This window comes from Dryas octopetala, chromosome 2, assembly GCF_963921425.1.
Source record: "Dryas octopetala chromosome 2, drDryOcto1.1, whole genome shotgun sequence".
Classification (NCBI taxonomy): domain Eukaryota; kingdom Viridiplantae; phylum Streptophyta; class Magnoliopsida; order Rosales; family Rosaceae; genus Dryas; species Dryas octopetala.
This window is the reverse complement of record NC_141367.1, coordinates 20,709,577-20,848,566: the sequence shown is the minus strand read 5'-3', so window position 1 is coordinate 20,848,566 and position 138,990 is coordinate 20,709,577. Positions and strand designations below refer to the sequence as shown.

The 138,990-nt window shown below is 35.6% G+C and overlaps 17 protein-coding genes and 1 pseudogene across 24 annotated transcripts in view; 9 read left to right on the top strand and 9 right to left on the bottom strand.

Annotated features, from left to right (window-relative positions):
• LOC147293988 (uncharacterized) overlaps positions 1 to 1,833 on the bottom strand; it is a 2,670-nt gene extending 837 nt beyond the window's left edge. Inside the window, exons 1-3 of the mRNA XM_086234091.1 lie at positions 1,589 to 1,833; positions 1,273 to 1,511; positions 1 to 165 (exon numbers count right to left, since the gene is read on the bottom strand). The exon at positions 1 to 165 is cut by the window's left edge and continues 322 nt beyond it. Coding sequence (XP_086090217.1) covers positions 1 to 165; positions 1,273 to 1,511; positions 1,589 to 1,751 — 567 coding nt within the window. The 5' untranslated portion in view covers positions 1,752 to 1,833. The remainder of the gene's footprint in view (positions 166 to 1,272; positions 1,512 to 1,588) is intronic.
• A 2,142-nt stretch (positions 1,834 to 3,975) lies between these two features.
• On the top strand, positions 3,976 to 10,441 carry LOC147293987 (Protein kinase superfamily protein). Its single transcript, XM_086234315.1, has 12 exons — positions 3,976 to 4,235; positions 4,798 to 4,896; positions 5,125 to 5,182; positions 5,276 to 5,356; positions 5,498 to 5,569; positions 5,671 to 5,909; positions 6,011 to 6,082; positions 6,540 to 6,656; positions 6,740 to 6,821; positions 7,560 to 7,606; positions 9,731 to 9,812; positions 10,228 to 10,441. The coding sequence occupies exons 1-12, from the start codon at positions 4,063 to 4,065 to the stop codon at positions 10,309 to 10,311; spliced, it is 1,206 nt and encodes a 401-aa protein (XP_086090441.1). The 5' UTR covers positions 3,976 to 4,062; the 3' UTR covers positions 10,312 to 10,441.
• A 1,656-nt stretch (positions 10,442 to 12,097) lies between these two features.
• LFR (ARM repeat superfamily protein) lies at positions 12,098 to 15,322 on the top strand. Its single transcript, XM_086233239.1, has 8 exons — positions 12,098 to 12,361; positions 12,816 to 12,985; positions 13,130 to 13,272; positions 13,388 to 13,638; positions 14,132 to 14,237; positions 14,332 to 14,470; positions 14,552 to 14,679; positions 14,792 to 15,322. The coding sequence occupies exons 1-8, from the start codon at positions 12,172 to 12,174 to the stop codon at positions 15,045 to 15,047; spliced, it is 1,383 nt and encodes a 460-aa protein (XP_086089365.1). The 5' UTR covers positions 12,098 to 12,171; the 3' UTR covers positions 15,048 to 15,322.
• A 2,186-nt stretch (positions 15,323 to 17,508) lies between these two features.
• On the bottom strand, positions 17,509 to 21,400 carry LOC147293985 (3-ketoacyl-CoA synthase 11-like). Its single transcript, XM_086231385.1, has 2 exons — positions 20,418 to 21,400; positions 17,509 to 18,667 (listed from the first exon to the last, which is right to left on the bottom strand). Exons 1-2 carry the CDS (start codon positions 21,228 to 21,230, stop codon positions 17,882 to 17,884), a joined length of 1,599 nt encoding a protein of 532 aa, XP_086087511.1. The 5' UTR covers positions 21,231 to 21,400; the 3' UTR covers positions 17,509 to 17,881.
• An 8,045-nt stretch (positions 21,401 to 29,445) lies between these two features.
• On the bottom strand, positions 29,446 to 34,833 carry LOC147293984 (U-box domain-containing protein 43-like). Of its 2 annotated transcripts, none has more exons than XM_086231366.1 (4): positions 34,514 to 34,833; positions 32,221 to 33,591; positions 31,776 to 32,094; positions 29,446 to 31,187 (listed from the first exon to the last, which is right to left on the bottom strand). In XM_086231366.1, the coding sequence occupies exons 2-4, from the start codon at positions 33,448 to 33,450 to the stop codon at positions 29,692 to 29,694; spliced, it is 3,045 nt and encodes a 1,014-aa protein (XP_086087492.1). In that variant the 5' UTR covers positions 33,451 to 33,591; positions 34,514 to 34,833; the 3' UTR covers positions 29,446 to 29,691. The 2 variants fall into 2 exon arrangements, with proteins under 2 accessions (XP_086087492.1, XP_086087493.1); XM_086231367.1 differs by having other exon boundaries at positions 34,572 to 34,833.
• A 2,173-nt stretch (positions 34,834 to 37,006) lies between these two features.
• On the bottom strand, positions 37,007 to 37,975 carry LOC147293983 (sporulation-specific protein). Its single transcript, XM_086233616.1, has 2 exons — positions 37,725 to 37,975; positions 37,007 to 37,321 (listed from the first exon to the last, which is right to left on the bottom strand). The coding sequence occupies exons 1-2, from the start codon at positions 37,851 to 37,853 to the stop codon at positions 37,220 to 37,222; spliced, it is 231 nt and encodes a 76-aa protein (XP_086089742.1). The 5' UTR covers positions 37,854 to 37,975; the 3' UTR covers positions 37,007 to 37,219.
• Positions 37,976 to 41,129: 3,154 nt separating this feature from the next.
• Positions 41,130 to 47,087, top strand: LOC147293982 (tryptophan--tRNA ligase, cytoplasmic). Of its 2 annotated transcripts, XM_086231369.1 has the most exons (13): positions 41,130 to 41,377; positions 41,473 to 41,592; positions 42,065 to 42,250; positions 42,344 to 42,395; positions 42,529 to 42,594; positions 43,038 to 43,124; positions 43,431 to 43,523; positions 43,726 to 43,806; positions 44,256 to 44,327; positions 44,661 to 44,729; positions 44,881 to 44,991; positions 46,003 to 46,100; positions 46,953 to 47,087. In XM_086231369.1, the coding sequence occupies exons 1-12, from the start codon at positions 41,163 to 41,165 to the stop codon at positions 46,051 to 46,053; spliced, it is 1,203 nt and encodes a 400-aa protein (XP_086087495.1). In that variant the 5' UTR covers positions 41,130 to 41,162; the 3' UTR covers positions 46,054 to 46,100; positions 46,953 to 47,087. The 2 variants fall into 2 exon arrangements, with proteins under 2 accessions (XP_086087495.1, XP_086087494.1); XM_086231368.1 differs by lacking the exon at positions 46,953 to 47,087 and having other exon boundaries at positions 46,003 to 46,341.
• A 14,826-nt stretch (positions 47,088 to 61,913) lies between these two features.
• Positions 61,914 to 63,409, top strand: CIPK7 (CBL-interacting protein kinase 7). Its single transcript, XM_086232640.1, has one exon. The coding sequence runs from the start codon at positions 61,936 to 61,938 to the stop codon at positions 63,205 to 63,207; it is 1,272 nt and encodes a 423-aa protein (XP_086088766.1). The 5' UTR covers positions 61,914 to 61,935; the 3' UTR covers positions 63,208 to 63,409.
• A 1,626-nt stretch (positions 63,410 to 65,035) lies between these two features.
• LOC147293980 (DNA-directed RNA polymerases II, IV and V subunit 6A-like) lies at positions 65,036 to 67,291 on the bottom strand. Its single transcript, XM_086232451.1, has 6 exons — positions 67,118 to 67,291; positions 66,971 to 67,004; positions 66,711 to 66,883; positions 66,568 to 66,619; positions 65,630 to 65,697; positions 65,036 to 65,492 (listed from the first exon to the last, which is right to left on the bottom strand). Exons 1-6 carry the CDS (start codon positions 67,150 to 67,152, stop codon positions 65,423 to 65,425), a joined length of 432 nt encoding a protein of 143 aa, XP_086088577.1. The 5' UTR covers positions 67,153 to 67,291; the 3' UTR covers positions 65,036 to 65,422.
• Positions 67,292 to 68,061: 770 nt separating this feature from the next.
• On the bottom strand, positions 68,062 to 70,747 carry LOC147293979 (Tetratricopeptide repeat (TPR)-like superfamily protein). The gene has a single exon (XM_086233559.1). The coding sequence runs from the start codon at positions 70,663 to 70,665 to the stop codon at positions 68,062 to 68,064; it is 2,604 nt and encodes an 867-aa protein (XP_086089685.1). The 5' UTR covers positions 70,666 to 70,747.
• A 6,794-nt stretch (positions 70,748 to 77,541) lies between these two features.
• Positions 77,542 to 90,352, bottom strand: LOC147293978 (acylamino-acid-releasing enzyme-like). The gene is made up of 18 exons (XM_086231778.1): positions 90,101 to 90,352; positions 89,003 to 89,178; positions 88,522 to 88,831; positions 88,097 to 88,318; positions 87,782 to 88,000; positions 87,584 to 87,658; positions 87,064 to 87,202; positions 80,815 to 80,966; positions 80,641 to 80,723; positions 80,432 to 80,553; positions 80,255 to 80,333; positions 79,991 to 80,168; positions 79,703 to 79,763; positions 79,283 to 79,405; positions 78,725 to 78,922; positions 78,461 to 78,529; positions 78,081 to 78,157; positions 77,542 to 77,963 (listed from the first exon to the last, which is right to left on the bottom strand). Exons 1-18 carry the CDS (start codon positions 90,235 to 90,237, stop codon positions 77,900 to 77,902), a joined length of 2,484 nt encoding a protein of 827 aa, XP_086087904.1. The 5' UTR covers positions 90,238 to 90,352; the 3' UTR covers positions 77,542 to 77,899.
• Positions 90,353 to 91,431: 1,079 nt separating this feature from the next.
• LOC147293977 (acylamino-acid-releasing enzyme-like) lies at positions 91,432 to 98,870 on the bottom strand. The gene is given in 18 exon segments (XM_086232085.1): positions 91,432 to 91,748; positions 91,750 to 91,762; positions 91,878 to 91,956; positions 92,130 to 92,196; positions 92,896 to 93,093; positions 93,479 to 93,601; positions 93,925 to 93,985; positions 95,116 to 95,293; positions 95,373 to 95,451; positions 95,550 to 95,671; positions 95,762 to 95,844; positions 95,943 to 96,094; positions 96,763 to 96,901; positions 97,276 to 97,350; positions 97,469 to 97,687; positions 97,787 to 98,008; positions 98,217 to 98,526; positions 98,698 to 98,870. Coding segments are annotated over 18 exon segments (2,322 nt in total). The 5' UTR covers positions 98,849 to 98,870; the 3' UTR covers positions 91,432 to 91,697.
• A 2,784-nt stretch (positions 98,871 to 101,654) lies between these two features.
• On the top strand, positions 101,655 to 103,510 carry PNSB5 (NAD(P)H dehydrogenase 18). The gene is made up of 5 exons (XM_086232218.1): positions 101,655 to 101,928; positions 102,019 to 102,079; positions 102,626 to 102,688; positions 102,778 to 102,836; positions 102,977 to 103,510. The coding sequence occupies exons 1-5, from the start codon at positions 101,704 to 101,706 to the stop codon at positions 103,211 to 103,213; spliced, it is 645 nt and encodes a 214-aa protein (XP_086088344.1). The 5' UTR covers positions 101,655 to 101,703; the 3' UTR covers positions 103,214 to 103,510.
• A 1,681-nt stretch (positions 103,511 to 105,191) lies between these two features.
• Positions 105,192 to 109,263, top strand: LOC147293975 (serine/threonine receptor-like kinase NFP). Its single transcript, XM_086233753.1, has 2 exons — positions 105,192 to 106,401; positions 108,280 to 109,263. Exons 1-2 carry the CDS (start codon positions 105,280 to 105,282, stop codon positions 109,012 to 109,014), a joined length of 1,857 nt encoding a protein of 618 aa, XP_086089879.1. The 5' UTR covers positions 105,192 to 105,279; the 3' UTR covers positions 109,015 to 109,263.
• Positions 109,264 to 111,036: 1,773 nt separating this feature from the next.
• On the top strand, positions 111,037 to 120,786 carry LOC147293974 (ion channel POLLUX-like protein, putative (DUF1012)). 5 transcript variants are annotated; one of them, XM_086231975.1, is made up of 24 exons: positions 111,037 to 111,191; positions 112,156 to 112,232; positions 112,869 to 112,987; positions 113,142 to 113,428; positions 113,583 to 113,654; positions 114,358 to 114,433; positions 114,527 to 114,625; positions 114,704 to 114,858; positions 114,956 to 115,060; positions 115,267 to 115,353; positions 115,549 to 115,633; positions 115,722 to 115,869; positions 116,903 to 116,979; positions 117,066 to 117,146; positions 117,638 to 117,832; positions 117,926 to 118,039; positions 118,641 to 118,733; positions 118,868 to 118,991; positions 119,096 to 119,172; positions 119,307 to 119,354; positions 119,447 to 119,516; positions 119,616 to 119,689; positions 120,114 to 120,224; positions 120,306 to 120,786. In XM_086231975.1, exons 1-24 carry the CDS (start codon positions 111,106 to 111,108, stop codon positions 120,405 to 120,407), a joined length of 2,562 nt encoding a protein of 853 aa, XP_086088101.1. In that variant the 5' UTR covers positions 111,037 to 111,105; the 3' UTR covers positions 120,408 to 120,786. The 5 variants fall into 5 exon arrangements, with proteins under 5 accessions (XP_086088101.1, XP_086088100.1, XP_086088099.1 ...); XM_086231977.1 differs by adding an exon at positions 112,353 to 112,590 and having other exon boundaries at positions 111,145 to 111,191; positions 120,114 to 120,786; XM_086231974.1 differs by having other exon boundaries at positions 117,638 to 117,802; positions 120,114 to 120,786.
• A 1,098-nt stretch (positions 120,787 to 121,884) lies between these two features.
• LOC147293973 (rRNA-processing EFG1-like protein (DUF2361)) lies at positions 121,885 to 126,178 on the top strand. Of its 2 annotated transcripts, none has more exons than XM_086232482.1 (7): positions 121,885 to 122,099; positions 122,757 to 122,886; positions 123,017 to 123,144; positions 123,418 to 123,556; positions 125,144 to 125,258; positions 125,509 to 125,572; positions 125,673 to 126,178. In XM_086232482.1, exons 1-7 carry the CDS (start codon positions 121,962 to 121,964, stop codon positions 125,976 to 125,978), a joined length of 1,020 nt encoding a protein of 339 aa, XP_086088608.1. In that variant the 5' UTR covers positions 121,885 to 121,961; the 3' UTR covers positions 125,979 to 126,178. The 2 variants fall into 2 exon arrangements, with proteins under 2 accessions (XP_086088608.1, XP_086088607.1); XM_086232481.1 differs by having other exon boundaries at positions 121,887 to 122,099; positions 125,667 to 126,178.
• Positions 126,179 to 127,150: 972 nt separating this feature from the next.
• LOC147293972 (Glycosyl hydrolase family 47 protein) lies at positions 127,151 to 137,007 on the top strand. Its single transcript, XM_086231852.1, has 17 exons — positions 127,151 to 127,373; positions 128,262 to 128,381; positions 128,482 to 128,574; positions 128,993 to 129,079; positions 129,864 to 129,954; positions 130,513 to 130,568; positions 130,832 to 130,904; positions 131,295 to 131,404; positions 132,147 to 132,197; positions 133,189 to 133,277; positions 133,364 to 133,445; positions 133,558 to 133,671; positions 134,259 to 134,338; positions 134,482 to 134,617; positions 135,192 to 135,262; positions 135,386 to 135,626; positions 136,059 to 137,007. Exons 1-17 carry the CDS (start codon positions 127,239 to 127,241, stop codon positions 136,293 to 136,295), a joined length of 1,866 nt encoding a protein of 621 aa, XP_086087978.1. The 5' UTR covers positions 127,151 to 127,238; the 3' UTR covers positions 136,296 to 137,007.
• Positions 137,008 to 138,317: 1,310 nt separating this feature from the next.
• The window catches only part of LOC147293971 (B3 domain-containing protein Os03g0212300-like), a 1,706-nt pseudogene continuing 1,033 nt past the window's right edge, over positions 138,318 to 138,990 (bottom strand).

Genomic DNA, 138,990 nt, shown 5'->3' with positions numbered 1-138,990 from the left:
AGGAATGAAATCACCTTCATTTTCTTCTTCAACCTCCATCATGTGCTCAGCATTTCCAACATCTTCTGCCCCTTCACCAGTCGCCCTATCTTTCCCGCACAACATCACAATATCATCCCAATTATCAATAACCTTGTTTTGATAACCACGAGCAGCAAGATGTGACTACAAAAATAACAGGAAATAAGGTATAATATTGATGAAGTCAATGCACCATTCAATTCACCACTTTGGTTTTTCTTTTGGTGCCAAGGATAAAAAGTGCAGGACACAACAAGTCACTAATGGCAAAACTAAGCATTGATGTATCAACAAGTCTCTAATTTTTGGAATAAGGCTGATAAGCAACTTGTACTAGTTAAGAGAAACAAAACTAAGCATTGATGTATCAATTTTGTCCATTAAAAATTTTGCTATCCGTATGGTATTTTCCCTCTCATCCATTTTCTAAGACTTACCAATTTATCAATTATATATTTGAGTTCTATGCTGTGACTCAATTTTAAGTATTTGTCTCATTGAAACATTTGAAACAACTTGACAAAGTATATAGACAAATAATGATAGATAAAGATCTTATAACACTACTACATTCAATTGGAGGCAGAGCAACCACTGTCGGGGCAAATAAGGTCTTCTTGGTACCTTTTTTGAAGTGGTCAAATAAATCAGGTAAAAAAAAATTCAACCACATGCTGTTCAACATCGGAGACAACTATAGAAAATTACAAACTTACTTAACAAGATAAAATTTGACCTGAAATTAGAGAAGTTAATGAAGATCACATATATTAGTTTAGATTATTTAATCAAACCATAAGGTCCAGTAACAATTCCAATAGTAAATAAATAAAATTAGGAAGCGTTATATTACTTTATACGTTTTTCTCTTCTTTTATGTTCACTTTACACTTTTTACTAAGTAAGCAGACCCAAACAGGTCATCAAACAAGCTGCAAAAGGAGCAGCAAGACGACTAATTACTAACAAAGTGGTGCACCAAAAAGCAATAGAGCATCCCACCAAACAAATCTTGAAAAAGGGCACGAAAGCAAACACAATGAGTCTGCATTAAAGCTCAACAGAACAAGAAACAACTGCATAAGGACTAACAAAATAGACAGTAGTAGCTAGACAAAATTCTAAAGCTTTTAAAAGAGCAATAAGAGATAGACTAGCAAAATTAAGCATAGAGAATTAACAAATAGCTTATGAAAAATGAAAAAGCATAAGAAGCTTAGAATTTAAAATAGCAATAATTTTTTGTTATACCTCACAATAGTCATTCCAAACACTCAAATTTTCTGCTGAGATTGGAACCATCTTTTTTTCTTCGTCCCAAGTGAGCCCACTTTGACTCTTGATGTCAGTGACAATAGCATAGTGTTTCTTCCAAGCTCTAAGTCTGTTCTTGACATTCTCCTTTGTCAAACCAAGTTGCAAAGTTGCATTCAACTCATCTACAACTGCTTGATATGCTTGTGGTTTCCAATCTCCATCACCCTTGTTACCTTCATTCAGTTTGTAGTTAGTTAAAAAGTGGGAATTAAGCACAAAAATAGGGGTCAGTGGGTAGAGTTTTCATTACCAGCATTCATTTGGTCATATAAAGCTTTAGCCATTGCAGTATCCATTTGTGGGTTCCATGTGAGGTATCTTCTTGACTTTGCCTCCAATTGGGATTGTGACTTAGAACTACTTTGAGCTTGTGACTTAGAACTACTTTGAGGTTGTGACAGAAATCTTTTCATATTTGCCCTAACAAATGAACAATAAAAATTTTGTAATTCTGGATGCTAAAGCAATTTTTTATTAAGCAATCAACAAGTAACATGCACCACATATCCTAACAGCAATCAACAAGTAACATAAATAAACCAGAATCAGCCAAAGCACCTAACTTTCAGCAAAGACAATTGCATAATACAGCAAATACAATTTCACCTAACTTTCAACAAATAAATCAAATTGAAGCACTGCTTAAGGTGAAAAGAAATAGTTGTGGAGGTCCTGAAATGATATTTACAGCAAAGACAGAGGAGGAAGAAAGAGTTGAATTATATCAAACATGAGAACCAACAAGTGAGCAATTACGAGGCAAGGCACACCCAAGCTTAAACTAGTAGGACTGCCATATATTTCTAATGTGTTGCGAAAAAAGCATGCATTTCTTTGCACTTAAAAGTAAATAGTAATAGCTTTTGTTATTCTTTATATATTTACTCCTTACACAAACCTTCTTCCACTATATTGTTAGGAACATGCAGTCAGATACAGGACATCTAAGCTTTTCTCTCTCTCAATTTGCTCAGTCAAATGCCACATTTGCCTTATGTATCCTTTGGAAGCTTGTATCACGCGGCAACTGGATGTGGCAACTTTTTTTTTTATTTTTTATTTTTTTCATTCCCCTTAGAATGCTGAAAAGAAAAATAACTAAGGAAGAAACATTTATCTCCTCAGCATAACCAAAACATCAACACATTTAAATACCAATGCCTTCAGCCAGTCCTACTAGCAATTCTAGGATCCTCATATGCATGTAATAATGTCAATTTGTTACACAATATGCATGTAGTTTGGTACTAAGAAAATAATTGCAAACACAGACAAGTCAAGTATATTAACAAGACAATAAATACATAAACCTACAAGTCCAAGTTGTCATCATCTTGCTCTCTGTTTCGGTAAAGTTTAGGGTCATAATTGTTTTTTTTTGTTCTTTTAAAGTTTTATCCCTATTGCGTAATTGTTTTTTTCCTGCCAAACAGTGATTACCCACCACATCTAAAAAAGTAGAAGCCTCATAAAAACAGGCTATTTAGAGAAGTCCTTTCTTTATCATTACCTATGAGCCAATGAGCATTTTCTTGGGGTTATATTGACAATGTTTTGGGTCTGAGATTTTGAGTAGTTCCACATATACTACTAGGCAGTCTAGGCTAAGACTCTGTTTTTCCAATGCAGTGAGTGTTATTGATTTAGTGCAGCCATCTATTTTCCCAATTGTGTAAGGAATCTTATAAGTTATAACTTATCCAACTCCAAATGGACCAAGTTTATATGATAGTCACACCTATTTCACATTGCATCATTATCTCTTAAATTCAAAAATCAAAATCATCATATCGGAGTCAAAGTCTGATCTTCAGTATGAGGTAAATACTCTTTACCTGTAGAATTATCTAATAACAAAGCACATTAACTAATTATTGATTTAGTGATATTTTTCTCTTTATATAGAAAATGTGCTAAATTTAAATCCTCCCTCATCTAAATATGAAAAAAAAAAAAACAGTTGATGGAGTAACTTAGTTGAAAGGACTAGAATTGCACATTCTGCATTCAAATTTGATTCCCTCTCTGTAATAAAAAAAATATAAAAAAACTGCACGAACTGACATTCGACATAATATAAACAGAAAAAATACAAGTAAAGGTCTAGACTTGAAACATAAGAGATGAGAAAGCAACCAATCACTAGGATCCTCATCTATGAGACTACCCATATCTGTGAGATTATTAATTTCAGATTCTCAGGTGATGTTTTTGTGCTGAATTTGTGATTATGTAAAACATTAACATTGTTTTAGGCTTTCATTTAATCAATCTACTTTCAATTAAAACCTTGAATACTAAATGCTAACCTCAAATAGTCAAATGCTTAAGCCTAAATCCCAAAATAACCTGCCTTTGAATGTAAACATAATATTAACACACACAAAAACATAAGATCATAAGATCACATTTGGTTTTATCTTCATGAGTTAAGGTTGATAAGTGATGATTATTCTGACCAAAGGAAATCATGTTGATGACTTCTTGACACTAAGCTTTGTGTGGTCATCAGTCAATCATGGGTCCAAATTCATTTTGATGCTGAGGTGGCACCTCATAATTGTTAACAGAAGGAACTGTACCATTGTATAACCGCATTGAATTGAATTCCAAACAGAGCCTCTTCTCTTATCCTCTCTTCCACAACTTCCTCAACCACCATTTGGCGCCATTTCTTCAGACAGACTGACAGAAAGAGCGAAAAAGGGAGCACTGCAAACGACCATGATCCTCGCACCACGTGATGGCCTCTTTGCGCTTCGTCACATTCACAAACCCAACTCACTGAGCAGAACTCGGACGACTCGCCTCTGTTGTAAAGCGAGTCTGATCACAAACTCTGACTCGTTCGAGGTGGGTCGACTCATTGGGAGCTATGGCTTCATGAACATCACTAGGTATCATTTTATCAACACTGTTTAGCTTTCTGTTTGGCTTATAAGAAATGAAAAAAAAAAAAAAGTGTTCTAAATAGCTGTAGTGGAATATGCTTAAATAGGGAAGCTTTTAAGAATTAGATCTATTTTTTTTTTCATAATGTCGTATGAATTTTTCTGTTTGTTTTGGGTTTTTTTGTTTTTGTTTTTTCTGATTATTCAATGGGGCAGTTTGTTACCAATATTTTTGTTAATTAGATTTAAATTGTATTTAATTTTGATAGTGTAAACTTGCTTTCTCTGTTTGGTTGCTGAGAAATTGGAGGAAAAATAATGTGCTTGCTATTCTTAACTTAGAGGCTTACCCTTTGCCTGGATGATACTTCATAAGAAACCAAACAAAGGGAATAGGATATAGTTAAATTGAAAAAGGTAAACTGCCTTTTGTAAAATTCTACCTGGATTCTTTGTTTATATTGTTCTTTCTTTTCTTTGTTCTTAATTTATTTTGGTTTCAATGTAATAGAAAACATGTTCTTGGTTCTTCTTTTTTTCTTTTCCTCCTTCTCTCCGCCGGAAACAGCTTTTCAGGATCTCCATTGGGCGCAGATACTGAATACTCATCGGGAGATTTGGGGCGGTTGAGAGTTCAAGATGTAGGAGAAGGCAGTGTAAAAGTCAGGTATATTTTAAGGATATATGTTTGTGGCAGGTCCTGCCTTAATTATTAATAACTGGTAAAGGAGAAATTGAGAGAAAAGAAGTGCTTCCTAATGCATAAACACCCAAACAATGACTAATCTTATCAGTTTGAGGAAAGTAGCTGAAAGGAAATTTATAATGTGAATAAGATATCTCTGAATTGTTATCTTTCTAGATGCTGATAGTACTCATGGCAGTTCTTTTGCAGGCTATATGAAGGGAGAGTCTCTCAGGGTCCCATGAGAGGGACTCCGGTGGTTTTTAAGGTAATAATATTGTTATCATTGTCATGTTCCTGAGTTCAATTCAAATTTATAGACTCCTACATTGTATTGAACATAAGCATTTTAACCATGAAGGTTTATCCTGGACAACGGGCTGGTGGAAATGAGGCTGATATGATGGCGGCTAATGAGCTAAATGCCCATACATTCCTTCAAGTAATACAAGATGTTATTTGAATTACCCTCTAAATGATTGCATGTGTCTTTCCCTAATTTCAGTGCAGATCACTACTAAAAGAGTTTCATCTTAAAAAATTAAGTAAAAATAATTTGCTCTTTTTTTCTTTTCTTTTGCAGAACAGTTCAAAAGGCATCTGTCAGAATCTTGTGGTACTCATAGGTGGGTTTGAAACGAATACTGGGGAGCAGGTTTGTTATATGAAATTATATATCAAGAATTTACATATAAAGTGAGTTTATTAGTTCTTTTAGTTGAGAGTAGAGACAGTAAATAAATTTATCATGTGCAGTGGCTTGCTTTTCGTAATGACGGGAAATATAGTGCAGCAGATTATGCAAAAGTTATGAGTGAAAAAGTGTCAAAAAAACGTGGAGAACAGATTTGGAATTCTTTTGAACAAGAGGAAACAACCAAGCGCAGAAGATATTTTGTCACCAAGCTGCTTCAGGGTACGATGAGAGGTCTTGCTTACATGCATGATCATGAAAGGTTACACCAGAGTCTTGGACCAGCTTCTGTTATTCTTAAGTATGTTTCTTTGAATATCTAATTTGGTTCAAAATATTGCTTCATGTAATTTTCTTGTTCACTATTTTAAATTCTAACCAAACTTTTTTAAATGCTGGCAGCACAATTGTAGAGAGAGATGCTATTTACTTAGTCCCACGACTTCGGGATCTAGCCTTTTCTGTTGACATTAGGTATTCTAATTGTCATCTAATTATTTTCTTTTGTATTTTAATTTATATATGTAACTGAATTTTCAATGTTTCGGACAAAATTTCAATCCTTTGCCAAGTGGTCTTCTAAATATTGTTATTGTTGGTATCCCATACTGATGGGCAAAGGAGGAGGTGACCAAGGAGTATGCAGAAGCAAATGTAGTTGTTGAGTCTCTTTAATTTATCAATTAATATAAAGGAAAATTGTAGATTTTGAAGGTTAACATAATGAAATTGTTAAAGTAGAATCTAATTTATTTGTGAAATCAAATGTCATTGCTTATGTATAATTTACTTCATTATACATATTTGGTTATCTTTTTCATTAACTTGACTTTTTTTTTTTCCTTTAAAGAAAGACATGAGGATATACTGAATAACAACAGGTACCTCTGTACCTTATAACACTTGCATATCCATACACATTGTTTCCTAGGTATTCATATCTAGAAGGGGATCCTGGATTACTCTCAGAGGGACTTTGGAGACGAGCATCTACTGCTGGTGCCTACACGCCTATGGATAAAAGAGCCTTTGGAATAGCAGATGACATGTAATTTGTTGCAATTGGGCTTCATTTTAACACTTCGAATCAGGTTCATATTCTTTATGCTTTCTTTTATTCTCTCCATGCAGATATGAAGCAGGTCTTCTCTTTGCATACCTAGCATTTGTCCCATTTTGTGAAGCAGGCATGATGGATGGCCTTTCCCTGCAAGTAAGCTATAATGTTACCACATCTTTCTTTGGTTTTCATTTATAGTTTCTTTTTTCCACATGAGTGATTGATGTAGGACAACATAGAGTGGATACTGTGTATGATTTAGTAGGCAGTAGATAGACAAAAGTATTGGTAGTTAGAAAAATTTTAGAAAAAAGAAGAAAATGATGATTTAGGGTTGTTATGCAGAGAAATTTGAAAGAGAAAAATAGGAAGGGGAAGAGAGAGGAAAAAGTATAGATGGAAATATCAAGGCAGCAAGCCCTTCAAAAAAACTTAATCTTCATTTCTTAAAATCTGATTTAACTCAAAAACTAAAAAAAACTAAGTCTTTCTAATCAAGACCCAAATATATTTATTTAAAATAACTCTTTCTATTAACTCATAGATTGACTTAGGATTGTTGCAAATGCACTTAGAAATATCAAGAGAGAGGAGGAAAAAAACACTTAGGATTGTTGTAAATGCAGAGATTAGAGAGTGGAAAATAAGAAAGAGGAGAAAGTGTAGATGGAAATTTTAATGACATAAAAAAACTTAAATAAATGGTCCAACTCTTTTAATTACCATGAATTTTTCTCTTTGGACAAAAAAGCTTTTAGTCACAAACTTGGGCCAACTGATTTAGTCTTGGGCTTCCAAAGAGGATATTTCTTTTCTAACCAAGCTGTTGCTACTGTGATAGTCAAATAAGCAAGTCTTCTAGAAATAATCATTTATTTTGTGAACTTGCAGAGGCTTTTGGAGAGCACTTTCCAACTTGATATTGGAGCAACAAGAGAGTAAGATACCTTGATATCATATGAGTAAAGTGTTCATTATGATGAGAATTTTCCCTTTATTTTGATATAATTTGAGCATCCAACCCAAAACCAATTGGCAATGGATGGAAAGACCCAAGACCTTATAAGCACATATGTTAAACTTTAGTTTTCCGATGTGGGACATTGCTCCACATTACTCTCAACACGCCTCCACACGTGTGGCGATATTTTTAGCCTAACATGTGGACAAATTGCAAATAACTAAGCTCTGATACCATGATAGAATTTGAGCATCCAATCCAAAACCAATTAACAATGGGTGGAGAGGCCCAAGACTTTATAAGCACACTTGCTAAACTTTAGTTTTCCGATGTGGGACATTGCTCCACATTACTTTCAACATATTTTATTTTTTTGTTTTAGTTTGGGAATAAAATAATATAGGACTTGACTTTTTGATATTAAGCAGACACTTGAAGTTTTTACAAAAATTTGTTTGGAGAACTTCCTTCAACTCTATTAGGGGCTTCATACTTCATTATCTTTGTTTGTTTTGTTTAGGGATCATTGTTACGGAAGCGAGTTATTGAAATTACTAATCTGTAGTTTGTCTAACTGAAGCTTATTACAATGATTTACAGTAAATTTAGTGGTAGATAATAGTAGGAGGAAGCACGGAATGGACACTAGGACACGACAAATCTCCAACACGTCGATTAAAATGAATATATATATATATATATACATGCTCCTTCTATTGAGGTATACCCTATTAGGACCCACACGAGTAGTTTTGTGTCGATCCAAACCGTTCATTTTTTACATTTTCATTGATAGATCATCTTTGCAAAAAATTAGCCAAATCGAAAATCATTTGTCTATCTAACTTTGATTAAATAAATGGACAAACTAAATATTTTCGATAAAACCGTCCATTTGTTTTTATCAAAGTTAGATAGGCAAATGATTTCTGATTTGACTAATTTTTTGCAAGGATAATTTATCAATGAAGATGATCCTTGTGAACGGTTCGGATCGACACAAAACAATTCGTGTGGGCCCCAACAAGGTCATACCTCAACTTATTTAAGTTGAAATATACCTTAATAAAAGGAGCATGTATATATATATTATGCTAAAAAAAAATTCATATAAAAAATCTAAATATCCAAAATACATAACATAAAACATGTTCCAAATATACAAAATAAAAATTCATTCTTTCTTCTCCTTCTTCTCCTCTTCTTTCTCGTTTCTCCCCTTTCTCCCTCTCTCGTTCTGTTCAGATTTCAGAGTTTCTAATATGTCGTCGCAAGCCCTAGCAGTACCAAACATATTGTACTAAGTTTTACAAGTTTAACCATAAAATGTTTAAAATTTCGATTGGACCCCTGTTTTTTTTATAAAAAAAAAAAAAAAAAACTTGCAAATAAGCCCCTGCTGTGTCCCTTGCGTACTGTGTCAGAAAGCCAAAGTTGACAAAAAGTCAATCGACATGCCAAATTGCTTGTCCAACACGTGTCGGGGCATGTCGTGTCAGTTTTGGTGTCCGACACACGACACTCCATCCCCAAGAAGTGTTGGTGCTTTCTTAGGATGAAGCATAATTTACTTATGGGGACCTGAACGTTATCAAGCAATCATATTGGTCACATGAATTATGCAAGATTTTAAATTCCCATATAAAGCTCCTTTGTTAGAGTTTAACCCTGTCTTAGCTATTCTAAAAGTTTGATGAAGCTATCATTTTATGTCTGTCCGATCAAATCCTGTTTTGCCAATCCTCTTCATTGCTGCACAATTAATAGAATGATTGGTTGAATCAAGGTTCCTATCTAAATTTGAATATGCTAGATAAATAGTTAACGTTTAGGGAGATTTGCTATTGAAACATTAAACATGAACATATGTATGGATTAAGACATTCATTGGGTTGGTAGAGACCTTTTAAACATTGTCTTAGGTTCCTTGTCTTATTTTTCATTTAGTCTATGAAGTATGAATAATAAGACAAAGTGTCATGTCACATATACGTGATACTTTTTTAGTTTGTTTCTTACTTTTATAGTTGCGATCTTCTTGCAGGTTTATATTGTTTCTGCTTCAGTTTCTTATTTTCTTCCCTTTTACTCCTTTTGGCAGATACTGTTTAGCAGATGACCGGCTATTAGATGCTGTGAAGTTCCTGGATCTTGGAGATGGTGCTGGTTGGGAGTTACTCCAGGTTGTCTTATGTTTAAAAATATGATTGCTAATGTCAGTATCATTTCAACATATCATGAATTAATATAATCTAAGTTAGTGTAAATGTCTGATCTATTTTGATAGTCACTTTAAAGTTTTAAACACTTGATATTTTTTATTACATGTGATGTCTATATCTGAATTGCAAAAGTTGGTTGATTCGTGAACAGCCCCAATAATTGATAGCATGTCCAGGAAAAGGTTATTGTTATTTCAGTCCTTGTTTTGTGAGACTAATAGAAGCTCCTAAATAGTAGAATATATAGTAGTTTGAGAGAACTGGGCTTTCTTTAGTGGTTAGAAACTGATATCTCATTGTTTCCATAATGTCTGTCACATACAATGCCTTGTCTCTTTCATATTGTTCTAAAACAATGTTATTTCACTTGTTGCAGGCAATGCTGAATCCTGACTTCCGAAAGCGGCCAATGGCACAGGCTGTACTCAGTCATCGATTCATGACCGTGGGCATTCTTTGAGATTTTGAACCAAAGAATTTGATTTATTGTGTATATTGAAAGATAAAGGCATATGGATCATTAAGTGAACTGAAAGTTTTTCATATATCGTTGATATATTTTGCAGTAAGAGTGGCTAATCTTGAATTCATATTGGTCAGTGGCAATCTGTAAATGCTTGTGTGGATGGTGTAAAGACAATTGTTCATTGCCTAACACAAGCTACCCCTTGTTTTTAAAAACACACCCAAATTTCCATGTTTTGCAACCATAGAAAAAATTGGCAAGACCTTGACATCACCACAACAGTTGTCACTAGTAGGAGGAAAAAGACAGGTACTGATCTAACCAGCAGCAAGTATAGACTAGTTAAATGCATATGTCCCATTGTCCCAATTCAGTGGTCAAATGTAATAACTCTTACGGATGCAGTGGCCCTTCATTGCATCCAATCCTTGAAGAATGAAGACAAGGGGAGTAGCTGAGAAAATTAAGATCAGTTGAAGATATTAATTTAAGCAACAAGCAAAGATGATAAGATGGAAGAGTTCGTACATTTGGTCTTTTGTTATTGACTACTGCAGTGTTGTCGTTTTGTGTTGTCTTTGTAAATAGCTAATGCCTACAAGGATATCATTTGCACAAACTTTTAAGGTAGTTAGGTGTTGGTTATGGTTTGTTTAGAATGGTTGAGACTTGAGTTAGTTGTTGTGATTAAAAAGATTGGAGGCTGCGTTGATTGTGTAAAGGAGGAAAATGTAACTCATTGAAATTTATTGAATGCTTTTCAAAAAAAAAAAAAAAGGATTTGTTGAATGAACTTAGCAGTTTGTTTTACATTGAGACTTTTGCCTCTTGGAGGAAGAACACTCACATAATCCACAAAACCCTTCAATATTTTAAGAATTAGGGCCTTTAGTGAAAAAGAGTAGTGTTTGGTTAAGAAAGATGGATTCCACAGTACTTTTTTTTTAAAAAATATTATATACATTGATGTCAAAATGATGTCATTTATATGACTACTTTTTCTAAACAATAATGTTAAGAGTTCCAACTTTTTTTTCCAACATTTGTTTCCAACTTTATATGTCATTATTTTACTGGACATGAACTTGATACTTCATTTTTTTTAGGTTTTATTTTTTATTTTTTATTTTTCAGTGTCTACTATATGAATGTCACATAAGTTAGGCAAAAAAAAAATTGGAATCTCTAGCACTACTTATTTCTAAAACATAAATAACTCTTAGGTCATGCCTTACTAACTTCCGATGGTTCAGATAAAAAATAAAGGAGGGAAAATGATAGTCAATCAATAAGAGAGGATCAAGGTCCTCCCAATGTTTAATAATGTCTTAAATTTGAATCCCCCTTTCTCAAATAAAAAATAAAAACCTCGTATTATTCATCTATTTGACATTCATATATTGGACTATAGAAAAAAACTAAAAAAGGTAAAGATAAAATCTGTTAAATGAATTGATACCATCTAAATTGGGAAATAAAGTTGGTACATTAAGCATTTTCCTAATTAATATGGACAATGGTTTCTTTAGAAGGAGCCGTGAAACTTGGACACGTGTCAAATTGATTGCTTGGTCGAAACCTTCTTCACCTTCAGTGGGTCAAGGCCTTGTAAAGGAAATTGAGGTTCACAGCCCAGCTCATTTCGGCCCAAAACTGGTCCATGATATTTCATAGTCACCTAGGCCCGTTTTCATGGGCCGGATCCGGGTCAAGAATAAGTACGTGCCCTAATATAATCCCAAAATTAAATAAGCAAGCAATTCCATTGAGAAAGAGAGAGGAACGCAGACGTCAGAAGCGGAGTTAATTTAGTCTATGTTTTATTTACCAAAAATAAAAAAATAAAAAAAAGGAATGCAGAAGAGGGAGCTAAGCAAGTTGGGCGGAGCGACTGGCGGAGCCGCCACGCCAGCAGCGAAGAGGGGCCGCCCATTCGGCAGCGGTGGCAATAGCGCTGCAGCTGCCGCCGCCGCAGCCGCCGCCGATACTGCAGCTCCGTCGACTCTCCTCGGTCCTTCCCTCCACGTCCACAGTTCCTTCGCTGGTCAGTTTATCAAAACCCTATCACATTTCAATATTTTGGTGCTCAAGTTTCAACTTTTTTGAAGTAATTTTTACGTATTTTGTAAGTTTCAAGTTCTTGGGGGGGTTAAAACAAGGCATACAGTATAGGGGTTGTTGATTCCCAATCTCATAGTAATTTTCAAGTTCTTGGAGACTTTGCAAATTGCCAAATTCTTAATGAAAGGGGAAATTGAAGTGAATTTGTTATGAGAGTGAAGTAACAATTTTTGGGTAACTGGGTAGCTCAGCATGTGAATTAGTGTAGTAATGCTATTAATTATGGTACCAGTTTGGGTAATGAAAGCAGAGTCAGGAACTGAGGGAAGGGTATGTGTAATAGTTGTTAAAAATAGCTATCAATAACATGAGGTGAAAAGTTCCTTTAAGTAGTGCTCAGTGGGTGTTCTTACCAATACTTATCGTCTATGTTCCAGATCAAAACAATAAAAGGATAGTTCTGGCTCTTCAAAGTGGACTAAAGAGTGAGCTGACATGGGCATTGAATACTCTCACATTACTCTCTTTCAAAGAAAAGGATGACATGCGCAAAGATGCAACTCCCCTTGCAAAGATTCCTGGGTTGCTCGATGCTCTCCTCAGTGTTGTATGTCTTGCAGTCCTTAAATTTTTCCTTCCCATTATGAAGTGCATATGTCTGTAGTTTTTTTTTTTTTTTTTTTTCCGAAGTTTTATTGCACCATCTTGTTCCTGCCAATATCAATTTAAACTAAGTTGTTATAAATAACAGATTGATGATTGGCGTGATATAGCCCTTCCGAAGGAACATGTAAAGGTTCCGAGAGTAAGAACTTTAGGTGCAAATTTGCTTGTAACGGGGTTTGGAAATGAGTACGAGGCATTGGGATCGAATGGAACTGTCCCACATCCTGGGTAAGCCTTACAAGTTTATAGTCTTCTTGTGTGTGAATTTTGAATTTGAATGTCTAAAATTATCTTTGACTTGAGGAATTTTGAACCTGATTGTGGGAAAACATTCACATGGCAGCTTGGGATCCGGTTCTCAAGAAACATTGGTGCCAAGTAATGTGACCAAACTTCGTTCTTCAGAGTGGTGGCTTGATGAAGATGGTCTGTTTAATCTAGATGAAGAAGGTCGAGCGGAAAAACAGCAATGTGCTGTTGCTGCTTCTAATATCATCCGCAACTTCTCTTTCATGCCAGATAATGAAGTCATTATGGCCCAACATCGGCATTGTCTGGAAACAGTGTTCCAATGCATAGAAGATTACGTAACAGGTGAATATTTATTTCTTTAATTCAGTAAATCTTCAGTATATAATTTATTGTCCCAATGCTAGATTTTTTTAATTTCAAGAGAATTATATAAATACCTGAAATGTTTTAAAAATTTCAGGTAACGTCCAGTTACAAAACTTGGGTTTTTGATTGTCTTGTAGATAGTCTGATCATCTGGAGGATGTATAGGTCCAATATGCATTCCAATTTAAAATATTGTAGCTTAGTAAAAAGGCTTATGTTAAATCTCTTTCTATTAGTTATGTATTTTTAATGGCAGTGTTTAGGCTGGATTTAAGTGATTTTGAATTTTGTAAGGTTTCCTTCTTGTATAATCCCCATGTACTTGGGCTTCATACCTTTCCCTATTTAAATTCTTTTCAAAACAAAGAAAATTGCATCCTCCCTGTTTACAGTGATGTTAGATATTTCCTTGAATGCTCCTGTGTTTATGCTTTTAGAATGGAATGACCAATGTTTCCTATGTTAACAGAGGACGAGGAACTTGTGACAAATGCTCTCGAGACAGTTGTAAATTTGGCTCCACTGCTTGATCTTCAAATTTTCAGCTCATCAAAGCCATCCTACATCAAGATAACGTTAGAAATTTGATCTCCTCTTTTTTTCCCCTAGCTAAAGCTCCTTTGCTTCCTCCTTTTGTTTGATAAGTTAATTGATTTTTCTATCAAACAGAGGAAAACGTGCAGTTCAAGCCATCATGGGGATGCTGGGATCTGTAGTCAAAGCCTGGCATTGTGCTGCAGCCGAGTTACTTGGGCGGTTGGTCATAAACCCTGATAATGAACCTTTCCTTCTTCCCTTCGTTCCACAGGTTAAGATTCAGAAATTCTCCTGTTGTAAACATGTTTATGTAATGTGCAAAGATTGTAATGAGGCTAGATGAACACTGCAGATACACAAGCGATTGGTTGATCTTATGAGCTTACCAGCATTAGATGCACAAGCAGCTGCTGTTGGTGCACTCTATAACCTTGCTGAAGTAAATATGGACTGCAGACTGAAACTTGCTAATGAGCGATGGTGAGGACTCTATAGTGAATAATTCAGGATCAAATAATTTGATCATGAGTTGCAAAATAAAAATTTATTACTACAATGACATTAGTGGTTAAATTTTTTTTCCAAATTTCAGGGCAATTGATCGACTGTTAAAGGTTATCAAGGCACCCCATCCAGTTCCCGAAGTTTGCAGGAAAGCTGCTATGATATTGGAAAGCCTTGTGTCAGAGCCACAGAACAGAGCCTTGCTGCTAGCTTATGAGAATGCTTTCGCAGAAATACTATTCTCAGATGCCAGATATTCCGATACCTTTGCCAGGATTTTGTATGAACTGACGTCTAGACCAAACAACAAAGTGGCAGCAGCCCGTGGTGTTTGGGGCATGTGACTAAGAATTGTATTCTCAGGTAATTTGCCCCTTTATAAGAATATTGGATTGTTACTCTGCTAACAACAAAGTCTAGGATCTAATCTGTGTGGCAGCTGACTTAAGTGACTTAAGCAACAATTAGTCAAATTCTTATGTGTTGGTTCAAATGCTCTGTTACGTATTGTTGTAATTTGGAAGTGCAGTTTTTTGAATTATCAGAAACTACGCTAGTGCATACGTTTCTGTTCTGATTTTAATGTATACTATATATAATACATGTCTGATTTCTGGGATTGTGTTGGGTGCTTCTTTATCAGTCAACTAATTTAGATTGAGATTTTAGTCCAAATTCATGCAGATGAGAATGTCCAAGTGAGGCGTTTGGTGAATTGCATGTCATCCTTTGTACTCGTTTAGTATATTTCGTTTAATTCATGCGGTTTTATTTTGAAATTACATTCATCCCATAATAAATCTGCTCAAATTTGGACAAAATAAATGAGTACACTCCAAACAGTCACCAAAATATATCCCAATTTTTGAGAACTTTGTTCAAAATCGTGCAAATAAAGAACAAATTTGTGTGATGAATTGATGATCCATGCCAGTATTTCCTTTAACACAGTAACTAATATTAAATGAGTAGTACTGCTCTCAAAAAATTAATCCTAAATTTTTTATAACGACTAATGCGAAAGTGTCTTGTTTGTATATGATGAAGTTTAGGTGATGTATGTACCCAAAAAGAGATAAGTTTTGGTTTTTTTAGAGCGAAATGAACTCTAGCTAGCCTAATCGTAAATTATTATCTCACTCACCCACTTGAGTTAACTCCAAAAATTTAAGACAATATAAATTAAATAAAAATATAAAAGGTTAAATGGTGACATGAGCCAAATTCAAGGACAATTGTTATAATTTAACTAGCGTATGAAATTGAACAAGAGGCCCGACATATGAAATATATCATCGAAAATAATTAAAGAATGCATTTCAAGTAGATGTTCAATAAATTAGGTGACAGTTGTATCTTACACTCTAAATTAACGTGCTGGAAAAGTGTTTCAGGAATTTGGTTTATTGATTTAATTTCTATAACTAGTTGCTTTTAGTTACTTTTAAGTTTCAACCATTAATTTTTTTTTTTTTTGGTAAGAAACCAATAATGATTTTGTTAACATAATTTAAGTTGTTAGTTTTATCAATTGTACAGTTATGGTATGACTGTATGAGACACTTTTAGGCTACGTTTGTCACGCTGAATTGTGTTGGACTGGATTATTCTTATGGATTATGTTGGATAGTGTTGGATTGGAGTAAGTTGGACTAATGTTATTCTATGTTTGATGCTATGTCGGACTATGAAGCTAAATAAGCTAAATAATATTGTTCTGTATTTGGTGCATGATCGAACTAAGCTATAATTATTTTAATTTTTAAATTAATAAACAATTTAAAACCTTTTTTCTCCATTCATAAAGCCCTAACTACATCTCCAGTCAATGGACCCCATCCTTTTTTCTCCTTTATTCTTGTTCTCCCAATCATCTTCACCCAGCCCAGCTACCCACGTGAACACCAAGAACCACTGTTTGTCGATCTACTCCTCTCTGCTCTTCCTTCTTACTGTGCAATAGAACCATCAAGACGCCCATTACCGATGGGCCCTGGGGCCGATTGCATTGATAGGTACCAAATTCATTAAAATAGATCCTGCCATTTCCATTTTTTTCTTCTTATTCCGCACCTGTTTTGTAGATCGCCCCCACCCCCACACCCTCCTCCTTCCTCTTCATCTGTCAAACCTAGAAAAAATTCAAGACATCAATTCAGTATATCAATCCAAAATAATCCAATCTGGTCCCCGATGGTGGCCATCCTTCATCTCCTTATTCTTTCTCTCAAACAAAAAACCAAAACTGCAGGAACTTGGTGATGAAAGTTTGTTGTTTGGTGAGGAAGTTGGTCAATTGCCTTTGTTTTGGGTCTTTCTGAGTTAAAGAAAAGATTTTGGTGATGAAAGTTTGTTGTTTGAGAGGGTCATAAATGTCTAATCCTGCATCCTGATGGCTTCCTCTCGCTGAGTAAGAAGGCATAGTCAGGGGCTTACATAGCACGGTCCATTTCGACAGTACTACGTAAGAAGGCATAGTGATGTGTTTTAAGAAAACCGGTGTTGGATAGCCCACTTAAACCTTATCCCGTGTGTCTCCAAACGCAGGATAATAGTGTTATTTAACACAATCCTAGCTAGTGCTAGCTAGCATGGTGAAACAAACGTGGCGCTAATGTGTTGTGTGGTTGAAAAATCATGCATATAAACTTGGGCAAACTGTATTAGTGTCGGGACTCATAGCCAAGAACAAGACTACAGAGAAGAAGATAAAAAAATGCAAACTGGGTGCAATAACGAGAAAAATCAGACAAATATATCAGCAGGGCAAAATAGTAATCGAACGCAATCAATAACTCCAACAATGGGCTGTGTCATTGAGTGTAAACTGCTGTATAAACTTCTTCTTTTGTTGGCCAAAAAAAACTTCTTCTTTTATTCTTACACTTGCATGTAATCTTATATAGCTGCTAGAACAACATGAGAATGAAAAGAAAAAAAACAAGGTTATGCAGTACACCTCTATATACCTCCCCTGTTCATCTCTCTGTTACTGTAGAACTCTGAGACCAGCTGGTTTTAGCTCATAAAATCAGTTGTATTGTTGTGGTTTTTGTGCTGTATATTTGATCCACTAACAACCAATTACATTTAATGAATCATCATCATACAGATATATATATTTGACACACTCATACAAATGTCTCACCCCAAAAATCATGAGGCAGGTTTAACATAATTAAGAAGTTTTAATGGCTGCCACTTTAGGCACAGTGACAGGAAACTCATGAATCTCATCAATCCAAGGGTTCTTCTCCTTGGCTGGGTTAACAGTCCTCAATGCCTTCCAAACAGCACTGTTGCACTTGAATCCTGACCCAAATGCAATCTGCCACATCCTATCTCCCTTCCTAACCCTTCCTTTGGCCTCAGAGTAAGCCAGTTCATACCACAATGAGCTGCTCGAAGTGTTCCCAAACCTGTAAAGTGTCATTCTTGAAGGCTCCATGTGCCAGTCAGTGAGCTCAAGGTTCTTCTCTATCTCATCCAGCACTGCTCTCCCACCTGCATGAATGCAAAAGTGCTCAAATGCCAGCTTGAAATCTGGGATGTAGGGCTTGATCTTCATCTTGAACACCTTTCTTGCCACCAAGGTTGCAAAGAAGAGGAGCTGCTCTGACATGGGTAGGACTATTGGCCCAAGTGTGGTGATGTTGGTCTTGAGGGCCTCTCCAGCCACTGCCATTAGGTCTTTCGAGAGGGAGACCCCGATTCTCTTGGTGTCGTCTTCCTTTTGGAAGACACAGTTGTATGCTCTGTCGTCCGAACCCTTGTGGGTGCGGACGGTGTGCATGAGTTGGTACTTTGAGCGGCGGCGGTCAGAGGAGCGGTTGGAGAGGAGGATAGCGGCACCGCCCATTCGGAAGAGGCAGTTGGAGAGGAGCATAGACCGGTCGTTGCCAAAGTACCAGTTGAGGGTGATGTTCTCCATGCTAACCACTAGGGCATAAGAGTTGGGGTGCACCTGTATATTACGCAATTTAGATTAACAGTTTGATAACATATATAAGATATCAAATCCTATCGGATGATAACAGATAACTTATATATATATACAAATATAGAATTATAGTTATGTGTGTTAATGTAGCACCCAAAATAATAGTGTCTTTTTCTTAATTTCTGTATGTGTAAGCCCACCAAGGACATTTAAGGCCTACATAATGTACTATATATGAGCTCAAAAACCTTGTCCTTTCTCTTTAGGTGGAGTGCTTTTTTGTATATCTTAAAAAGGGGTTAAGTTTAAGAGTTAATTACATTTACACTCCCTAAGATTTATTATATTTTCACGTACATTTTTTAGATTTTAAAAATTACACATACACCCCTAATGTTTCAAAACTATTACATATAACCCCCTACAAGAGAAAAAAAAGAAATAAACAGAAAAGAAAATATTTGTATTGAGGTTGGACCTTACACTTTAAGTAATTTTATTAGGCCATTTAATCCTTTAGCATGCCTTTTTGCATAATTTCTTATCATTTTTCGTCTCACTATAAGGGGTTATATGTAATAGTTTTGAAACCTCAGGGGTGTATGTGTAATTGTTGAAACCCCAGAAAATATATGTGAAAAGACAATAAACCTCAATGGGTGTAAGTGTAATTAACTCTAAGTTTAATTTAGTGTATTAATTTTCTGTTACACGTCCTTTGTCTATTTATGATGCTCACGCTGCCCAGTACACGTACCAAACATCCTTTAATACATGGCATCCCAAACCAGCTGTACATGTGGACAAGCGGTGCACCAAAGTTTTGAAAAAGTATTTATTGTCTAAATGGGGTTGTGTATGAACAGTATGATATCATTGATATGTATCATAAATGACTATATTTATCAACCCCAATTTTGACATAGAAATAAGTACAAGCCTTGCATATATCAATTTGTTGACTGTAGCTGTTATCACATTTCTCATCTAAATATAAGTGAGATTTATGTGTAAAATTATTTACTGATTCTTTCCATATTTCTAACAGAGATGAACAGAAAATAGAAATGAAATTCTGAACAAATAAATATTATTTTATGTATCACAATTGTACATATTTATCCATGGATTAAATATATATTTATAATTTTAAGAGGAAATTACAGATTTGGTCCACTTATTTTATACCTAGTTCAATTTTGGTCCATAATCTTTTTTAAGTTCTGTTTTGGTCCACTAATTGTTTCATTTGTTCAGTAAAGGTCCAGATTTGTGACTTTAAATCCTTTGGGTTGTGTTTTCTTCAATTATAATTGAACTATAAGTTATATTTCATCATTTCTTAGTCATAAAAACAAATTTGGAGTATTATAATCTAAAAGAATTGAGATTGGGTGAAGTTTGAAAAATTGGCAGTTTCGGGTACCCTACTTTGGGGTCAATTATCTTGAGTTTTAGAATTCCAATTTGAATGATTTTTATATGGTTGTAAAGAAGAAATACATAGCTTTAAAACAAGTATATGTTCGCTGAATTTGGGTGAGATTTGATAGGATAAAAAGCATGCCAAATTTGAGAAAACAAATATGGACCTTTACTGAACAAGTGGAACATTTAGTGGACCAAAACAGAACTTAAAAAAGATTGTGGACCAAAATTGAACTAGGTATAAAATAACTGGACTAAATCTGTAATTTCCTCTAATTTTAATTTAAAAAATATTTAATTAACGAAATTAAAAAATAGAAAATAGGTAATGAATTAAGTAACAAACCTGGAGGAGCTGTTTGGCAAGATCAATAGAAATAAGGCCAGCACTGCAACCCATCCCACCAAGATTATAGCTGACAATGTTTCCCCTAAGCTTGTAGTGATTGACAACCATGGCGGACAGAGACGGCGTCGGATTGAACAAGCTGCAATTCACCACCAGAATCCCAATATCCTTGGGCTTCACCCCGGTCTTCTCCAACAACTCATCAATGGCTCCAAACATGACCATCTCCGCTTCCTTCCTCGCCTCAACCATAGACGGGTTGGGCGGGACCCGCAGCACGGCCTCGGGCATGTAAGTCTTCTGCCCGAGGCCGGAGCGCTCCAGAATCTTCTGCTGGAACGCGAGGTTCTCGTGGGAGAAGCTGCCGGTGATTGTAGACCTCTCCATGAATATCTCCCGGCTGCAAGTCCGAGCGGGGTCGGCCTTGTAGCAGGCGAAGTTGAGCAAATAAACTTTTCGCGGGCGGGTGGTGATGTAGACGGTGGCCAAGAAGACAATGAGGCCCGAGCACACGGTGGCCAAGACGAGGTTGAACTTGAGCTGGTCCCACAGCTGGACCAAGTATTCCACGTCGGTGAGGGTGGAGAGGTAGGTCGAGGCTACGGCGAGGAGAGGTATGAGTAAGATGTACATGGCGTTGGAGATTACGTAGTGGTAGCCGAGCTTCACGTATTTCAGTTTCACGGACAAGAGAATGTTGGGAAGTAGTACAACTTTGCTCTTTCTTTCTTCTTCTTTTTCTTGTTGTTGTTGCTGTTGTTGTTGGGTACTCGCAGCAGCAGAGCTTTGCTCCATGTTGCTCAAAAACATGAATCCAACACACCACCTTCTAATCAGACGAGCTAGCTAGCTAGCACCAAATAGTTTGTGACCCTTATGATCGATGCTGCAGTTGAACGACCCTTTAAAGGGTTGATTGGGCACAAGGGAATAAAAATTAAGCTGAGATTACAAGGCAATGGGTTGTGAAGAAGAGGAGGGTGTGGATTTAAAGGGAGTAAAGGAAGGCTAGGAGGATGCAACTACCCCAACGAACTTTTAATTGTGAAGCCGCGGGGGCATTGAATTTGCCAGCCCGGAATTTGGCGGAGTTTTATTGGGCCACTGCAACTTCCACCCTCTTTGTCTCACCTATTTACTGCCTTTGCCACTGCTACCCACGTCTAGTGTCTAGTTTTTTCATAAGGTCGCTACTCTGTAGGGTCGTACGTCCTGTAGTCTGTGGTTCATTGGTAGTGTGCACGTGTCAATTCATGCATGGCTGTAGTAAATAATTCCACGTGTCAATTGATGCATGGTGGCCTCAATTATTCCATGTGTTGGTGAACTACGTATATTAGTATATATGCCTCCACAGTTTTATTTAGAAACAAGTTTTTGAGTTTAAGTATCCAACGAAACCTTTAACTAATGGTAAACATGTGTACAATGTTTATACATTTTTTAGGAACAAATTAAATTGTTAACTTCGTTTGTACATTTTTTAATACATATCATTCGATTTGATTAATAGGGAGTTCTCTATTTCTCCAAGGTGTGTGAGGATACACTACAACAAAAGTGTGCAAAACTCTAATTAAGAAAAAAAAAAAAAAAACAAAACGCAAAAGTGGACAACATACATTGTTTCTTGACACGCAACCAACACTTAAATGTCATTTGTTATGCATGTGGTCACTGATTATCTTTTTTAAAAGTCTATTGAAAACATGTTTGTTGATAATCTAGTAGTAGACTAGTACTCATTCATGCTAACAAAACCAAATAAGGCAATTGAATTTTTTTATTTTTTTTTAAAAGAAGAAAAAAAAATGAATTTACACCCTAGAAAAATTCATTCAAATTATATGCATTAATACATGCAGCTTTAAAATTCATGAAAAATATTACAAGAAATTCGTACTATAATATATAGTACTACAATATGTAGACTTAGAGTCAATGACCAAGCACTCACAAATAAATCTATCAGTTGTATGCTGATATACATACGTATTTTATCTATATTTTTTTTCAATATTTTATTATATTAACTAACTATAACCATTACCCCTATTAAAAAAAAGTATGACCATGACTGAAGACAAAAGAAATTAAAAAATAGATAGTATTGATAGACTCACTCATGCACTATGCTAACCCACCCCTAGCTAGCTATATATATAGTTTCGTACTTTTGTGCATATCTTGAGATTCAACAGGTCCTAGATGGGGATACTAGTTATTGGAATAGAGTGGTAGAAACCTATCACACCCATTACCGGCTTTTTTTTTTTTTTTTTTTTTTTTTTTATAAGTTCAAATATAGCGTTTTTGAGTTAGGATAACCTTCTTTTTTGTAATCCGAAAATTGCATTACAATATCATAAATAACATTTTTATGATAACTCATCAAATATGTATCAAAATCTCGTCCACAAAATTTGGTCCAACTTAGAATCCACTCGAAGAGGTGACTGATCATGCCATTGAAATTAACTAACCTTACTAACCTACTTCACTGGCTTGGAGGCCTTGGATCGATATTGCCTTTGAGATTACTCAATTTGGCCTTCCTTTACTAGTTGGCCATAATTAGCTTTCAGAATATTAATGCTGGTCCAAATATTGATCAAAATCCAGCTTTGATTTTTAATTTAATTAATATGAATAATGTTCGGAGCATATATATATGTGTGTGTGTGTAGAATGGTTAGAACTTGCCGCGAGGCCTGCAACCCCCTAAGTCATGCACATTTTGGGACCCAATAACATGCCATTTATCAGGCGTTAGGTTACATGTATTATTACTTCTGTTGAAACAATAACCCATATTTAAGCTTATTGTATGTAGGATATATATATAGGTACATGCACTTACATATATGTAAGGCCATAATTATTTAAGCTTATTGACCTAAAAAAATAGTAAAATACCATGCCTCATTGGACCATTTACATATATGTAAGGCCAAATCAGGAAGTTCCAAGTACTATATATGCCGGTCCGATACAAAATCTTTTTCCTCGTGGTCCAGTTTTAGCTAGTGTCAATCGTCAAGCTAATACTGCTAACTGTTATTTAGTTACATTCGACAATCACATTAATATGATAGTTACAATATATCTTGTTAGTAAATAAACGGGCACAACTAATCAAAGAAAAAAAATGTCACATGCACTCTTATTTTATAATTGAACTTGTTGCTAAGTTACAGTTATCTCAGTGAGTAACAATAACAAGACAGCATGAAACAAGCAGTACTACTAGCTCCACCTAAAACAGTGCCACTTGAAACAAAATCTGTGTATGTGAACTACATGTCTACATGGAATAATAATTCCAGTGCTGTATTTTTCATGAAAAAGATATGCATATTCATATATTATTCTTCATAAAATATTAGGGTGTACTTATGATTTCTAGGGCATTTCTGTATTTTAGTGGACACTCTATGGGTGTTTTGTAATACCACAAAAGCAGAAACAGGGTGTGAATGGTTAGAGATCGAGAGCAAATTAAGAAACCTGATATGGATGATGGCTTTGTGTCTGTGTTAGAAGGCTGGTGACAGATACGTACATGGAGAGAAGTAATTGCGACCTTTGACCTTCCTATAAGTCATCCCTGGCCTCCTCTTTGGCTCTTTATTATATTTGGAGAGAGGCGTAGCTCTTTAATTCTGACAACTTCATTCAACAAACTTAACCATTCCCATTTCCTCTCTCTCTTAAATGCTCCAAACTTCTAACCAAAATCATATCCACCAAGTTTGCAATTTGCAAACACATGTAGCATATATGATTACGTATTGGGTAATGGGTGGTAGGTACATATATGATATATGTAAGCCACTTCCTCATCAGAAAGGTGCAATTTTTTGTGTAAAAAATTTAGGTTAGAGATGGTAGACAGGAAAAGAGAGAAGCTTGCACGAAATAGTCCAAACATATATATCTTAATCTTTGGCTGTGTAAGGTATCTTCTAGGCCATGCTTTTGGTCCATCAGTTTATGTCTTAATTTGCTTGTTAGTATACTCTTAAAATAATAGTCTAGCTAGTCAAAATCAATGATGTTTTTTTTGGCCAAAAAAATCAATGATGTTTAACTATATGGGTTAACATGAATATTAATTGAAGGTCAGAGCGGGGACCTATTGACACCTCCTTTTTCTTAAAAATGTAAGGTTAAGTAATCAACATTGTTATATTTGTTATTAATTAATCTACCTACAGAGCCCTTTTATAAAGGTATATATTATTTTAGGCATAATGAGGTATCACTTATGAGACTTATTATAGTTTGATAATCCAAGTTGTCTATTTTCTAAGTCTATTTTTACAAAAAAATTAAATAAATCAAAAATCAATAAAACATGTAATTGTAATCGAATAAAATAGACGAACATAGCAATTTTGATAAACATTGCAAATGATTACCATTTAATTAAATGGTTAAACGGTTTTCAATTTGTCTCAATTTTTTTTGCAAAGATAATCTTTATATAGAGACTTATAAAATAGACAGCTTCGATTATTGAATTATTTATAGACGGCTTCGATTATGCAATGTATCCCAACATTTTCTCCAAACGATTATTTTTCAACTTATATGACAGTTATACATTAAACTATACAAGAAAAAAAAAACAAAAAATAATAATAATAAACCCTGCCCATCGAATGAATTGATGGCAGGTATGCAGATAAACAAAAATTTGTAAACATTATTTTCTTTCTATAATTAATGAGTTAATTAGCCACATCTCAAAATTAATAAATTCTTTAAAGATCGAGTGTAATAAAAGAAAGGTTTGTAAAGAGTAATCAAGGGATGTTATTGCACTCCAAAATGAATTTAATGAGTTTTTCATATGTGAAAGCATAAGAAGTGTGTGAAGCTAGTTTTGAGAATGTTATATATATATATATATATATATTTTTTTTTTTTTGGGAGAGGGAAGATGCGTTATTAATTTATTACTTCCTATTTGTTATGATCATATTTTGCGATTCTGTGGTAATAAATGGTCCGCTTTAATCAAAGAAGAATTTCTTTTTTTTTCTTTTTTTTAAGAGGAAGGGATTTAAATTTCAGACCTTTCGAATTTTATGGAGAGAAACTACTAAACTACAAACTAGTTTGTTATCAACCAACAAATTTGTGTGTGGAGGGGAAAAATTAGAATTAATGCTTTAAAAACTATTAGTTTACCTTTTTTACCCAAAAACTAAATAAATAAATACAAATGAAAGTATACTGTCTAATTGAGTAGATATATTACAAAATCCAATTTAGAGAATTTTCGTAAAATGATCTCTTTTAGTGAAGGCTAAATTATTCTAAAATAAAAAGGGAGGTGATTTTCGCACTCCTCTTTCTCCATTTGCACTCCTTTTTATTTTTTTATTTTTTTAAATGTTTGTATATATTTTTATTATTTATTTTCCAAATATACCCTTTAGCTTTTAATTATAGAATGTCATCTATGCAACATTAAATCCTACACATTTAATTTTTAAAAATTGTCATAATAATATATCTATTTCTATAACTCTCTTTTTAAAAATTAAGGAAAAAAAACTTATGTAATTCTCTACACTTCTGTTCGTCTTCTTGATATATAGTACACCTAACTCTCTTTTCTTATTAAGCTATCATGTGACATTCATTTTTTTTTAAATCAAATATGCTACAAATTAGTAGTGGTTGCTATGCAGTGTCAAAAGACTCAAAAATGAGGGAGTGGACTAATTGAAAACCCCAATTAATTTCATAACACAAAACCCACCATCAAAAGAAGAAGAAGATACATAAATCATGACCTTCATAAAGAAAATGAAAAAAAAAAAATATAACAGGCTAAATATTTTCCTAATAAAAGTATAGAATGATGATTGAAAGCACGAACAAGACTGGTTCACATAAATCATGACCCTTATAAAGAAAACGAAAAAAAAATATGACAGACTAAATATTTTCCTAATGAAAATATGGAATGATGATTGAAAGCACGAACAAGACTGGTTCACAAAAAAAAATGGCTTAAAAGGCAAAAAGATGCAATATAAAGAAGATACAACGAGGGGGAGAGAAAATTACTTATTTTTATTTTTTTAATAATGATGAGAGAATTTAGGAAAAAATAATCATTACTGAAAGATAATTAAAATAAAAATTCAATAGCCATAAAGGGTAGATTTGGAAAAATATATAATAAAAATATACAAAATACATTAAAAAAAATGGAGTGCAAACGGAGAAAAGAGGAGTGCAAAAATCGCCTCCCAATAAAAATCATTATTCTTTTGAATATTTTTGGACCAAAGTACCCCTCAACAAGATGTACATTAGTCACGTACACTCACACCCAAAGCTAAACATAAAAGAAGGGAACCAGAAGAATCCCGGATAACAAAATCCGAAGCTAGCTACTCTATCTTTGTTGAGCACAAAGTGCAAACCATCAAAATTGAGTTTGAAAAAAATTAGATAAATTAGGAGGTTTCATCTAATAATATTAGATTTTAGCTTTTTATCACTAATAGTCCATCTACTTTCACTCAAACATTAAATTAGTTCCTAAAATGTATTTTCAATCAATTTCATCACTTATCTTTGCCATCAAACATTCTAAACACACTTTGAAAATTCGTCAAAAATAGTTCCGAATACGAAAAAATTCCCCAAAAATTTATACAGACTCGTCTTGACTAGCATTATTTTTATATGGGGTCAAATTATCAAATTGATTTTCCATAATTTTCTAGAAAATACTAAACATCAATTTGATAATTTGACCCCATATAAAAATAATAGTAGTCAAGACGAGTCAATATGAATTTCGGAGAATTTTTTCATATCCTTAGCTATATTTGGCAAAATTTTCAAAACGTATCTAAGGACCAAATTGATGTTCGGTGGCAAAGATGAGAGATGACATTGAGTGAAAATGTACTTTAGGGATCAAATTGATGTTTTTGGTGAAAATTAAGAGACTATTTGTGATAAAAAGCCTTAGATTTTTTAGAATGAGTAGAAACTTTGGGAATATTGGCATTCTAAGAGCTTGGACTGATATAACTTGATGAAAGATAAAATTGTTGGGAGTATAATCTCAAATTTGCCAAAATAAGTAACACTTTATTTAAAGGAAGATATTATTTGTCCCAACACTTTTTTTCATTTAATCTTCCTATATAAACTTAAATGGCATTTATATATGAAATTCTATGAAATAAAAAAAAAGTTAAACCATGTCGAATAAATTAATGTTATGTACGTTGGAAAACATATATAAATTAGGAGAAAGTGTTGGAAAATTAGCATTTTCCTTATTAAAACTGGTTGCACCATCATGATCAATTGAAGGTCTACTTGAACAAATATTATTAAACCAACCCAAGAAGGAGCCACAATGTTATATATTCTAGTCATAAACATAGTATAACACAGAAATAAGCAGAGGGTTGTACTTGGTTACGAAATTATGTAAGTTATTACACGTACATTGGCATATGAGGTTGAATTGAAACAATTTAACTCAGGCTGTCATTAATTAATATTAATGTTACAGTTGCACTGATTAGTGTAGGTGTCTTCTTCCTCTTATAGCTATCATCATCATCACCATCACAAGGCACATTAAGGCAATTTCGTAGGGTAGTCTCCTTATATCACCGCACACATGAAAGACTCTAACTCACAACCTTTGGTAGCCCAAGTTTTGGCAAATGTAGGACCATGATGTTAAGATAACCTAAGATCAAAATTTGAACTTAATTAAGGTGAAAAGGTAGAAAATTAAGAACTCTACAATTACCTTTACGGCTTTACTAGTGGTAAGTAGGGGTGGACAAAAATACCGAAAAACCAAATTTCGAACTAAACCAAACTGATCGGTTTAGGTTGGTTTGTTTTTTTTTTTTTTTTTTTGGGGTTACAAAACCGTACCAAACGATCAAGATCGGTTCAATTTTGGTTTTCACTTATATATGAAATTTTCAATTTTAACCGAACCGAACCACAAATTATATTATCTATTAATTTATATATATATTAACTAGTTTATATATGATTTTAATACCTATTATAGATTAAACTAAACTCCTCTATTATAGTTTTAGGCCTATATTCATAAATTATTCTTACAAAAAATTAGCCTAATTAGAAATTATTTTCCTATTTAATTTTGATCAAACAAATAGACGGTTTAATCGAAAATATTTTGTTCGTCTAATTATTTGATCAAAGCTAGATAGGAAAATAATTTTTTATTTAGCTAATTTTTTACAAGAATGATCTATAAATAAAGACTTAAAAAATAAATAATTTAGATTGTTAAAAAACTACATAGAATTGACCCATTTGCCCTATCCACATTTAACACTAAATGTTAGATAAAGTTGAAAATGTGGCATTTGTAGAGAGAGAACGACATAGAATTCTATACGCATAGCTATGTCGACAAGTTCAGAGCACTGAGAGTTTATCAACTTTAGGGGGTTGTATTCATAAATGATTTTAAATGACTGTCATTTCTTTGCCTCAAATCAAAATAAGCTAAACATTTCAAACAAAGAGATTTGACTAGCAATTGTAAGCAGTCATGGTCCTATTCCGTCGAGACCCACGTATCAGCTTGGGTCAGTAAGTCTCAAGTATTCTGGATTTATCATTTATGTCCTATGCACGATCCAAACACGGGCCAACGCACAGTTGTCCTTATAATTGGTTCGGCCTGTCCTATCCAGCCCACCAAACAAGGCCTAGATGTCATGTGTGAACAAAAGGACGACCATGCATTTATTGTACATTAAAAGTAACTGTACAGATTTTTTGAAAGATGTATAAGAGCAGTGCATGATGAGACCTTGAGGGAGAGATTTGCTTTAGCGTTGACTTACTTAAGCAGTATGGAACTATGGATAGCATATGTGAAGATCGTCTCTTGACCCAAAAAAAAAGAAACATGACTTGAAAATTTAGTGGATCATGATAAAAACGTACAAGAAAAAGCAGCAGTCTTGTTGGACCTTTGAACTGCATGAAAATAAGCAATGCATAAATGGTACACATACAACTCTAAAGAACATGAAACGTGGAATACCTGAACTATCTTTAAGATAAAAGATTTGTAGTTCTGTACACTATGAACATTTTAACTTTCCCCATTAGGGAAATAGATTTTTTATAAGAAGTAAAACTGAAGAGTATGATATTTTCTATACCAAGCAGAGTTGATGAAGTGAACTTTTTCCTGATCTAAATCATCTAACAACCGAAAATTTTACGTATACAGGCCAGGAAGAATAGATGTTGATGATTTTGAATACCGTTCGAGGAGTGACAAGACCCTGGCAGCCTTCCTCCTATGACGACCATCTTCATGCATATTCCTGCTAGTTAGACTAGCAAGGTGTAATCTGGCAGCTGATCCATATGTCTCAACCATTTCCTTTGACACAAAAACCTTTTCCAGGAGACTCAGTGCTTCTTCCTTTAAAGAGTCTGTTCCCCAAGTCAAAGTCTCCAATGTTGGCTTTATGGCCTCGGCCTCATGCAAAACACTGGCCCCTCTTTGAGGCGAGGCTTCAAGAACCAGTGTTGAAAGAGTTTGAATTGCTTCAATGGCAGTTTCATAAACCTCGCAGGATAAGAGCCTTACCAAGTCAGGCAAGGCATTTGCTTCCAAAAGACAGAATGTGGAAGTTACACTGCAGGTGCCACCATGTGCTTGGCATAGAGGAGCACGCGAGGGCTTGAAACACCAACAGCCGGATGGTTTGGACATGACTGTGAGATTTGGACTGCTTGTGGAAAGATTACCAATCAGAGCTGCAGCTCTTGCCTTTGCAGTCACTGAGCTGGCCCTGAGAAAGTTTACAAGCAAAGGGTATGCTCCTCCTTCAACCAGCTTACGCTGCGACTCCAGATTTGTAGGATCTGTAAACCTGAAAAGAGCACTTAGAGCATGTTCTTTTGCTTTCATGGTCCCCGTTCTCAAAATTTTTATGATTGCAGTATGGCCATTCAATTCAATTAACTTCATAGTTAGTGATTTTTCTGATTTTGGAAGGTTCGCCAATAAGCCAGCAGCAGCCATCTGTACATCATCCTTGTCTTCATTTTCAAGAAACCCCACTAAAGCCTCCAGCCTTCTTGGCCTGAGAAGGTATTCCACAACCCCCTCGGGCTCATGCTGGGAGAAGAGGAAAAGCAAATTTATTGCAGTCTCCCGGATCTCCGAGTCACGGTCATCAAGAAGAGGAAGGACCAGAGATATGGCATTGGCAGTGAGAACTGCCTTTTTAACCAACCCTGCATCAAACTTGCAGATTCCAAGAAGAGAGCGCAAGGCAGGCCTCCGGACATTGTAGGACAAGTTGGAACTCTGTTGTAGTGCAATCAACTTGGTGACAATTGGCTCTAACTCGAGTTGACACCCTTTATCATCAACAAAGAATTTAACACCATCATTGTCAGAAGTGAATTTCTCCAGGATTTCGTAGCATTTAACAACAATAATTGAGCGCACTTGGGGAGAGAACATTAGTTTTAGAACAAGATGAACCCCACCAGAAGCAGCAATCAGCTCTTTGTTAGCATGGCAACATGATAATTCAACCAAGGCAGATAAGGACAATTCTTTTGAATTAATATTGCTAGATGCCATTTCAAGCAAAGGAGGTATAACCCCTTCCTCACCAAGGAGCTTCAAATTTGAGTCCACCAATTCCATCTTAACAAGTGTTTTCACCATTGATATCCTTGAAGTTTCTGGCCCTGAAAATATTTAGAATGATAAATGGCATGACTAATCTTTTGTTAAAAGGATTATACTCAATCCAGCATTATAATTTTATTTTGTGCAAAGGATGTGAGATATCTCATAGTGTTAAAACATTTGGCTATACACTCAGATAACGGATAAGCTACTAGCATATCTCAATTATCATGGAACAGAATCAATCCAGTGTCCTAATAGGTTTATAAACAAGCCCTTCAATTGATTATTGTCACATTCGAATAGTGCCTTCCTTACTAGTCTTGCCTTCAGTATGACATGACACTTAAACCCTTTATATAGTAACAGCAAAATTGGTGGCTTTATTGTAAAGCATTCGTTTTATCTGTCAAATACAACAGAAAACATGAGATGAAACCTCTATAGCTTAAGCAACTAACCAGTAGGTCCCCTCAATATCTTTTTCCCCCCTTAAATTCAATTATTGCTTCTAGTAAGAATAATGTAGTAAAAGGTATTTGAGGTCTACTGTTAACATCCCTCTTTTTCTTCTTTTATGTGAATTGAGGAATAGAACAGAAAAGAAAAATGTTATATATGTCCTCTGAGGAAAAGAATTCTCTTACCTTGAACTATGCGATCAATAAGTGGCTTATACCAGCCAGACTTAGCTGCACGAGAAATGTTCTCCTCATCTATGTCAAAAAGCTTCATCAAGATTTTTTCTGCAATCTCTGATGATTCCCTCACAGGACCCTTTAAGAGGGTAACGAGGAAAATAATTGTGCTGCATTGTTGAGAGAGTTTCCTGCATACGGGCACATTCCAATCAGTTCTGTCTTGCAACAATTCATATAGCAACTCAATTGCAGCCTTTGAGATGCTTGAGTCACGACCTAAGCAAGGAATGATGTGATCCCACCCCTGGGATTCAACCACTTTTTCCTATAGGATTCATTCAAAAGTTGAATTTAGAATACTCCAAAACATTTCATATGTTTATGTTTAGTTACGTAAACAAGAAGAGAGAATCAAAACATTAAAGGAGTATCAACTATCAAAGATGCTTACCTTGTTTCTTGCATGCCCTTCTACAATATCCTTTAAGGTGATCAAAATCTTCCTCTTCACGTCTCTGTTGTGAGAGTTCCCAAGTATAGAGATTATAATATCAGTGAGCCCTTCAATGGCAATCCAGTCCTTGTTAAGAGAATTCTCTCTCATAAGATCTTGCATTTGGCTTAAAGCCTCTAACATGGACGTCTCAACACCTGATGACAACTTTGCCTTGGAAGATCTGATCTTGAGGCAGTAATTAAGTTCTCTCCACTCTTCTATTGATTGTCTCAATGGAAGGTTAGTCCTCCATGAAGTATCTTGAAGAATCTCATCAGTTTCTGGATCAGTTCTCTTTCCACTGTCAAACCAAGCTATGATGGCAGCTCGCTCACATGTAGTACCAGTGCAAAGGCTTACTGGTTCAACCATCACAGTTCTTTTTATACGGCAAACAAAAGCATTAAGAGGTGGAATATATTCTTCACTAGGGTCATATCTCTCTATGGCCTGAACGCGTTGCTCGTATTGCTTCTTGACTTCTTCATAATCCCGTGCAGCATCAGCTCGAGAGAGCAGCTCAATGACCTGCTCTAAGAAGAAAACTTCAGCTCTTTCTTTCCTGTTGGCAGCTTCTTCTTTCTCCTTTCTGATATCTGCTAGCTCTTTGCTTATCCTTGAGGGCTCTAGAGGCACCCCAACTTCTATTGCTATTCTTTCAAGCATGTCATTTGCAAAAGCCTGGTCATGGATCTGATCTTCAAGACCCTGGTTTAACTTGTCAGAAATTTGGAGCTGAGACTGCGAAGCCTCAAATTCCACCCTTTGCATCTCATTCTGTAACCTATTCACATGATCAGATATTCCCGATAAGACTTCAATATTTGCAAGGGGTAAAGCCGCCAAAGACCTTCCAATGTCCCTGGTAACTTCTTGTACCTCCTTGACAATGTGTCGGCACTTGACAAGCAAGTAGAAACGAGCTCGGCTTTTGTACTTTTCAACCAGATTATCAGCCCTTCTAACATCTGCTTCTAGGGACTCCAAAGCAAGCCTTACAGCCTGAGAATCATTCAGTTCTTGAAGTTGCAAGTTTTTTAGGACCAGTTCAATGTCAAACAAGTGTTTTGACAGGACCTTGAAACTCTCTTTTTCAAAAACATCTTTTGCAGCTTGAGCTGTTTTAATGACCTGGTTTGTTAGCAAGGCCAAGATGGTCCCAATGGGTATAAGTTCCAATGCCATTATACTAGTCTATGCCAAATCCTTTATTAGAACAGAAGGATTGCACCACTGCCTATAAGATGAAGACTAGATCCAGTGAAGCATATACTCTTCAAGTACTTTCCTCTATTTCGTTACCCCTCCTGATCGTGAAACATCTATCTATAAAGACAGAAAAACCAAAATCAGTTTTAGCTAATTAAAGGGGAAGGGGAAGGGGAAGAGAAGCAAGAGAAGAAATATTAATTTTTCAAGGGGAGAGATGAATTTGTACAAAATTGAAAATGTACTAATTCATAAAACTTAAAAGCAAGTTATAGATAATAAACACATTCTTACACACACACACACACACACACACACACACACACACACACATTCATATATCAGATATATTGGTACAAATTTAGGGAGGGAAGAGTTAACAAATCTTTCATCTCTCTTTAGGATAAAAAACAGGCACCAACCAAAATACTAATTAGCCAAGGACAGAAATTTAATTGGGAATAAGCCTCCACAAGCATAATTCACAACAAAAGCTGCAGTACAGATTAAAAGCCATCGAACTAAAATAACCAACTAAATCTCAACCCCATCAAAAGCTGCAGTACAGATGGTTGCGCACAGCAACCTTTCAATTCTAAAATCTGTTAAATCGAAGGGAATTAAAAGCAACACTCGTTCTTGACCAATTCAGAAAGCATCAACAAACAAAAACCAAAGTTTAACAATTTTGGAAAAAAAAAATTAATTGTAGCAGGAAAACCAAAATGCCTGGTTAAATTACTGTGAAAAGGTCTATGAAAATCAGAAAGAAATTTATAGCTTTCATTAATAATTATGTTCTTGCTCAAACCCAACTAAGCCATAAAATGAATTTGGGTCAGCTCAGCAGAGTTTTTCATGTACCAGGAAACAAAATCCACATAAATTGTAACACTGGAAACTCTTTCAACTTGTCCTTCTCTCAGGTATTTGGCAAGCCAACACAGAAAGAAGCAAGAAAAGTAAGCAGCAACATAATAAAAAATAATAATAATAAAAACAAGAACAAGAACAACCCAGAACAAGTAGGTTAAGCTACCTGCAAAAACTGAAAAGATATAGATAGGGGTTGTGTGCCATTACACGTGGAGACCTACATGTCGTCCTCTTTGCTTTATATCTTTGAGCATCAGAATTGAAGCCCAAACAGAAGCTAAGCGACCAAAGCTGCCTGCCCCAGTTAGTCAAGTCTAGAGTTTAGACCAGCTCGAGCTTGTTGCAGGGAAGAGACGACCTGAGCAAGTCAAGGTTGAAAATTCATTCTGTGGCTGTGGCTGTACATATTACTTTAAGTAATTAATTCTGACGCGGTGTGGAAAATAAAAGACTTAGTTCTTTAAGTAATTACTTTAAGTATTAGTTCTTGACTTCTTGCTGTTGTCTTTTCTTTCCTGGAAACTTTGTGTTTCTATTGTGGATCATAAGACTCAGACAGCCATGGTTGATTTGACAGTCAATATTTATATACATTTCATGAAAGCTGAAAGCGCAAGGAAAATCCCCACGAACTTGGAGAAAAACTGAAAAAGGAGTGGGAAGAGTACATGTAAATAATTTGGCTTATTTGCACATTCGGCACTTGGCTCTGAGATTTTATCTTAATTTACCCCCTTATATTTTTTTGTCTCACATAATCTTTTGATTTTTTATGTTATCTCACATTGTCCGATTCCGTCAACTCTGTCTACACCATGGTTAAAACTGCTAACGTGCCATCTACGTGGCGGGGTAATTTCATCTTTTCTGTCATAGAGGACCAATCTTTGCTATGTTGGCAACCTTCCCACATTTTTTTAATTAAAAATATAAAATTTTAATTTTAATTAAATAAAAAATTTTAATTAAAAAAAAATTCTCTGGATTGTGCAGGGTGGGTTTGAGGTGGGGCTGGGGGTAGGTGAAGAGGTGTGGGAGGGGCTGGTTGGGGGTGGGCCGATCTAGGGCTGGGCTAGTAGGGAGGGAGAGAGAGAGAGATGGGAAGGAGAAGGAGAATGAGAGATAAGATGGGTGGGGCATGGCTGACAGTTTGTGGGCATGTGCATTGGGTGGAGAGGACGGGTGGCCAGAATGGTTGGAAGAGAGAAGGCTGACATGCGCAATGGGTGGGGAGGGAGGGGTTTGGTTTTTTTTTTTTTAAATTTAATTGAATTTTAAAGATTTTATTTTTAAAATATTATTTAATTTAAAGTTTAATTATTTTATTAATTTAAATATTGTTTTAAAAAGATTTTACGACTGAAATGACAAAATTATCCTTCTACGTCAACATTTTTAACTGTGATGTTGACAGAGTTGACAGAATTGGGCAATGTGAGACATGACATAAAAGTTCAGAGAGTTATGTGAGACAAAAAAATATAAGGGTGTAAATTGAGACAAAATCTTAAAGTCAAGTACCAAATGTGCAAATAAGCCAAATAATTTTATGTAATTTGTAAGTTTTATCGTTGTACTATCTCCGGTAGGAGAATTGTGCCATTTGTATTTTATGGCCCAACGCTCACCGTTAGGCTGATCAATTTTTTTTTTTACACATTATTAGAAATAGATACACATTATTTGGTGAAATACCAAATTTAATCATCATAGAAGTTGGTATTTTTGGAATGGTCCATCGGTCTGCTAGCCTGTAATTTTTTGTTTTTTCTATACATGAAAAAATCAACTTTATATCTTAACTTTTATGTCACTCATCTCTGACTACTCAAATTGCCATGGACTATATTTTTTGTCACGGCAAGAGAAAAAAACAAGGCTGACATTGTAATGATTTTAATCGTATAGTTTGAAAAATATTTCATTAAACGGTTAAGAACTTAAGATTGAGAGAGAACACATCCATCTGCTAAACATGGTAATTTTAGACATTTGGCATCAACACCACATCCAATAATTTGGGCTCTGCAAGGCTGCAACTGCTCAGAAAGAATTGATTCTTGGGCCGTTAGCACAATGTTTAGTTCTGCAACCCACACTTATATCAAATTTTAATGGTAACCAGTGCTGCGAGCCTATGAGAAAGAGACTACTAGAAGTCTAATTCCTAAGTTTCAAATTTCAACCTTACCCATTAGAGAAACTCTGATTTGAAATGTATTTTTAATGAAAATGCAGCTACAAGGGCTCATTGTTTCCAAGTCCACAAAAACAACTAACCTGAATCAACCGCTAACACATGAAATTCAACAGGAAAAGCAACTTCACCCATCATACAACCATATTCAAGATTTACTTACTCAAGCCCAACACAGAGTGAAAAAAAAAATAATAAGAAAACAATTCATTTTGCAAAGTGTTTTCCAGCTCCACAACTAAACAAATTGAAAGTTCAGTACATCATATTACTTGTAGAGGAAACCCATCCATGCATTTATAGTATCACAACTCATATCTTGCTTGATTCCTGAGTCACAAAAGCTCCTTCATCCATGAAGATACAGCGTCAGCATCAAATTGGCAGAGTGGGTTTTAGCTTTTTAAGCCAGAGCATGATTGAGTGTAGTACTGTAGTGTGCATTGTGCAAGGCACAAATGGTAAAATGGTAAATGGAAATGGGGCATCACCATATTCACATTTTACAAAACAAAAGAGGCCGAGCCATTGAGAACATTAGGCCATTCTTGAACATGAAAGAGAAACCCACTTACTATCCTCTTAGTCTTCCCATTACATTATTTGAAATCTGAATAAAAACATAGCAATTTTTACAGCAAACACTTACAAGTTATAAACCCCCACAAAGCATCACCGGAGATTTTTCTTCCGAGCCAGTTCTCGTGCCATCTCCCTCATTTCCTCCGGTGATGGAGGTCTCGGTGCCTCCGGCGGATACACCACATAAGAACGCTGCACTCCGAAAGATAAGAGCTTTTAGATCACACTATAAATCTATACAAGCCCCTACATTGATAGCTTCTAAACTAAATTTAATCACACTATAAATTTTAAAACTAATGAAACAGCTTCAGCTTCAGCTTCAGCTATAGCTTAAAAGAATATGTGATCCATCAAAGCAGAGCCCAATACACCAAAATGGTTCAATACATTATAGATTCAATAATGGGATGTCAGATTTAGAATTACTATCAACTATAAAAAATCAACCTTGAAAAGCTGCAAAGGAGATTTACACACCCAGATGAACAATCCAATTTAGAAATGTACAGCTTGTTGGTCCATTGTACATTGAAAAACTAATACAACATCAGTACATCACTAATAGAGAGAGAGAGAGAGAGAGAGTGATTACGTTGCCCATAAATCTCTGGATATTCTTAGAGTTGTTGGCGAAGCTGTACATGAGAACGATGGGGATGGTGACGTAGACCCCGAACTTGGCGATCTCCAGAATACCCTTTGAAGTTCCCAGATTAGACATTTTCCCAATTCAATGATTCAATCAGAGGAGTCAAACGCCTCTTTCACTCACTGAAATTTCTGCTCACAAACCCTAGAAAAATTGATCCACCTCCGAGAGAAAGAGAGAGAGAGAGAGTGAGTGAGTCAGAAGAGAGGGGTTTAGTGTGTGCATTCTGCGGATGAGGAATTGGATACGTGGGCTGTTCTGAGTGCTACAGGTGGTTTTGTGAAATTGGGCCGGGCAGCTCAGCCTCCTCTTTCTGTGGGCTTTGTTGAGCCCAAATCTGTTGAATTTTGACAGGAAATTGAATCCACTATACCCTAAATTGTGTAAATTTACTCATCTTAACCTATGTTGCTTAGAAATAAATATGCTGATAAAAATCAACAATTATCTCCCAAACTTCTTTAAAAAGAAAAAAACGACTATTCCCAAACTCAAATTTTATGGTAGACCATTATGTTGGTGTTATTTATAGGAAACTGAACATCCTTGCCTAGGCCAATTGCAGTTCACTCCATAACATGTATGCATAATTAATGACTCTTACAAAAAAGGGGTATGCACAGATCAGTTCGGGTCGGGTTGAGGCCCAAATCACTATAATGAGAAGAACTTACCTGCAATCTAGTTTTACCAGGTGTTATCCCCTTCTCTCTCTCTCTCTCTCTCTCTCTCTCTCTCTCTCTCTCTCTATCCTGTGTGATACCACCTATCCCGGATAGGTAAGTTATTCTCCACTATAATTAATCTCCGTACCCTAGATTTGGCCCACAGGCCCACACGTTTGAGATAACTAAATCTAAAAAGACAAGATAATGAATAGTAATTCAGATTCAAATGGTGATAGATCCTACCTGCTTCATATTTGCTTTCCACTTTATTCCAATTTTTGGGTATATTCATCAGCTAGCCGCTAGGCACCACTGCTTACTCAACAGTGTACTTTATTTTTTATTTTAGCAAAAAAAAATTTATGGTCGATACTCAACAGTGGTACTTGCATCAATAAAATGAGATTAGTTGGTAAAACATGCCCGCACCTAAAACCTAATACCTAATATACATGCTACAAATTTTAATTTGTTTCCCTTCTCTTTGTTTTTCCGTAATAACAGCTAGCAAAAGGCCTTCTTCATGAAGATGCCCTCCAATGAAAGGTTTCAAGCTTCATTTAAGCAAAAAGCTCTCTTAATTACAACAAAATTGTTTAAATGTGAGATAACTTTTGAGCAATCATGAGGGATAATTTGGATTAAATTAATTTAGGGTTATTTTTTTTTTAAGTTCAGTTCAAAAATTAGGCTAATAACCTAGCCCAATTTCTACATGAAATCTCAGCTCGGTCCACTTTAATGAGAAGCGCGTGACACAAAAGTCACCAAACACTTAATGAACAATACCAAGCGTTTGGCAATTGTCACTGTCAGACATTGACAATCATTGCCACTGTGCGACATCAGCTATTTGAATTGCAAAAAATACATGTATTATACTGTTATTAATTGACACTATGCGACAATGACGATTTGCCCACTTTAAAAAAAAAAAAAAAAAAAAACCTTCACCAAGCGCTCGGCACTTGAAACATAGAAAAAACATAATGTAGACTTTATTTTTACAAAATGGACCTATTTATCATTACAACTTTTTAGGTAAGTTGTTTATCTTTAAGGGCTATAAAATAGATTTTAGAGTAATTTACTTATTAATTTATAATTACTAAAATTAATAATTCATCAACTTATTGTATTTAATTTAATCATTGAATGCAACAAACAAACTATACAAACATGACTTATTTCACACAAAAATGATGTTATGGTCACATACATTTATATGAAGGCTTTAAGTAAGAATGAGATGCATATGATGACTATATTTAAGTGAGATGCCATTAGGACAACTTTCATCTTTCACATGGAAATAAAAATAATGCATCTTACAAATTACATAAAAATGAGATATCAGGAGAAACTAATATTGTGTACGGTTAGACAGTGTTTGGTTTATCAAAGAATGAAAAATGAGATATTTTTGAACAATTACATATTGTACATTTTCGGGTTTAGGGTTTAGGGTTCATCCACTAGCTTTAGCTTTTTCTATAGTTAACCTTGAGACAAATGATAATTGGACTTGGTTTGCAAATAAATTGTCTAAGATTATTGTTCCGCAACAAAGGCTGTGCTACAATTTTTGTTTTTTCAAATTTTTTGTTTCAGTTACTATGTTCATCTTCGCAAACAAAAACAAATTCCTACCAAAGGTAAACAAATTCCTATGAAATATACATGATTTGTGATTCTTGTAAGCTTATTGGATTGCTTTGATTGAGAATTATAGCTAGGTTCTATTCCAAAATCGTCTTCGTAGTTTAATCTCCTTCGTCATTCAATCGTTTTGCTGGTTCAATATTTTTTGCAAACACTGTGTTCAATGATGGTTTTATACTCTAATGTGTTTGTTAATTAAACTATATTACTGTGTTAAAAATAGTTAGTTCATTAGTTAAATTAATATTGTCACGTGTCAAGTTCTTGTTAAGATTGACTTTTTTAATTTTCACGTGTCAGCTATTTGTGACATCAATGGTATACAATGTCGTGGCAATGACTGGTGATACTTTTTGACCGGTGGCAGTGCTTATAATTTATGGTAATAGTTATGTCCTCTTTTGTACAATTTGTAATTTCATTTAATTCATTGGCCAAAGTTTGGTTTTGGTCCTATAGTAGTTTGAGTTAGGTTTCACTTTGGTTCATGTAGTTTCAATTGTTATTATTTTAGTCTATATAGTTTGAGTTAAGTTTCACTTTAGTCCTGTAGTTTCAATTGTTATGATTTTGGTCATGTAGTTTATAAATTATTGCATTTCAAGGACATCTTAACATTTTCGTTTATCAAACTACAAGACTAAAGTGGAACTTAACTCAAACTACGTAGACTAAAATTATAATAATTGAAACTACAAGAACTAAAGTGAAACCTAACTCAAATTACAGAGACTAAAATCATAACAATTAAAACTACAGAGACCAAAGTAAAACCTAATTTAAACTACATGGATCAAAAAATAAGAAAAATTGGTATCCATAATGATTATTCTTGATTTTCTAGAACTATCTAACAAGGATAAATATGAATATTCTTTGTTTTTAACAGAAGGATTTTGATCTGAATAGAACCCTAAAACGACATCGGCTTGGGGAAAATATAAAAAAGATTTGAAAAACAGTATTGCCCTTATTGAGAAGACTGCTGTAATTACTGTAACAGAGTCGGACCAAAAAAATTTACTACTGTGACAGAGGGAAAGAGAGTGTAATGGAGGAGAAGAGAGACGAAGGTGGAGAAGAAGAGCAGCAGATAGTCAATCCATGGAAAGTGGCGACCAAAGATGGCGGCAAAATCGACTACGACAAGCTCATCGACCAGTTCGGCTGTCAGAGGCTCGACCAGTCACTCATCGACCGCGTCCACCGTCTCACCTCACGTGCTCCCCACGTGTTTCTCCGCCGCGGCGTCTTCTTCGCCCACCGGTCTCTCTCTCTATCTATCTCCTATGTCTTTTGATAAATTTATCATTTTTTTTAATACAGAAATGGATTTGATAGTGGAATGTATGTGAGCGCAGGGACTTCAATGAGATTCTTGATGCGTATGAAAGAGGGGAGAAGTTCTATTTGTACACGGGAAGAGGGCCTTCCTCTGAGTCTTTGCATTTGGGGCATCTCATCCCCTTCATGTTCACTAAGTAAGGCCTGCGGTTCTTTTTGGTTTTCCCCAAAAATGGGTGTATTTTCCTATTTGTTTGGGTTTGAAGTGGGGAAGCTAAAGATATATACTTTGTTTGGGTATCGAGCTAGAATTATATGTCTATGTTGGCAATTAATACAACCAACCACAGCAACCAAAAATTTGTACCAACACAAACCCAGTTTTTTAAAGAAAAAAATAACAGAGGAAATACGTATTTGTTATTGAATTGGGATATAAAGAGCTCACATTATATGCTTTTTCTGTTGATACTTTCAGAAAACATCAACCTCTTATGTTGGTGTTTCTTTAGTTTTGTTTTTTTTATACTTTTTCCTCTTTCTTAAGTATGATCCTTGATTTCTTTGTATTGGAATTTGCCACGGCTTGCATGTTGTTTTGAAGTAAATTAATGAAGTGTTATCATTGAAATGCTTTATATCCTTTATGCTGTGTAATTCTATTTGCAGATATTTGCAAGATGCTTTCAAGGTTCCTCTAGTTATACAACTTACTGATGATGAGAAATGCATGTGGAAAAATCTCACCGTGGAAGAGAGCCAGAGACTTGCCAGGGAGAATGCCAAAGACATTATTGCTTGTGGTTTTGACATAACAAGAACCTTCATCTTCTCCGATTTTGATTATGTTGGTGGGTAAGTAACATGTGTGCGTTTGACACCATAGTGCAAAAATAAATCCCAAATTTAGTTGAAAGTCACAAAACTAGTAACAAATATCCTGTGCAGTGCCTTCTACAAGAACATGGTGAAGGTTGGAAAGTGTGTCACGTATAATAAGGTGATTTAAAGTTTTTTCCCCTTGGAGAGTTATTTTATTTGCTCTACTGAATTTCCTTCTATTTCTAGATATTTTGTGTACCTCCTTATTGAGTTTTTTTAATCATTTTGTGAGGTTGGGATTTAATATCCAGGTTGTCGGTATTTTTGGTTTCACTGGTGAAGATCATATAGGAAAAGTTAGTTTTCCACCTGTGCAGGTATTTTCCTTGCTCAAATTGTTTATGATACCATGCAAATTATGAAATTTTTGTTAGTTTCTGATTAGTTCCCCAAAATGAGTGAAGCTAATATCTATTTTCGTTCTATTATTCAAAGAAACATCACCTCATGTAAGTTCGATTGGGCTCATAAATGCTTATTATTTTCCTATAAGCTATTATTCTTGACTTGCTGCCAGTCAACCATTAATGCTTTCAGTAGTGAGTAGCGAACAGCTTTGGTATTTGGCAGCAGAATAAAGAAAACAAAACTTTGCTTAGTCCAAGCCTAAGCTTTATCAAGAATATCTTTCTCCGAAACCTCCAGTTTGTTGTTCTGTTTTTATTATTGACTATCACTATCTAATATAAACATAGGATGTAAAAGTGTGCTGGATTATCTATTACGGAGATCCAATATGATTTTTTATGTTTTAATGCAGGCGGTTCCATCTTTTCCAAGTTCATTTCCACATCTTTTCTCTGGCCAAGACAATCTTCGTTGCTTAATACCTTGCGCGATTGACCAGGTATACATGATACAGATAATTATCAGAGCACAAAATCCCATCTAATGATTGAAAGTGGTTAAGTTATTTTTATATGTATGGTTGCCATGACAATAATAGCAATGTACCGTAAATTTTTGGTAGCATTATGTTACAAGTTCTTTTACTATTCAGGAGAACATATATATACAGTTAGTTGCTGGAAGGTGTCTTCATATTTTTATATGGAATGAAATCTACCTGACCATAAAGTGGCTTGTGCATTTGACTGAACTTTTATCTATTTATTTACTAACAACATACTTTATTTGTTTGTGGTTTGTCCAGGATCCTTATTTCAGAATGACACGAGATGTTGCTCCGCGGATTGGATATCACAAGCCTGCATTGATTGAGTCTTCTTTCTTCCCTGCCCTGCAGGTACTTTTACGATTTGACACAGAGTACTTATCTTCTACTTGTTAAAGTGGTTTCTAAGTTTTAAGAATGGATAAGAAAGACTACAATATTTACATTTTCCAGCTGAATTTAGTTTTATGATTTTGATGCAGAATATGACTACTTGTATTTGTTGTTTTTGTTTATTTCTCTGACATCTTTCCTGGAATGTGGATACTTGCAGGGAGAGAATGGAAAAATGTCAGCTAGTGATCCAAATTCTGCCATATATGTAACTGATTCCGCAAAGGAAATTAAGAACAAGGTTGGCATTTGATGTTGCTTTAGGTTTATTTCCTCAACTTTTGTATATAGTATATACTAAAATTAATTCATGTTATGGACTATTTTCTGGATAGACATTGATGGACAACAGTTCTTTATCCTGTTCTCTTCTCTGCAAATTGTAGTTCAATATTGTGGTGATGGGACACTCTATGAGTATTTGCACTTTGTTTAAATGCTCTTAGTCTCCTATATTAAGATTATGACTGCTACTTATATTAATGGACTCATGAACAAACCAAAACCACCTCCTCATTTCTTAGCTTCTCCACCACCAAACCCTAGTTTCACAGTGCCAAATTTTTCAACCTAATATCTCAATCCAAATGGTCCAAAAATTCTTCAAGAGATGATTATGTATATGCACATAGATTATGTTTATTTTGTACATGATCTCTACTGAAATCACATTTGTGCGGGTGTCTGCAGATAAACAAGTATGCATTTTCTGGCGGACAAGATTCAATAGAGAAACACAGACAGTATGGGGCAAATCTTGAGGTATTTGGATTGTCTGACGTGTTAGTAATAGAAAGTTGTTCTCCATAATTGGCATGAGAAGTGTTATTTGCTGCTGGATGTACTACCTTCTCTTCTCACTGAATCGTGGAATTATTTTTATCTTCTATTTACCCAATGAGGTTGACTAGTAGGACTCCCCTGTAGATTACCCAAACAAAAAACCAACAAATCTGCTTATCTGTCTTGCATGTTCTGGCACTTACACATGCTAATGCATATTTAATTCCTTGTATGTCAAATTTGTTTGTTAGTACTTGGTACCTTGTAGGCTGTTACTTAGTGTGGAATATTTTTATCTTCTGGATGTTACAGGTAGATATACCATTCAAATACCTTAATTTTTTCCTAGAGGATGATGGTGAGCTTGAACATGTAGGGAAGGTGAGATTTCTGTCTCCAATGAACTTCATTAAATATTTCGTCAACAGATTGTTTTTATTTCAAGGTTTTTGTATGTTTCACTATATTTGTAAACAAACACAAATATTGCCTGTTTTTTTGTTCTAATTACATTTGCTTTGGGCGCTGTTAGGAGTATGGTGCAGGACGCATGTTAACAGGTGAAGTGAAGCTACGGCTTATTCAAGTTTTGACTGAAATAGTAGAAAGACATCGTAGGGCTAGGGCTGCTGTGACTGATGAGGTAAGCTTCCTGCATTGTTTAAAGGATTGGTCCTTCTATAGGTTGTTGTTTTTCACTGTGTTGATATAAATGATTCTAGCCACCCATAAAAATAAAAAATAAAAAAGAATTTTTTCTTTAATGATGCTTCTTGGCACATGACATCAATGTAACTAGGTTGTTAGTGGGACCAGAGGTACATATTAGTTTCACTGACAAAGTGTTTGCTGCATGATTACTCAATTGTCAACAGACATTTTGAATTATATGGATCCCTAGTAATGACTCAGAAGATGGAAATAGTAATTTATTTATAAGTATAAAGAAGTTGAATTGAAAAAAAGAAGATAAGTTAGTTGGAATGGTAGTTATTATAAAATGTTCTAATAACTATATATAATCAATATAATCTGAGTATGCTCATTGCATGACATTCTTGGCATTGAAGGATTGACAGTCCTGATTTTAGAGAGGAACATATTCATCAAAAGAAAGAAACTATATGTTTTACATGTCAATTAGTTTTATTTTTTCCACCAAGTACGTCATGTGTAATGTGAATATTGGAAAGTTAGTTGTCTGTAATTTAGGCCATTATTTGACACTTGATCTACAATGTTTTTGAAGTATCATTGACAATTGTCATTTTGAGACTATATATCTAGATTGTCAACTTTAGGAACTGAAATAATGTATGTTGTGTTGGTTGTGTATTGCATAACTAGTATGAATTTGATGTCTATAGGATTAATATCAATATATCACCTTTAGTGGAGATATTATACATTGAATACGCCCTGGTCTAATTTCAATTTTCATATTATGGGTCTAAGTCTGCTTTCTTTGAACTCATTTGTATCACTTTCCCGTGTAATTAGTGCAGTATGTGCTCATTGTTCTTTCATATTTTTTTTTTTTTTCCGGGCTTGCTAAGAGCCTAAGATGGGTTAATGGGATGTTTTTATACATAACTTCCCAATTTCCCATATTTGAAATCCAGGATAATTTTTACATCATGTTTCCTTCTTGCAGATGGTTGATGCATTTATGGCAGTGAGGCCCCTACCCAATATGTTCAACTAAAGTTGAGACAGAATTTTACACACGCATATCCTAGAGTGTCCAAAAATGTTAGTTTATGTGCCATTACCTTACAAGCATTTCTAAATTGAAGCGTGCATTGATAAGTGAGCTTGCAATTTCAGTGTTAACAATGATCTGTTATACTGGATAGTAATCTTGATTCTTGAAATTTAGATTTAGTCATTTTGGTTATTGATGTTCAGATACAAAGGAAAATATGAGATTATGACTATATTTTTTTGTAACAGACACAGTAACACTAATGAAATTTGAGTTGAACACCATGGTTTTAAGTTTGACTGTGTATGATATTTCCCCCTTATATACTCTGTATGTGCAGATTCTTTTGCTGACGGCTGTATTTGCGGAACAGTATCAAATTGCAGTTTTCCAAAAATGAAGAATCTATTTTAACACTCGTCATTTTCAAAAATTAACCTTATCATTCTTTATATTTAAAAAACACGATTAACTTAGTCAACCAAATTAACCAGCTTGACAAGACATAATAGAAGTTCGATTTCCTCATAGTTCCATGAATAATAGCTTGAAAGCTTAGCAAATTAACTGCAATGCAGGAAACAGATAATACTAGGAAAGTTGTTACAAAGCCAACAATTTCAATGAAATATTGAAGTACAGGAAGTAACATCCAGACGGTAGGATAGTGGAGCATATTCTAGTACTTTAGGGTCACAAATTGATATATTCAGAAATTCTACTATGTTGAACCAAATTTTGATTCTTTCTTAACAACCCCCCACCCCCAAATTTTGATTCAGAATTATGGTGTTGGCGTTCGTGTTCGTGTTTGTGTTTGTGTTCGTGCTTATGTTATAATATATAATGTTTTCGGCGATCTCCAAGTCGTTATTGACATGCTTATTTGGTTTGTACAGGATTTGTTACATCAAAGGTTGCATGCTGTAGACAAGGACCTTACAATGGGCTGGGACTGTGCACTGTGGCCTCAAACTTGTGCACCAACACAGACCAATACGCATTCTGGGATGCATTTCATCCATCGGAAAAAGCAAACAGTTTCATTGTTCAGAACATCTTGACAGGTTCTACCAAGCACATGGACCCCATGAATCTCAGCACCATCTTGACCATGGATTCCAGGACCTAGATCGGTAGTAGATCCATATGATTTCCATTCCATTTTGAAACTATACATGTATGAGGGCGTCAATTAATATTTATATATATATATATATATATATACTAGATGTGTGTGTTGCATGCCAATATGCCATGCTGGCTAAATACTATGATTCATATTTCTGTGAGCTTCAATTAATTTGTAGTTTGTAGTGCTTAATGGGCAGTACACACGGGAAAAATTTGTACGCCTGTGTTCAGATTATGTCAAATTACTCATGCATCTCATAGTCTCTTGCTCCCACACTTTTGGCTAGAATAGGGAACTTATTGGTTAATGCCTTTACTTGTTGTTGATGTATTGTAGAATTCTTCATAAAAGTCTTTCCCTTGATATTAAAACCACAAAAAAAAAAAAAAACACCGATTCACTGATTCTTCCTCTTTCTTTTTTTCTTCAAATAACACGTACCAAAATCTTATTAAAGATGGAGGTATGATAAAAAAAAATAGTTTAAATATATTTGGCAAACCACCATTTCCAACCTACCTCCAAGGTCTAAAAAAGAATTTTCTGGGAGGAGGGAAAAAGGGTAGATGTTGATTGACAAAATGAAAGACAAGAATAGAGATGGCAAGATGGCAAGATGGCCGGGCAAGTTTTTCATCCCATTCTAATCATGCATGAAGGCATTGATCTTGTTGGAGTTGGGTTGTATTATAGCCATTCATTTGGTATATTGGTATTGATAATGATTGAGGGCTGGTCCTTGACTTAATTGGCAATATGATTAGGGGGCATAGTGGGTAGAGATCGACTTTGGTCTACCTGAATATTTCTAGGTACCCATGCATGGTTGTTTACTTTGTCTCATTGTCTGCCTCCAGAATTCCAATGTTTTTTCACTTAGGGATTGTCAATTTCAAGCAAATATTACAAGTGATGTGGATTTGCAAATCTAATCCTCTCTTTGTTGTGGTCCATCAAGGCACACAAACATCTAATGATGCCATGTTATTGGTCCAAATCAAGGAAGATCCAAGCTTTTCAGGTAAACCAAATGACATGCATGGGCTATGCTTCAAATTAGGATATAAAACTACCAACTTGTTCTCAACAATACGTTTTCAATTAAGATATTTTAGTATGGAAAGATTGGTTTTGAGAGTTTATCAATACTTAACACATCCTTTCTTGTTATATCATTAAATAATTTGACTAAGCCTGCTTATAGAAGGAAGAAATTAAAAGTTAATTAACAACGAATAAAGATTTTTTCAACATCTTTAAATTTTATTTTGAAGTTATTCAGTAAGTCTAGATTTTCTAAACTTGTTTATGTTGATTAATTTTATACCTACATGTAAAACTTCATGAATCGTTTTAAATTTATAGCGACATAGTTTTAGACATAATTTTAAAAAGCACCACGAAAAAGAAAGATAATCATTTGTCTCACTCTGCATAATATATATTCGATCAAAATATTTTTTTGCACCAAAGCTAGTTGGTAAATACATTGTCCTTATTGACAACATTTTTTCTTATTGCTCGAGTCAACTTATCAAAAATATCTAAGCCGTTGTTTGTGGACAAAATTTACTTTAAGTTTAGGTTAATTATTAATCTAATCCAATTCATCATATACTAATACAATGATAATATGATATCGACATAAATCTAATTCAATGTAATTAGTGGACTGAATGGCCCGTTTGGGCCCATAGTTAACTACTAAATTTGTGTCGTTGATGGAACTTTCATAGTTATGGACAAGGAGCTAATAATTATGCTTAATTAAGATAATATGACAACCAATATTTATTAATAAAAAGTTAAGACAATGATAACCACAAGTTGATTTGGCCTTGTCCAAGAGATCGATATTATAAGATATTAGTTGGACATTATTCTATTTAATTATATGATCTCAGAACGTTTATGGAGAATATAGCACAAATAAAATGGATGGTCCTTACAAAAAGGAATTTTCTTTTAATCAGAAAATACAATGTTTTAGGAAGTTTAATGAAAAATAACAATCTTCTGTGAATATTATAATGAATTAATTACTCTAAGGTACCTTTTACTTATTGTTTTTACTCTCTAGTGCACCAATTAGTTTTTTTTAATAACAAGGTAAGTTGCAGCTAGTTGGCTTATCTTGAAATCTGGTCAATTGTCATTTTATTTCCTTTTTGTCTTTCTCTTTCTTCTCTCTTCACGTTCATCTTCTCTCTTTATGCATTTATGCCATTTTAAGTCAAACTGCAGTTTTTTGCATTTTTCTGCAGTTTCTAGAACTGCAGTTTTCTGCAGTTTCTGAAACTGCATAAAAAACTATAGTTTATGCAGTTTACAGTGAACTGAAACTGCAGTTTCTGGAATTACAAGTGAACTTTCTGCAGTTTCTGAAACTGCAAGTGAACTGAAACTGCATAAAAAACTGCAGTTTATGCAGTTTACAGTGAACTGAAACTGCAGTTTCTGGAATTACAAGTGAACTGAAACTGCAGAAACTTTCATATGGTTGCTTACTAAACTGAAATCTTTGAGGAATTATTGTCATTTTGTGCTTTGGTATAGTAAACATACATTGTCATTTTATGGTTTTCATAAATAAAAACCATATTTCAATGAAAAAAAAAAAAAAAGAACGCTTCTAATCCTTTATTCTAAAATATCTTGGCCAACAACCTTATATAAAAGTTATATCTTTTCTAACCAACAAATCAGTATCAGACACTATCCATTTGTTAGCTTTTTATTAATTTTTTTGACCCGTTGCAGTTGTAAGGATATGGTTGGTATTTTGGTTTTTTCTGTGTCTATTTTGGTGATTACGTGGCATGAAGATCTAGTGAATTTGAAGCATGTGGCCCACAAAAGAAGAATATGCCGTTGAGTTTTTGTAGGATGTGACCTGCAAAGTAAGAATGAGGCATTGGGTGTGTTTGGTTAATAAAAAATGTTGTCAGTACCTTATAATTAATGGACTCTATTATAATTTTGACCACATAAGTTTCATGTACTCATGCATCTCATAGACTCATAGTCTTTTGCTCCCACAATTTTGGCTAAAATAGGGAACTTGTTGGATTTTTTTTTTTTTTTGGCCAGGAATAGGGAACTTGTTGCTTAGATATTGTTGATATAACACACCTTTGTAGAATTCGTAATAAAAGTCTTTCCCTTGATATAATTAAAAAAAAAAAAAACACACTTTTTCATTTCTGACCGATTCTTCCTCTTTTTATATATATATATATATATATATTTTTTTTTTTCTAATAATACATATCGAAATCTTATTAATGAGGGAGGTACGATAAAAAATAGTTTAAATATATTTTGGTAAAGGTCTATTGACTTTAGATACCAAATTGTAATGTTTTTTCATTTCAACTACCAAAACATTTATGTCATTTCAGTTTAGGTATTAAATTTCAGTTTAGTTACCAACTTTAAAAAACATGATTATATCGAGCTGTGACTGTCTAACAGTCATAACTTTTTTATTGATTTGTTGTTTTTTCAATATTTGTAAGGCTTAAACTTTAATATTTAGTCTTTGGGTTATATGACTTCATCCTCCAAACCTAAATCAAAAGTATGAAACTCTTAAAAATTTTGATTTTTTATAAATTTTAAACAGTCACGACTGTAACTGTTCAACAGTCACAACTGTATAACAAACTGATTTGTGACCTAATCCAAAATATTTTACTCTAGGTTAGTACCTAAACTAAAAAAAATTAGTGTATTACTGCTTTACTGAAAAACTATTGATATTTGATATTTAATCCTAATTTTCTCTATATATATATATATATATACGGTGTGCCTTCATAAGTTTTTTTAAAACAATTTAAGTTCATGGTATATTAATACATTTTAAAGCAAAACAATTATCCATCTGTTAAAAAAGTAATAAACTGCAAACAAAGAAGAAGCCAACTCCAGCCAAACTAGTGTATCACCACCAAAATACAGGTTCAAATTAAACGTTAAGTAATATCAAGATATTACAAGAAAAAGTGGTTATGGTTTCTGAAAATTGTTCATTTCTTAAAAGAGAACTTCCAACATTAAGGGGGGTATATTGGATATGGAATTTGGTGGTGTTTAATTGACTTTCATGAAATTAAAAAGTGTAAGTGTATTCAATTCAAATTTTTAAAGAGTCTACAAAATTCGGGTGGTATATATTCAATTACGACTTTTAATGACTTTTAAAAACTTCATCAAATAGTCATGGGGCATTCCATCAAGATGTTTTCAAAGACTTTACTAAATTATGGAGTTTTGTGAACTTTATGGTGTGAGGTATATATACCCAAAGTCTATCATTCTCCACCCTCATACCTAGAGATTTCTATGGATTTCAGATTATACACTTTTTTTTTCTCCGACTCTCTCTCCATATGGTGCAGCACAACACAACCCTTTTTTGGTATTTTGGACAGTGACCCCTCTCCTTCCTCCATAGGCGATGCATAACCTTTTTTCTTGTTTTTTTGTTTTTTTTCATTTGGATTTAAGGTCTTTATAGTTGGAGATTATTCAAGCTTCTTGATGGCTAGGCATTTGACTTCACAACCCCAATATTATACATATTATAATACATATACAATACTAGATTATATTAATGGGTTTTTGTTCACCCAAACGGAAGAAAAAAAAAAAGAAAAGAAATTGTTGCTATCTTTTTCTTATTTGTTAATCGATCTATATATTTTTTGTATGAATTTTATTAAAAAATATGAGTTTCTTACTTAAGACCAATCGTTAATTCAAGCAAAGAATTAACTATTTGGTTTTCCAAATTATAAAAAGAATAAATTGTTTTTTTTTTTTTTTTGTGAAGGAAGTTTGGTTTTCTAATTGACTGTTTGGTTTAGGACTTTGAGTATTTGATTTTTTTTTTTTTGATAAATCATGTATTGGTATTTTGAAAGTGCTTAATCAAGTTTTTGGACCATAGGATTTAATATTAGAAGTCGATAAATCTCTATCAAATTCTGTGACAAAAGTCTCACAAACTCCGTTAAACTCCATATAGAAATCTATAAAAGTCTATCATTAATCCTATGGAATCTCCAAAAGTCAATAGCTGCAAACTCTGCAAAAGCCTATCACTTAAAAAAAGTCTATAAAAGTCTATAAAAATTTAAATTGAATCACCTCCTAAGACACTTTGTTAGTAAAATTTTGAAAATAACCTAGCTTTGCACCCTTACATTAGTACGCTAGCGTATGAAGAACATTAGAAAAAGTTACTTCTTTATAACAAATTTTATGTAATATTACATAATAGTTATCGTGGGCCATTTTTTTTTTTTTCCATAAAGGTGAATGAGTTTTGAAATTTTATCCAATTTTAGTCAATAGACCCCATCCATTTGTTGATGTCAAGTATTTTGGTGCATTAGAAATTACCAATTTGCCCATTTCGTTTTTTTCATTACTTACGAGCGTAAAATCACTACGTTGCATTTGATTTGGTTTAGGGTTTAGAAATGCAATAGTTATTGTGGGCCATATTTTTTTTCCATAAAGGTGAATGAGTTTTGAAATTTTATCTCACTTTAGTCAATAGACTCAATTCACTTGTTGATGTCAAGTATTTTGGTGCGTTGGAAATTACCAATTTGTCAATTTCGTTTTGTTCATTACTTATGAGCTTGAAATCACTATGTTACATTTAATTTGGTTTATGGTTTAGAAATGAGAATTAGGGCTCATAATTGGGGTTCTAGAACTATACTTAGCGGCTTAGGGTTTAGGTCTCGAATTTTGGGAGCAGCAATCAAACATAAACTTAGTACAAATCTAAAATCTGCATTGTAGTGTATGTTTATTGATCTATTATAATTTTTTTTTGTCAATAATGACTAAAATAAAATTACAAAAAAGTTGATTGAGTAATTTGTAAATATAAAAATATTTAGTGATTTATTTATACCTATATCTTTTTGTTAATTTCAAATTTTCAATAAAAAAAGAAAAGAAATAAAACTTGAAAGCGTTTTCCAAATATGTTTTTTCTTCTTTTAATTTTGATGCGCATGCAAAAGCATGCGTGCTCAACCAAGTCTACCGCTTACTCTCTCGTCTCTAGTGCCTCCTCTGACTTCCAAGTTCCAACCCTACCCCCTACACAGGCAAATACTTCAGCAGTTCGTCCACGTGGCATGTCCATGGCCGTCAAACACTTCCAATAGCAACTCCCTTATGTGGACTTACACATGATGATTCATACTCTCTAATTACCTGGGACTCGTAATATATATATATATATATATATATATATTGATGTTTTCAAACAGAGTCATGGACATGTAATTTAGTGGTATTTATCACTTTTTAGGCTTATCGTATAAAAATATCTTGTAATCCGAATTGTGTATTCCTTGGTCAACTTTAAAAGCTAAATCAAATTCTATGGAGAGGGATTTAATTATGACCGAAGAAATATATATATATATATATAATAGTGCCTAATTTTAAATACCCTACTCACCAAAAAAATTTGTCTAAATCCCCACCCATCTAGAAACTCTTTCAAAACCCCCTAAAACTTATAATCCTAAATTACCCTTCTGACGCATGCTGACGCGCGCTGACACATGCTGACATCACTGTAACTGTATTTTGGTGAAACTGTTTTTTTTTTTTTTTTTGAATTGAAGTTTTTGCTAAAACTCAATATTTCACTAAAACTAAAATCAAACACTGAAATTGAATTTCATTACACTGAAACTGAATTTCAAAAATTCAGTTACACTGAAACTGAATTTCAAAAATTCAATTACACTGAAACTGAATTTCAGAAATTCGGTTACACTAAATTGAAGAATTCACTTATGAATTCACTTACTGAAACTGAATTAAGTGATGAAACAATTACACCTCGACTAAAATGCAATTACACCTTAATTAAAAAACAATTACACCTTTACTAAAACAATTACACTTCACTAAAACAGTTACACCTTTACTGAATTCCGTTTCATTAAAAAGAACACAGCAACCTTATCAAAAAAAAAAAAACCAACAATACAACAAGTCATTGAGATGAGAGGAGTAGCCAACAATACAACGTCGTCCGATCACCTCAAGCGTGACGAGTACACGACAGCCGCCACTGCCTCGATCTGTTTCTACCTGCAAATTTGATTCATCATATTTCAGAACCATAATTTCATTCAAAATTCATTTAAAACTCATGTTTCACGAACTGAAATTATTTAATCTCAATATAATTCCTAAGCCTAATTCATCTAAATTAAGATCTAATAAATTTGATTTAGCATATCTAAGCAGATTTCAAAAAATTTCAAAATACAATAGGCCAACATTTCAGAATATTAGTGAACTTTTTATGAAGAACATCAACACACCATGCATAAACAATAATGGTTTCTTAGGTGTGTCAGATGAAACATTTCACGTAATAAAACTAAGACAATACAAACCAAATAGCATCAATCTCGAGGTGGTCATACTTCCTCCACTATAACTCTATGGCTCGTTGGCCAAATGGATTTTGCTCCACAGAATTTTGAACATTGTCAGCCAAAGCTAATCCTTCCAGGTAGGAACGAATATCACCTCTGGGTCTGCGATGAATAACAATTGTAAAAAAGTCAATGATGTTGGAATATGTGATCTAGGAGCATCCGTAAGGAAATATGTATGTAACTCCTACTCTGATGGATGTATCTTTATCGTCTCTGAATTAATATAAGTAAGGAAATATGCAGATCTACAAGTTACTAAAAGATAAACAAGCGAGGAGGAGTAAGGATCTTACCGAAGCCATCCATAGTTCTTAGCCGCATCTCCGATCAACCTCTTGGTGTCGATGAAGGTGACGTAAGATGAGAGGAAGCCATCCATGGCGGTCCGGCACCTCGTCGTCGCCAGAATCAGCGAATCGCCAGCAATAGAGCTCAGATCTGCCTAGACCTGATCCGGCGTCGACGTTTGGTTTCACGGCAAGTGGAGGGCATAGGGAGGAAGAGAGAGGAGAGACGAGAAGATCGGGACCGGTCTCGCCGGCAACCATTGCCGGACGACGGAGCACTCGCCGATGACAGCCACGCGGAGAGAGAGAGAGAGAAAACACAGAGGAGAAAGAGAATGTGAGAGAGAGAAATGTGATTAATTGATTAAGTGATTAGCTGGGGTTATAATTGGAATGTTAGAAAAACTTGGGGTCAAACCCAGCTGGTTGTTAGTTGACCAGGGGGTTTTGGGAGAGTTTAAATAACTAATAGGGGGTTCTGAATTAATTTTAGTAAGACTGGAGGTTTTGAAATAACTAAGCTCTAATTTGGGGGTTTTAAATAGTTTACTATATATATAATCGATAAAATATTGTAATGATTATGATGATTATTATGTGACTAAGAGGGGTGTAGTGTATATAAATTTATATAAACTTTTGTAGACTTTTTTTAAGTGATAGACTTTTGCAGAATATATAAATTTTCACAAAGTTCTACGAAGTTCTACAGAATATAGAAATTCTTAAAAATTCGCAAGGGAGAGATTAGATTTATAATGACTTTGAAATACATATAAAAGTCTTTTAAAGTCTATTGAATACATCATTAAATGAATTATATAAAAGTCAATGACTTTTTAAATGTACCTAGACTTTTACAGACTTTTTAAAAGTCATTAAAAGTCTTAATTGAATACCACATGATTTTTATAAACTACTTAAAATTCTTAATTGAATACATATAGACTTTTATGAAATTTTTTAAAATCTTTAAAAGTCTTAATTGAATACCACATAACTTTTAAATTCCACAAAAGTCTTTTAAAATCCATATACAATACACTCCACTAAATAATTTTGTATTTAACTGTAATTTACATGAATGATCATTAAGAAGAGACTTTTTTTTTCTTTTAATTCGTCATTGAGAAGAGATTGAAAATAGATATTCGATTATAAAAACACAAACTATATGTACTGGTATGTGCTTAAATATTAAACTATAGGGTTAATTACAATTTAGTACCTCAACTTTACCTCCTATTTCAAGTTAGTACCTCAAGTTCAAAAAGTTGCAATTTCATGCATCAACTTTCATTTTCTTTCAAATTAGTACCTCCGTTAGATTTTCTGTTAGTGACCCGTTATCTTTGATGATGTGGCATGGATATTTTCGTCTTTTCACCATAATTTCATCCATTTGAACTTTGATTAAACACCTAAGTTGCCACGTGTAAAAAAAAATTTATTAAAAAAACAGAAAAATCATTTACAAAAAAAAATTCTTTTTATTTTTTTTGGTCAAAAACACAACCCCCATCCCCTCCCCCCAGCCCGACCCACCCCTCCCCCTCCCCCTCCCTGCAACCCATCCCCTCCCCTCACCTCCCCTCCCCTCCCCGCAACCCAACCCCTCTCCTGCAACCCATCCCCTCCCCTCCCCTCCCCTCCCTGCAACCCATCCCCTCCCCTCCCCTCCCCGCAACCCAACCCCTCCCCTGCAACCCATCCCCTCCCCACAACCCAGCCCCTCCCCCTCTGTGCTTCCAAGCTTCCAAATTGGTAGTACACCCAAACAATTCAAACCCATCAAAATTCATCCAACAAAAATAACAATTTTTGATAAAAGATAAAAAAATTACATTAAATTGAAGAAACCCCTCAAAAAATGAAGAAAAAGACATAAATGGGCAAAAATGATAAGAGAATGGTTTTGGGGTTGATCTTGGTTACCGATGCAGTGTTCTTCGTTTTATTCAAGATCTAGATCATGGGGTTTTTCCATTTTATTTTGGGTTGCTGGGCGAGATGGGTATTTTTTTTATTTTTTATTTTTTTCTCAATTTCTGCTGGATGATGCTGGACGATCGTCACGGTGGCGAAACGAGAAGCCGACCACAACCACCTGGTGTTTCTCTAGAGTTTCGCAGAGGCAGTGGACCACTACGCCGCCGTCTCTGACTCGAGGTGACGCTGCCGCCGAACAAAGGGAACGACTGGCGATGGTTCGGGAGGAAGATCTCGAACATGGTAGCGGCATCGGGGGAGAGAGACAACATATCGTCATCGCGGCCAAGGAGGATGAGAAGAGAGAGAGAGAGAGAGAGAGAGAGAGAGAGAGAGAGAGACAAAGAGGTTACCGGCAGGGTTGGGTTGTGGTGAGGGGATGGGTTGCAGGGAGGGGGAGGGGGAGGGGGAAGGGGGTGGGTCGGGCTGGGGGAGGGGATGAGGGTTGTGTTTTTTTTAATTCAATTTTTTATATTTTAATTAATTTTTAAATATTTTATTCTTTTTTTTATTATTATTCTGCCACATGGAAATTATTAAAAATCAAGTCAACACTTAGTGATTGGGTCAGCGTGCGCCACGTCAGCGCCACGTAGGCGGATAACGGACTTCCTAACGGTAGTAGTAACGGAGGTATGAAATTGTGACAAAATGGAAGTTGATGTATGAAATTGAAACTTTTTAAACTTGAGGTACTAACTTGAAATAGGAGGTAAAGTTGAGGTACTAAATTGTAATTAACCCTAAACTATATATACAGGTATGTGCTTAAATATTCCTATACTTTTAAAATTTGGCCTTCTTTTAATTAATTGGACTTGCAATATTATAGAACTCAAAAATATAAAATGATTATTACAGGTATAATGTGCGGGGGGAGTCGGTGTAGGAAGAAATGAAAGATAGAAAATAATGTAAAGTGAAGTAATTTACAATAATTGTATCATTCTTATTTTTCAAAAATATTTTGATAGTATCATTTTGTATATTTTATTTTTTATATTGCATGTTTAAGTAATTTCTAAAATGACCGAAAAAGAAAAGTATTTTCTTAAAAATAATTAAGAAAATAATTTGCATGTTTTTAAATAATGATGTCAAGACTCAAGAGAGATATTGATATAAAAAAGTGAAGTATTGTAGTTAATTTAATATTTGTTAAAGAAATAAAAAAAATGGAAAATAATATTGATATTTAATTATATTGTATAGTATAGGCCTATAGGGCCCGGCCCGTAATGGCCAGGAGAGACGTCTTGGGAGGAGGCGCCTAGGAATTCCCAACGTGCATGAGAAGACTTTGAGACTTGAGAGTGTGCCGTTACTAACTCACTCTACAGCGTTGTAAATTACGTAATTACCCTTTTCCCTTATTAACACAAATGAATTAACATTTAACACCCCCCCGCAAGCTGAGAAGGCACCAGCCCACCAACCAGTGAATCTCGTGAACCAAGTTAGAGATGAGAATGGTCGTATTTCCAACTACTAATGTCTTTATTTGACTACCGACTTAGAGACCCCATTAATTAAAACCAGTGCTATTTAATTATACATATGCACATATGTTCATTCCTCATTTCTTTCGTTGATTAGTAATTCAAGCTGGTCCTTTTCATTTTCCACTCTGTCATATACACCAATTCACAACTTATATTTAACTCTTATTATTTGAACACTAAGTTTGAAAAATATTACAAATCATGACTGAGTTTTGAATTGCTTATTAAAAAAAAAAAAGAGAGAAACTATGAGTTTCGCATTATACTCTTGATGCCGTTTTGCTTTCAAAATCAACATATATTATTGTAGTTTAATATCATGCTTATCTTGTTTTCACGTACTTATCTTTTAATCTGGCCTCTTATTATGAATGCAAAGGTTATGGGTTATTTTTAAAATGTTTATATTACAAATCCTATATTATAAAGGAAATTATTTATATTTTTTGGTAAATCATAAAGAAAAATCTTAAAAATTGTGAATTGTTATACATAACTTCTAAATAATGTGAGATTTCATAAATTCATATTTGTGTTCACTCATATAAATAAGTAAAATATTAATACATACACTATCACATTAAATATTAAAATTGAGTAATTTAAAATAGGTCTGTTGACTTTAAGTACCAAATTACAATATTTTTCATTTTAACTACCAAAACGTTTATGTCATTTCACTTTAGATACTAAATTTCAGTTTAAGTACTAACTTTAAAAAATATGGTTATACCGAGCTGTGACTGTCTAACAGTCATAATTTTTTTATTAATTTGTTGTTTTTTCAATATATGCAAGCATTTGCAACCCTTAAACTTTAATGTTTAGTCTCTGGGCAATAAGATTTCATCTTTCAAGCATAAATCCAAAGTATTAAACCCTTATAAATTTTGAATTTTTATGAATTTGAAACAGTCACAACTGTGACTGTTTGACAGTAACAACTGTATAGCAAACCGATTTGTGACCTAATACAAAATGTCTTGCTCTAAGTTAGTACCTAAACTAAAAAAAAATTAATATCTTACTGTTTTACTGAAAAACTATTGATATTTGATATTTAATCCTAATTTATTTATTTAAAATCTCTAACATTATTCTTATTGTATTATTTTATTGGCTTTCGCATAGTTTACTTTGTCGGCACTTAAGCTTGGCATTACCCCCTTAATTATTGGTGGGAATACTTTTCATTGACGTCTTAATTTGTTTTCACATCTTGATTTACTTTATGTTCGTGACCTTCAACTTGGAAGAAAAGCAACACATTACCTTGCAGTTTTTTCAATAATTGAGGGCCATTATGTGAATCTTTTATCAATTCCTACTGAATCCTGATATGGCCATTGCTGTGATATTTTCTTAAAAACAAATATTTGAATAACCCATTACCTTGCAGTTTTTTCAATAATTTTTCTCCATCAACATATATTGTAAGCACATTAGTGTTTATGGTATTATATCTTGGTATTTAGCTACTTACCATGCATAGAACGTTTTTCAACTTTGATGGATTTAAATTGAAAAAAAAAAAAAAAAAGTCATGCTAGCTTAAGCTTAAGTAAACATGACTTGGAGAGTATATCTAAGTACAAAGAATGACTTGGGATCTAGTAAAGCATGCATATAGGATCAGCATGTATAGTTTGGTGACTCTTTAGATGTAGATCAAAACACATAAGAAAATTCCAAGAAATCTAATCATAAAATATTAATGGGGTAAAACTATATATAATTGATTATTACGTTAAAAAATTTCAGATATCTATCTGCACACAGTGAATGTTTGCACCAGATCGAGTATATCTGTGTAAAAGAATTGATTCTTAAATGTGCAATTAAACACGTATTTTACAAGTTCAAGTTGGAATTAACTAAAAAGGGAAATAAATAAGAGTCAGAATGAAATCCTACAAATTAATTATATGTTGGGGTAACCTAAATATCTGATATTCATATCCCACAAAATATATTATCATGTGCTGCGTGCGAAGCACTCACATAAACAATGACTAAAAAAGAAGGAATATGCGTATAAAACGAAAGCCAAAACGGCAAAGGGTAGTATGGGAAATTTGAATAATGACGGTAGAAGCCAACTAGAATCCTAACAATCTCCATGTTATAAAACGAGAGCTACTATTTGCACACCCTTTTTTTTCTTTTTGCACACCATTTTTCTCTTTTTTTCTCCTACACACCCCACACACTTACCTCAAATTCAAAATCTCTCAACACACACCCACCCCATTACCAAAATACCCTCATTTCATTACACACCCTCCCTTTTTTCCCTCTCATTTTTCTCTCGTTCACACCCCCCTTCCCCTGTTTTTTTTTTCTTCTTCTTCTTCTCCAACCTTCCCCCAGCCAGCCCCTCCACCCAACCCACCCAGCCCCTCAACCCCTTCCCTCTCCGACCAACCTCCCCGCATGCAGCACCGGCCACCCTCCTCAATCCCTCTCTCTCCTCTCCGCATGCAGCTGCACCACCTCACTCCCTCCCCCCGTTTCACCCGACCCACCCAGCCCATCTCCCCCTCACCCGACCACCACCTTCCCTCCCGCACCTTCCCTGCACCACCTTCCTCCCTCTCTCTTTCTCTCTCTTTCCCGGCAGCACCACCTCCCCGTCACATTCTCTCTCCTAGCTCCCTTTCTCTCTCTCGCGACTCCACCTCCCCGCAACATCACCTCTCCTGCAAGCTCCGCGAAGCCCAACTGTCGGCTCCAACTCTTTCCAGCCACCTTGTGCAGCACTAAGCTCAAACACCCGCCCGCCCAACTGCCTGGTCGCATCGTCGATGGAGCAGCTGGGCACTTCTCCGGGGTGGAAGCTCGACGGTGCGACGCGGGAGCGCTGGCAGCAGCTTGGCTCTGTTAGAGACAAGACAGAGAAATGGAGAGAGGAGAGAAAATGAGGAGGTGACCGGTGGTGGTCTCACCTCTCGCCCAAGCAGACAAAAAAAAAAAAAAAAGGTGGCAGGTGGTTCGGCACTGGTCTGCCGAACCACCTGCCACCTTTTTTTTTTTTTGCTATTTGCTTGGGCGAGAGAGAGAGAGAGAGAGACTGGGGGGGTCGGTGCAGGGGCTAGGTGGGTTGGGTGGAGGGGGGAGGCCGGAGGGGGAGGGAGGGAGGGAGGGGTGGGTCGGGTGAGGGGGTTGAGGGGCTAGGTGGGTTGGGTGGAGGGGCTGGCTGGGGGAGGGTTGGAGAAGAAGAAGAAAAAAAAAACAGGGGAAGGGGGGTGTGAACGAGAGAAAAAAAGAGAGGGAAAGAAGAGAGGGAGTGTATTGTCTTTTTTTTTTTTGATAGGGGTGTGCAAAAAGAAAAAAAAGGATGTGCAAAAAGAAAAAAAAGGGTGTGCAAATAGTAGTTCTCTATAAAACCCAACACCCAAAGCTAGTAACCTTGTCCTTCACTGTCTCTGGTTTGCTGCTTCATCGCCTCCGCGCCTCCTTTACCCAATCCACCACCCATGGGCTCCCGGGTCCCACCCGCCCCACCACCTCCCTCCACCACCCTCCTCGGAAAATACCAAGTGGGCCGGTTATTGGGCCGGGGCAGCTTCGCCAAGGTCTACAAGGCCCAATCCTTGTCCGACAACTCCGCCGTGGCCATCAAAATCATCGACAAGGCCCAAACCGACGCCGTAATGGAACCTCGGATCCTCCGAGAGATATCCGCCATGCGCCGCCTCCAGGACCACCCCAACATCCTCAAAATCCACGAGGTCATGGCCACCAAGTCCAAGATCTACCTCGTGGTCGAGCTCGCCACGGGGGGCGAGTTATTCGACAAAATCTCCCGCTACGGAAAATTGCCGGAGTCCATAGCTCGCCGATACTTTCAACAACTCGTCTCGGCCCTGCATTTCTGCCACGAAAACGGCGTCGCTCACCGCGACGTGAAGCCACAGAACCTCCTGCTCGACAGGGACGGCAACCTCAAGGTCTCGGACTTCGGGCTCTCGGCTCTGCCCGATTCGCTCAAAAACGGGCTGCTCCACACGGCTTGCGGCACGCCGGCTTACACGGCGCCCGAGGTGGTATATCGCTGCGGCTACGATGGCTCCAAAGCGGACGCATGGTCCTGTGGCGTCATCCTCTTCGTGTTGCTCGCCGGTTACCTCCCCTTCGACGACAGCAACCTCATCGCCATGTACAAGAAGATTCAGCGCCGGGAGTACGAGATTCCGACTTGGATTCCAAAGCCGGCGCGGCGGTTGATTTACCAGCTGCTGGACCCGAATCCGAATTCGAGATTGAGCGTGGAAGAGTTGATGCAGAAAGCGTGGTTCAAAAAATCGCTCGATTCTCAGTCGTCGACGGAGAAACTGAAATTGTGTAAATACGGCGGCGTTTCGGGGATGAATGCGTTTGATATTATATCGATGTCATCGGGGTTGGACTTGTCGGGGATGTTCGAGGCGGAGAATAGGAGCGAGAAGCGGTTCACAGCGAATGTGGCGGCGGAGACGGTGGTGGAGAAGGTGGGGGAGGTCGGGGAGAGGTTGGGGTACAGAGCGGAGAGAGGGAAGGGTGGGATGAGTATTGGGTTGGAGAAAGGGGGCAAACGACGTGTCGTTTTGACGGTGGAGGTGATGGAGATTGCGCCCAGTTTGTTGTTGGGGGAAGTGAAGGTGGTGGAGGGTGGTGGCGGGGTTGAGTTTGATCAGGAGCTTCTTTGGGAGGACTTGAGAGTTGGCTTGGAGGATGTCGTCGTTTCGTGGCATAACGTCGTCGTTTAAGCTTGTGTTAGGAAATTAAACATGGGGCGGGTTATCTTTGTACACCAAAAGGCAGACTTAATAAGTTTAGTGGTAGGGTTTAGGATTTAGATTTTTTTTGTTTTGCATTTCTTTGGGTTTGATACTTTGATCATCTTGTACATTAGTTCAGATGTTGCATGCTCCGAATATGATTAATAATATCAAGATTTCATTTCATTTTCGACTTGCAGATTTAAGAATGAATTCGATCGGCTACAAATTTACATATTCTTCAAATAATGATTTTCTTCTCACAGCATATGAATCTCGAATCTTGTTATGGTTTATAATATGCAGATCTAGACACCTTAGATTAAGACAGTGTTCACATTTCTCATTCTAGAAGTATAAATTGTTTATACCTTTAGATCTATACACACTATATATTTAGTCCGCACCATAGCTGGTCTCATGAACCTCACTATATAATAAAAGATCCCATCATGTTTGTATGAGTGAGGTGATATATGGCAGACTGATTTGACTCATAAAATAATAGTAGATACTCTATTATTTGCACTCTTACAAAAGACAAACACAAAATAATGTCAGTTTTTATGTCTAACTAGTGAAAAACATTGTGATATCATGTGTTTGGTATCTAGAATTTGAGGTTTGCTTAGGTGGCTCTTGAATTATTAATTTGTTAAACAGTTTGTTGATCCTCCATGTCTTTCTTGATTCTTCATTTCAGGGTTTCGGGCAAACTTGATGCTGGAATATGTGTGTGTGCTTGTTTGGAAGCATGCCAATTTGTTAACAAGGGCATGCATGCACACACTCCAATGGACCGGTCCAAAGGAATAGCCGAATAAAGTGCTTGTGTATTTTTATTTTTGAAGGGAAAATTTGGCAGGTTCTACTAACTTTGAAGCTTGTTGAGCAGAAGAGGGCCCCAAGCTTTTGGACTGATGAATGATGATGATGATCAAGTAGAGAGAGTGCGGCTAGGGGCCCTCCAATACTCATAATAATGAACATAAAAACAATAAAGAGAGGGTTCACGCGCATCATTCTTCTTAGAGTCACAAGATATTTTCTTTTGAAAACACGTAGTTGCTGGCACCAGCTATTTTTTACTATGGGCTTCAGCATATAGCTAATAGCTGCTGCTGCATATACGCGGATTCCAAACAGCATCTACAGCTTCTAACACTATAAGCATTAAGCAATATGATGATTACAAATTTTCAAAATAATTAATTATTAATTGACCGCCACCATTGAGTTTTTGGTCACATAAGGCACGTGGGTTGCTTTCAGACAACAAAAACTGAAAGGGTTTATAGAAACCTGTAAATGACATAAGAACTGGACCCTTTGGCATCAAGTTTGAACCAGACAACAATCACAATCTATCTTCTTTCCGTTTTACTGCTTTCAAATCAACTTCTTCCTCGGCAAATTGAATTACTTATTAAGATCATGAATTTGTTTATACCATAATCATCAGTTTCAAATCAACTGCTCTAATTAATGTGAAATTCAAGCAACATTAACACTGGGTTTCTAAAGTTTGCAAGGAAATGTGTAATTCTAATCAGGTCAACTCTCTGAGCCCAACCCAAACTCAGTAGGCACTATTGTCAAGCTTAGATTAGGAGCCACAACTGGCCATGCAACCATTTTACAAATTATTCAATTTGACTCGACATTTATTTCGATACACTTGGCTATACAAATATTGTTCCGTCAATCAGCTCTACACATTTGTCCTATCAAATGAGTGAATGACAGGTTTCATCTCCCTTCTCAGTCCCTTTAGATGCACCTCCGCATACACAGTTCAACTACTATACAAATATGATTGAATTTCAATAATCAACGCATGATTACTCAAAAATGTTGGTCGCAGAAATCAGTTCACCAGTCAAAAATTCAAAAAGGGTGGTCATGTCCAACCCTGTGGGTGCTTGATGGCTATAGAGAGGAAGCCATCTTTCCGGTCATTTCGCACAGCAAAAGAATGCTGCAGTTAGTGGGGATTCTCAAAAGGTTTGAGATCCTCACTATGGCCATTAGATAACTACATTGCTGATGTCTTCAACCACATTTCAACATATTTACTAAAAAAGATAGTGTTTCAACATGTAAGTTTATAGGGTACGTTCCACAATGTTCCGAATCCACATAAAGCAGATCTTCCATGCATAGATATTGACAACAGAAACCACCATGCATAGATGAACTGCGATCAATCCCCTCCCACCTGCCTCTTCCACGAGTCTTCCACAATCAATTCATCTACTCCCCAATCTTCGTAACTGAAAATTTCAGACCCAATTAAAATTTATATAGATCACAAGAAAGCAGAAGTAACAAAGAGTTTATTGTGTGTGCACACATGACAAAGGCAACAAGCAATGCTTCAAATGAAGCAAAAGTACAACCATTAACTTACCTTCCATCAGGCAGATAGCGACGAATGGTGAAGGGTATTTTCCGCTCACGAAGCTCCTTCATAGCAATCTAAGCAATTCACAATTCAAGAAATTATACACTAATATTTTGTATCATTAGTGTACTAACAATTAGAGCTCTCACAAGTCAGATTGTTACCATATTTTCCTTTGCAACTTAGAAATGACTAATATGCTTTCATACATCTCAACGACAACAACCCTCAACATGATAATATGGAGGATACAAAGAAATGGCATCATATTCTTATACAAAAAGAAGAGTGGGCAAGGAAAGCTTCTCCCTGGGAGGCAAGATAAAGCCAAAAGAAGAAAGAGAAGCAAAATGAAAAATGATCATGCACACTTTCTATTTGAATTTACAGTTGGCTTCGAAAGAGATACACAAATATTATTTAATTAAACAAAGATTTAAACTTGATATTCTCCTTCTAACTACCAAAATCAGAAAGATTTAAACTTGATAAATTCCTTTATCAGACTATTACATATACTCACAACACACAATTTCTGGTCTTAAAGGCATTATACAACACACTAGCTATCCAAAACTTTTGTTTTCTGAGACATCACACTATAAGTTTCCGTCCTTCTTCACTTTTACCATTTAATTCAAATTATATAAAGGAGTATAGAAGAAAACAATGACGGAAAATCCAAGAAGCAAGCACTTGTTTTGTGCATGTCACAGTAAAACAGCACAATACCATGGTCACAGAGGGGCTCTGCCAGCTTGGTAATTAACATTCTGGTATTTGACCAGGATCATCCAACAATAAATTCAGTTTCAGAGGGGGCATGTTAATGCATTTACAAGTAATAAACAGACCATTTCTGGTCTTAATGACGATATGCAACAAACTAGCTACCCAAAACTTTTGCCTCCCAAATACAATCAAACTAGGCTTCAGACTCTTACCTCAAGCGGGTCAGTTTCACCCTCCAACTCAACCATCACAGGGGCATTCATGCTGTTCATCCAAACGTCAAATTTTTAATGGGTCGGCCAACTTAATCAACAAAATTTTAGACCAATAATGTTTGGAAAAAAAAAAAAAATACCTAATCTGCAGAGCACGGGTACCCAAGATTCTAGCACGTTCATATTTAGTCATAAATTTCGACGTTCTTCGAGGTCGCTCCACTGGTGGTTGTTTTTCTTTGTCCTCAGTTTCAAGGGTGTCTCCTGCAACATCATCATTGTCATTGTTCTCCACATCCTCCTCTGCACCTTCCTGCCATTATTCAATTATTTTTCAGCAACTTTTTTGATTAAGATATCAGAGATCTTGAAGAATCAGATAAAAGTAATAAAGCCTTACTTCAATCTCTGGCTCTGGAGGCTCATCCTCGTATCTGCATCAACAATTTTCCAGTAAGTCACTTAAGAGGATATACACAAACATAGACAGGAACACAGTTTTAAGAACTCTGCATAACGATAAGAGAGAGTGAGAGAGAGGAAGAACCCCATATCCATGTCGTTGTAGTCGTCGTCCGCCATTGTTAATTGATCAGGAATTGGCTGACACAGGGGATTAGGGTTTTGCGGGGTTGACGATGAGCAGACGACGCTGGAGGAGAGTTGAGGAGCCGGCTTATAGAAAGTTTCTAGAATCTAGGGTTAAGTCGGTCCGAAATAGCTCCTTTGGTGGGCCGCTTCTTTGGGCCTGTCTGTGCTTCGTTTCCCTGTTTTGCTTTTTCAGGCTTTTCTATGAAAGTTTATTTGACAAAAAACAAAAAACAAAAAGTCGGTTCGAAATACGATTTCAAATAGGAATCGGCTATTTCAAACCGAGTTTTAATAATTTTTGTAGTGATTATGTGAATACGTAATAACTCTTGACACTTGTAATAGACCTCCACAGATATTGTGTTCAAAAAATGCTAAAACTTAAGGAGATTACGTGAAAATATAATAAATCTTAGTAAGTGTCAATGTAAATGAATTCTAAGATTAATTTTGTCATTTAAAAATGTTTTTAGATGAAATTTTAATAGAATAGGTCATTTGAAAACGATTAAAACTTCAGAGAATCTTATTGTTATTTTCAAAACGTCAAGGATGTATGTGAAAGCACAAAAAACCTCAACAAGTGTTTGTAAAATTAACTTGTTTATAAATATTGTACAAGTGGAACATAATCTAAACTACAATAATCAAAAGTGAAATTTGGACTTATAAAATTTCAAACCCATGTGAAATATGCCACTTTCACAAAATTTATATGCATTTTTTAAATAGATAAAAAAAATTGGGTAAAAGAGTTTTTTTTTTTTTTTTTCTTTTTCTGATGAATGGGTAAACTTAAAAGAGATGAGAACTCAAAATCATCGATCCGAGATTAAAACAAATATAGCAAAATTTGTACTATGTTTATTAACTTCACTAGCAGAGATGGTATTTAGTTATTTACACATAATTACTTTCATTCATTCTAACAACAGAGGAGAGGGCTGACATCCATGCTTGCAAACCACTCTGAGCATCCTTCTTCACTGATACTTCTAGATTGCCAACAGCCTGCTTTGAAACTCCAGATCTCACCAAAACAAGTCCAAGTGATTTGAATGTACAATCATCAGGTTGAATGCCAGCTTTCATCATTTCCTTGAAAGTTCCCACCACCTCTTTGAATCTTCCATACATCGCATACAACCCAAGAACATTATTATAACTCAGCAAATCAGTTAAAAGACGCAGTTCTCTCATCTGCTTTGCAATCTGAATGGCTTCCTCAAACCTCCCCATTTTCTTATACATGCACAACATCATTGCAAAGGTAAACTCATTTGCATCCCCCTTGCTCTTCAAGCTATCAAAGATTTCTTCTGCTGGCTTAACCATAGATCGCTCACTATATAGATCAATCATACAATTTGAAGCGTATATAGCAGGACTATCCTCTGATAATTGAAGAAGTTTATATATTTCTTCTGCTCCTTTCAAAAAGCCAACTTTAGTATAGAGCTTGATCAAGGTGTTGTTAATAACCGTGTTCCCAGGGAAACCTGCCTTTTTCATTGCTTCAGCATAACTGAGAGCTTCTTTAACGCTTCCAACATCAGCAAAAGCATTTATCAACACCCCAAAGACAATAACATCAGGCTGCACATTGAATCCAACCATTTCTTTATATAGTCCCTCTGCCATTTCCAATTGACCTAATTTTGCAAAGCTTGATATCACAGCACAATACGGGATGCAATCGCTTACCAATCCTGCCTCCTGCATCTTTTTGAGATAGGGTTTTGCTCTATGTGGCATATCGGCATTAGCCAAAATTTGTATGAGAGAACTATAGCTACATTTGTCAGGAACTACACCATGACTCTCCATGCTATCAAACAACTGGCATGCTCTACCATAATGTTTCCCCACCCCATAAGCTTTGATCATCACATTGAACTCAAGGACACTCAACGTCTTCACTTCTTGGCAGCAAATGAAAACTTTCTCAGCTTCCAAAATATGCCCACGCTCTCCATATGCATCAATGCTGGCAGAATAGCACTCGGAGCTCATTTTCCCTGAAAGATGAAATCTCGTGAACCAAAACCACGACTTCTCAAGCATCCCAGCTTCTATGTACATCCTAGTCAGAGCCGACTGAGTGAATTCATCAATCTCAACGCCCCTTTCATCCATCTCTGATATGAGGTCTTCAGCTTTGCTAACCATATGCCTTACTGAGTATGCATACAAAAGGGTGCGGTAGCTCACATGGTCTGGCTTAAGGCAAGCCTCCTTCATCTCGGTGAAGTAGTTTGTCGCCTTGTCTATATTATTGTGCTTAGCATGGAGGGAAATTAGAATATTATATGTTCTTGTGTCCTGTGGGCATCGAAGCTCCTCCATCTTCTGCATAAGCGAAGCAACTTCTTCTAGCTGGCCATGGTTACCACAAATGTGAATCATTGTATTGAAAGTCACAGTCGTTGGAGCAATCCCTTCCCTCAGCATCAACGCAAATATTTCAGATGCTTCTTTAAGTTGGCCAGCCTTTCCATACGTGTCAATCAATGTATTATATGTATGTGAGCTCAAAGAAACATGAGAATGCACAGAGCTCTCCAATCCAGCAGCAGCTGTTGTAGTAGTAGTACCCTCTCGCCTCAAAGACCCCAATGACCATTTCTCGAAAAATTCCTCAGCTTTTCGATACTCTCTCGCTTTCTTATACAATTGAACGACAATCCCCATAGTAACCTCATCAGGCTTCATTCCTTGTTTTTTCATCTTCTCAAGCCAAAAAAGTGCTTCTTCTTTAAGCCCACCTTTACTGTAAACGTCAATCAAAGTTCCATACGTGGAATTAATCGGTGCTATTCGTTTAACCTTCATCTCATCCCAAAGACTCTCTACGTGGCTCCACTGCCTCGCCTTCCCAAGAACTCTAAGCATTATATTGTAGTGAATCACATTCAATTCATAACAATCCTTTCTCTTCAACCATTCAAAAATCTCCAAAGCCCTTTCCCAACTCAACTGCTCCTTCAAAATTATGCTCCTTTCCTTGTTAGTAAGCGTATCTTCCCACGGCTTCAAAGCCTTATCCAAATCCTCAACTTCATCCAACGCCTTTAAAATTGCAGGTATGCAGCCCCCATATCTGACCCATTTCGTCGAACACTTGGGGTGCGCTTTCTTCACCACACCGTTACCACTCTCTTTCCCCAATTCAACACCAAAATCCCTGCTTTTCTCAAAAACACCATTACCCCAATTGTTTTTTCTCTTTTCTCCACCTGGGTTTTTCACAAAACTGTGTTTCTTCAACTCAACCTCCTCAACAGCACCACCACCATCACTATATCTATCATGGGTCGGTCTACGAACTTCAACGAACCCCTTCTTAACCCCTCCTCCTCCATTGGGACTCCGAACTACTCTCTGAATCTTATCTTTGTTTATGAGTTCAGCTTTGTCTAATGGAGGTAGTCTTATGTTGGGTGAGGTCTTCGTGGAACCCAAAATGTGGAAGCAACCGGTATCTAACTGGAGTTTCGCAAGCATTCTTTCACAAAATGGGAGTCTACTACTTTTCTTGAATATCAGAACCCTGAAAATAACATGGTTAGACTCCTCCGAACACTGTTGGGGTCTTTAACTCTGTGCAGACAGTATAAACCTTGCAGAGTATCAGTCGGCAGGTTTGCGTTTAGATAAACTAGTTTGAAACTGTTAAAGAATTCGACCGATTTAAAAGATGTGATTTAAAATTCTAGAATATGTAAATTCTTTTATTTAGATAATATGTAAACAATGAAGTTTAAATATAAAATTTTTAATAGTTTTAATTTTTGATGCGTCAATTAAAAAGAGTGATAGTGACAACAATAAAAATGATGTTTATGATGAGTTGACTATATTGGTAGGGGTGATGGCCCACAAGCGGTAGGAGAAATGGTGACGGCTAAAATTGGGGTGTTGGCGGTGGCGTCGGCGGTGGTGATGGTGTCAACAGCGGCATCAGGGGTGGTGGCGAGGGTGGTGGGGACAGTGGTGGCGGGGGCGATGGTGTTAATGATGGTGACGTTGGCGGCGATGGTGGTGTTAATGGTGGTGACGTTGGCGACGATGGTGATAGTGTTGGCATGGTCGACACAACTTATTTTTATTTTATAAAAATTAAAATTTTGAAAATGACATCAATTTAAGTAGAATTTAAAATTAAAATTTACAATCTTCAAATCCTAAGCTTTTTTTCATCTAAAATTTACAAAATTCTATATTTATTGACCTATTTATTGACCCAAACAAAAAAATTAAATCATGTAATTTATTAAATGTTAAGTTTTATTTAAATTTCAAATTTTTTTCTTCCATTTAAACACACCATAATAGAGACGCAGAGAAATCAAATACTAAACTCGGTAAACGGGCCACGTTGGCTCGACCCATCAAAATAACGTTCGGATCCAGCATGTTGACTTGTTAACTGGATCGAATCGGCCCATTACGGTAATCGGTGGTTCTATAACCCAATTAAGACTAATATAGTCATATCTCATTTTTTAATGAGTGCTGCTGTTTGCACTTTTTTTTTTCTTCTTTTTTATACGGCCTTTTTCTTTTACACATCTTTTATTCACTTTTTAAATATAAAATTTTCTTTAATACACTTCTCTTGATACTAAAATATCCCTGTTTCACCCAAATAATACCAAGGATTTAAATTTCGAAAATTTCGGCGAAATTTCGCCGAAATTTTCGTTTTGAGGAGTGGGCGAAATCGAAACGTAGTTTCAATTATGCAGCAGCTAAGGAAAGAGTTGCAGACTGCCAGACGAAGAAGGAGATGAAAGAAGAAAAAAAAATAGGAAGAAGAGAGTTGGGGTGTGTTGGTTTAAGGCCCGTTTGTTTCACCAGGATCCTAGAATATAAATAGAGCAAATTACAATTTAGTACCTCAACTTTACATGTTGTTTCAACTTAGTACCTCAACTTTGAAAACTTGCAAAAAAGTACCTCAACTTTCATTTTGTATCAACTTAGTACCCTAACTTTGAAAACTTGCAAAAAAGTACCTCAACTTTCATTTTGTGTCAAAATAGTACCTCCGTTAGTTTTTCTGTCAAAGTGGCAGGGGTATTTTCGTCTTTTCCTTAAATTTTAAAAATAATAATTGTTTTTTAATAAAAAAATTCATAAAATTTTAAAAAAAAAGTTATTAAAATTCATAACTTTTTTTTTTTAAAATTTTAAGAAATTTTTTTATTAAAAAAAATTATTATTTTTTAAATTTAAGGAAAAGACGAAAATACCCCTGCCACTTTGATAGAAAAACTAACGGAGGTACTATTTTGACACAAAATGAAAGTTGAGGTACTGTTTTGCAAGTTTTCAAAGTTGGGGTACTAAGTTGATACAAAATGAAAGTTGAGGTACTTTTTTACAAGTTTTCAAAGTTGGGGTACTAAGTTGAAACAACATGTAAAGTTGAGGTACTAAATTGTAATTTGCTCTAAATTGTAATTTGCTCTAAATAGTAATGGCACTCCTATTTTTGTCTATTAAGAGTTTTCAATTCCTATTCAAATGTTTGGAACAAAAATGTAATTATTGTTATTGGTAATATTTTCAATTATATTTTCTAATTTGATAATTGACACATATCAATATAATAGGAAAGATATGTGCCAATATTTCCTATTTCTCAACATAATCTTTTCTATTATATTTTCTAATTTTTCAATATAGCTAAATAATAAATAAATATATAGTAATTTTTACATTCTAGATTAATTATGAAATAGAAATACCACTCCCCTTATGGTATTTCTATTCTTCATTTTTGATGAAATTAGTTTACAGTCAATTAAGGTTAATTCCTTAGTTTTATTTCATTTCCAGTCAATCAAACATCAAGTATTTTTGGAATAGAATTCAATTCTCATTCCAAGCTTTGGATTATAGCCAAACAAACATGACATTAGGGTATTTTCATAATGGGTAAATTTATAAATTCACTAATTAAGTGATAAGGAGTGACCGAGTATGCAAAAAAAAAAAAAGGTGTGCAAGTAGTAACACTCTTTTTAAATTATGAAATTCTCTACACCTTCCAAACTTAAAAATTTAGAAAGTTATAAAAATGAGTAAGAAAATCTTCAAAATAATCCTTATAAAGTCATAAGTAATTGCCAATAACAACATGATTTCAGTTGCATGCGTAGGTTATATGAGAACTGTTACTTCGGTTATTGGACAATTATAGACTTTTACATTTGTAATAAAAGTGTTATATTGTTGTAAATCCGAAAAGTGTACGTTATATTGTTGTATTTGTAGAGACTATATGTTAGGTTTTAAATTCGAGATTTCAAGCGGAGCCTAAAATTTTGGAGTTAAAACCTAACATAAAGACGTCAAAGAAGAAAAATAAAATTACTTAATTAAAAAATCTAAATCACTACCGGTTTTAGTTTAAGAAAAACTCATAAAATGTACTGAACTCTAAATCTTCTTTATTTATATTAACTCTAAAAATAACTCATTAGTAAAACCATGAATATGTATCAGAAAACCCAATTTTACATGACATCATGTCATGCTGTTTGCTCCATGCATGTTTAATTTATAGGCTTGGTATAGAAATATGTACAACAAAATCACATAAGTACGTAGCAATATTATAGAATAAAAGATTCTGTAGGCTAGACAGTTTTAGCAATTTCCTTCCAGAAACAAACAGCTATCATTAGGTTTAGAACCCTAATTAAGTAATGAAATTATAGAGAAAATGTTTTAATGGAAGTATCAAAAAAATTTATGATAGTTTTAATTTTTGATGCGTCAATTAAAAAGAGTGATGGTGATAGTGACAATAATAAAAATAATGTTTATGGTGAGTTGACCATATTGGTAGGGGTGATGACCCATAAGCGGTGGGAGAAATGGTGACGGCTAAAATTAGGGTGTTGGTGGTGGCGGCGGCAGTGGTGATGGTGTCAGCAGCGGCATCAGGGGTGGTGGGGACAGTGGTGGCGGGGGCGGTGGTGTTAATGATGGTGACGTTGGCGGCGATGGTGGTGTTAATGGTGGTGACGTTGGCGGCGATGGTGGTAGTGTTGGCATGGTCGACACGACTTATTTTTATTTTGTAAAAATTGAAATTTTGAAAATGACACCAATTTAAGTGGAATTTAAAGTTGAAATTTACAATCTTCAAATCCCAAGCTTTTTTTCATTTAGAATTTATAAAATTCTGTATTTATTGATCCAAATAAGAAAATTAAATCATGTAACTTCTTAAATGCTAAGTTTTATTTAAATTCTAAATTTTTTTCCTCCATCCAAACACACCATAATAGAGACGCAAAGAAGTCAAATACTAAACTCGGTAAACGGGCCACGTTGGCTCGACCCATCAAAATAAGGTTCAGATCCAGCATGTTGACTTGTTAACTGGATCGAATTGGCCCATTACGGTAATCGGTGGTTCTATAACCCAATTAAGACTAATATAGTCATATCTCATTTTTTAATGAGTGCTGCTGTTTGCACTTTTTTTTTTTCCTTCTTTTTTATACGGCCCTTTTTTTTTTGTTCTTCTTTTTTATGGGGCGAGAGAGGAGACCCAGTCGCCATAATTCACTACAAGGTCACTTCGGTGACCGGAGGCAAGGAGGCAGAGTGTGGGTTCGGACTGTCATCGTCGTCGAGGCCTCAGTGGCTGAACTTATCGTTTGCCTACTCTGGTGGGCAGGCAGAGCTGAGAATTTTGCAGCAGCTGAGGAAAGAGTTGCAGACTGCCAGACGAAGAAGGAGATGAAAGAAGAAAAAAAAAATAGGAAGAAGAGAGTTGGGGTGTGTTTTAGAAGGGTGTGTTGGTTTAAGGCCCGTTTGTTTCACCAGGATCCTAGAATATAAATAGTAATGGCACTCCTATTTTTGTCTATTAAGAGTTTTCAATTCCTATTCAAATGTTTGGAACAAAAATATAATTATTGTTATTGGTAATATTTTCAATTATATTTTCTAATTTGATAATTAACACATATCAATATAATAGGAAAGATATGTGCCAATATTTCCTATTTCTCAACATAATCTTTTCTATTATATTTTCTAATTTTTCAATATAGCTAAATAATAAATAAATATATAGTAATTTTTACATTCCAGATTAATTATGAAATAGAAATACCACTCCCCTTATGGTATTTCTATTCTTCATTTTTGATGAAATTAGTTTACAGTCGATTAAGGTTAATTCCTTAGTTTTATTTCATTTCCAGTCAATCAAACATCAAGTATTTTTGGAATAGAATCCAATTCTCATTCCAAGCTTTGGATTATAGCCAAACAAATATGACTTTAGGGTATTTTCATAATGGGGTAAATTTATAAATTCACTAATTAAGTAATAAGGAGTGACCGAGTGTGCAAAAAAAAAAAAAGTGTGCAAGTAGTAACACTCTTTTTAAATTATGAAATTCTCTACACCTTCCAAACTTAAAAATTTAGAAAGTTATAAAAATGAGTAAGAAAATCTTCAAAATAATCCTTATAAAGTCATAAGTAATTGCCAATAACGACATGATTTCATTTGCATGCGTAGGTTATATGAGAACTGTTACTTCGGTTATTGGACAATTATAGACTTTTACATTTGTAATAAAAGTGTTATATTGTTGTAAATCCGAAAAGTGTACGTTATATTGTTGTAAATATTAGTAGCTTATGTGGATGTCCTTATATTATTCATTTTTAATATTTATATATCAAAGGTAATAATATCTGGATAATAACTAAGCTAGAGTTTTATTTGATATGAAGTAGGAGACTCAAAGACTCTATCATTGGTCATCCTCTCATCTATATATAGGAGGTTTGTGATTTGAAAAAAGGAGAATTATATCCACCTTCTTTAATTTATCTTCCATGGAAAAGGTAGATTGAAAAAGATAAATAGTATTTCTTTTGAAAAAATAGATAGCATTTCTCTTGGAAAAAATACACTTCAAATTCTTTCTATTTATCTTTTTGTATTCTCTCTTATATTATTTATTTTATAACATATATATGATTATTTTTCTTTTTGAATATATGGAAGGTTGGGCAAGTAAAACGTTACGGTATATTTTTTTTTTCTTTTTGTGCTTGTTTTTGTATATATTTTAAGGAAGACGTTTCTAGGTTCTATGAATCCCATTGATTACGATAGGAAACCTTGATACCTAGCTACTATAAAAACACACGATGTGTCCAAGTGTTTTTTCACCAAGATAAAAAAACTTGCTCAAACAAATATGGCTTCGTTCATTGGAAATGTTGTACTGCTGATGTTGCTTTTGTTGGTCCCAATGGTTATGGGTGATGCAGGCACATTACTCCTAAAGAGAAGATTTGTTAAAGTCACAAATGAATTTGGAGGTGAATCTTAAAATTGAATCAGTCACTTCAATTAATAATTTGATTTAAGGAACATAAGCGCGTAATAAAATTGAATCAGTCACTCTAATAATTTACTTTAGTTAAACAAATCACAGTGAGTCACGGCGGTTCCATACTATTCAAATAGAACAATGAACATTTTTTTAAATTCCAAAATAGTCATCATTGACTTATTTGTAATAAATGAAATTCATGGTATGCAATTCCCTTTCTCAAACACCATTCATTCAAGCTTGATGATTTATTGAGCAAATCCAACCTAGTTTCCATAGTCCCGCTGGGATTTGTTTAAGGGTTTGATGAAGTTTTTAGGAAAATTTAAATCTGAGATGGGTTTGGGATTTTGGCTTAAATTTCTTGAATTTGATGGGATTTTGGGGTTCTCTTGCTGTTCTTTGTTTGTTGTCCTTGCTATGTGCTGTCGTTTATGTTTTTGTTTTTGTTTCTTTGGCTAATGTCAATCCATTTGTCAGTATGATGTTTGCTATTCGTGGAATAAAGACTAAGCTCATATCATCTTGTTATTGACTTATATCTAGAATAAATAATAAGAGCTTGATTGTTGTTTTCCAGTAAATGAGTTTGATTGTTGTTGTAGGTAGTGATACAATTGATTCATTTGATTGTGGAAAATTAAAAGGTCTATTACACTTTACACCTATTTGGTTTTAGCTAAATTACACTTTTAACATTATCATTCATAACGTTGCTGCAATGTTGACCCCCCATTAGATTAACCATTAAAATCTAAGAAGTTTTGCATCACATATACAAATTAACTTGGCACATATTCATTTGTTTAATCATTAACGCTTCTCAATTCAGAAAATAACTTACATGTCCCGTAATAGGAACAGAGACAGTGTCCCGTAATAGGAACAGAGACAGGCTGATATCACAAAAGAAAGCCAGAGAGAGGAGAGAAGAGAAAGAGAGAGAAGAGAGAGAGAGAGAGAGAGAGAGAGAGAGAGAGAGAGAGAGAGAGAGAGAGAGAGAGAAAGATACCAACTGTTGGTATCCCCGTGTCATGTAAGTTCCTCTCCTCAATTCAACTATCATAATATTCTTACTTTATGTATTTTAAATTTAATGATAACTTTGATACCATTAAGATAAAATAAAAATGTTGATTCTAATTGTCACACATTGCAATGGAACATGAGCATCTTTCAAGCAATATATATACTTGTCATTTCTATTGCAACGTTCTTGTTATTCCTATGTCAAAGGATAATTGAAACTACTTCATGATAGATTTGTATTGCCCATAAAAACAGCAATATTAAGAAAGCTCTCAGAGTCGAATTGAATTGTGGCCATAAAAAAGCAGGGAGAAATGCCTCCTCCTTTAGAACAAATACTTCTTGAACCACACACCAATATTAAGAAAGCTCTCGAAATCGGATTGTGGCCTGCAAAACAGGAATTTGAATTAGATTAAAACCACCCAAGGATGAAATTTTATGAGATTGGCTGTAGTAGTGCCTAGTGACTAGAATGAACAAGCACATCTGGATCATGTGTTTTACCTCTCAATTCCATGGGTATCATTAGGAAACACAATGACTTTGACTTCAACTCCTTGTTCCTTCAATGCCCTTGCATACTACAAAAAATAAACATCCAAATCACTTTTCTACTCATATCATTACAATTACGCAACCATCTATGCATCAAAATATTCAAAAACTCTCAACACCCTCCAGTACAACCTCGTTGGGGAACAAAAAAATCACTTTAAAAGATGAAAGAATGGATTCAGATTCCAATTGTTTCTTAATGCTTCATTTACTTTCTACTGCAATGCAGCCCAGAAGAGTGATTACCCAAGCACTTGTTATCGTTTCAAAACATTAAAGTAGATTAAAGTGTTGGTGTGGTTCATTAGGAGGGGAACATATTGGCTTACTTGCAATCCAGTACAGATTGGAACACGAAGATCCTGAGCACCCAAAAGAAAAAGGGTGGGGGTTTTGACCTGCAGAGAGATCAGAATAAAAAAGTTAGAAGCTGAGAAACTCCTTAGCAGATTATAATAATATTGATCAAAATATTTAACTGTTGCGCTGACTTTGTTCAGTTATAAATCTCTGTAGATTTTTTTTCAATTCCAACATTGCTCTATTAAAAGAATCAGCTCACTAATATAGTAGCAGAAACCTAACAAGCATACCTTTGAGAGATGTGCAATAGGAGACTTGCTGTGAAAGAGAGTCAGCTGCTCGGCTGAAGGTGCTTCTGTGTAGCTATTTTTACCCTCACTTCCATAGGCCTCCACAAAGCACCAATCAGGGATATCTGTTGTACCCACCATCAATGCAAGGTTACAAACAGGATTCCTTGCTGCTGCTGCAACAAATTTATCTGGCGCCTGCAGCATTTCAATTACAAGATTATCCAATTCTTAAGTATACCTAAAAATACATGTAATATCATCTTTTAAAGCATTCAATCTACCACGAGTTCATAAGTCATTAATGCTTTAAAGAAATAAAAAGCTTGAAGCAAATGCAAGCCCAAGACCACTAGTCTATGGACACAGATATGCAGCAGTCCAAAATTTGGACTGTTTAGTATTTGAAATGAGAGTTCTCCATATAAAACCATCAACTAGTGGCATCCAGAACTTGAAATGCATACTGACATGTGGCCAATCAAGTGGCGCGCGCATGTAAGTATGTACATTCTGATCAATGCATGCATAGTCATGCTTTTTGCAGAACTACCAAACCTGGCCAATCAAGTGGGTTGTCAGAAAGCCACCATGAGAACCACCAAGAACTGCAATTTTTGAGGGACTGGCAAGCCCCATGTCAATAACATGATCTATAGCCACCAGTACATCCTTCACATCCTGTAAACAAAGAAAATAATAGATTAGGGTCTAGAAATACACACATTATGTAAATTATTTTTCCACAGGAATATTAATTAAGTAAATGCTCTCTCTCTCTCACACACACACACACACACACCAATCATACATGAGTATGTGCACATAACTAAAATAGTATAAAAGGCACACAACAATAGGGCTCTATGTAAGCACATATGTTGTATGGAGTAGGCACCCCCGAAGGCGCAGCGCCAGCTAGCATAACAAAAGTAAGATTACTGTAAAAAAAATAAAGGTAAATATGTAAGTAAGCACCTGCGACCCAATTTTCCCAGGAAGAGATTGAAGTGCTTCCTCACCAAACCCCAGTGAACCTCTGAGATTAATGAAGATGTCAGAATAACGCAAGTGAATTGCTAATGATATATGCTAATATCTAAAAGAGGCTTCTTTTTTCAAGCATGGGATGCTAAAATGCCAAAGGACCCAAACAAATATAAATGGTTTTGTCATCTGCAGTAAGAATACAATCAGTAGATCAACTTTAATCAGATATGTATGGAACAGAATCAGAATGAAGTAAAAAGGAGAATTATAACCTACCTATAATTTACAAGTAGCAAGTTGAACCCAATTGATGAGAGAAATGCTATGGACTTTGAAAAGCTTGACAATGAAACAGAATGCGGGCCTCCATGAAGGATTACAATTAGTGGATCAAATGAATCATTTCTTTTAGTTTTGGAAGAAATAAATAAAGCTTCAAAAGGTTTGCTAGCACCTGAAAGGTTTCAAACATATACAGGACATCAAAATTAATTAGATTTTAATACACGACTCACAAGAAAGAAAATTGGCATATAATACCTTTTGTTAGACTATCAGAAACATCCTTGACAAGAATCTTCATTATACTGAATTGAAGAGATGAGAGCAAAGATTTAACCTGTAGCAAGGATAAACTTGAGTGAAACAAATGTAAGTATTGAAGTTAATCTTCATATGTAGACATAATTGAACATTTACAAAAGGAAATTAATAGACCTTCTGAGAGCATTCATTTGTGGGGCTTGATACATTTGACCAACTCCATGCAGTATTTTTACTTTCTTTATCAGCATTATAACCATACTTGATATGAGGTACATCCACTGGACTGCTAGACACTTCAAAAATCAAACAAGAGAAGACGTTATTATAATTCTCTAAATTTGACCACCTAGTTATCAGTACAAAGTAGCATTTGACGTTACCAGCAATGATATTGTCCCTGTCCAGTGTAAGAACATTCCATGAAAAATTTGAATCAGTAGGGCTGATACGTATTACTTCCCCACTGTAATATCATATAAATGTAATGAGTTAATTATAGGTAAAAAGGGTCTGCAGTTGCATGACAGAGTCCTATGAACGATCATTGTAGTTACCTCAAAACATTCACAGAAAGTATCACTTGACAGCTGCCCCAGAAGGAAGATATTATCATTGTGCATCCATCAGACAGCCATGGATTACTAAGGAAACTTGAACAGTAAAGCCCAGGGAAGCAACCATCCTCAGCGCACATTACAACAGGAATCTTCAAAAAAGAAGTGTATTAAGTGTAGTTATATAGTGAGGAAGGGAGGGAGTTAAAGGGAGAAAGTAAAAATACAAGATGTTCTAAATAGTTATGTTGTCTGATGTCAACTTTATAACACTAATGTTAAATTCCTAGTTTATATGGGTTTTTCTTGTAATTATAGGAATAGATGTATTTGCTATTTAGACCCTCACTTGTACAGGTATAAATACCTTTTTTATATGATTAATGAAATATGCTGAAATTATTAAACCCTAAACACATTGTTTGACATGGTATCAGAGCCACCCAAACTCCTATTCGTCAGACTTAGGTTTTGGTGGTGTGTTAGGGTTGATCTTGATCTGTTTTCTTGTTCCTTACGTGGGAATTTCTGTGTAAATCCTTATTGCTGTGTGCATGGGATTAATCTTGCTCTATTGTTTGTTCCTTGCGTGACTTTGGTATCCACCTGCTTGCTGAGGAAAAAAAAACAACTATCAGTTTTTTTTTTCTGTACCTATCTTCATCAGCCCAGTACGGTAGCGACCCAGACGACGACGACTCACTGCTGGTATCAGACGACGACGACCCAGACGACGACGACGACGCCGCCGCCTTCCAGGAACGATTCAGACGACGACGTCCTCTCTTGTTGCGACGCCGTCTTCTCGTGCTGCGCCGCCGTCTTTCCTTGCGGCGTCGATTGTTTTTTTTCCTACCTGCAGTGCCGCGACGCCAGCAACGCCAGCAGCGACGCCAGCGACCCGCTTGCCCGACGCGACGCTGACCACCTGCGCGCCGACCTCCCTGCCTGTGACGCTGCCTGCGTGCGCCAATCTCTGCCAGTGACGACGCCTGTGACGCAACGCCGACCTCCCTGCCTGCGCGTGACCAGTCACCGTGACGTTGTTCACTGTGACGAACCGCTGCTGACGTCGTTAGCTTGCTGGTCTGTGCTCTCTGCCTTGCCGCCTCCGATTGCAGTGACAGTTGATAACTTGCTGCCACTTAGTCTGCTCTGTTTGTCACCGTGACTTTGATTGCTTGGTTGCTTGGTTGCTTGGTTGCTCTGTTTGGTATTGGTTGTTTGGTATCATGGCTGACTTTCCCAAGGCTGATGGCAAGAAGGCTGAATTGAGTGCACCTCCTACACTTCCTCCAGTTACTTTTAATGACTCAGTGATCACACCAGAAAAGCTTGATGACACGAACTATGGTGAGTGGGCTTTAAATGCACAGAATAAGGTCCGAGGCCGGGAAGCGCTGGGGTTTAGTTTCAGGTTCACATCCGATGCTACGGATCATAATTCACCTGAATTCGAGGCCTGGGAAGATGAAAATTGCATGGTTAAGTCTTGGCTCTTGGATGCAATGACCAAGGATGTGCGATCATTGTTCATTCGTATGGCGACAGCCAAGGAGATATGGGACGCTCTCAAGAGGCAGTATTCCGTGAGTCAGGATGGTTCCAAGGCTTATTCTCTTCATTGTCAGGTTATTTCCACTCGTCAAAATGGTCGAACTATTATAGAATATTATGGTATTTTGCAAAAACTTTGGCAGGAGGTGGATGCAATTCAACCTTGTCCTATGGAATGTTCGAGGGATATTGGGTTGTATAATGATATTGTTAGTGCTAATCGGCTATATGTTTTTCTGGCTGGCCTTGATTCGCATTTGGATAGTGTTCGAGGAAGGATTCTTGCTACCTCTCCTCTGCCTGATCTTCGTACTGCTTATGCTACAGTGTGTGCAGAAGCTAATCGCCAGGATGTCATGCTTGGTGGTCCTAATAATACTAGTATGGCCATGGTGGCCAAACCCTCAAGTGGTAACCGGTTCGGGACTAGAAAGAATGAAACTCGGAAATGTACTCATTGTAATGGTACCAACCATGTGGTCGAGAAGTGTTTTCAACTTCATGGGTATCCGGAATGGCATCCGAAAGGCATGAAGGCATCTCCAGGGGACTCTCTTTTTAAGGCTACTCAACCGGCTCCTAAGGGAAATTTGGTCAATACTTCTATTTTTGCTGCTAAGTCAGGTATATCTTATTGTGCTTTGCGTACTCCTGCTAATTCTTATCCAAATACATGGATAATTGACACAGGTGCCACCGATCATATGACTTGTGATAGATATGCATTCCACTCCTTGTCATCTAGTAGTCCTAAACCATTCATTACTAATGCCAATGGTGTGTCTTCTCCAGTCCTTGGCATTGGAACTGTGTCTGTTTCGTCTCTTACCTTGTTTAATACCTTGTTTGTTCCGTCCTTAAACTGCAATTTATTGTCTGTTAGTCAACTAACTGCATCTCGTGGTTGTGTTGTTGTTTTCTTTCCTACTCACTGTATTTTTCAGGATATTCATACCAAGGAGAGGATTGGCAGTGGTAGGAGAGATGGGGACTTGTACTATCTGGATGGTGATACTTTGGGTCTGGATGGTGTAAGTCAGGCTCATCATGTTAGTGGTACTCAGTTAGTTGCGAATAAGAAGAAGATCTGGCTCTGGCATCAGCGGTTGGGTCATCCTTCGTTTAGTTATCTAAGGCGGTTATTTCCCTCATTGTTTCGTGGTTGTAATTTCCAGGATTTCCAATGTGAAACTTGTGTGTTGGCTAAGAGTCACCGAATAGTGTTTTCTTCTAATGATAATAAATGTGGAATTCCTTTTGGTTTGGTTCACTCTGATGTTTGGGGACCTGCCCCTCTTTCTACTTGTAATGGCGTTCGATGGTTTGTCACGTTCATAGATGATTGCACACGTATGACCTGGATTTATTTTCTTCATAATAAAAGTGATGTATGTGAAGTCTTCCAATTGTTCCATAAGATGGTGAAAACTCAGTTCAATCATTCGATTCGTATTCTCCGCTCGGATAATGGCGGCGAATATGTTAACAAAGGATTGACAGATTACTTTGGTTTACATGGCATTATCCATCAGACATCTTGTTCTTATTCTCCCCAACAGAATGGGGTGGCTGAACGGAAGAATAGACACTTACTAGAGATTGCTCGATCATTGTTGATTGGCGGTCGGGTACCGACCTTCTTATGGGGCGATGCCCTTAGCTCAGCCGTGTACTTAATTAACCGCACTCCATCTAGTGTTCTCGATTTTCGGCGCCCATTGGATGTCCTTGCTGATTCTTGTGAGCTTCCGTCTATTTTGCATTTAGAACCTCGAGTGTTTGGCTGCGTTGTGTATGTCCATTTACATGGGCATCAACGTACCAAATTGGAGCCCCGGGCTTTGAAATGTGTTTTTGTTGGCTATGGTCGTGCTACTAAAGGATACAAGTGCTATCATCCTCCGTCTCGTCGGTTCCATGTCTCTATGGATGTTACATTTCATGAGGAACAATTGTTTTATGAGTGTTCCGCACCTTCCCTTCAGGGGGAGAACGTTGGTGAAGGGACGAATGCCATAGATATGGAGTTTTTCAATGGTTTCAGGTTACAGGACAAAAAGGACGAGCAATGCAGTATCGAGCGCTCAGTTGGTACGGTGGGTGAAATACCTCCTCTGGTAGATCAATCTTGCTTACCTACAGACTCGGCGGTGCAGTGTGACAGTGATCTTTCTGACTCTTCCGTGTTTGGAGGTTTGTTTGATGATAGTACAACTCTCAGTCCTCATACTTCACCACTGATACAATCTTCTCCAGAGGCGTCTCATGAGGTACATCCTATTTCCCCTTCTTTTTCTGATGATTTGAATATCCAACCTGAGTCTGAGCCTGACACCTCTAGGTATAAGCTTCCACATAGGTCAACCCGAGGTATTCCACCTACATCTTTTGAACCAGATCCTAACGCCAAAGCCAAATACTCTATAAATAGTCATATGTCTTCGCATAGGCTATCCGAGTCATATAAGTCATTTGTGCATCAATTATCTTCTGTATCTGTCCCAAGAAATTTGCAGGATGCTTTAGCAGATTCAAGATGGACTAAGGCAATGGCAGAAGAAATGGAGGCATTGGTGAAAAATAAGACTTGGGAGTTGGTTCAGTTACCTAAAGGGAAGAAACCTGTGGGATGCAGATGGGTCTATGCGGTTAAACATAAAGCTGATGGTTCCATAGAGAGGTATAAAGCTCGGTTGGTTGCCAAGGGGTACACTCAGTCTTATGGAGTTGACTATCAGGAGACATTTGCTCCAGTAGCGAAGTTGAATACTGTGAGGGTGTTGTTGTCTCTAGCTGCTAATCTGGAGTGGCCTCTTCTTCAGTTTGATGTCAAGAATGCATTCTTGCATGGCGACCTTGAAGAAGAGGTCTATATGGATCCTCCTCCTGGAATTCCTGAACTGGAACAGTCAGGTATGGTGTGCAGGCTAAGAAAGGCATTGTATGGCCTAAAGCAATCACCTAGAGCCTGGTTTGGACGGTTCTCCAAGTCTATGAAAGCTGCAGGCTATAAACAAAGTAATTCAGACCATACACTATTCATTAAACGAAGAGGTAACAAGCGTACTGTACTCATTATATATGTGGATGATATGGTTTTGACAGGAGATGATCAGGAGGAGATGGCCTCGCTACAAACTTACCTGGCTTCTGAGTTTGAAATGAAAGAATTAGGTGACCTGAAGTATTTCCTTGGGATTGAAGTAGCGAGATCTTCACATGGAATTTTTTTGTCCCAGAGAAAGTATGTCCTTGATCTCTTGACAGAAACAGGTATGCTTGCTTGTAAGCCTGCTGCAACTCCTATTGAGCAGAACCATAAGTTGTTTGAAAGCTACAATTCTGCTCCGACTGACAGAGGAAGATATCAGAGACTTGTGGGGAGATTAATTTATCTAGCTCACACTCGACCGGATATTGCCTATGCTGTTAATGTGGTGAGTCAGTTCATGCATGACCCACGGAAATTACATATGGATGGAGTTGAACGTATCTTGAGGTATCTGAAATCCGCACCAGGTAAAGGGTTGTTATTTAGTAAACATGACCATTTGGATGTTATTGGGTTTACAGATGCTGATTGGGCAGGATCAGCAGATGATAGAAGGTCTACAGCTGGGTATTTCACCTTTGTTGGTGGTAATTTAGTTACTTGGCGAAGTAAGAAACAACATGTGGTGTCTAGATCCAGTGCCGAAGCGGAGTACCGAGGTATGGCAAATGGTATTTGTGAGCTCCTGTGGCTAAGGAGGTTGTTGATAGATTTGGGGTATAAACCCAAGGTCGCTATGAAGTTATTTTGTGATAATAAATCTGCGATTGAGATTGCTCATAATCCAGTTCAACACGATCGTACGAAGCACGTGGAAATTGATCGTCATTTCATTAAGGAGAAATTAGAGGCTAAGATTGTTGATTTCCCTTTTGTGAAATCTGAAGACCAGCTGGCTGATGTTCTTACCAAGGCTGTGTCGAGTAGGATATTTGATTGTTCACTTATCAAGTTGGGCATGTGTGATGTTTATGCACCAACTTGAGGGGGAGTGTTAAATTCCTAGTTTATATGGGTTTTCTTGTAATTATAGGAATAGATGTATTTGCTATTTAGACCCTCACTTGTACAGGTATAAATACCTTTTTTATATGATTAATGAAATATGCTGAAATTATTAAACCCTAAACACATTGTTTGACAACTAAAACCGTTTGTTCAAGATAGTTAAGTTCAGTTATAACTATGGTGGAGGCAACTAAAGCTCGAACTTTGGCCCCCTCCCCAGTTTTTATTCTTTTCAGTAAGGTATATTTTTTATGAGCACATACAATTTCAATAAGAAGCATCAATGGGAGGCTACCCATGCACACAAGTATCATACACCAAAAAGAAAAAAACAGGTGAAATAAAACTTCTATATATTGCCATTTCGCACTCAATATGCATGATAACAAATTCCAAGTTTTCAACACAACATTCCACAAGCAAAAAATACCATACCAAGACAAGAAAATGATTTCCAATTCTAATAATTCCAGAATGCGAGCTTGTATAAGTTTGCACTTTACAAGGAAAGCACTTACATGCACATGCTAACAAATGAATCTTTGTTCATAATGTACATGCACGAGGAATTCACCATTTCAATCAGTGAAAAGAAAGTTGATTATACTCGAATCAATTAATGAAGAGCTCACCACATCAACAATTTTCGGAGATGAGCACAACACTCCATCCATTGGCCAATCAATTCTGTGAAGAGAATTTGTTGCAGAGTGTGCCCCAGAATCAACAGAACTTTTTGCAGATAAAAAGATGAGGAATTTTTCATCTGGGCTGGAAAAATGACCATTGGTCATGTTTCAAATACAATCAGTCATCTACTAGGTAATGTTTGAAACAATCAGCACAATTCCAATTCTGCGGTTCATCAAACTCCTTTTATATTAAGATATAAATTTCACTTTTGAAATTGAAAGATACTTGAGACATGCAAGATGTAAAAAAATTAATTCAACTCTATCTAGGCTAGCACTTCAAGAGGAATTATCCAATAGACAGATACTTATTAGTTCTGAAAATTCTTTAAAACCTAAAAAAGAACTCCGCATAAGTTATCAATTTATCATAGAATAAATTAAGTAAATAATGAGGTTACAACCCCTGTGAAGTGTAAAGAAACACAAAATTAAGTATCTGAGGGAAAAAGAACAATACCTGAACCGTGGAAAGAAGGCACTGCTTATGCTTTGAGTTAGATTTACCACAGGAAAATCTTCAGTTGAACTATCTCTGTAACAGTTAAAGAAATTGACAATTATATCATATGCCTAAGCACAATGAATCTCCAAAAGAATTACATGCAGAAGGACCCAACTAAAGAGACATAAGCATCGCACACAAAAAAAAACTCACTTGATTTCAGGTCCATTGGCCTCTGATTCATAAAGTGGTGCCCTAACCGCATATAATGCACAGGGCCTGTTAAAGCAGTACTTAATACCAAGCTTTCTGGTATCTTCTGACCACCCAACAAAAACCAAATATTGATGTGAGCCTTTAATTGGTGGCGCCCACACAACTTGACCAACACTCAAAGACTTTTCAATTCCATTAACAGCTTGTGCCTCTCCACTATAGAACAGGAAAATTTAAAATAAGTTGGCCATCTAAAGAAGAAATCTCTTTACCTCTAATCCTGGTACTGATAAAAACAAAATTATACTAGACCTGTTAATGTTGATGACAAAAAGTGCAGGCTGCCTTTTTCCAGCATAGGTTTCCCCCCAGTCCTCCTTCCAATCCCCTTGACCTTTCCAGTTACCAAAGTCCTTATCTTTGGAACTACCTTTCTTGTAGCCCTGACCTGTAAATGTGGGCTTGGAGGGAGACGGCTCCTCAGCAACATAAGCAATGAGAGTTTCATCAGAGTTCCAAGAAATTCCCTGAAACCTGTATCATTGAAAGATCTTTGAATCTATGTCAGAGAAAATATTGACAAACACCAGCAGGAGTAATGGTCAAAATTGAGCTACAACTTCTACTAATAATCACTAAAGACATAGACACTAAGTGACTAGACACAAGGCTAACATCAAATATCATAGAAAGGATAAAGCAATCATCAGTAAAACGACATTCACATGATTAATTACCATCCATCAGTATATACTGAACCATGAACAGATTGAGGAATGTGGAATTCTTTTTCCACTTGAGCTCGACCCCAGATTTCAAATTGACAGGGAGACTCATTTTCAGGATTCCGAACTACAAGAAGCTTTGCACCTGATGGTGATGGAACAATTACAGACGCTCCTGTCATCTCAATAGGAAATGGGGCCCATTGGAAGTCTACAAAATTGTTACTTTCTTTTGAAACATGAGAGGATAGAATAAATTTCCTCCTCTTGTTTGCCAAAAGATTTGGTTGACTAATTGAAAACATTGCCTGGGAGCCAGTTCCTGTAACAAAGTTTAAGGTACAAATATCGTGATTAGAAAGGGGTGTTTGGCTTACAGTTGGAGAGGAGGCACATAAATTATATCATTGTACAAATATGTAGATATGTACATACATACACCACATACATTACATATATAAGGCATGCATGTTTGAAAAATGAGAAATCTTACCACTGTCAGATTTAAAAATCCATGCCTTGTCAATGCTGGAAATACTAGTGAATTCTTGAAGTAACCTAGACTGCGAAGCATATTCTTCCTCAGTTGTTGCATCTATCCCCAGAGGCATCTCCTTTAATGAATCGGCTTTAGAACCATCCATGGCTAAAAATGTTGACAACCTTTTACTACAGAGTAGATTGCAAGGAAGATCAGTACCAAGAAAACAATGAACATCAAGTATTGGACATGTTTGTCAATCAGGGAGATAATTGTCAATGTATGACATCCAAGGGGTAATGAAAGGATATAGTAGTTCATAACTAAAATGATCAGTAGCATTGGTCATCAAAAAACCATAATCTCCTGGAAAACTACTTTGATTATTTTGCTCGATGCAGATAACAGGTAAGTGAAAATTTTGCACATACATATCTTTGTTTTTTATTTCTCAAGTCAATCCGCCACCTCGCATTATACTTAACTTGGCATTTAGTAAATTCACCTTTGTTACCACATAGCACTTGTAAGCTTTTCAGCTTCAGAAAACCTTGAGGGCTCTTTTGGGTCACTAATATTACACTATTTCCAATTTACAATTCTAATGAACAAATTTTATATCCGGTCCCATGATTCCATCCAGTTAGGCTTTACTAGCAAATTTGGCCAAAGGGTTTTACGGGAATTCTGTTACTAACACATGTTGAAATTTAGAATTGTTTAGCTACCCAAAACCCCAATGATCGTTTTAACTTTTAAGATTTTTTTTTTTTTTAATAGAAGATACCATCCCAATAATACTATATAGCCAATCCATTGATCCCGAGACAATATACAACATAATCTTGAACAGAGAAATTGGGAACTCCAGAGTAACACACACAGTCATACAACACTTTGAAAGGAACATGCAACTCAAAGATTTCCACTCCACCCAACAAAAAGTAAGACCAGAAGAAGCAAAATCAAAGCACTGAGCAAGGAGATAAAAAGAAGGAAAGGAAGGGTTAGTAAAATATGCAAGTAAAAGTCAACAGAATGTAAGCAAGAAGCGCAGAAAGAGAAAAAATGAAAAATACAGAGAAGGGGAGAGTGAATGAGAGAGCTTACTTAGTGAGAAAAAAGCTAAAGGGTTGCCTGGGAGTGAGAAGAGAGGGAGGGTGAGATGATAAAAGAGGAGGGTATATTGGACGAAGCACGTTGACGCAAGCTGAGGTGGTTTTGCTTAATAATGCACTACTGGCCATTTGGAGATAGATTCCTCCTTTGACATAGCTATTCTGCAGCTAATGGGCTAAAGGTAAGGTTGGGCTGCTTTGGGATGCACAAGCTCAAGCTGCTAAGCCACTGCCTCTCACCAGGTGGCCACAGCAAGAACTAGTGCCATCACCATAATGTTGGACCAACCAATCTAATTTTGTTGATTATCATTGTTATCTTTTCTTTTCTATTTATGAAATAAGTGATTACTGTAAAGATAAATATTACTAAACCATAAGTTAGTCGATGTGATTCCAATTTAACATATATTTTTAATAAAGTGGGGAAAAAAAAAACTAGACTAGTTGTTATGTGTTACTATTAATTGTTATGTTTTGTGTGAGTGAATTTTATTAATCTCTCTTATTTATTGGCTTCAAGTAAGTGTATGTGCTTCATGCATGTTGAGTTGTTGTCTCTAGTCTTGTATTGCATAACAAATATGAAAATGTTCTCTTTTTCTAATAACTTGGCATGTCATATGGTTAAATTATCAACTTCAAATTATTGATAAAGTAAATTTTTGTTAAATTGTGTGATAAAAAAATTGATATTATAACAATATAATATGCAAGATATCCAATAATATAACATTACTAGTGCCAAATATACATGTTAAAGTTAAATAATGGGCAAGTGGCTACCGAACTACATTAGCATTATAAGGCTTTGAGATCTACCATCAAAGTATGAACTATCCAATTGAATTGAAACAAGTTAATAGTACACCTTCTTGTAAGTTTCTGACTAATTTTGATGGACTATTTTATAAGAGTCCAATGATTTATTCCTCGTCTCATTGTTGACCCTGTCCGTCGATAGATTCACCCTTTATTCTCCTATAGTGTAAAATAAGTTAAAACTTAACATAAAATTGACAAACTAAATACTGAGCTTTCGGAAGAGAAGAAAAATACATTGGTTGCTAAGCACTTGGTGCCGGAAATCCGTGAAAAAAAAGTGGGCTATTTTTCAAGAAGATGACAAAACAATTTTGTTGGGTACATTGTCAAACGAGAACTTGAGTGTAATCCGACTCTGAATAAATTTAAAAAATTACCTACGAATTAGATAGATTGCATACTCATAATTTTAAGGAGTGGGATAATTTTCAGATATTAATTGAAAAATAATTACTAATTTCTGTTATAATTGGAATTGTAGCAATGAAATGACTGCAATAAAAAAATAGAGCGACTCTATTTATGTATTTTAAATTTAATAATTTTGATAGCATTAAAATAAAGCAAAACTGTTGATTCTAATTGTCACATTGCAATGGAACATGAGCATCTTTCAAGCAATATAAATACTTGTTAATTCTAGTGGCAAGGGATAACTGAAACTACTTCATGATAGATTTGAATTGCCCTTAAAAACATCGATACTAAGAAAGCTCTCAGAGTCGAATTGTGGCCATAAAAGCAGGGGAGAAATGGCTGTTCGTTTAGAGCAAATGCTTCTTGAACCACACACCAATATTAAGAAAGCTCTCAAAAGTCAGATTGTGGCCTGCAAACAGGAATTTGAATCAGATTAAAACCACCCAAGCAAGAAATTTTACGAGATTGGATGTAGTAGTGACTAGTGACTAGAATGAACAAGCACATTTCGATAATGTGTTTACCTCTCAATCCCATGGGTATCATTACGAAACACAATGACTTTGGCCTCAACTCCTTTTTCCTTTAATGCCCGAGCATACTACAAATAATAAACATCGAAATCACTTTTCTACTCATATCATTACAACTAGGCAATCATCTATGCATCAAAATCTTCAACAACTCCCAACCCCTCCAGTACCAAATAAACAAAATCACTTTAAAGGATAAATAATTGTTTCTGTATTGATACTTCCTTCACTTTCTACTGCAATGCAGCCAAGAAGAGATCAGAAGACGAATATCCTGAGCACCCAAAAGAAAAAGTATGGGTGTTTTGACCTGCAGAGAACATCAAAATCTACAAGTTAGAAATAGCAAAACTGCTTAGAAGATAAATATTGTTCAAATTAAAAAGGGAAAAGTTGCATGTTTTATACTTCTTGATTAAATGTTAATTCAGTATGACAGAAACTTCAACCCAGTGGAGTAATATAGAAACCTCAGTATTGGTCCCACCAAAGTGGTCCTAGGAGGGAAGATCTAGATACATACTAACCCTTGGTATTGATTCACTTGTATAAGCCACTCTCAAGAATCAAACCTGCACACATGCATTTAAGAACCCAAGACATTCACCATTACATCAAGCAATGGCCCCTCCCTGGATGTCTTGGCTTATCAGAGTTCCCATTTCTCCACCATATATTTTCTTTTTCTGTTTTTCAATTTCAATTAATATTTTGCTTCACATCATGCAGTGACTATACACATATTTCCTGTGCAAACGGCATGAATATCATACTGCATGCAGAAGAATCGTTGTGATTCCAGCAATGATATCTCCGCAGTTGCTCAAACGAATGAAAACTAAGCAATGTTGGGACAATGTTGTGTTTGAATTTGTTCGGTTTTAAATCTTTTTTCTGTAGATTTTTCTTCATTTCCAATATTGTTCTATGAAAAGAATCAGCTCACCTTGAAAAAAAAAAAAAAACGGAATTAGCTCACTAATATAGTAACAGAAGCCTAAACAAATACCTTTGCGAGATGTGAAATAGGAGACTTGCTGTAAAAGAGAGTCAGCTGCTCAGCTGAAGGTGCTTCTGTGTAGCTATTTTTACCCTCACTTCCATAGGCCTCAAAATAGCACCAATCAGGGATATCTGTTGTACCCACCATCAATGGAATGCTACAAAGAGGATTCCTTGTTGCTGCTGCAACAAACTTATCTGGCGCCTGCAGCATTTCAATTACAAGATTATTGAATTCTTAAGTATACCTATAAATGCATGTACTACTGATATCACCTTTTTAAGCATTCAATCTACCAAGTGTTCATAAGTCATAGATGCTTAGAAAATTAAAAAGTTGAAGAAAATGCAAGCCCAAGACCACCAGTCTATGGACGCAAATAAGCAGATGTCCAAAAATTGAACCATCCAGTATTTGAAATGAGATCTCTGCATATAAAAGCATCAACTAGTTGTATCCAGGACTTGAAATGCATAAGGACAATAAGGCACAATATGTATGAAAAGATAGTCTGTGTGTGTGTGCGTGCATGTACGTATGTACATTCTGATAAATGCACACAGTCATTCTATTTGCAAAACTACCAAACCTGGCCAATCAAGTGGGTTGTCAGAAAGCCACCATGAGAACCGCCAAGAACTGCAATTTTTGATGGACTAGCAAGCCCCATGTCAATAACATGATCTATAGCCACAAGCACATCATTCACATCCTGCAGAGAAGAAAATAAGAGATTAGGGTCTAGAAATACACACATATCAAGTAAATACTTTTGCTATAAATATATTAATTAAGTAAATGCTGTCTCTTTCTCTCTCTCTCTCTCTCTCTCTCTCTCTCTCTCTCTCTCTCTCTCTCACACACACACACCATGCATATGCGTTTGTGTATGCTAACTAAAATATAAAATGGCACACAACAATAGGGCTCTACGTAAGCACATGGGTTTTATAGAGTAGGCACCCTTAAGGCTCAGCGCCAGCTAGCATATATAACAAAAGTAAGATTACTATTAAACACATTAATAGTAAGCACCTGGGACCCAATTTTTCCTGGAAGAGATTGAAGTGCTTCCTCACCATACCCCAGTGAACCTCTGAGATAAATTAGCATGCATGAATAACAGCAATATAAGCTGATATCTAAAAGAGGCATTTTTTTCAAGTATGGGATGCAAAAATCTTTAAGGACCCAAACAAACATAAATGATGTTGTCATCTGCAGTAAGAATACAAACAGTAGATCAACCTTAATCAGATATGTTGGGAAGAGTATATTGCAAAAGACATTTTATGAGGAACTTATCAATTATAGCAAACTGTTGGGAGGCGAAAAATATAATTTCTTGAAGCAGGCCAGAATATTTACACTTCAGGAATATTCTTTATATTTATTTTTTAATTGATAAGTTTCACTTGATACCTATCCTAACCCCCACCAACAAAGGGCTTAGGCCAGAAAAATTACTCGAAGAAAAAAAGGCCAACCACCCACAAATACCTGTACTCTTCATAAATTAGTAGTTTGCTTCTTCAACTTTATAATCTTACTTACAAGCCTTGTGCAATCACTGTAATATCTAGTGGTTTTTACTGTCAAAACAGCTCAGTTGTTTGATGCATAGTAAATCAACCCTAACCCATCTTTTAAATGCCCTATGGCAGAAACAGCCCTTCAACACCAAAGGTGAAAACTGAGGGTTTAAGGATTAGGTGAAATCCACTAATTTTGACAAAGTATAAGACAACAAGTGAAGGAGAATTTCCATACCTTAATGGTCACTTTTAAATAAATCTAAAAGCTTTAGGTGTAAATGATATTATCAATGTAAGGGATCTTCTTATCATACTAAACATGATGATATCAACATTTCATAGTATGGCTGCACTATGGCACCAACACAAATTTAACAAACACAAGAAAGAACATTGAGCCAAACAGTTATTCTGTTCAAGGTAGAATTATTTATTCCCTTTTCTTTCACATAAGTATTATAATCCCCCTTTTGCCTCATCAAGAAGCATCATGTCAACAGTGAAGGGAGCTGAGAAGAAACGGTTATCTTTTTTTTCCCATCCATATGCCAAGATCATAATATATCTGATCAACAAAAGTGGAGCAATTGGTTGAACACAAAGTAGATATAGCTGATCAGTTCAGAGCCATTAACCCAATATGAAAATCAGAATGAAAAGAAAAAAAAAAAAAAGGAGAATCATAACTTACCTATAATTTACAAGTAGCAAGTTGAACCCAATTGAAGCGAGAAATGCCATAGACTTTGAAAAGCTTGACAAGGAAACAGTATGCGGGCCTCCATGAAGGAATACAATTAATGGATCAAATGGATCATTTCTTTTAGTTTTGGAAGAAATGAATGTAGCTTCAAAAGGTTTTCTAGCACCTGAAAGGTTTCGTGCATATACAGGACATCAAAATCAATTATTTTCTAACACACAAGAAAGAAAATTGGCTTATAATACCTTTTGTTAGACTATCACAAACATCCCTGACAGGAATCTTCATTATACTGAATTGAAGAGAGGAGAGAAAAGATTTAACCTGTAGCAAGGAGAAACTTGAGTGAAACAAAAGTAAGTTTTGAAGATAACCTTGATATCTAGACATAATTAAATATTCACAAAAGCAAATTGATAGACCTTCTCAGAGCATTCATTTGTGGGGCTTGATATATTTAACCAACTCCATGCAGTATTTTTACTTTCTTTATCAACAAGATAACCATACTTGATATGAGGTACATCCACTGGACTGCTAGACACTTCCAAATTCAAACAAGAAGTGATGATGTTATTATAGTTCTATAAATTTGACCGCCTAGTTAGCAGTACAAAATAGCATTTGATGTTACCAGCAATGATGTTGTCCCTGTCCAGTGTAAGAACATTCCATGAAAAATTTGAATCAGTAGGGCTGATACGCCTTACTTCCCTGCTGTAAGTTCATATGAATGCCATGAGTTAATGATATAAATAGGGTAACAAAGTTCAGCAGATAAAAGAGAGAGTCATATGTAAGATCATTATAGTTACTTCAAAACATTCACAGAAAGTATCACTTGACAGCTGCCCCAAATGGAAGATATGATCATTGTGCATCCATCAGAAAGCCATGGATTACTAAGGAAACTTGAACAGTAAAGCCCAGGGAAGCAACCATCCTCAGCACACATTACAACAGGAATCTTCAAAAAGAAGTGTATTAAGTGTAGTTATATATGGAGGAAGAGAGGCAGATAAAGAGAGTAAAAATACAAGATGTTATAAATCTTGTTTCATTATATTGTCTGATATGAACTTCATACACTAAAACCTTTTGTTGAAGATAATTAACTTCAGGTTATAACTACGATGGAGGCAACCTAAAGCTCAAATTTTTGCCCCCTCCCCAATTTTTTGTTCAGAAAGGTGTATTTTTAAAAGCAATATAATTTCCCTGAGAAGCGTCAATGAGAGGCTACCCATGCACACAAATATCATACACCAAAAAAAAAAAGGCAGGTCAAAGAAAACTTCTATATATTGCCATTCTAAACTCAATATGCTAGATAACAGCATCAATTCCAAATTTTCGACACAGCATACCACTAGTACATAGTACAAAACACAGCACATTCATGTCCAACCAAAAGCACAAAATACCAGACCAAGACACAAACCATGATTTCCAATTCTTATAATTCCGTATTTGTGAGCTTGTATACGTTTGCACCTTTGCAAGAAAAGCACTTACAAGCACATGCTAACAAAGGAATCTTTGTTTATAATTTACATACATTAGGTATTAGACGCTACAATCAGTGAAAAAAGTTGATTATACTCAAATTAAACAGATAAAAAAATAAGAACTCACCACATCAACAATTTTCGCAGATGAGCATAGCACCTCATCCATTGGCCAATCAATTCTGTAAAGAGAATCTGTTGCAGAATGTGCCCCAGAATCCACAGAACTTCTTGCAGATAAGAACATGAGGTATTTTCCATCTGGGCTGGAAAAATTAAAGTGATCATGTTTCAAATACAATCAGCCATCTAGTAGATAATGTTTGAAACAATCAGCACAACTCCAATTCTTCTGTTCATCAAACTCCTGTTTATAATAAGATATCAATTTTCAGTTTTAAAATTGAAAAAAACTTGAGAAAGGCAAGACTTGTCAGATAATTAATTCAGTTCTATCTAGGCTAGCACTGTAAGAGGAATTTCCCTTTGACATGAAGAAAATGTTTTCTAGTAGACAGATATTAATAAGTTCTGAAAAATTCTGTATAAAAAAAAAAGGCACTCCACATAAGATATCATAAACTAAATTAAGTAAGGAATTAGGTTACAGACCCCTGTCAAGTGTAAGGAAAAACAATACCTGAACAGTGGATAGAAGGCACTACTTATGGCTTGAGTTAGAATTACCACAGGAGAAGCTTCAGTTGAACTATCTCTGGAACAGTAAGAACTTGACAATTATATCATACGTCTACACACAATGAGCCTCCAAAACAATTTACATGAAGAATGGCTCAACTAAAGAGACATAAGCAAAGCACAAAGCAACTCACTTGAGTTCATGTCCATCAGCTTGCAATTCATAAAGTGGTGCCCTAATCATATACAATGCACAGGGCCTGTTATAGCAGTACTTAATACCGAGCTTTCTGGTATTTGCCGACCACCCAACAAAAACCAAATATTGATGTGAACCTCTAATTGGTGGTGCCCACACAACTTGGCCAACACTCAAAGACTTTTCAATTCCTTTAACAGCTTGTGCCTCTCCACTGTTCAGCATCGGGAAATTTAAAATAAGTTGGCCAGCTAAAGAAATCTATTTACCTCTAATCTTGGTACTGATAAAAACAAAACAAATTCTACTCAACCTGTTAATGTTGATGACAAAAAGTGCAGGCTGCATTTTTCCAGGATAGGTTTCCCCCCAGTCCTCCTTCCAATCCCCTTGACCTTTCCAGTTACCGAAGTCCTTATCTGTGGAACTACCTTTCTTGTAGCCCTGACCTGCGAATGTGGGCTTGGAGGGAGATGGCTCCTCAGCAACATAAGCAATGAGAGTTTCATCAGAGTTCCAAGAAATTCCCTGAAACCTGTATCATTGAAAGATCTTTGAACTCTTCTATGTCTGAGAAAATATAGACAAACACCAGCAGGAGTAATGCTCGAAATTGAGCTACAACTTCTACTACTAATCACTAGAGACATAGACACTAAGTGTCTAGTACACAAGGCTAACAGCAAACATCATATAAAGGAAAAAGCGATCATCAGTAAAACAACATTCACATGATTAATTACCATCCATCAGTATATACTGAACCATGAACAGATTGGGGAATGTGGAATTCCTTTTCCACTTGAGCTCGACCCCAGATTTCAAATTGACAGGGAGACTCATTTTCAGGATTCCGAACTACAAGAAGCTTTGCACCTGATGGTGATGGAACAATTACAGACGCTCCTGTCATCTCAATAGGAAATGGGGCCCATTGGAAGTCTACAAAATTGTTACTTTCTTTTGAAACATGAGAGGATAGAATAAATTTCCTCCTCTTGTTTGCCAAAAGATTTGGTTGACTAATTGAAAACATTGCCTGGGAGCCAGTTCCTGTAACAAAGTTTAAGGTACAAATATCGTGATTAGAAAGGGGTGTTTGGCTTACAATTAGAGAGGAGGCACATAAATTGTATCATTATATAAATATGTAGATATGTACATACGTACACTACATACATTACATATATAAGGCATGCATGTTAGAAAAATGAGAAATCGTACCACTGTCAGATTTGAAAATCCATGCCTTGTCAATGCTGGAAATACTAGTGAATTCTTGAAGTAACCTAGACTGCGAAGTATATTCTTCCTCCGTTGTTGCATCTATCCCCAGAGGCATCTCCTTTAATGAATCAGCTTTAGAACCATCCATGGCTAAAAATGTTGACAATCTTTTACTACAGAGTAGATTGCAAGGAAGATCAGTAACTATGGGAACATGTTTGTCAATTGTCAATATATGACATCCTAAGGGTAATAAAGAATATAGTTCATAACTTAAACGATCAATAGCATTGATAACAAAAAAAAAAACCATAATCAACGAGAACACTACTTTGATTATTTTGATCTATGCAGATAACAGGTAAGTGAGATTTTGCATATTACATATCTTCGTTTTATTTTCTTCAAGTCAATCTGCCACCTCGCATTCTACTTAACTTGAAATTTAGTGAATTCACCTTCGATATTCGAATTTAGTAAATTCACCTTTGATAACTTCAGGGATCTTTTGGGTCACTAAAATTACACCATTTTCAATTTACACTTTCCATAAACAAATTTGATATCCATTCCCATGATTCCATCCAGTAAGGCTTTACTACCAAATTTGGCCAATGGGTTTTACTGGAATTCTGTTACTAACACATATTGAAATTTAGAATTGTTTACCTATTCCCAAAACCCAATGATCCTTTTAAAATGTTGTACAGAAGATATAATCCCAAGTATACTATATAGCCAGTCCACTGATCCAGAGATTGGGAACTCCAAAATAACACTCACCCTCATACAATACTCCAAGATTTCAAAGGAACATGCAACTCAAAAATTTCCACTCTGCCCAGAAAAGAAACGAAGCCCAGAACAAGCAAAATGAAAGCACTGAGCAAGAAGATATAAAGAAGGAAAAGAAGGGTAAGTGAATATGCACTAAAAGTCAACAGAATGTAAGCAAGAAGCGCAGAAAGAGAATGAATAAAAAATACAGAGAAGGGGATAGTGAAAGTGAGAGCTTACCTAAGGTTGAGCTGTTTTGGGATATGCACAGGTTCAAGGCTAAGCCACTCTCTCCCCAGATGGCCAGATACAGAAACTAGTGATTAGTGAATAATTAGTTTGTTTTGTTGTGATATTGTGTGTGGAGTTGTAGTGAAAGTTTTATCTTTCTTTGATTTATTGGTTACGAAAGTAAGTCTTGCTATGCATCAAGCATCAAGCATCGCTGCATCATGCATGTTGAGTTGTTGTATGAAAATATTCTCTTTTTTAAATATTTGGCATGTCATATTGTGAAATTATTAATGATTCTTGTTAAATTGTTTAGTACCAAAGAGAAAAAGAGAGAGGATGGGTGGCCCGTGGGTAGTGACCAACCACCTTTTTTTTTTTTTTTTTTTTTCTTTTATAATTGATCATTTTAATAATAATACTAGAGTGTACTAACTATAATTTTAATTTTTGGTCATTAACTTATGTGTGTCATATGATGTTAGGTTTTTATTTGTCAGAAAAAAATTTTGGTCATTTACCACCCAAATTTACACAAAAACGACAATGTGACACATACCGCTACATTCTCTTAATTTTTGTATTAAGTTAGTCAATTTATATAATAAAGCATTTTGAAAACTAAAAATCAAATAGAAAATCTAATAAACATTAAAATAGAAAAAAAATGAACTTTGACAACAAATTAAAAATTGCACAGCCTCCACCACCCTTTTTCCGGCGCCACCCACCCTACCCCTCGATTGTGTAGCCCTCTTTTCTGCGCCACCCACGTCCGTTGTTATTTCTGCCATTGAGCCATCAAACACCAAGAATCCAAGCTGAAACACAACCCTAATCCACCTCTTTGGAGGGGTTATTTTTTATTCATAGAGTTATGCGTTTGAACATTTTTTTTATTCATTTAGAAATACTTTTTAAAAAGAATTTTACTTTTCTTAATTTCACTTAAGGAAAAAATGGAAAGTTTGATAAAAAAATATTATGATTAACATAAACCAAGACGGGAGGTGCCCCATTGTCACGTTGAGATAAGTCTGGGTGGTATTAGTGTGGTGAAGCCTTGTTGTAAATAAATGAGTTTCATAATAGGCCCATAAGGCCTCCTTTAGTGTATATGATTGAATTGAATATGATAAATGACTAGATTTATATGTATTAAAGGAAAAAATTTCTAACTTGAATGAAAAAAGATAAGAAGAAAATGGATTAATTATAAGAGAAAACTCATCATTTCCAATCCCACTAAAATGATGGAATTAGTAGAGATAAGTTTTGGCTAATATATATTATTTTCATCTTCTTTCTTCAAGTTAGAAGACACCCAAAATTTCCTTCCTTTAAGTTGGAATTAGTGGGCACACTATAGTTTATTTTGTAAACTACACATAAGAAGTTATAGAAAGCAAATAATAGTAGTGAGTATGTAGAGTTTAGAAAGCAAATAAATCCTTTCAGAATTTCTCTTTTTATAAATATATTATTATTTAGAATTGAGAACTATTAAGCCATTTTGAAAATGTATAAACTTGTCTTGGTTTTTGGGGTTGCTGAAGTGGTACGAGTATTTGAATAATGAGTTAAGATTATGATACAGTGTCCAAAAATCATCCCAAAAAACACCACCTAAATAAACCAATGCATGGCCCAGTATGCTGTTGCAAAGCAAACCAATCCATTATATGGAGCCTAAGCCCAATATAATGTGGATAAGGAGCCGAGTGCTCTCTGTCTCTCGCTCAAATTTTAACCAAATTGCAAAATCAGCGATCAAACTAATAGTACCCGTGACACAAACTCTAGAAAGACGAACCACAGAGAGCCACGCATGCGTCAATACCAAGAAGCTTTTCGTCTTGAATACGTGGCAAGTAATAATCAATCATTCTCAATATTGACGAGCACCGCCAGTGACTTTAACATGTCCTACCGTTACAGAAAAACAAGCGCGCATTTGAGCCTCACACAACGGCCAAAATCGAAGATAGACCAGCAATGGCGATGTGTTCCTCACTCGCAGTTGTCTCTCACTATGCAGCCCCCAAACTCAGCTCTAAGAAATCGGAAACTAGGGTTAGGATTTCCCTTGGTGACACCTACGCACCCTCCAAATTGGGGAAGAGAAGCTTCACTAAGTTGAATGCAGCTGGGTTCGCCGACATTGAGCCCGATCTCAACGAAGACCCCACTGATCGTTGGAGGACTAACAGTATCAGCATGGTATACGCAGACTCATAGTCATAGACTTTATATGCATATATTTATGTGAATTTATTTTGATTTTGATGCGTTTAAGTGGTTGATTTTCAGGAAGATTTTAAGTATGGGGAGTATGATGGGCACCACACTTATCATGAAGGCGAGGATAAAGGTACTCTATTTAGCACACTGTCACAACCTGAGAACTGGGTTGTCATGGTTACTATTATTTTGTAAATACAAAAGTAGTTGACTAGGAAAATGGTAGAGTTATATGAAGTTAGTATAATGTTCTATTGGTACATAGTATGAGATGTTATGTTGTTAAACTCTGAATTAGAACCATACGTTTTTATCCCGTAAATGGTCCTGATCGATACTTTAACAACATAACATGTCAAGACTGTTTGACAATAAAATATTTCTGAGGAACTATATAGGATCTTTGTTATGATTGGCAATTAATTTTTTGGTCTTTTTGTACTATAAAATGTGATGTTTTGACAAAATTTTAAGGACTTAATTTGCAAGGCATGGAAATTAAATTTGCAGCGTTCCCCTGGTACAGCCAGTTATGACTTATGAGTTATAGGGAATATGGGACAACCAGTCCAGTCAGTTTTAACTTCAACAAATGTAAAAAAAACGTTACGAAAGACGAATAAATTTTTTTTTATTCATAGAATCGTGATTTATTGCTGCAATCTCTATAATCTAGGAACCTTTTGGGGATCAATAGCAGATGACGTTGCAGCAGTAGGAACCCCTACAGGTTTTCAGGGTATAATTGCTTACCACAGGACTTTGATAATTCATAAATTTACCTACATTACAGTTAATGAACATTATTTGGTTTGATTCTTTTGACAGGTTTTATTTCATGGGCTTTTCTCCCTGCAATTGCAGCTGGGATGTTTTTCCATGCTCCGGTAATGCCAATTTTAGATGTAACATATATGAAGGATTAGAGACACTAGACCATCCAAGATGCTGTTTCTTTATTTAGAAATAAGCATATGACGCTGTTCATCACCATTGAGAAATCATATCTAATTACTTTGTCTTTCAGGGGGAGTACTTGTTCATTGGAGCCGGTCTGTTTACAATTGTATTTTGCATCATTGAGATGGATAAGCCAGATCAACCCCACAACTTTGAACCTCAGATATACAATATGGAGAGGGGATCCCGTGACAAATTGATAGCTGACTACAATACCATGGACATATGGGATTTCAATGAGAAATATGGGGACCTGTGGGATTTCACTGTGAAGATGAATAATGATGATATAATGAAGAGATAGATAACTGATGTTCTGAAAAGTGCACCTTAATGGGAATTCTTAACCAACTTGGGCATGAAAGGTATAGCTATTTTTTTGGGCCTCTTTTAATATTTTCCAGTTCTCTGTTTTCTCCTTTCCTTGTGCAGTTTTTTTTTTTTTGTTTTTCTTTTTTGTTTATATATCAGATTTAGTAATTGTAAATCGAGAAGCGATTGAGAACAGATAGACAACATATGATGTACAACTAAACTGTCATATTTTCCTTTACCTTATTGTTTATTCCATAAGGTATGCAGCATGACTTCTTTTTTGCCAGTTGCACTTATCCAAAAGAGCCTATCTGTGTTTCAAGATTAGGAATGTTTGACTGAGCTGGTAATTTTAGAAATCAAGTGATGAAAGATCATATATTACTACATGTTGCAATCAAATGTCCTATAATTTGTATAGTATCCTCCTCCAAGAATTATGTACAAGGCAAGTTACAAATCATGGGGATGTCTGTTTGAATTTTGCAAGATGTGACAATAAAATGGATTTCCTGAAGTGTCAGAATCATATGCAGCTCCCAAGTGGGTGTTGTTCCTTTCTTGCATTTTAATCACGTTGAATGGCAATGTCTAATGACTCTAATAATGGTTTTGCAACTTTTCATAATGTTGATTATGTGTGAAACAACATGATTCCAGAAGCAATCATGTGAGTTGTTTGGCTCTAAAATCATATCATCATGGCACCTGCATTAAATAATAGTAATCCATGATAAATTGCTTGCTTAATATTCTCCGTATCACTTGTTTGCCTTTTCTGTTCTTATGGATTCTGCCTCCTATCAAAAGATGCATGTTTAGAAGTTGAACTTAGTGTTGTTCTAGACCAGATACAAAAATGAGACTCATATTGTTGTTCTTGGTTTCATCTTTGCAAGACTATTTGTGCTAGGTATAAGCTATGTGGTTTTGTCATTTGGTCTTCAGAGTCAAGACTGTACCATGACCACATCTAGAATCCAAGTTCGGTCCACCACTGAATGGCAAAGTCAACAATTAACATAATGATATTTTGGAAAAATTGAATCTGGTGGCCACTAATGTTCTCTGTGAGAGAGACTTCTATTGGTGACCTCTCCCATACGGCAAACTATGTTGGCATCTACCGTCAACATTAATACCAATGAAGTCAAATTCATACGTATGGTCTGGGCTTCAAATTTCCAAAATGGATTAGCTAGAAAGGCACATACCTGGTAGATATTTCAAACTATGTGTTCACAATTCTTGCTTCTGTGCAAATCATGCTAGTCAATCTTTGTCTGCTACGCGGGTTGCGTGCTTAAAAATAATGAAGCATTTCCCCTTGCATACTTCAGGTAAATGGTAACTATTTATGCTCTTTTGGCAAAAAATAGACAAGTTTTCTTTTAACGTTATAGAAATACTTTAGAAGCACTTGGTAGATAATTTCTTATGCTGCTAAATAACAACGTTACCGAATAAAAACGCTTTGTATAAAGTACTAGCTTCGTATAAAGTAATAGCAAATATGTATCAGCACCAAGGAATTAAAGTTTGGATTTTTAGAAAATTTCGAGGGTTTAAAAATATGAAAATTTTGAAATAATTTTGATTTCGTTAGAAATTTAAACTAAAACAATTAAAACTTTTTACAAAATTTTGACAATATCGTTTTAATAATATTTCGAAATCTCAAAAAAATAAAAATTTCTTTGCGAGGAAATTTTCAAAATTTAATTCCATAATCAGCACGAATGACCATCCATCTTATTCTAGTCTTTGATCTGAAAAAACAAAACATATTATGAAACAGAGCGCTACAGAGGATTAATTTTTTTTAGGCCACTGCGCTACAGAGGATTATTAAGTGGGTGGCTAGACCAATCCTTGTCCAGGTTGACCAGAAATTAATTGTGGAAGGTGGAAAGTGGAAACAATTATGTGGTGGGTTGGACCATGATCACATTGACTACAATCTTGAAAAAAGGATTTACAATATATATACATCATGTAGATACAATACAACCCCATTCACTCATTCAGGGCCAAAACAAAAAAAAGAAGTAGAAAATGAAAACCAAACTCCTGTGTGTCCTCCTGTTCTTCCTCTGCTACCATCACCTTCTTCACCATTCACATGCTCAACCAAGCATTGAAGGTTATACCTGCACAGCCAACCAGACCACCTACCCATGCCAAACCTATGCCTTCTACCGAGCCATGGGTCCTGACTTTCTTGACCTGGCCTCCATAGCTGACCTCTTCTCAGTCAGCCGCCTCATGATCTCAAAACCCAGCAACATCTCTTCCCCAACTTCACCTCTCATCCCCGACCAACCCCTCTTTGTCCCACTCTCTTGTGCTTGCAACTCTGTCAACACCAGCTTCACCATCTCTTATGCCAACCTCTCCTTCACAATCAAGAAAGATGACACTTTTTACTATGTCTCCACCCAGAACTTCCAAAACCTCACCACCTACCAATCTGTTGAGCTTGTTAACCCCAATCTTGAAGCCACCAACCTCACAATTGGTGTGACTGCATATTTTCCAATCTTTTGCAAGTGCCCAAACAGAACCCAGTTGCAAAACAAAGTCAATCATCTCATCTCCTATGTGTTCCAGCCTTCTGATAACTTATCAACAGTTGCTTCAAGTTTTGGGGTGACAACACAGTCTATAATTGATGTTAATGGCAATAACACTAAGCCTTTTGACACCATATTCATCCCAGTGACTCAGCTTCCACAACTAGCACAGCCTGCTGTTGTTCCTTCTGCACCTCCTGGGAAGACTGAGAGAAAAGGAGTCATTACAGGATTGGCAATTGGGTTGGGGATCACTGGGTTTCTGTTGATTTTGGTTGTTGGGGTTTCAATATACAAAGTGGGTTTGTTGAAGAAGAGGATGGGTATGAAAGGAGATGAGGAGAAGGAGAAACAATTTCTATATAGGGGTGGGAAGGGAGATAAGGAGTCCAAGGAAATGGAGGTGAGTTTCATGGCTGATGTTTCAGATTGCTTGGACAAGTATAGGGTGTTTAAGATTGAAGAATTGAAAGGAGCTACCAATGGGTTCAGCGAGAATTCCTTGATTGAAGGGTCTGTGTACAAAGGCTGCATCAATGGAGAGGTCTATGCCATCAAGAAGATGAAGTGGAATGCCTCTGAGGAGCTCAAGATCTTACAGAAGGTATAGTTTCACTTGTTTTTTAGTTTCTGGGTGCATGGTAAAGTTTGTTTTTTGATAGTATAGTATTGGTAAAGTTTTAACTTTTCGCATATGGCACGCCGCACACACTTTACCATTTATTAGCTTCACAAGTTCACATTAAAAGTTTAAAACAATGTTTTCTTTTTACATGAAGATTTGAATTTAAATCTCTATCATCACCTCATTCATCTCATGCCACTTTAGTCTTATAGATTAATGTTAAGTTATACTACTTATATTTTCTATATCATGCTCATAACTAAAATAATATCGTTTTAGGGTTTAGTATTTAGTAGAGTACTTATAGTTTTTATTTGAAGAATTACTGAATGAAAGCCTGAAACAACATAATTCAACCATAAACAGAACATTAACACAAAAAACAAAAGCAAAGAATCTAAATTCGTATTAGGTAATCAGTTTGAAAATTCTGCCATATAACTTTCTTATTAATATATAGATATAGAAAAACTTTCTCTTTACAGACAATTTGACATATTATGTTAATATACTCTCAATCTCGACCATTAATTTAGTAACTCTTACTAAAATGTGTGGTCTAAATTCAAAGTCAAACAATATAACATATGTATTTGATAAGAAAACATTGCCTATATATAAATCCTGTAGTTTATGTAAGCATATTTTGGCTGGGAGGCACACGAACAAAGTCGATAAATAGTGAAAGATGCAGAACTGTATGATGCAGAGGTTGAAAAATTAATATCCCAACAGATAAAGGATTCAAGAGTAAAGACAGCCGAAAAGAAACCTCATTATAATATTTGCTTTGTTGGAAGTATTCAATTGCTTAATGCTAATATAAAGATGGTTAGGTAATCACCGTATTCTGACAATGTGACCTGTCTGCTCATGAGGGTTTTGATGTTTAAAATTGTATCTTGTTTGGTTGGAGTCTTTAAAATATTGACTGTGTTTGGCACATACTTAATAAAAAAACAAGGCGAAAAATGTATTCTGTCAGTGGTATCACAATTGGGTCCATTCATTGAATATGCCCAAACAGAGAAAGAGATATTCATGTATTTGATTTCTTTAATATATAAGCCTTTGAATTAATGCCTCCATGGCTCCATAGGTGATGTTCTTCTAAAATTCAGAGGAAAGATATTGGAAATGGACCAAATGGTGATGCGATTTCTAGATAAAATGAAGTCATAATCTAAAAGGATAAAAAAATGAAGTCAATAATTGTGTTCATTGGACATATAGAAGTTAAATATTTGGTAAAAAATAACACCATGAACCATGTGTTGCATTAACTCCTACATGTGCCCATACAATTTGTTTATTAGTCATTCACTCATTGTCATTCTTGCCTTTCTCTTCTCTTGTTCTTTCTTGGCCCGAAGCATGGAACATGCTAGATAAAGTCCAGGCCTAGATTTGAAAGGCCCAACTTTCCTAAAACTTTACAAAGAGGTGATGCCCATGTCCTGGACTATGGGCCTTGCATTTATTTCCTACACGCCCACCCAACTCAACCAACTCAAGAACTGAAGAACATTTGAGGGTTATTTATCAGCTAGCACTCTCACACACACCTGTTGCATGTGACATTTGAGTTTGAAAATACCTCCAAAGTTTTGTCAACTTCCACATAAATTATTTCTACAAAATTATGTTTCTAATTTACTATTTAGCTTTTGAAATTTAATTAATATACATATAACTACTTTTGCCAAAGGAGGACACTTTTTCTGGGTCAGCAGAGGACACTTTGAGAAGTAAAAAAGTTGACATTCAAGTTTTGGCTTTCTATACTAGTATATATGTATCATTTTGTCCAAATTTTAGAATTATAATTGATAAGACAATGATTTTCAAATTTTGAAGGTAAACCATGGCAATTTGGTGAAGCTAGAGGGCTTTTGCATAGACCCTGAGGATGCAAATTGCTATCTGATTTATGAGTATGTCGAAAATGGTTCTCTCTATGCATGGCTGCATGAAAACCAGAATGAAAAATTAAGCTGGAAAATAAGGCTGCGTGTTGCTGTTGATGTTGCAAACGGTCTGCAATACATTCATGAGCACACTAGGCCACAGGTTGTGCACAAGGACATCAAGAGCAGTAACATTCTCTTAGACTCAAACATGAGAGCCAAAATAGCCAATTTTGGGCTAGCAAAGTCTGGCTGCAATGCCATAACAATGCACATTGTTGGAACTCAAGGCTATATTGCACCTGAATATCTAGCTGATGGGGTGGTGTCAACAAAAATGGATGTATTCTCTTTTGGGGTGGTTCTGCTGGAGCTTATTTCTGGGAAGCCGGCCATTGATGAAGCTGGCAATGTTTTGTGGGCAAGTGCTGGTAGGATTTTGGAGGGAAATGAGGAAGAGAAGGCAAGGAAATTGAAGGAGTGGGTGGACAGGGAGCTTTTCTCGGAGTCATGCTCAATGGAGAGCATACTGAATATTGTGACTGTTGCCATTGCTTGTTTGCATAGAGATCCTTCAAAAAGGCCTGGTATGGTGGATATTGTTTATGCCTTATGCAAGAGCGATGATTTGTTTTTTGACATCTCAGAAGACGGATTAGCGGCTCCCCCAGTAAGAGCGAGATGAATTTAGGTTTTTTTCCCCCTAATTCAAGAAAGGGAAAGGTGAGAATCAAATTCTTGCTGAGGATGTGAGGCTAAGTGTTAGCTTTACCATTGCAGCTTTTGTCTAAGTAGTTAAGCAGCTATTATGGTTTACTGGTAGAGGCAATGTGCAAGAATGAACTTGTGCAGTATAAGTTTGAGTCATTATGCTCCTGTATATAAAATAAAGTTTATATATGGTACAGTTTTTTTTAGTACAACTGTTTATACCTATGATATTTTCATCATGGTGAGATGTGTGGATGACTGGCTGGTAATACAGAATGTGGGTTCTATGAAACAAATGGGGAAAGAAATTCACCAAAAAAAAAAAAATGGGGAAAGAACTTGAAATGATAAGACCCAAACTTGGCCTCCCAGCTTCCAAAAACCCAAAACCCAACAGGTAAGTTGGTTTTGAGGAATATCAGCACAGAGATTAAATCTTTCTAAAATTGATCAAAGGCTTGGAGGAAGCTAATATCTGGGAAATGCTTAGAGCCTCAACAGCCTCTTATGCACTGAATAGAAACCGAGGTCAAGTTGGTCAAGTTGGTGTTCCAATAGGCAATATTAGCAAGGCTTTTGGATTAAAGATGCTCTTATTATAATTGGAGATAGTTGGAGCTGGACTCAATTTGTCATGTTCATGTTGTTTTGTTTGGTACAAAATAAGTGGTCCTGGTCAGTAGGGTGCATGGTCAGTGGTCCTTGTTTTTCCATGCTCTACGTGAGTGCCAGAGCAAGCATATTCCATTTTAGTCCTTTTAGCTCGACTGCTAAAGCTCCAACAAGTTAATTCCTTCAACTCATAATATACAAATCAGCATAAATCACTCATGGAGTGCTTCTTAAAGATGTCTTATATGGGTGTGATGGAATTGGGTTATACTATTGATTCATCACGCACACTATTTTCCTGGTGTTTCAACAAAGTCAATGCTCACGATCCACCCATGCACCTTAAATTGTCATTTTTATAACTGGTGTATATACCAAGATATATATATATATATTTTTTAAACAACTTGGTACTTTCTTTGTGCTAATCAAGATAAGCAAAGACAAAAGCCATGTGACTAATCCATCGATCCAAGGCATCGGTGCCGGTGCTCAAAGATTCAGCTGTAGATTAGTACCAAAAAAGATTTAACTGTATATTTAAGAACGTGCAGTTTATAACTCTAGTGACAATAACATTTTAGTCTTATATTCACAACAAATGTTCAAATCTTGATCCGTTTTTTCATCGTGTAAAAAATATTGTAGAACAAACAAATTTCCAAACATAAAATATTTAAAAACTAATACGCCTTCTATCTTGATTCTATACATACACACTTTTTTATTATTATTAAAAGAATAAAAAATTATCAGTGGCTCACATATTTCGACCATCATATCATATTGCATATTGTATGAATATTATTCTCTACTTAACTTCTTTAGATATAACTAAATATTGAACAATTGCGTATTCGACATGGGGCAATTATATTTCTTCATCTACGTAATTGGTAACAACATATACACATAATTTATCTCATCCTTTATTTATCTCAACTATTTGTTACATGCAATTTACCAACAAAAAAAGAAAAAAACTTTTGCTACTTTTGGAGTCTAACCCAATTGCCTAGTGGAATGTCATGTCGAATGAGTAGAAAAAGTTGTCCAAGAAATAAAAATCAAGAACCATTATTGATAATCTCACAAAGAGAATCTTGTCACATTTTCCTTGTACAAATAACAGTACAATTGACCAATTGTGTTGTTGCTTTCCTTCGTGAAGCACAACCACTGCAGTCATGTAGTGGGTGTGATGATCAATTGATTACAAGGTTGACGATGACAGTCCACTGTAGTTTTGTGACGGATAACGTGGTCCACGTTTGTTGTAGATTTCCAAAAGCCTGCTACGAAAAAGACAGCTCGGACTTTTTTGTTGTGATAATTTCACTTTTCTCTCTCTTTCCCACTTCCATTTATTTATAGAGTTCTTGTTCTGTCTCCCCCGGCCCCAGTTTCTTTCTTCTCTAAACCTCAAACTCAAACATCTCTGCCTGACAGAGAGATGGTCGTGAATCAGTTGCAGAGCTTGCAGCTCTGCGTTTTGCCTTATCGGGTTCCGAGGCTCAATCACTATCCCTCTTCACAAAGGTATTTCTGTCTTCATCTTTTCAATGACCCAATAGGTAGTTCTTGGTGCCATTTTAGTTTTGTGTGTGTTGGGTGCCAAATATTCTAGTTGAATTGTATGGCATTGGCAGTTATACATGAATTGCAGTGCTGTAGTTTTCTGGGCATTCAAAAGGGTTCATTTACTGGTTTATGAATAAGTTGGTGCTGTACTTTGCCCAAACTAATTTGAACCTCCCCAACACTGTCTAGTTGATAATTTTAAAGCTTTGATTCTGTTGTAGGTTTTAATCTTCATGTAATTCATAAGTATTTGGGAACTGGGTAGTGCTAAAAATTCTTAATTGTTCATCGTAATATGAATTAAGAGATTTCAGGTTGGGTTATGCCAAATTCTGTGATAGAAGTGTGAAGCTTGTTGGAGTTGGAAGTTTGGTAGACAAAGGAGATGGGGCTCGGTTGTTTAGAAGGAAGTTAATTTTTTTATGTTACTCAACCGGACGGATAGGAAGTATGGTGGTAAGGGCAAGGGAGTGATCAAGAATTCAAGATGAGTTTCTTCAGGACTTTATTCTTCATGGAAGCGTAGAATTTACTGATGAGATCTGTTAGTTTATATCTGATGTCGTATGCATACATATCTCCTGGGTAATCCCCATTTGATTAATTGCTAATCAAGCTGTTAGGTAGTTAAGGAGCAAGTATGCAGGAATTTTACATTTAATTTTTGCACGTAGTTATAAATTAATAATGAACAGAAGTTTGCCTGTTTTTTTCTGAAGCAAGCAATCATACCATATTCTGTAACAAAAGGGAAAGTGTAATTTGGAACACATTTCTGATATCTGTATTTGTACAATGTACTTTTATTTGGACAGTGTACTATATGGTGCATATATTCGAGAAAAGTGTTGAAGTACAGTTATCCCGAATTTTATTTTAGCTAGGAGCCATATGATGCTAACTTTTACATGATACATCTCAGGAAACTTACGCCATGCAAATTTTGGTGGACCAAATCTTCATCACTACATGCACGTAATGTCATAGTTCAAAACAGAGGTAAGAATAAGCTGTCTACATTAATAAGATTTTGGAATGTGTTCCAGTATGTGTATTTTAACAAGTATGAAAGCATCAATCTTGAATGTACTAAATTGTTGAGCTTCTCTTTATATGAAGTTGAGAAAACCCATGATTCACATGAGGAAGAGAGTGGGGTTACTTTGCCAAAAATGTTAAGTAGGTCATCACTAAGTAGAGCCAACTCACCTCAACAATCTTCCCGAATTGGCTACTTCATCCCCTCCTGGTTGTCCTCCGTTGTCTAAGCAGTTTTGCATGGAATCTGAGAGTCCTGTTGTTGGTTAGTATGGTGATGTAGTTCCTCCTGTTGATGTTCAAAAACAATTTGTTCAAGGTCTGTCTACTTTCTGCTTATATGTAGTCATTTTCTAAATTGGCATTTCTTATTGTTGCACTTGTTGTTCATACTTACTCTTTACATTATATAGCTGCACTCCCCCCCCCCCCCCCCCCCTCCCAATTACCTCTGTATGTAATTCATCACTTGGTACTGTGCAGTTTTATTGTATCGCAGGAGCATGTGTATTAATTGGCTTTATATTTTGGTGACTCCCTATGGAATATCTTGCATTCTTTCACATTTTACATCTGTTGTGATTATTTTGCTTACAGGAAAATGGGAGGTCAGTTCTCAAAGGGCAGGGAATAGGTTAGATTCCACTATGTATATAAATGTTACAGATGATTCGAATACCGAATTCCCTAGGATAAACCAGATTAAGAGTTGTCAGGTGAGCATTAGATGTAAGAATTTGATTTACTAAAAAGAAGTTTTTTTTTTCTTTTCCTGGGAAAGAATTTTCATGCTGTTCTTTCACTTCATTACAAGGTCTGGGATTTATCATGTTTGTATTATCTTCTTGATGGAATTCTCTGTTTGTGCAGTTTCATCAAGCTAAAGTCATGCTGGGATTGATGTGCTTATATTTCCCAGTTAGACTGGCAAAGTTAAATGTTGTTAATGCTTTCATTAAGATTGTCCAAGAAAGACTTTCCCGTGTTCTTCAAACTTGTGGGGCTTCCACCTTGCCTTATGCCTGTATTTCTAATTCTTTGAATAAACCCACGCCTCTTCGATTGGATGTGTCTTTGCCTTCATTTCAAGATATTAGATGGAGCTTTGCGCGCTTATTGTATCTATTTAATGTCCAACTTGAGAAAAATGTTGCCACGTAAGTGAAGTATATAATTTGTTTTCTCTATTTCATGATCCTGCATCTTTTAATCAACTGGTTAACAATCTTGTTCCTGTGTGACCTTCAGGTAGCATGATTATTTGGTCTTTATGCTCTCATTTGGTTGAATTATTTTGTAAATGTTTTCTAGGTTCTTCTTAGTGCTCCTGGTAGCATGCTTCTCATTTGTTCTCATTGGTGGCTTCCTGTTCTTCAAGTTTAGGTAAGCTATCTTTTCTAGGAGCACTTGTGATTATTTTCATATCGAAAATGGCATAGTCTGCTTCATGTTATTTATTGTATTTCATTATTCAGCCAAAATTCTTATTTTCTGGTATGCAACTAGACAAGTGAAATTTTGAAAGAATATAGTTTCCTTTCTCTAGTCCTATTCTTCAAAAGGATCTCAGCATCTTTGATATAGATATTTCCGAAGTTTTGTTACTGGTATTATGTTTGGGCCCATTGGAAAATAGTTATTTCTGAAGTTTTCATTATATTATAAATATGTGGTAATAAATTGAAATTATGGATTTTTTTAATATAAGAGTTAGGACATCTGTTATTTGTATGTGTGATTCTCTTATAATTATGATTCCCTTCCTTGACATCAAATGTTTAGAACCTCTATTACCTTTGATTTCTTTATAATATTGTCTGTTTATCCCTTCAACTCAATACTGGTTAAGTATGAATAACATCACAAAATTGATTTATAAGTTACTTTGTTTTACAATGGTTCTCATTCTACATGAATGAATTTATTTGACTATTCCTTGCCCGTTTTCCCATCAATCCATCAATCTCTTGAGCAACTTGTTGTGGTGGTCCATAATTTGATTCTAGTCTTTTAAATGAATTCATTTTTACTGCATTTAATTCTCGTGCTTGTTTGCTAATCTGGATATGTGTTTCAAATTATACAGGGATAGTAAAGAACCTTTGGAGGACTGCTTCTGGGAGGCTTGGGCATGCCTGTGTTCATCATCAACACATCTAAAAGTGATTGTTTTTTCTGATTTTATCATTTGGTTAATTTGTTATAATTTACACTGTTTCCATATGATTGTAAATAACATGTATAGCACACTGCAGCAAAGAACACGCGTTGAACGTGTTATTGGTTTCGTTCTTGCTATATGGGGCATATTATTTTACACTCGCTTGTTGAGCACAATGACCGAACAGTTCAGGGTAAGTGCTTCAATCAAGAAACATTATCATACATCCAACTTTATGTAAATTACAACTTTATGACCATCATCTGCACAGAATAATATGTACAAGCTCAGAGAAGGCGCACAAATGCAAGTTCTGGAGACTGATCATATCATTATTTGTGGAGTGAACAGTCATCTTGCTTTCATACTAAAGCAACTAAACAAGTGTCATGAGTTTGCTGTCCGCTTAGGTACTGCTACAGCTAGGTAATCTGTTCTTGTACTGGAAACATAGGTTTTTGTATCAGGATTGCATGGTTAAATTACGGGCTTGTGTTGTTCCCTCTTGTTTATGTGTTCACAGGAGGCAGAGAATTCTTCTTATGTCTGATCTCCCAAGAAAGCAGATGGACAAGCTAGCTGACCATATCGCCAAAGATTTTAACCATATTGATATCCTTACAAAGAGGTATGACTAGAAAGAAATCATAGAAACTCAACTTCTAAAAGTAAAATCTTGTAAGATTCATCTCCATCTGATGTTGCAATGGGCTCGTTACAACAAAAATAAAAATTGCCAAAGTAATAGATGAAAAATGGTAATTGGATTTAATTAATAGAATATTTGAAGCTTTGTGTGCTTATGATTCTTACATTGAGGTTATACTGTTACAGTTGCAGCCTCAGTTTAACAAAATCATTTGAAAGAGCTGCTGCCAGCAAGGCACGTGCCATAATTATACTGCCAACGAAGGGAGATCGGTGAGAACTTGATCAATTTTTACTTCTATTTGAGAAATCATCTTAGACTATTTGAGGTTTTTATCAAAGTTGCTTTGAAATTAGTCATCGTGCCAATTGGAGTTATGAGCAATATGGAAAGTGCCATTGAATTATCTGGCATGTTGAAAATTTCTACAATTGAACTTATTTGACTTGGCATCTTCATTTGATTAGGTATGAAGTTGATACTGATGCTTTTTTATCTGTTCTGGCTCTTCAACCCATTCCAAACATGGAGTCTGTCCCCACTATTGTTGAGGTATATCACTAATCAGTGTATCTTTTTGTAGAACTATGTTATAAAATTTTCTAAAATCATGTTAAATTTCCCTTCTCAATGAATGCAGGTTTCAAGTTCCAATACATGTGAGCTATTGAAGTCAATCTCAGGGTTGAAAGTAGAGCCTGTAGAAAATGTTGCATCCAAATTATTTGTTCAATGCTCTCGTCAAAAAGGACTCATTAAGATCTACAGACACTTGCTTAATTATCGAAGTACATTGCACATCTCTCTTGAAGAAAGACTAGTTTTTTTTTTTCTTTCTTTTTAAGTAAAATCTAGTTTTCTTGCGAAGAAGTTCAAATGGCGTATTTATGAATTCACTGAAACTCAATTTATTTTATGCATCGTCAAAAAATTTGAATTTTTGTTCAAGAGGTTAAAAATAAAAGACCAACTTGGGTGCTTTTGTAATTTGACATTGTCATTCCAAACTCATGTGCTGTTTTATTGAATACAGTTGTTAGTATGGTCTTTAGTGTTGATGATAGCAATCATTATCTATGTTCATATTTTGGATATGAGGGGGTTCCAATAAAGTTACTACTTTTTAAATTTGTTTTTCAACTAAATTTTGATGGAAATATCAACTATTAATGATATGTTGATAACTTTTTTTGGGTATTTATTGAGTAATTTTTTTTTTTTTTTCCAAGTATTCCAGGTGTATGAATCACCTATTGAGAATATGGAGATGCTTGTTACCATTTTCAAAATATTTTCTTGAATTTATAGAACATTATGGATATGAAGATCCAGCTTTCCCAATGGTTTAGCGTCATAGGCATGTAACCACTTAGCTTATCTTCATCTTGACATCTGAACATGAGAGAGAGAGAGCTTTTTGTGCTGTTATGTATTTCTCAACCACCTCTTGGTATTCCTTATGACACTAAGTTATCATCTACCTATGATGATTTGTTTTTTATGTATACATGATATCATTTTCCCATTACGGTGGGAGTGCAAGTTAGGATGTAAAAGGATATATGAGTAACAATCAACATTCTCAAAGTTAAATATGAAATTTTGTGGCTTTATTAATGGTTTCTTCGGTATTATAATATGGAATGTTTTGAAATCATTGGTCGGTAGAACTCAGACATTTCAACCCAGTCGTGTGTTGGTTGTTCTTAATTGAGGTAGTTATTTTTAATGTCAGGTTGGTTTTATTGTCAGGTAATTGGAACCATCTCCCTGTTCAGTTCTGAGATGGAACACTGACTATATTATTTCTACTCATTGCAGAAAATGTATTTAATCTTTCCAGTTTTCCTAGTCTAGCAGGGCTTAAGTATAGGCAATTACGGGATGTGTTTCAAGAGGTAACACTATCTGCCAAATGTATATTTAAGTGAGACTTTATTGCAATCGCTTATTTAGTTTCTTTCTCTCATCGATATCCTTTCAGGCAATTGTTTGTGGGCTTTATAGGAAGGGAAAGATATACTTCCACCCAAATGATGATGAAATCATGCAGGAAACTGACAAAGTATGCTAACTTCTGGATGTAATTTACATTCATTTTTAATTTAAACTAAAACAAGCACCATAAACTTTGAGCTTTCTTATGACTTGTGAAAAATTGAATCATATGCACACACTCACTTAAATTTTCTTATTGTAAGTGTCCAGTCCTGATGGTTGATTAGATTGTTTGCTTTTGTAGTTCCCATTTCATTTATCACAGCCAGATAATTAGACAAAAGTAATGTAAATTTAATGATTGCAAAAACAGAAGAAATATACTAAGTGGATTATGGAAACCTGATTGGCTTCACTCTGTGACTGGTTCAATTGTTTTGATATTTGCATTAGGCCGTTTTGCTGGCTAAATGAGTTGTGGTTAACCATCATTGTTTTGATAAGAAGTTTTCTTATTCACTTTCCCTTCATTGTTCTGCTTGGATGGAACTGTTTAGTTCATTATATTCCCTCAGTTTCATTTGTTAATTCCCAACATTGTGCACTTTCCTCATGTAGGTATTGTTCATTGCAGCAGTTCATGGGAGTAAAAAACCACATGCCACTTATTCAAATGTTGTGAAAGAAATAAGCAATGATAATCAAATTTTGGAAGATATAGAAAAGAATGGTAACACTCAATCGAATGCCTTACAATTGACGAAAACACGACTTGAAAACATTGTAAGACGACCCAACAAACCAGGTTCCAAGGTGTGACTTTACTAGGACAGAATTGCTTGAAGGCGACAAGGGTGTGAAAGATTTGGTTGTCAAATCTGAATAACTTGTCTCTTACTAATGCAGGCTTCCGACTGGACTCTAGGACCAAAAGAATTTATACTTCTGCTTGGATGGCGCCCTGACGTTATAGAGATGATTGAAGAATATGACAATTATCTTGGACCTGGCAGTGTCGTGGTATGCTCTTATTCTCTTGGATTTTGAGGTGTGAAAAGTTAGGACAGGTACATTACAGCTTTCTTCACTTTGAGGAATCATGATAGACACTGAACAATAAGAGAATATATCACCTGCTTCCCAACTTTCAACCTATTTTCAGATTAATAATAATTTGCAGCTATAGAAAATTACAACCCTTATTTGTCTTTTTGTATAGCTTCCTATGCAAGCAAAGGATGTATCTTGTGCATCTTCATTTTGGTAATTGTAGCTATATCTACTTATTGTCTGTATTGTATTTCACCTTACTGAAGGTTCTCATCAGAATCTTGACAGTCGGTATGCATCTGTACTGACGATAAACAAACTGCATCTTTTAGTAATCTGAGATGTGTCCTTACATTCTTTGCAACTGCGTGTTTCAACATTTAGCCTAAGATGCATTTCCTGATCAACTGGATGCTATCTTCGCGACATGCATCATTGTTATATGTATAATTATACATGGATGTTGAATCTGATGCCATCAATCAGTTGACATTGCTATTAAACTCTTGATGTAACATAATTTCATCGATCACTCTCAATTCATCATCTTTATTGATATACATATATGCAGGAAATATTATCAAATGTTCCATTAGATGACAGATATAGGGCAAGAAATGTTGCTGGTAAAGGCAAACTCAAAAACGTCCAGGTTTCTCATAGGGTACCGCCTCACTCAGTGAAAGCTAGAGAGTAGAACCTTCTCTCTCGTTATCTCTATAAATTTTTATTATATTTTTTTTTTGGAAGTCTCTTTTTCCTTCTGAACCTTCGATTTTTTGTTTTCATATGCTGCAGATTGGAAATCCAATGAACTTTGATACCTTACAAGAAACCATAATGAACATCCAAAGTTCTTCAAAGAAAGAAGATATTCCCTTGTCCATTGTTGTAATATCTGATAGAGAATGGCTTCTTGGAGGTGAAAATACATGAATTACCCCCCCAACCCCCCTCCCCCCCCCCCGGCTTTATGATGTTTCAATTAGCTTAAGGTAGCCTTGCATTAAAGTAGCCTCTCTTCAGATCCAACCAGGGCAGACAAGCAATCCGCATATTCTCTTCTTCTAGCTGAAAATATTTGCAACCAACTTGGAGTGAAGGTAATTCTAGTATCAATCATCATTTTGAATTTGTAAAATTCAGACTTTGAGTTTTATTAATTAAATAGCTTTCACGATAACATAGTCATAATCTCCAACTAGAAAAAAGAAAGTAATAAGGTAGTGCGTTGCAGGTGCAGAATCTTGTTGCGGAGATTGTGGACTCGAAATTGGGCAAACAAGTATACATCAGCAGACTTTTGCCAATGTTTATTATTTCGATTGACATTTGTCCACATTAATGTTGCTTATTATACACCCACAATCCCTACAGATCACAAGAATTAAGCCGTCACTGACTTACATTGCTGCAGAGGAAGTAATGAGCCTCGTAACAGCTCAAGGTCTTGAATCATTGAACTATATTTACTTACTTAGCTCACACAACACATGTAATAGTGGTATTCCAAAATAACATTTGATAATCTGTTTGTGCATAACAGTTGCTGAGAACAGTGAACTAAATGAAGTGTGGAAAGACATTCTAAATGCAGATGGTGATGAAATATACGTAAAGGTAACTGCCTTAAATTCTCAATTCTGATATATTTTTCCAAACAAGAGAAAGAAAGGAATTAAGTATTTGATGTGCTTGGTCACTTTTAACATGAAAGGCATATTGATTTGGTTAGAACATAAATCGAAGGACTCTTCTTTTTGTTATTATCCAATTGTTTGTCACATTACCAGACAAGATGATGCTATGATTTTATTGGAAAGCTTGGGTTTTTTAATTGATTAGCCTGTTTTATCAGTGATGGGATCACCTGAAGTGGCTTGTAAACCACAATAAATGGGTTACAGATGTGGGAATTTCATCTTAAAATGATCCCGATTGGATGCCCTGTTTTTTTCTTCTTCCTCTTTTTGCCGCTAAAAGATCTGAGTTGGATATCATTCACGTCTGTATATTTCATACTTGCCTGTTTTTGTTCCGACAGGATATGAGCCTCTATATCAAAGAAGGAGAGACTCCATCATTCTCAGAGCTTGCTGAAAGAGCACATCTAAGGAAAGAAGTTGCCATAGGTTATGTGAAAAACAACAAGAAGGTAAAACATCTTGATTTGGATCAATTTGACTCTGAAATTGCTTTAGACTTCTCATTCCTATCTTATGTTATGTTGTTGCAGGTGATTAATCCAGTTCCCAAGTCAGAACCCCTCTCCCTTGAGTTGACAGATTCATTGATAGTTATATCTGAACTTGAAGGAGAACAACCCATCCTCCTGTAGAGTTTACACTTGGTCTTCACTTTGTTCCCCATTTCTTTTTCTATAGCTGCTGTCTTATATAATTTCAAGCTGAAACTATCACCCAAAGTTTCCTCCTGAAGGAAAGTTTGCAGGGAAAGTGTTCTCTGAGCTTGCAGGGTTGCACCATAGGACAATACGGCATTAAAACTGCAAATTAGTGAGGAGATTATTAGCTTCTTTGTTTCATTGATGTAGGTGCCGCTCTATTATTATTATTGTTGATACTATTTTTTTCTGATTTTCTCGGAGGGTGTTGGACCGGTTGGTTGTCAATCTTCGAGTTTCTTTCAGAGTGGTGCTATTGTAACTACTGCCCACCCATCATAAATACTAAGTTAAAAGGAAAATTGTTTCGTTCTATTTCTATCCACCCTTGAATATTTTGAAAAAGAAAAACACCAACTTAGACTTGAAAACAAAACATGAAAAACAAGGCATTCAAATGCATACCATGAAGGCAGGCTGTTCTTATCTTGATAACTAGCAGCTTCACCCTTCATTAAAGCTATACGAGAACTAAATGTCCCACACATCACCCCATGGTAAGTCTTTGACTCTTTGGAGATGTTCAAGGTAGGGGGAGGGGGAGAGACCTTGTGTGGAATGGGTTTGAGATTCTAGGACTAAAGATAGAGGTGTACAACGAGCTGGCCATCAAGGAAGGTGGAGGGAGAGAGACGTGTGGAATAGGTTACAGATTTTAGGACTAAAGGGTTAATCATCTTGGTTGTGTGAAAGACCACATTAACGAATAGTGACAACCAATGAGAAAATGCCATGTACACAAAAAAAAAATGTAAATATGTTCGGTTCGATTTAGTTTATGCAATTTGTAAAATGATCAAGCCCATCATCAAATTGTAAATTGCAATTTTAGTTCAGTTTTCTTCTTTTTGTGAAAATTAAACCAAATGAGAGAAAAGTAAGGATATCCCTTCTTTTTAAAAATTAAGAGCACTCTCTTTAGATATTATACAGCAAGGCAGTTCAATGATTGAAAACTTTATGTTTTAGATTCCTCCTCAATAAGTCAATAGTCATTTATGCTAAAAATCAGCCAAGTTGATAATTATTTAATTATCTAAATTGTGAATACAAATGATAAAAAATTAATTAAACAATTTTTGATTTAATTAATTTTTTTTTTTGTAAGAATGATATTTCAATGATGTATTAATAAAGACGAAACCGGTCAACCCTGAAATATGATGCTCTTATTTTTTTAAAGTGATATCCTCCCTCAGATCGGTGTGTGAATAAAAAGTGTCTTGTTTTTTATGTTTTTTTGCGGGGTCAGAAGAGAAAAGGCTTTGAATTTCCGGGCAAAGGACCCAAAGGATTTTACGAGGGTGTGAGTAAAAAGCTTGGGGTAAATAGGGTTACTGTTTTTATTTTATATTTTTAATAACGTTACAACTTACAACTTACAAGGCGAGGATTTGTTAAAAAACAAAAAAACAAAAAATACTCCAAACCAATTGCTCTTAAAATCGCTGTCTGTGTGTCTTAAGCGATTTTGGAGAAGCGAACGCCATGGCTCACGGTGGCTATGGAAAGCGGAGGGTGAACCCTGCTGGCCGTCGGTCGAAGCCCGGCTTGGGCGTAGAGAAGAAGCCCAAGTCCGCCTCCCTCAAGAACCAGATTCGCTCCGTTGAGCGCTTTCTCCGTAAGGTACTCACTCTTTCTTCAATATACTCTGTCACCTTTTTCAGTTATGCACAACTGTCCATTTCGATTGTGCTTCAGTTGGGTGTTGCTTTTTAGGGTTAGGGTTTGTGTGACAGGGGGTTTCAATGACGTTGAGCTTACTAGCTCTTTTGTGTATCAGTGATATACGAATATAATTGTTTTGGTTAGTAGTAGTTTATTAATAGAACTAGCTCCACTCAAATGGTTTGTCTTCCCCTTTTTTAATGAGAGAATTTTTTATTTTTTTGAATATGATATAAGCATTGATTCAAACACAGTGAACAAGTTTTCCACTGGAAATGACCTAGAAACAACCAGCTGCTAGAAACATCATACAATGTCTGGTAGTATCTCGAATTAACGTTTCAAAACATTTAACTAAACAAAAAAAATTTAAGAAACAGCTGCCTGCAAAAGAGCATGAATAAGAAAGAAAAGGGTAAATTCTGTTTTTTGGTTTCCTTCTACCAATATAGATATAGTTGTGATTTCACACTCTTGAGTTACCTTATGCCATATCCTGTTTAATTGTTGTTAGTAATAGCCATTTAGCTCCTTTTCCCCTAATAAAAATGTAATCGGGGGATTTGGTTTTCCGAGTTGTGAATTATGGCCTGACACAACGATTATTGTTCCAAGAATCTACCACCTGAAGTTAGGGAGGCTCAAGAAAAGAAGTTAGAAGGACTCAAGAAACAGCAAGATATTCATACTCGTCTTGCTGTGGAACGCAAAATATTTTTGCGAGACAGGAAGATAAAGTTTTTTGGTAAGAATTTACTGATTTGGGTCATTTACTATAACTATTTTATAGTTAACTTCGTGCATGGTTTATGGATTAATTGCATTGGTGGTGTGCGTTTTACTCAAACCTTAAAAGTAACATGCACCTTGTTCAGAGAGAAGAAAGATAGAGAGGAGAATAAGACGCTTGGAGAAACTCCAACGTGCTTCATCTGGTCAGGCACAAGATGCAGAGATCACTGTGCAACTTTCCAAATTGAAAGAGGATCTTGAATATGTTAGGGTAAGCTATATAGTGGTGCTTCTTCTATCTGGTTTAATGTGCATGTGTGTGCAAATGGCATTTATAATTGAGAGTTTGGCACGTCTTTCTGTTATGAGAATATTATAAGCTTTTATTGGATTTGAAGTGTAAACCTTCTGTCGAACTTGTGCCTTAGTGGCAAAGAGCTGAATGCATTCTACTTTACTTGGTGCAGGCTTTTGTTTCTTGAAATAATACATTACTTGTTTATAATAATGTCAAGCTAAAAGCTCATATTGTTTTGACTATCAGTTCTTTCCGAAGACCGAGAAATATGTCTCTTTATTTAATGGATGTGATGATTCAGACATAGTTGATAGGAGAAATAGGTTGCGTGATCAGATTAAGGCCAATTTGATTGCTGCAGCAGCTAGCGGGAAGGATTTAGAAGGTACTCTTTCTTTTTATGTTTTACTTCCACCAGCAATTCTTCTTTTAGCATTGTGAGAATAAAGTTACTTTCCTTCATTTGTGTAATATGATCATGATTTAATAACTCAATATGAAGCACCAGATTATGGATATAATTCCTATCCGTATATAGATACGGAGACTATATTGATGATGTGCTTGTACTTACGTCTTATGCGTCTTCTGGGTGTTTGTTACTGGGCTAGCTTACATGCTGAAGGGGGTCATAAAGTTTTCATGAGATTAGGTCAAACAACCTCAATATAAGCAATAACTATCTGTTGTCATGCTTCAATACATCTTTCTTAGAAGCTTAAAGTTGCTTGAGTCATTGTTTGAGTATTAGGGTGGAAAAGAGGGTTTAGGGGGAGCTGGAATACTAATCAGTGCGGAGCAGCTGGAGTAACCATTATCAGCAGTCCTCGCCAAGTCACCGAAGTTGGGTTACGAAGCAAATGCTCTGAGCAAAGTGAATAGAAGCAGTGAAGAAAGGCGAACTACCACCAGGAGAAGCAGCCCAGAAAGCCCTCTTCCGCGGATGACCTACCGCAAGCACCCGATCCCTACGCATCCAAAGAAGCCAAATCAGAGACTTCTGATCCCTCCAATGCTTCGCTTCCCGGGTTGAATGAATCTATTCTGTTCGGTCCCGTCGATCGGACGTTGATACGTAAGTAATAGACACTGGTCAGTTCTACTGGATCAATTGATATGTCGGCAGGGAATGTAGGTGACAGCTCGTTGGCTCTCGAAGGAAAAAAGCAAAAACCCTATGGAGATGCTTGGTGCTGGCTGTTTTTTGGGTTTTATGGATGGAGCGCAATAGAAGAATTTTCGATGATTATAAGGGGGTTGAAGTGGAAGTTCTTTGGGAGCGAGCGAAATTTTGGGCTGCTTTATGGGCATCAGTTACGGCTGATTTTTGGGCACACTCTATATCCTCTATTATGCTGAACGTGTTAGCTGTTGTGCAGTGAGACTAGTTCTGGGGCGATGTCTTGGGTTTTTCTTATCTAAGATCAGTTTTGTTTTTTTACTTTTATTCTTCTTATAAGTTTGTGGATTCCTGATCCACTCTGTGTTTTTTATTTTACTTTTGTCTTTTTAATAAAAGTTCTCTTTTCTTCAAAAAAAAAAAGGGTGGAAAAGAGGGTTTGATAAAATTTGTTTTTTTATTAAAAAAAGAGAAAAGAGGGTGAAGCCCAACTTTGTGCAGCCTTCTCTTAAATTTATTTTAAATACCACTTAACATGAAAGAATATCGGATAAATACCTAGCAAAGAATCTAGTCTTCAAAGGAAATTAACAGTAGAGTTTAAACGGCTGAAAGTAAGATGAATGTTAAACCTATCAAACAAAAACATTTACCAAATTACTTTTTCCACGTTCCTGCCATAATACTAGTTGCTTTAAATGGTCTAAATGATGTTTTAAATTTTCTCTCAGAGATGCTTGTTTCACTTCTAGCATATGTACATTATCAACATAATCTAATTATGGCTGCAAATTATAAAAATATTTTGTTACACTCACAAGAATGCTGTCTTTTTTGTTGACTTCCCTACAGAAACTGGGAGTGAGGACGATGGGCTTTTGGATCTGAGTGAAGATGATTTCTTTCTAGATGGAAGCTCAAGTGATGAAGCAAATGCGGATGATGAATGGACAGATAAGAGTGCAAGGTATTTATCTTAACTGTGACAGGAGATTTGTAGTTATTCAGTAGAATAGAAAGATGATTCATGAGTTAGATCATGACAATTGAGGACCTTGTTGTTAGCACATTTCCTAATATGAGGCTACTGTTTGTACCATAGCTAGGGAGGTTAAGAGAACCTATTTGAATTAGTTTATAAACTGCTATTTCATTTTTCATGTACTTTACCTTGTTAATGGAAGTTGCATCTTAAATTTTTCTGATCTGTTTTGCAGGGAACAGGCTTCCAGTGCTTCTGGAAAAGCAACATCTGGCATGTCCAGTGATGAGAGAAATCAGGTATTCCGTCTATTGACTATTGCATTGTTGTAGTTAAGTATATATGGTTATTGATTATATATTTCTTTCTTCTCACTTGAATCTTCTTTAATAGAGACAGATTTCTGCTAGAGCTTTGATGCCTCCTCCCCGGCCATCAATTAATTCTCGCTCAAGTTCAGTTCGTGCTCAATCAAGGTTTGGTCCTTCATCAAACAAAATTCCCCCATCAAGCAAAAATTCCTCAAAACAGATTGCTGAAATGTCTACATCGAGCAATACGTCAAATAGCAGAAGTGGGAGTTCCTTCAAAGCTAGGGAATCCTCAAATTCAGGGGCAGCTCAAAGTAGTAATCTGAGCTCTAACTCTGATGCTCATAAGCCTCGTAGAAAGAGGAGGCCAAAGAAGAAAAAGCAGCAAGTTTGAGTTCCTTGTAAACTATTCAATGTGGTTGTTGAACATTTCTCTTTTCTTTTCATAGGATCTGATGTTCGCCAGGTTGGAAATTTTTTTACAGTGCTTTTAAAGTCTGTATTGGTTATATTTCTCCTAATATAATCAGAAAAACATGGAAAATTTCCATTTTCCTAGAGAGTAATTTTATATGTACCCATTCAATTTGCTCACTGTACCCTTCCAACTTTTTTTTTATACAAAATTTCTCATCTTACCCTTAAATCAAATTAAAAATAAATTGTAAATTTTATATTTTATTTTTATATAACAGCCAAAACTCCCCACCAGGCACCCATTAATCACTCTCATTTAATCTCATCTCACCCGGACCAAAAAAAAAATCTCATCTCTCAATGACTCATGAATAAAAGTAAAAAATATTTTTTAAATAAACAAAATAACTATCAACAATACTGAATTATTATATTAGTAATTTAGTAATACACATTGTTTTCTGTGTTACTTCTTGGCTTATTCACACCATTGTTCATACACTTTTTTTTTTCACTTTTTTTTTTTGAAACTTAAATTCTTTTAGTTTGCCACCTAAATTTCACATAGTTGTTGCAAAAGACCCTATACTGTCAATTCTGTCAATTTTTCCATTAAAAAAGCTAACGTGACGCCTACATGTTATGGGCGAGACCCTTTTCTAGTTATGTAAGATCCATGTGGACAAACAAAATTATAAAAAATTGACATAGGTCTTATTATTTTTTAGTTTAAAAAGTATTTTTATTATTTTTTTTGTCCACATGTATTTTACATAACTAAAAAAAAGTCTCATTCATGCCATATAGGTGTCACGTCAGTTATTTTAACGAAAAAATTGACAGAGTTAACGATATAGGGTCTTTTGCAACAACTGTGTGAAGTTCAGGTGATAATTTGAGAAAATTTAAGTTTCAGAAGACAAAATGAGAAAAAATGTATTTTATAAAAGACAATAGTGTGAATAAGCCTTATTTCTTCAAACTATTTGGCTTCAATATAAAATAATTAAACATAAGCGATATATATTGTGTATTTTAGACACTCATTTTTTAATTACATTTTAGTTTAATGAGAAAAATTACATTAATTTATAAATTTGTCACTTCTATATTTTTAGCCTTGCGCGCCTGAGAGTGCAGCAAAAACTTCAGAAAAAACAGTCGTTAACAGAGTTAACTACTCTTCCTTCCCTAACTGGTAAACCGCGGTTTCAGAAATTCATAGGGACAGACCCCAATGGAACCTCTAAAACCCTCACTTCCAATCCTATCCTTCTTCTTCTTGTTGCTCTCACTATACTCCAATATTCTTATCCACACAGCTCTTGCCGATGGCGTCACTCCCGAGGAAGCTAAACAGCTCAGGGATGAGGTAATCCCCAACCCAGCTCTCGTAATTTTCGTCTCCAATCACCCTCTAAAGTAGAACCCAATTGGGTTGATTTGACTGCCATTTACCTAGAAATTTCCAGTGATCTGCCATTGGGTAGTATAGTCTCAACTCGATTGTTAATTGAACAGTTGTTGTACTTGTACTGATTAAAGCAAAGTTGTGAAAACCCCCTTTCAGAAAAATCCCGAATTTCAATTTTGCATAAGAAATGGGAGGTCTTGCCATTTCCCAAGTTATTCATTGGCTGTTAAACATTTTAGTCTTAGTATAATGTAGTTCACCTAGCTAGTTGCTGGAAGTGTTTTAATTTATTAATAACTCTTAGTAAAACTTGCGGATTTGATTTTTGGAAGGTCTGCCATGATTGTGTCTTATCTGGATCCCAGATAAAAATCAGCACTTCTCACTTTTTTTTTTTTTTTTGTTGTTGTTCAAATTTTGTTGGCGTAATTATTTTATTGGTTTTTTATTGTCCTAGGGTTTATAGCCCTATAAGTATAAAATTTGTAACCAATTGACGGCCCTTTGTCTAATTATTATATAAAATTGAGGTTTTCTCTTAATTCATATTTGTCTTGGTAATCTGTGTGAAATGTGAATCAACAAGACAATAGAAGCCTTTTGTTATTGGCCTTCTCTTTTTGAGAATAAAAACGTTCGTAATATACGTTCTTGTGCTATTCGCTTTGCGCTGCATCAAAGTATACTACAAAAAGTTTTATTACTATTATTTTTTAAAGAAACAATATATGTGCATTGCTTGTAAATTTTGAAGATCACTTAAAATTGGTGGGATAGCTTGTCATCTATTTGCTACTTACAATATGGTGTTATAATATTTGGAAATATATATTTTCTGAATTGTAGGTTAGGGAAATGTTTTATCATGCATTTGATGGATATATGGAGAATGCTTTTCCACTTGATGAATTGAGGCCTCATTCTTGTGGGGGTGAAGATACGCTTGGTGGTTATGCCTTAACTTTGGTAATGCAAATTACAATTCCTCTTTTTTTTTTTTTTTCTACTCTAAGTCTTTTTATTTTTTATTCACTCTTATGTGATGCTTCTGTCATGCCTGTCACAGATTGACTCCTTAGACACCCTAGCTTTACTTGGTGATCGGGACCGCTTTGCTACCTCTGTTGAATGGATTGGTAAAAACCTTCGGTTTGATATAGTGAGTAGTATTTTCTTTCTTCTTAATTGGTGTTCTAAAATTGCAAGTGGTGATTGACAATGTGGCTCTTAGTTTGATGAGCTAACTAGTTGAATTCATGGTTATCCCAGAAGGCTAGTCCTTTAGACCTAAGAAAGCTATTTTACATGATTTGAAACATGACAATTGTTGTTGACATGTTACATGTTATGTGATAATCTATCATGAGATACAGTGGAAAATTGTTCCCATTCTAATATGATGTGTTACCACTATTGATTATCTTCGAATTTCTTGTTTATATGTTGGTCTTGTCTTCTTCTGGAATTGCTATCATACATTCATATGTTTTTCTAGTATTTCACTGGTTGTCATTTAAATATTTCCCTCATAGTTATAAATGACTTATCTAACTTTGAAATTTTTGATAATGCTGCAGAATAAGACAGTATCTGTTTTTGAGACTACCATCCGTGTCCTCGGGGGTTTACTCTCTTCACATCTTATAGCAAGTGATTATGCTACGGTAGTAATTAGTTGCGTGCCTCTATGTTTTAAGCTTGACTCATTCTTAATAAATCCATAAATTACATTTTTATGCCATCAGAAAAATGTGTACTGTATATATAATAAAATATAACCAGAGGTAGGGGTTAAAGAAATGACAGCTACCTAGTCTGAGACTCTGAATAAGGCTAATGAGTTATGATAGAATTGGTTTGCAGTTTTTTTTTTTTTTTTTTTTTTTCTCCCTTTCTTTATTGACAGATAATTGAAAACTAGTGCAGTGGTTAGCAAGCAAATTTTTCAGACAGCAGAGAGCAGGAATTCTATTTACAAACAAGTTTTTGCTTTTGTTTTACATTTTAGAAACCTAGGTGAAGTGATATAAATTAAAAATAGTAATTTCCTGGATACCATACCTTAACACTCTTGATTATCTCTAATACTAAGTAAATGCTCCACTGCCTCTCCTAGCATTATATATGGCATCAGTGTAAGATCCCATATATATATATATTGGGTTGTTGAAGTGTTTGCTGATATACCGAGCCTCTGCTAGACCTCAGATTTGAGTTTGACTTACCTACTCTTCTGGAAAAAGAAAAAACAAAAGATTTAAAAGGCTGAAAAAGAAGAAAGAGGATGTGTTAGTTTGTAATAAAGGGTACATGGCAATATCATGTATCTTTTTGCTAGCAAAGTTTACTACGAAGATCTTTGATTATTTTTTTTCGTTCATGTCTGGTATGAGTGTTTCATAGGATATACATAATTTGAAGGTCATTATTGAATTATTTCTATTGTAGGGCATGAAAATTCTGACCTATGACAACCAGTTACTTAACTTAGCTGAGGATCTAGCCCGAAGATTGTTACCTGCATTTGACACTCCTTCAGGTATATCTCCTGGATTACCCCTTTCATTTAATATGCACAAAAATTTATGCAAGATGTTTCTGGTTGAACTTTCATTGTTTTGCATTCTCTGTCATTCCCAATGTTTGTGACTTTAGGTAACAGATGACTTTAGGTTCTGCACAGATTAGGATGCCTTTTATTAGTCTAGGAAAATAGTAAAAGATAAGAATGATGCGTTTATGTTTGAGAAATACCCATTGATTTTTGGTCTGGACGGGAGGCTTAAAAGGGCATAAGTAAGTGAGCCATATGGTTGTTACTCTATGTTATTTTATTTTAATGGTTGAATAGTGTACCTCACAAGTAACAGAGATCTGCTCAATGCTTGTTTTGAATTAACTTGATGAAAACAATTGTGTAGCTAAATAAATCCTAAAAGCTTTTTTTGTTTTAAAGATAGAATTGTGGACTGGACCATGAATGCCAAACTTTTTGTTTCGAGTTGCAGAAGAGTACATATTTGAAGTACTGGAATTCTGAGTATCCTTTTTAAGTTATTTTGTATTAGTATCCTTTTTAAGTGATCTTGCATTGCAGGAATTCCTTTTGGATCTGTCAATCTAATGAATGGAGTTGACGAACATGAAAGCAAGGCAAAGCCTCTCTACATTTTCTCTTTTATGTGCAAGTTTCTTTCTTCTTTACTGTGTTTTGACTTTTGACACATATTTTAGGACAACTAATGAGTAAATTTGCCATTTTTTATAAATAAATTTTCCATGTTCATGCTAAGTTTAAGTGTAGATGTAGAATCTTAACTGCTATCAATTACTTTTGTTTATTAACCATCATGGAGACTAGTATTTATTTGTCAGTTTGGGTAATATTTTTTAAAATTCAAATTTGGTTTGTCTAGATAACATCAACAGCTGGTGGTGGGACGTTGACTTTGGAATTTGGAGTGCTCAGCCGTTTGACGAATGATCCCAGTAAGTAGTAGCTGCCTTTTCTTCACACCTATAGTTTAATCCATCTAGCTTGACTGGACTTGGCTTCTAATCCTCTTCTCAAAGTACATGCACTTGGGCTACACCTGTAGATAAAAATGCATTTTGTTGCTGCATTTAATGGACAGAATTTTTGTTGAATCATGTAGATGTGTTATACTCAACTTTACTTGCAACATTAATTGGTATTGAAGTTATTGTGATATTTCTTCCCTCATAATTAATTTTGTAGAGAAGATTCTTGAAGTAGGGTTTACTTTCCTCTTTTCCTCCCTTCTCTGATTAGTTTGTTCCTTTTTCCCCTTTCATGTTTGTGATTCCTTTCTTATGGAAGGTGGAATTTACTTGTTTTCCATCTCCATGGGATTGCAGTTTTTGAACAAGTTACCAAGAATGCAGTACGTGGACTTTGGGCTCGCCGATCAAGGCTTAATTTAGTTGGTGCTCATATTAATGTTTTTACAGGTGAATGGACACAGAAGGTAACATTCTTTTTTACAAGATTACATTGAAAAACATACAACTATGAGTCAGTGGATTTAATATCAAGGATAAATAACAACACGTAACTTTTATATACATTAATGGAGTAGAGAAAAATGATTAGAAAAAACCTACATATGACTTGTAGATTCTTCCTTTTTTTCCAAGGTTGAAAAAAGCCTTTATAAATAATGGTAGATGGCCTCGCCTCAGTATTTTGTAGAACATGGGTGCACATCTTTATTTAGATTTTATTTGAATGATACTGATCAACCTTTTATGGTCAGCTATGGTCTACTACCAAATAATTCATATTTATGTAGTCGGACATACCCTTAGGCCATTTTTGCCAACCTGATAGGATTAACTAAATTGGACTCCCTAAACCAATGGTTATGGTTTTATTCATTGCCAATAAGTGCACCAGATGTATTGGTCATCATGATAAAATGTGATTATAATCCTTTGAGGCTCCCACAGTCCCACTAAATTACCCCACCTTGTGCGCCAAATGTAGAACTAGGATTTTAGTCTTATTGACCCCGCTAATCTGACCTTTCAAACAGGCCTTAGATAAGATGTACTAAATGGATAATTAATAGTTGATTTTTCCCCATGTTTTTATGATGTGTGTTTGCATTTTTTTACTCAAATCTTTGAGCTGGCATTAAGCACCCTCATCTCCAATGCCCTCCTCTGTGAGTCATCAACCATACCTTATGTTTCTTTGCTTTTTTGCAGGATGCTGGAATAGGAACTAGTATTGACTCTTTCTATGAGTATCTTCTAAAGGTTTGTAACATCACTTAGAATGTTGAAGCCTTCTGGTAGCTATTTGACCACATTTGAATTTTCAAGATTATTTCAGGTTTTATACTCTCTAGATCAAATACTTGATATCTTTATGTCATGACTGATGGGAAAAGCTTCTAGAAATCAATCTGAAGGGAAAGGGTAACTAGTGGTAAAATTTTAATGGGAATGTTTTGGTGCTTTTGGGGGTTAACCAGGAGACATCAGATAAAGTTAGCACCCATATTTTTGGCAGACAATGCATTCTTGCTATGAAAAACTAGTTTTTTGGTCTCATGAAAAATTGACAATCAGTTAGTGGGTGGTCGTTTAGTAATTTGGTGTAGCTCTTAGCTTGGACACTTCTGCAATAATTTCCATCCATTTGCATGATGAGAACTTTTTTTTTCATAATTATTTTAGCCTAGAAACCATAGTCCAAGCTCCTAGTTTTAATGGGAATTCTGTGCCTTGATTTTGTTTTATGCCTTTTTTGACTAATATGTTTCACTTTGTTAATGAAAATTAAACTCTGCTTCAAAATGTTATTACTTCCAAGTTTCACATATTAATATCTTCATTTTGACTAACAAAAGGGAGTTGTGTTTCACTCAAATTATTTCTACTTCAATGAGTGGGGAGAAGCAGCCCGAGATATTAATTTTAGATTTCATAATTTATCTTAGGTTTACTTTTTTTTCATCTTGTCAAGTGCATTTCTCTTATTTTTATGATTCGGTATGAAAAATTCTTATTGGTTCTAGCATTTATGTCTTCTTGGTAAAGTTCCATTTGATTTCTAACATCAAAACAATATCTTTGCTGCTAGACTTTTTATGTGCTCTTATTAGATCTGGTATATACACTGATGCACACACATGATGCTTATTCTTTTGTTTACTTTTTCTTTCTGGTTATGTTGAAAAGTGGTGATTTTGGTTTTTCTCTTTTCTTTTCTATTCTTGTTTACCATTAAATGATATCATTTCAGGCTTATTTATTATTTGGAGATGAAGAGTATCTGTTCATATTTCAAGAAGCTTACGCAGCTGCTATGCACTATCTTTATAATGATCCCTGGTAAATGCTAGTAACTTTTATATGATACGATGTGATTGTGTATTCCCCTTAACTTGAAAGCACTAAAATTTTACTTATGTTTGTAGGTATGTAGAGGTAAATATGGATTCTGCTGCTGTCGTCTGGCCATTATTTAACAGCTTGCAGGCATTCTGGCCAGGACTTCAGGTTTGTAATTTGTTTTGTCATTTTTAAGATATCAATATGTATTAAGTTGACACTGGGTAATAGAAATTTGTTTATTAGGTTTAGTGAGATTGTTTACCTTTTCTTTTTGAAGGTTTTAGCTGGAGATATTGATCCTGCAGTTCGAACTCATGCTGCCTTCTTTAGTGTGTGGAAAAGATATGGTTTCACTCCAGAAGGCTTTAATCTTGCCACGCTCAGTGTCCAGGTACCATAATAACTTTTCTGAACCTTGATTCACTTTTTTTATTTTCTCTTATTTTACTTGTAGGATATTCCAAAAGGAGCATGCTGGTGTCTCATTCAATGGTTTATGAATCTAAGTAAAATCCACTTTTGTAATTTAATACCATACTGTTGTGCATCTTTGGGGTATGTTAGATAAAATCTAATACCTTGAGGATATCAGCACTTGAGTTTAGCTTTTATTCATGAGTGGTTCGGTAAAAATTGTCATACTGCTCCTTCCATCCAACAAGCCAATATGGATAGTCAGACAGTTCTTAGTTTGAGGTGTGAACATTTGGCCTAGTAAAACCTCTGGTGTACGGGGCCATTTTGTGATGTTACAAATATCTGGGCTGTCCATGAGAACCTCTAGCAATACCCCTATTTCACAATTTAATTAAATTTGGCTTCTTTGGGGGCAAATGTTTCATTACTTCCTTTTATTCTCTTGATATTTTTTAAAAAAAAATTTCTTGAATTCTTTTCCTTTTCAGTAATTGTTGTACTACATTACATTTTACTTTCTATCAATTATATGTGTAATGTCTTAGTCTCATTTGTTTTTAGCAAGGGCAAAAAAGTTATCCGCTGCGTCCAGAGTTAATGGAGAGTACATATTGGCTCTACAAAGCTACTAGAGATCCCAAGTAAGCTCAGAAATTCTTTTGATTTGTGGGCCCCTTTATCAGTTTTCATTGTTAATGGCATATGTAAAAGGTACACTTCTGTTACCAAAAACATGATACACTTATAGGCTTTTGTAAACCATGTCTTATGTATGTCTATGTAGGTATCTTGATGCTGGACGGGACATGGTTGCTAGCTTGCAGTATAGTGCACGATGCCCCTGTGGATATTGTCATATATCAGATGTAGAGTTCCACAAGCAGGAAGACCATATGGAGAGCTTTTTCCTAGCAGAAACAGTAAGAACTTAAAAGTCAAATATCATATCTTCTTGTTGGCTCTCAGTAGATTTCGGAAGATTATTATTGACACATATATATGGTTACTCTCTCTCTCTCTTTCTAGCTGATGCTCGTGTGGGTTAATTGGGAGTTGACAGCACAATCTGGGTCTTGGTTAAGAATCCACTAGAATTTCCCGAAGTGTATGCCATCTAGTATCGATGATTAGGATTTTGGGTAGATGGGAAGTATATGACTAAGAAGGTGATTGTCATGTGTTGTTTACAGTTTGGAATAAATTATATCAAACAAGCCAAATTTGCTTTTTATCCTGTCTCTGCCTATGCCAAACCTAAGGATTTTTTGTAACCTTAGAAAATGTTAATGGAATTCTTTTTATGTTGCTACAAAACAAAATTATATAAACCTATGAAGATTTAAGGTTGGGATTGACTCGTTCTCTAAAATATTGTATGCTTTCCAACAATTTGAATTGTGCACCATTCTATTCATTCATTTATCTTTCTCTTATTTTCTGTTCTTTTTCCCCCCTCTTCCATTACATGTTATTAACAACCTGTAACACAATTAGGTTAAATATTTGTGGCTTCTTTTTGATTTGGCTGTGGGACCTGATAACCTTGTTGAAAATGGACCATACAAGTAAGTTTTTCAAACTCCTATCATTATGCTTTAGTGCCCGAACTTCTTTCCATAAAAGAGCTAACTTATCTTTTTTTTTTTTTTTTTTTTTTCCATATGCTTTGAAAATGCTTCTCTTTACAGGTACATCTTTAGCACTGAAGGCCACTTATTGCCTGCAACCCCTGAAATATCTCTTGTGCAGGAACATTGTTCATATTTTGGGGCTTATTGTAGAACTGGCGATGTTAGACAGAAATCTAATGCATCAGATGCTGCAAGTAATCCTCAAGAAACTAATGATAGTGGCTTATATGGAAGGGTTCGCACTGGATTGTCAGACTCCACTTTTTCTGAGTCAACCCCTATATCAGGATTTATAAAAGTGAGAATTGCATAGCATGCATTTCTGTTCTTGGATCTTTAATGAATGTCTTATTTGATTTTACTTCATGTCCAATTGCATGCTCCTCCACACATGTACACACAGAAGAATTGGGGTAGTTTTAGAATTATCACATTGAAGTTCAATGCTTGCGCGCGCACACATACACACACACACACACTTGTGGCTCTTAAAAAGATGAGCTATTTTTGTTTAGATTACTGGGAGGAAGAATTGGGGTAATGTTAGCATTATCACTACGAAGTTCAATGTTTTTAATTGGAAACTAAAACTACCTAAAAGCATAAATATATATTAAGTATATACAAGTGCAAGATTAAATGGTTTCAAAGAATTCAAGTCTGCATAAGTTTTATGCATTATAAAAGGTATCACATTGAAGTCCATTGAAACTTTCTTGTCTGTCTTCAGGGGGTTTGCCCAGGGCTAACTCACGGGCAAAAGTTTGGTATATCATATGTGGCATCAAGCCGCACAGCTCATGAGGATGAGGCCACACACCAAAGGGAACTCACTATTTCTGAGAGCCATCAAGTGGTGGTTGTTCCAAGCCAAACTTCTGATTATTTACCATCAGAGAAGAATTACCATGACAATTTTCTGGAATCGAGTGACGGAGGATCAGTGAGTGATACACCTCAAAAATGATGATGGGCACTTTGTTATTAAATTGAACTATTTTTTAGTTGGTCGGAATGCAGCCTCATAATATCACGACCTCAGTCCCTTCAGTGCTTCCTATACTCTGCTAAAATATTGTGGACGAAAAGAATGATTCTGGGATGGTCTGGCAGTTCCAACTTCCAACTGGTTCAGGCTGTTAACTGTAAGCCTGGAACCGCTTGAGATTCTCAACTTCGGACTTCCATGTAGATTATGTTCCAATTGTTTACAGAGTGAGCATGGAGCTTTAGGGTAGAAATATAAACAGGAAGAAAGAGGTTCTGTCAGAGATCTGTCTTGTTGGTTATATTGCTCCCGAGACCCAAACACTGACACTCGGTCACCTGTTAGGCTCACGTAACTTGGCATATTTAGCATAATTTTTGCTCTTCCGTAGGACTCAAAAGTTTGATTATAATGTGGGGTCATCAGCTTAGAGATGGATAGGTATTCATATATTCTGGAAGAAAACATTCCAATTGCTGCATAACCATTATTGTGGGTAGGGGCTAGACATTTGTACTCATGTGACTGACCCTGAACTGTAGATATCGTAGTTTTACAGTGTATTCAAAATACAACACAGGGAGAGGCTTTAGCTGATCTTACATGAGTTACAATTGATTCTTTGTTTGGTTGAAGATTGATGTCTCTGATGTCGCAGATTTTGTGAAGGATTATAAATAGTTTTTAAATCTGTTTTCTTTTCACTATATATCACTTGAACTGTATTTGCTAATTAGTGAGAGGTGTAGTATAGGGAAAACCATTCATTTCCCTAATGGATTGGAGACTGGGTCTCACTTTGGTATAAGTTAAAACTATTCATAATTTAATACTCTGGTAATCATGATATATTTTGCTCGATTTTGTTGGCAAAGTTACGTAAGTATTTGATTTCGTTTACCAGAATATTTAGAGAACCAAAAGACTGCTTTAATGACCAGTCTTATGGTGCGCTTCAGTCATACACCAAGGCAAGCATATAGTGCGAAGTAGAATGGAGACATATACAGTGCACAAGGTTGGCATGCTTTTGAAAGCAAAAGGGATGGGACAAGACACTTGCTTGCTCGTGTAGGGTTACACACTTACACTATATAATTTAGTCTTGGATTCCACGCATTGTACTGCTGCATGACCCATAAGTGGAGATGATAACGTATTTAGTCCTGTCATTGTGCATTGACTGTCAATGTCAATCAAGGCAATGGACTCCTAATGTATTGAAAGATTTGTGGGCAAACGTGGTGGTTCTCTCAAAGCTTCAGAAATCTTTATCTCGCCAAATATTTCAGTGACCGTGTCAAAGGAAACAATCGATATTCGTCCAAGTTTCTGTAACGAGGTAGAAGCCAATGCAGAGCACCATTGACAAAAACATGTCTAGTAGTAGGTGTAGGGGTTTGTTGAGCAGGTGGACTTAGAGTTTTCCAAGAACCCCTGGCTAAGGAGTAAAGCTCAACCCAAATGGGGTTCCCCAGCTGAACCACCAGAAGAATTATAACTCAAAATTCTCAAAACCTACAATCGTAGCCAAAGGCAGAGGTTTGTATAAGCCTATCACAACCACCAATAATACTAGGGTTAGGCAAAGCAAAGCCACAAACTTTCTAACTGAAGGATTCCAGATTATTGTGGGGACTAGGAAGAAGCAGTAGTCATCAGCAAGGCATATGAGGTCGTAGGTTCATGTGTCTACCAGAAAAAAACATTCAAATGTGCTTGGAAGGTAAACTAATATAACCTCAAGTGTCGATCTGAATCACAAAACTAAAAAGCTACCAAAAAACTATAAGAAAATATTATATAGGCTCTGAACAAAAATAGAAGAGTAGTTGGGGGATGAAAAATAACCTAAAATTCAAGATCATTCTTTACCCAAAATGGATAAGCAAATATAGGAATCACAACATTTTGTCTAAAAAGAAATTGCAATGAGTCAAATTTCACACCATTTTTCTAAAAAGAAAATTGCAATGAGTCAACTAGCTATAAGTTTTGAGATCAAGAAGCAGCAACAAGTTCCACAGGACGCCTCTTGTCTCCAGTTTTCAAAATATGAATTTTATTTACACCTTGCTTCACACACTCAAAAATGATGGTGTCCCCAAGTGAAATCTGGTTCCCCTTACATCATTTTGACCAACCTTTGGTCATGAGCAAGCGATCGTTGCCTCTTAGAAGTTTAATAGGCCATGACCTACCAGATGGATCTTCAAGTGTTACACTCTCCTTACTCAAATGACCTTCAGCTACAGCTATTTTCTTTGGAATCAACTGCAGTTTTGAACATCACATATATCAAGGGGGGAAAACATTTGTAACATATATAGTTGGCTAACGTATTGTGTTATGAATTAGCTAGTACTCACCATTCGATATTTTAAATTCTTTTTATAAGTTTCCATAAAAAATGAGTTCTCTGATTTAAACACCATAGATCTTGTTGATGTTTCTTCTACATAGCCTTTTGCACGTCCTTCTTCTAGCACAACTTCATTGCCTATATGGTGCCAAATTGAGACACAATTCAAGAAGAAGAGTAAAACAAGTTGCTAGACAGCATGTAGAGAAGTAAACTAAAATAGAGTACTATAACTTACAATTTGTTTTGTCAGCAATGGCCATTTTGTTTTTAGAGTCTTTATTGTCACTTTCAGGGTCATCAATTTCAACT

Bases quoted from the DNA above. Each gene is read 5' to 3' on its own strand.
- LOC147293975 (XM_086233753.1), top strand. From the start codon at position 105,280: ATGAAAACCAAACTCCTGTGTGTCCTCCTGTTCTTCCTCTGCTACCAT. The intron at 106,402-108,279 runs GTATAGTTTCAC...CAAATTTTGAAG, and splicing joins AGCTCAAGATCTTACAGAAG to GTAAACCATGGCAATTTGGT.
- LOC147293985 (XM_086231385.1), bottom strand. From the start codon at position 21,230: ATGTTTTTGAGCAACATGGAGCAAAGCTCTGCTGCTGCGAGTACCCAA. The intron at 18,668-20,417 runs GTTTGTTACTTA...CGTAATATACAG, and splicing joins TTGCCAAACAGCTCCTCCAG to GTGCACCCCAACTCTTATGC.
- CIPK7 (XM_086232640.1), top strand. From the start codon at position 61,936: ATGGGCTCCCGGGTCCCACCCGCCCCACCACCTCCCTCCACCACCCTC.
- LOC147293984 (XM_086231366.1), bottom strand. From the start codon at position 33,450: ATGGCATTGGAACTTATACCCATTGGGACCATCTTGGCCTTGCTAACA. The intron at 32,095-32,220 runs GTAAGCATCTTT...TGAATCCTATAG, and splicing joins AAGGGCATGCAAGAAACAAG to GAAAAAGTGGTTGAATCCCA. The intron at 31,188-31,775 runs GTAAGAGAATTC...AAATATTTTCAG, and splicing joins TATTGATCGCATAGTTCAAG to GGCCAGAAACTTCAAGGATA.
- LFR (XM_086233239.1), top strand. From the start codon at position 12,172: ATGCAGAAGAGGGAGCTAAGCAAGTTGGGCGGAGCGACTGGCGGAGCC. The intron at 12,986-13,129 runs GTATGTCTTGCA...TATAAATAACAG, and splicing joins TCGATGCTCTCCTCAGTGTT to ATTGATGATTGGCGTGATAT. The intron at 13,639-14,131 runs GTGAATATTTAT...CTATGTTAACAG, and splicing joins CATAGAAGATTACGTAACAG to AGGACGAGGAACTTGTGACA.
- LOC147293974 (XM_086231973.1), top strand. From the start codon at position 111,106: ATGGTCGTGAATCAGTTGCAGAGCTTGCAGCTCTGCGTTTTGCCTTAT. The intron at 114,859-114,955 runs GTAATCTGTTCT...ATGTGTTCACAG, and splicing joins TTAGGTACTGCTACAGCTAG to GAGGCAGAGAATTCTTCTTA. The intron at 115,634-115,721 runs GTATATCACTAA...CAATGAATGCAG, and splicing joins CTGTCCCCACTATTGTTGAG to GTTTCAAGTTCCAATACATG.
- LOC147293983 (XM_086233616.1), bottom strand. From the start codon at position 37,853: ATGTCTAATCTGGGAACTTCAAAGGGTATTCTGGAGATCGCCAAGTTC. The intron at 37,322-37,724 runs GTAATCACTCTC...TTCGGAGTGCAG, and splicing joins TCCAGAGATTTATGGGCAAC to CGTTCTTATGTGGTGTATCC.
- LOC147293978 (XM_086231778.1), bottom strand. From the start codon at position 90,237: ATGGCCAGTAGTGCATTATTAAGCAAAACCACCTCAGCTTGCGTCAAC. The intron at 88,001-88,096 runs GTCTAGTATAAT...CCTGTTCTATAG, and splicing joins TTTGTCATCAACATTAACAG to TGGAGAGGCACAAGCTGTTA. The intron at 80,554-80,640 runs GTAACGTCAAAT...TGATTTTTGAAG, and splicing joins CAGGGACAATATCATTGCTG to TGTCTAGCAGTCCAGTGGAT.
- PNSB5 (XM_086232218.1), top strand. From the start codon at position 101,704: ATGGCGATGTGTTCCTCACTCGCAGTTGTCTCTCACTATGCAGCCCCC. The intron at 102,689-102,777 runs GTATAATTGCTT...TTCTTTTGACAG, and splicing joins AACCCCTACAGGTTTTCAGG to GTTTTATTTCATGGGCTTTT. The intron at 102,837-102,976 runs GTAATGCCAATT...TTTGTCTTTCAG, and splicing joins GGATGTTTTTCCATGCTCCG to GGGGAGTACTTGTTCATTGG.
- LOC147293973 (XM_086232481.1), top strand. From the start codon at position 121,962: ATGGCTCACGGTGGCTATGGAAAGCGGAGGGTGAACCCTGCTGGCCGT. The intron at 122,100-122,756 runs GTACTCACTCTT...TATTGTTCCAAG, and splicing joins TTGAGCGCTTTCTCCGTAAG to AATCTACCACCTGAAGTTAG. The intron at 122,887-123,016 runs GTAAGAATTTAC...CACCTTGTTCAG, and splicing joins CAGGAAGATAAAGTTTTTTG to AGAGAAGAAAGATAGAGAGG.
- LOC147293987 (XM_086234315.1), top strand. From the start codon at position 4,063: ATGATCCTCGCACCACGTGATGGCCTCTTTGCGCTTCGTCACATTCAC. The intron at 5,357-5,497 runs GTAATACAAGAT...TTTCTTTTGCAG, and splicing joins ATGCCCATACATTCCTTCAA to AACAGTTCAAAAGGCATCTG. The intron at 9,813-10,227 runs GTTGTCTTATGT...CACTTGTTGCAG, and splicing joins CTGGTTGGGAGTTACTCCAG to GCAATGCTGAATCCTGACTT.
- LOC147293980 (XM_086232451.1), bottom strand. From the start codon at position 67,152: ATGGCGGACGACGACTACAACGACATGGATATGGG. The intron at 66,620-66,710 runs GTATTTTTTTTT...TTGGATGAACAG, and splicing joins ACCCGTGCTCTGCAGATTAG to CATGAATGCCCCTGTGATGG. The intron at 65,493-65,629 runs GTAAGTTAATGG...TGAAATTTTCAG, and splicing joins CGCTATCTGCCTGATGGAAG to TTACGAAGATTGGGGAGTAG.
- LOC147293982 (XM_086231369.1), top strand. From the start codon at position 41,163: ATGGAGGAGAAGAGAGACGAAGGTGGAGAAGAAGAGCAGCAGATAGTC. The intron at 41,378-41,472 runs GTCTCTCTCTCT...ATGTGAGCGCAG, and splicing joins GGCGTCTTCTTCGCCCACCG to GGACTTCAATGAGATTCTTG. The intron at 42,396-42,528 runs GTGATTTAAAGT...TTTAATATCCAG, and splicing joins AGTGTGTCACGTATAATAAG to GTTGTCGGTATTTTTGGTTT.
- LOC147293972 (XM_086231852.1), top strand. From the start codon at position 127,239: ATGGAACCTCTAAAACCCTCACTTCCAATCCTATCCTTCTTCTTCTTG. The intron at 130,905-131,294 runs GTAAGTAGTAGC...ATGGGATTGCAG, and splicing joins CCGTTTGACGAATGATCCCA to TTTTTGAACAAGTTACCAAG. The intron at 134,618-135,191 runs GTAAGAACTTAA...TAACACAATTAG, and splicing joins GCTTTTTCCTAGCAGAAACA to GTTAAATATTTGTGGCTTCT.
- LOC147293979 (XM_086233559.1), bottom strand. From the start codon at position 70,665: ATGCTTGCGAAACTCCAGTTAGATACCGGTTGCTTCCACATTTTGGGT.